This window comes from Zeus faber (assembly GCF_960531495.2).
Source record: "Zeus faber genome assembly, chromosome: 17".
Lineage (NCBI taxonomy): Eukaryota > Metazoa > Chordata > Actinopteri > Zeiformes > Zeidae > Zeus > Zeus faber.
The window spans coordinates 3,686,348-3,830,526 of record NC_137204.1 but is presented as its reverse complement, the minus strand read 5'-3'; the positions used below and the strand labels follow the sequence as shown (position 1 = coordinate 3,830,526).

The 144,179-nt window shown below is 43.7% G+C and overlaps 2 protein-coding genes across 4 annotated transcripts in view; both read left to right on the top strand.

Moving 5' to 3' along the window:
• Positions 1-5,664, top strand: part of macir (macrophage immunometabolism regulator) — a 6,866-nt gene extending 1,202 nt beyond the window's left edge. The window contains exon 2 of the mRNA XM_080017536.1: positions 4,146-5,664. Within this exon, the coding sequence (XP_079873662.1) occupies positions 4,160-4,777 (618 nt within the window). The 5' untranslated portion in view covers positions 4,146-4,159 and the 3' untranslated portion in view covers positions 4,778-5,664. The remainder of the gene's footprint in view (positions 1-4,145) is intronic.
• A 28,706-nt stretch (positions 5,665-34,370) lies between these two features.
• slc38a9 (solute carrier family 38 member 9) lies at positions 34,371-129,493 on the top strand. Of its 3 annotated transcripts, none has more exons than XM_080017324.1 (15): positions 34,371-34,439; positions 72,919-73,055; positions 88,344-88,473; positions 100,405-100,523; positions 100,616-100,679; positions 100,853-100,946; positions 102,381-102,551; positions 102,680-102,739; positions 103,383-103,592; positions 104,005-104,112; positions 114,926-115,032; positions 118,836-118,949; positions 119,633-119,781; positions 127,339-127,428; positions 128,993-129,493. In XM_080017324.1, exons 2-15 carry the CDS (start codon positions 72,958-72,960, stop codon positions 129,156-129,158), a joined length of 1,680 nt encoding a protein of 559 aa, XP_079873450.1. In that variant the 5' UTR covers positions 34,371-34,439; positions 72,919-72,957; the 3' UTR covers positions 129,159-129,493. The 3 variants fall into 3 exon arrangements, with proteins under 3 accessions (XP_079873450.1, XP_079873451.1, XP_079873452.1); XM_080017325.1 differs by having other exon boundaries at positions 34,378-34,439; positions 72,884-73,055; XM_080017326.1 differs by lacking the exon at positions 34,371-34,439 and adding an exon at positions 66,676-66,779.
• The last annotated feature ends 14,686 nt before the right edge of the window (positions 129,494-144,179 follow it).

Genomic DNA, 144,179 nt, shown 5'->3' with positions numbered 1-144,179 from the left:
TTGGGGAAAAATAATATTTTGAGCCATTCAAAAGAATCGGGTTGTTCATGAACGATTCGAATTAACACTTCGGCGGCTGCTTCGGCAGCCATTTCAAACCGGCCATTTCAAAGTGTAAGGATCATGAAAACACCTTCCAGATTAACCTTCTGTCTGGAATTGTGTGTTTTCCTTTCCCCCTAGGTATGCACACATTGTTATTTTTATGATAATATAAAAAAAAAAAAAACAGGAAACCCTTCCGCTGCTGTTGAAATTGCCACGTTTTCCACGTCCTGCTCCTCCGCTCCCCACTGAAAGACAGAAAAACATATAAGAAGACTCTCCCAGCCCGGTCCGACCAATCAGCGCTAAAGAGGCTGATTGGGAAGACCTGGAAAAGCCAGCCCCGTCCTTAACTACGCCCCCCTCATCGGCCACATACCCCCACCGCCCGGAGCGGGAGAGGAAGTCGGCCACCACCATCTGTGACCCCGGCCTATGAATCACCTTGAACTTAAAGGGCTGCAGAGCCAGGTACCAACAGGGGATCCGCACGTTGATATCCTTCATGCGGTGGAGCTACTGCAGTGGGGCATCGTCCGAACAGAGGGTGAAAGGTGCGCCCTAGGAGGTAGTATCGCAGGGCGGCAACTGCCCACTTGATGGCCAGACACTCCTTCTCCACGGTGCTGTACTTTGACTCCCACTCTGAGAGCTTCTGCTGATGTACAGGACCGGTTGGTCAGCACCCCCCACCTGCTGAGACAACACTGCCCCCAGCCCTCCGTCCGACTTGTCAGTCTGCAAGCAGAAAGGGTAGGCGTTAGGCGTACCCAGCACTGGCTTCCCATAGAGAGCTGATTTCGCCTTCTCAAACACCTGCTGGCACACCACCGTCCACAGGACTGGATCTGGCGCACCCTTTTGAGTTAAAGGAGCTCGTCGACCCAGGGCATGGGATACGCATTGAACTTTGACACCGCGTTCACCTTCCGGTAGTCTACCCAGAAGCAGACCGACCCATCTGGCTTACCTACCAGCATGATGGGACAACACCAGTCGCTTGTAGACTCCTCTATCACCCCCATGTCCAGTATGGCCTTCAGTTCTGGCTGCACAACTTTGCGTTTATGTTTGGGCAGGCTATATGGCCGAAAGCGTACTTTCACGCCTGGGGTCTCCACATGGTGGTGCATGAGGAACGTGCAGGGGGCAGGGGGGATAAGACGTCAGAAAACTTGCATTATAACATGGCCACAACCATGCTCTGGCTCGGCGAGATGGTTACTAGAAAGGGCCGGGGTGGAATTGGTTGTTTTTGGCACCTCCGGCCCCAACTCATCCCCCTCGCTCACCGTGGTGGCCAGAAACACGGACGCTCCCTCATCCACTGCTTCAGGAGGTTCAGGTGATAGATCCGAGGTCCATAATGTACAGTATCTTGTTCTTGCTGGTGCGAGGACCCTCCTCCCAGTTTTCTTTAATTAGGTCTAGCATGCCCTGGGGTCTCCTGCTGAAAAGGAGCTCAAAGGGAGAGAATCTCGTGGAGGCCTGGGGAACCTCCCGCACCGCAAACAACAGTGGGCCCTACCACCTGTCCCAATTACGGCTGTCGTCGTGAATGAACTTCTGAATCATGTTTTTCAGTGTTTTATTAAAGCGCTCCACAAGACTGTCGGTCTGGGGATGTTGAACGCTGATCTGAATTGAGCAAACGCCCAATAACTCGTTAAGTTCCCGAAGTGAACGCGACATAAAGGAAGTGCCCTGGTCGGTCAGGATTTCCTTTGGAATCCTAACTTGAGGGGGTTACCTGAAACAGCGCATGCGCCCCACTTTTGGCCGTAATACTGCGCAGAGACACTGCTTCAGGGTACGGGGTTGCATAATGCACTAGGACTAACACGAAATGATACCCACGAGTACTATGGTCTAACGGCCCGATGAGGTCAATACCGAGGCACCAACAATTGGGTTATTTCCTTGTCCCAACTTGAGTGTCACGGCTCACTCGATACAACCTTTCCCTCAGCGGAAAATACAGGTGAGTGAGTGCGGAATCTGGGCGCATCAACATGTTTTCGTTTTTAACTACCCCCTCAAAGGCACCACAAACTGTCTCGTCCTGTGACTGCTCCAGCGGAAAATCATCCATGGAAGAGACCACTGAATAAAGAGTGAAAGAGAGCGACCAAAGAGCGAGGTCAAGCTAATGTGGGTCCTGGGGCCGGGCTCAGGGCTGGTCCTCGGGCTGGCTCCTGGCTGGCAGTGGCGGGCTAGCTACGCATCGCGGTGTGCTCGCGCCCCTCCTTGTCCCAGTTTCGCTCATGTCTCCAGGAGACGCCAATTGTGCTGTGGCGGCACACACGCAATAGCTGACTGGGGATGGTAGCTCAGGCGGTAGAGCTGGTCGTCTAGTAATCTAAAGGTTGCTCGTTCGATCCCAGGCTCCTCCTGCTAGCATGATGTAGTGTCCTTGAGCACTACATGTAGTAATGTAATGTAGCTGACAGTGGAGGAAGTCCCGCTTGTCCTCCAGGTCTGCGAGGTGCTCCCGCAGCCAGCGGATCAGCTCCTGGACGCTGTTCCTCCGGTGCCCTGTCCCTCCAGTATCCTGTCGACTACGCCACTTGTGGGAGTCTCGACCCACATGTACAGGTTAAGGGAGGGAGATGGAGTCATTCGGGCAGTGGAGCGCTGACATGGCCAGGATTTTATTCAGCTTGGTAACAAAGTCTCTCTGCCACAACAGAAAGATAAACTTAGAAATGGTTGAGTTTGTTTTGTGTGGATGTGCTTCGGACTGCAGGTGTTTCCGTGTCCTGGGCCTCCCCTCCCCATTGAAAGACAGAACAACATATAAGGAGACTCTCCCAGCCGGGTCCGACCAATCAGTGCTAAAGAGGCTGATTGGCCAGACCCGGAATAGCTGTGCCGCCACGGCCAAGCCAGCCCCGTCCCCTGCAGATGTGGCTTAACCATGCTCCCCTTGTCTGACATACTCCCGTTGAGTGATTATACTGTATGTATGGTGGACCAAGGGGCGTGGTTAAGCAGCGGCTGCAGATGGCAGCATGGCGTTATTCCCGTGGCCGCCCATCTTATTTACATCTAAAGTGGATGCCACAGTGCAATAGGGCAGAGCGATATTGATGTCATGTCAACTATTGTCGTTTTTATGAAAATTACCTGAGAAGCAATCATTAGTAATGTGGATATTATGACCAAGCTGGTTGAGGTGTTGATGAGAGCAGTGTACAACGTTCCGAAAATTTAATTACTTCACTGTAATGGCGCCTTGAATGAATAGGTTTGCTATTTTTCGACCCAGGCCTTATTACAATTTTCAGTGCAGTCCAATGGGAACATTTTTTAAGGGAACCAAAATGGGGAAACTCACACTTCTTCTTTTGAACAATGTTTTAAAGAACAGTTATTTAGTCAACGCTATTTTTTATCAATTCCCACAGTACATCAGAAGCGTAATATTGGCTACATTAGGTTGCCAGTAGGGCTTCAACTAACCACCACTGCTACTGGTCATTGATTAATTAGTTTATTATGTTGATTCAATGCAATTCAGATAAAAATTCAAACATTTTAAACATTAAATGTGTGTATTTTGTTTTCAGAAATTACTTGGGGCTTGTGGGAACTTGGGGAGTTTTCTGTACTTTGCCTTATTATATTCAACCCACTGTTATCTACCTCATACTATCTTGAGCTTGCTTGCATACCACCAAACTGTATACCAATAGTCGATATAGATTGTATCAATATCGCTCTGTCCTATTGCGCGGTGGCATCCACTTCAGAGCTTAGTAACATTATGCATACAAACTATATATACTTTATCAGAGATACAGTATAATCAGTCAACGACAGAACTAAATCTATTCTACACACACTGTGCTAGGACATTTATGATGCTGAATACCTCCAAAGCCCTCCAAATAGGGGAAGTTCATATATGAATTTATAATATTATAACCAAGTTCTAATCAATATGTATTGATTGGAACAGACTATGAATTTCACAAAATGCTTGTTTTCTGAAATTCAATAATTAACAAAAATCTCATCACAATATCCATTTTGTAAACATATATTGCCCAGCCTTAACACTTTTTAATATATTTGCTCTTTTGTCTTTTTCCACTCAGGCTGTCTCATAAAAATGGAAATGGACATCAGCGGAGTCTCGAGGGCGCCAATCTCCATTTTGCCTGTGGCTGAGATAGACAGGCCTCGCTGCGCCAGCACCCCTTGCTCACCCATCAAAAGTACTGTCGCTGGATACCAGATTCTCCACATGGACTCAAACTATTTAGTGGGCTTCACCACGGGGGAGGAGTTACTCAAAATGGCCCAGCACTGGTCAGACAGTGCCTCCGAAAAGAGCCCCATACTTGAGGCGTCAGCTAACTCTGTCCCGGCTGCTGTTCCCAAACATCTTGACCTAGGGATTTTTCGGGGATCACGTATCTTGAAAGCCAAAAGCCGCTACTACCAACCCTACGAGATCCCTGCTGCTAATGGGCGGAGGCGGCGACGCATGCCCAGCTCTGGCGACACCTTCCTCAGGTCCCTGGCACATGGGGAATCCGGGACAAACCTCCATGGGTCCTTGCCCCTTTGCTTGCTCAAAGGAAAGCGGACCCATTCCAAGTCCCTGGATTACCTCAACTTGGACAAAATGAGTATGAAGGAGTCGGCAGACACCGAAGTGCTGCAGCACCAACTCCAGCATCTAACCCTGCGTGGGGAGCGCTTGTTCACCCGCAACAAAACATGAAAACTTGTCGAGAAATGTAATCTACCCTGTCTGGGATTTGTCGACTAACTCTCACTATGTTTTTCCTATTCGCTAAGATTATAGGCAGTTCTTTAAAGGACACGTTGGCCATTTTTCAACCCAGGCCTTATTAAAATGTTAATTCCCACCCTAAGTATTCATAGCACAATCTGTCGCTTTACTATTGGGAAACTTACTGACTGCTGCTCTACAACTTCTCACTTAAATGCTGTCCAATGTGGCAAACTTTTAAGCCCTAAAAAACCCAGACAATTTAAAAAAAAAAATGGGAAACTCAGAACATAGCCATAGGAGGTATTCAACAAATTTTAGATCATGGGCCGTCAAAATGAGACTTCATCTAGGCCACATTGCTTTTTGCTAAACCGCGATTGGAGGATTATGTGTGCATGACAATTGAGCCCACTTACTGTCATTCAAAACATTTGAATAACACTCAATAAATACACAATAAGCACAATATAATAATGTATATAATATAAATATACACAATATAATGTGAGCGAGTTTGGAGAAGCATCTTTTTGAGTTGTTGCAGACGTCACGACTTTATTTTATTTTTTCAATCCCATCATTTTTTTCTTTGTTTTTTTTTTTACTTTTGGCAAAGTCTTTGGGAGGGAACAGCAAAATCTCCCCTGTCACTGCTTACCAAGTGTAGAATGATGTCGTGCACCTCGTCTTATAATACAAGAAAATTGATTATGTAGTGTGAGCAGCCCAGCGACATTAGGATTTTGAAAGTTGGCATTGGACACTCCTGCTGATTCCCCTGACCAAGACATTTGGCTCAAGATTAGGAGTTGGTCCCAGGTGCCGTGCTGTGGTAGCCCACTGGTCCTAGATATCTAGAATGGGTTAAATGTAGAGGGAAAATTTTCACATGGTGCTCAATAAAGTTCTTGGTCTCAGTTGGAAAAATGGCAAACCTATCCAATAAAAATAAAGTAAGCTTGTTCTTTTCCCAAACTGAAAGTTTGACGTATACAGCGAAACAATCAATCAGATTCTGGTCCATCCAAAAAGGTTTCAGTTACTGAATTTCAGTATCATGATTTTTTTTTGCAAATTGTAATTTAATTCAATTTCTTTCTATTTAAATATCTTACAATACTTGAAGTACTCGATTATTACGGATGATAAGCACAGCAAGTTGTGCTTAGAAAATGTGATATATTGGTTTTATTTTATTCACTATTTCAAACTTTTCAACTCATTTGAAATGTTGCAAAAAAAAAAAATTGCAGATTTTATGAGTTAGTGCTGAGGGAAAATCTGTCAAATTAGCAATAACTAGTTTTACATTACATTTACCATATCACGTTTGTTCAATATATAAGTGTGTATGGATAAAAGAGAAAATACATGCACAAGTTTATCTGAAAACTTAGGTGTGTTACCAATGCCTCAGTTGCACTATTTAGTCGATACTATGTCTAGTACTGGTAATCCTAGCAACTAAAGAAGCCATACCACATATTTTTCAACATTAAGTAGCCTTTAGCTCCTCAATATGTCATATAAATTGAGAAATGGTATTCTTATTCCTTTGTAAAGATTTCCTCCTTGCCATTCTGAAATTGTAGACTTGCATGTTTGCTCTGGACTGTTAAGTCCCTTGACGGGATTTCCCAGGGAAGCTTATTGTCTACCTGTGCCTAAAATGAAATTACTGTCTACACACATATATATATATATATATATATATATATATACACACACACACACACACACACACACACACACACACACACACACACTAAAAAAAAGTTAGGGATATTTGGCTTTCGGGTGAAATTTATGGAAAATGTAAAAAGTTCACGCTACAGTGATATTACATCATGAAAGTAGGGTATTTAAGTAGAAGCATGCAATGGTGATTTCCTCATCTCAAACAATTTATTGAAACAAAAGCCAACAACAGCGATGGGTATACCACAACAAAAAATGTCAATGTCTCAATAACTTGTCATGTGACCTTGAGCATCAATTACAGCTTGACAACGACGTCTCATGCTGTTCACAAGTCGACTTATTGTCTGCTGAGGCATGGCACCCAACTCTTCTTAAAGGGTGGTCCTCAGGTCATTGAGGTTCTGGGGCACAGAGTTACGAGCCTCTACACGGCTACTCAGCTGATCCCATTGATTTTCTATGGGATTCAGGTTTGGAGAAAGTGCAGGCAACTCCGTTTGAGGTACCCCAGTCTCCAGCAGCCGTTCCCTAATGATGCGACCTCGATGAGCTGGAGCATTGTTGTCCATGAAGATGAAATTAGGCCTGTGTTGTTCATGCAGGGGCACAATGACTGGATAAACGATGTTATTCAGGTAGTATGGGCTTGTCATTGTACCATTCACAAAGTGTAGGGCAGTTCTATATTGACTAGACACACCTGCCCACACAAACACCACTACCACCAAAGGCTCGTCTGGTGACAACAGTGGCTGATGCATAGCGCTCTCCTTGACGTCTACAACATCGTTGGCGGCCATCATTTCTGCTCAACGTGAATCGGTGGGTGGTCAGGTACCCTTGCAGGTCGTCTAGCACGCTGATGGAAACGGTTTGGAATGGTCTGGCGTGACACTTGGGTGCCTCTCACCTCCCTTAAATGTGCCTGGAGTTGAGTGGCATTCATCATCCGGTTCCGCAGGGCACTGTTCACAATGAAGCGCTCATCAGTGTGGGATGTGGCCAAAGGACGTCCACTTCTATGTCTTTCTGTGACTCTTCCAGTCTCTCTGTATCTCTGTTGCAACCTGCTGATGACACTCTGTGACACTCTAAGCTCAGTGGCCACTTCCCTCTGAGAACATCCTGTTTGAAGCCTCGCAATGGCGAGGTACTGTTGATCAGTTGTTAGGTGTCGTCTTGGTCTCATGATGTCAAAATGTGAAGAGTACTGTTTAAATACCAATTCTAATTTAACCAGGAAATGTATTGGTCGATTCATGGATCAAACACCTGTTGTGAATTTTGCTGTTCAGCTCCTTGTCAGAGAACAGCAACTTGTGCAAAAAGTACTGAAACAGTGAACAGTTGGACATGTGTATTCAAAAGTTTAGAGAAGGTCCAATTAAGTTCACCTGTAAAGGTTATAGTGCATTTTAGGTTCATCCTGAATTTCACCCGAAAGCCGAATATCCCTAACTTTCTGTGAGTAGTGTATATGTATATATGCATATATATATGTATATGTATATATATGTATATGTGTATATATATGTGTGTGTGTGTGTGTGTGTGTGTGTGTGTATGTTCATATAATAACAGATATATTTGAAAGTGTTATCTATTACGTGGCTTGGATAAATGCTCAACTTTATGAAACATGAATTCACTTATTATCATTATTATTATTATTATTGTTATTATTATTATTATTATATACAGTATATTATCAAATTTAATAAATAATGTATATAATAATATACACCGATCAGCCACAACATTAAAACCACCACTAATAACCACTACAATTGTGTACTTCCCCCTCGTGCCGCCAAAACAGCTCTGACCCGTCAAGGCATGGACTCCACAAGACCTCTGTAGGTGTCCTGTGGTATCTGGCACCAAGACGTTAGCAGCAGATCCTTTAAGTTATATAAGTTGCGAGGTGGGGCCCCATGGATCGGGCTTGTTGTTCCAGCACCTCCCACAGATGCTCAATCGGATCAGACCCTAACCTCGGACATCCACATGAAAACGTGATTCATCAGACCAGGCCGCCTTCTTCCATTGCTCCATGGTCCAGTTCTGATGCTCATGTGCCCATTGTAGGCGATATCGGCGGTGGACAGGGGTCAGCGTGGACACTCTGACCGGTCTTCGGCTACGCAGTCCCATACTCAGCAATCTGCAATGCATTGTGTGACACCTTTCTATCATAGTAGCTACAGTAGCTCTTCTGTGGGATCGGACCAGATGGGCTCGACTTCCCTCCCCATGCACATCAATGATCCCATGGGTGCCCGTGACCTTCACTTCACCTGTCAGTAGTTTTAATGTTGTGGCTGATCGGTGCATATAATAATACCCAAACACCTGTGGTTACCTGAGGTTTTGAGAATTACAATTTTAGTAAATGCACTAGAGTAATGATGTTCACGTATTTTTCTTTTTTGTCATTCCTGCTCAATGGAAGTTTATTATCACTAGAATTCTGAACGATGAATGACCTGCCACAAAGTTTGGTAATTTTTAAGACTGAATGGTTGTTATATCACAATTGTATGATCAAATGGTGGGGAAGATTATCTTTTTATTTGATCCGATCCAGAAAGATATTTTTAGGAATTATTTTCCCCAAAAACTTTTGGTCATCTCCCTCTCCATCCTTCTACACGTAGGTTGTTAATATGCTTTTTTGACATATTTTAAAGATGAACATTTTCCTTGAACTTCATAACTCAATTTCACTGTGTCGCTAATATTAAATCTCTTAGAACTAATTGGTGTGTATAATAAATCCTCCAATATATTATAATGCACTACTCCGTCATAAATTGGCAGTTGTACCAAATATAACAGTTCTTAAGTGGTAAGTAATCGTCCAAAATGGTAGCCATGTGTTCTTTGTTATTACTATTTGTAATAAATAATCTGTAAAATTGACCTTGTTATAATTCTGTTCGAATAAAACTACTTAATTGAATTGAATTAACTTTAACACTTGTCACACCAGAAATCTGCAGCACAGAATTCCTTTGTGCGTCTTTACAATTTTGGTGGTGTCTGTTCAAAAAGCTAGCTCTCCAACCATAAGCTGTAAATTAACATAATTGCACCATCTTCTACTATCTCTTTTGTGTAATTCTACTGTTAGGTTGATGCCGCAAAAGTGCATCAAAGTTCACAAACCACCTTACCATAGGGTCACACCGCTGGTACACATGCAAAAGTTGAGCAGACTTCAACTTTATGCAATGAGCAGCAAAAGGTGACATGCGATATCCAATTGGAGGGAAAATGGATTCTAAACAATTGCGCTGATCCTTGGAAAATGGAGAAGCTCATCATAGCAGTGTGCTCTCCATTTTGTATGAGGTATCCCTGACAATTTACAGAAATGTTAATAAAATATTTTTAAATGATGTGTGGAATAAGATTTCAGAGGCCGTCAGTATTCCTGGCAATGTTCATGTTCATGCAACAAAACAAAAACGGGGTGAAGTGCAAATCAATCATCAATCAAACCACGGGCACAGGTTCCTCACAACAGGCGAGAGTGACCTGGCTTCATTCAGCAAACCCCTCGTTGGTGGTGTGATCCTAGCATCTCCGGCAAATGTAAGTCTGAGTTTAAATTAAAGGAGCAAAAGCTAGAAGAAATAAAACCTAAAACCAAGATTTCAAAATATTTGTGCAACAGGATTAATAACTAAACCTTGATTTAATCAATGTTCGTACAACCAAAACTAAAACTTCAATTTGGAGAGATGATTATGAAGAAAAAATGTATGATCACCATATCATTATATAAATAATTATATTAATCAGTACCATTATTTCCATGGGATGAATGAATTGGCTGGTTCTGTATGTGGATAAAAAAAAAAATAACTTTCATAAAATAGTTAATAACTTTAAAATCGTTTTGGTCGGCCAACAAAAGGTCAGCGATTCGCACCGCCAATAGTTTAACCCAGAAATAGAAGAAGAACAACAACAACAATCTTTAATCGTCACACAGCACACGACACTACAACACATGCATGTACACACACATACATGCACATGCTTTGATGGTGGCCGGTGAAGTGAGGCCTCTGCGTTTAACCCATCCTGGCTTGTCCTTCCTCCGGGGGCACAGCCAGGAGCAGTGGGCAGCATTCGTGGACGGGCCCGGGGACCTGGTGATGAGTGTGTGCATGTTTTTTTTTTGGTGGAGGTCCTTACTGACGTGAGGTGGAGGAAACCACATGTGATAGTTATAAATAGTTGAACCATACGGTATTGTGTTAACATCACGAATGATAGCAGGCTGCACATTTGGAGTGTTGATGATCGTTGTTGTGCGAGGCAATACCCTTGACAGATGGCTGCCACATTTTTTAGATAACTCAAATTCTTACTTGAAAATGTGTGATGTGTTCGAAAAGATTTTATTTAATAGTGTTGGGATCTGGGAAACCGATCCCTCCCAGGTTTGTTGATGTCGAGAGATTCTTCAATCAGATGGAGACGGATGCGATGCAGAATGGATCCTTTATTGGCACAATGACAAAGACCAGGAGACGGCCCCAAAGCAGGAGCGACCAAGCGAGAGAGAGCTCGAGTCTTTAGACACGCTCCTATATATATATCCTCCTAGGCCAGTTGTCATAAAGGTTATTTGGCAAGTCGTCATAAAGGCTTTTTGGATGAGAGATGTCATAAAGAGACTTTTTATATGTTGGGCACCATTTTAAGTAAAATGCCCTTTTATTTCTATTAGCAATTCAACAATCCCCCTTTTGACCTCATTAAATATGAGGTCACTCTAAAACAGTAATTACAACATATAATAACCATGGGGAAAACAAATACAACATCGCAATGACATGTACAACAAACACTACACAATTCATGACAATGCATGGCACCAGGAGTGATTGGTAGGGAAAACCCCTTTTGTCTTAGTGGGAAAACCTACCAACATCCATATTACTGAACGTGAGGATGGCATTCACTCACCACCTGGACCATGTTTAACAACAAAATCTTCAACCAACTACACAGATCTAACTATCTCTTACCTTATACTAAACTTATTATTAAACTTTTGTTATCCTTATACTAAACTTAAGCATTTATATAATGAGCAAACAAAAAGTACCGGGTGATTTCCAGTTCTCGGCCAACAACGGCATTATCTGTACGTGGGGGACCGTGCTGTCCCTCTTTTCCACTGCCGTGATTATCAGGCGCATGCAGAGAGCACGACAGCACGGGATGCAACAACAACCACAAGTGATCAATAGAGCTAAGAAGGTGGCCACGGACATTAAGATGGGCATAAGTATCCTCTTCCACTTCCCAAACAACCGGTCCAACCAGCGGTTAACAGGGTTGTCCACCCCTGAGTGTTCCTTCATAGTATCTGCTAGGGTTCGCAGACCCTCCAACGCCCGGGTCACCGACCAGTCCGGTGCCGTATTGTTGGGGATGAACGTACAACAGACTTCCCCAAACATGTGACATACTCCGCCCTTCTCCGCCAACAACATATCAAGGGCCATACGGTTCTGTAGGGCCATCAGGGAGGTGGCGTCCAACTGGGAGGCCAGTCCGGTCACGGCATCTCGGGTGAGGTTGGCCAGTCTTTGGACATTATAATGGACGTAGTTAATGCGGTCAACATTCTTATTGGAAGTCACGGGGAATAAGGCAGAGTTTATGGGGATATTTTCAAACCCGGTCGCCACCTGATTGGCTAACTTATACTCATCGGGCACTCCCCGGGGGATTCCGATGGCGTCGATGTAGGTGGGGGAACCGCGGGTGAGGTCAAACTGACCCAAATCTCGTTTGCGGCGAACGTGCCCGCGTCCTTGAGTGGTCAAGTCCCCATTTCCTTTAGAGGGCCCTGTGGGCCGTGTCCTTTCCCCTATCAACGTTAGAGGAGCCACAAGTCTAACCATGGCACAGACCCCTATCGCTTTACTAGAGATACGAGTCAACAGCCGTTGACCCCCGCAGTAATAGTAGAGGCCGCCCCGCGCCCAATGGCCGATAGCGCCATTTCCCGCTCGGGTGGTGTTACACCAGTCCTCCGGGATCTGTCCTAGTTGAAACTGGGGTTTGTCGTGGGTCAAATTGAAACAGGTGTAATTACCCGCGCCCTTATGGGGCGTAAATGGTCCCGAAAGTGTTTCGTTGTCCATGGGCGGGAATAGTCTAGCTAAGGTGTTGCACTTTGGTGGAGTCGCCTCGCGGGTCAATCGGAGCATACAACCGTATCCCCAGGCGTCCTGAGGATATAACGGCGCAGGATCCGTGACTAGGTAAGGTCGAGCCGCCGCACACGCTATGCAGCTCCCCAGCCCCTGCTCTCGGGCCGTCTGGGCCATCCAACTCAACCAGAGATTACTCTCTCGGTATCCGGTGGCCATCTGAATCACGTCTAGGGGTTTCAAAGTACCGAGTATCGATTATGGCCACGGCTCGAGCTGGAGCCCGGTCAGGCGGAGGCATGAAATGATCTTTGCTAGCCTCAGGGGTGTTGGGGGTGCGCTGAGGGGGCAAGAAATTGATTTTGATCAGCCCCATGGTATCCTTTCCGGTTAATTATAAATTATAAAATAATAAATTATAAACATCCACACACAAACTCTCAACCACACCATGGACCATAAACCACTCAGAAGGAGAAGTAGCTGGGGTTCCATGCAGTTGGACAGTCTGCTTCTGGGCGGGGAATGGTGACCGTCCCACCTCGCTCCTCTATGACCTAAGGGAGAGGTTTCCAGCACTATCACCCTTGCAGCTAACAGTGAGTGCCTCGATTGGGCGGCTGCCGCCCGTTCCTCTGGGGTCGGGCTGTGTTGTGGTGCTGTGAGGATCTGGTCGTTGGCTGCCCAGGTTGAAGGCTGGGGCACACTGGCTCCAGTGATACCACGTGTCCCCTTTTCCCTCGAACCGGACGGCGCGGGAGGTGCGCTCGGTGACCCGATGTGGTCCCGTCCACCGGGGGTCCGCCCACTTTCGCTTGATGACCCTCAGCAGGTCCCACTCTGCCGTGTGGAGCTCGGAGTCACCTGGGCTTTCCCCTCGTCTCTTCCACCTGTGAGGCAAAACTGGCAACAAGGGCTCGCAGGTCGTTAAAGTATGCTTTTCTTAGCAACATTTCCTGTTCCTCCCCCCACTTTGGCGCTGCGCTGGGCCCAGGGAACTGGCGCCCGGTAAGTAACTCATCCGGCGTGAACCCGGTTCCCCTATTAAGTGAACTCCGTATGGACATAAGCGCGATTGGGAGGGCGTCCACCCAGTTGAGGGAGGTCTGTGCACATATTTTGGCCAATTTTGTTTTTAGTGTCTGATTCATTCTTTCAACTTTGCCCTGCGACTGTGGGTGGTACACCGTCCCGAACACGTGTCTTAGACCTAGTGCCGCCTCCACCCTCTGGAGGTCTTTATTCTTAAAATGGGTCCCGTTGTCACTTCGGACTTTGCGCGGGAACCCGTGCCGGGGGATGTACTGATTTATGAGGAACTTGACCACCGTGGCGCTGTCCTCCCTCTTGGTGGGGCATGCTTCCGGCCAGCCGGTCAGAGCATCCACACACACGAGGAGGTACCGCTGTCCCCTCACCGGGACCATCATGTCGGTGTAGTCAATCACGATTTCTCCCCCTGGGCACTCGGGAAGCGGGAACTTTCCCATTTCCGGCCGGATCCCCGGCCGGGGGTTGTACATGGTGCACACCGGGCAGGACCGCACATACTCCTTGATTATTTCGTCCAAATAGGGGTGCCACCAGTGGCAAAGGTTCCGTTTCACCTGAGCCACTCCCACATGTCCCAACCCGTGGGCTTCTCCCACCACACTATGTTGGAGTCCCGGTGGTAACACTACCCGACCATCCGGGTCGGTAGTCAATCACGACTTCTCCCCCTGGGCACTCGGGAAGCGGGAACTTTCCCATTTCCGGCCGGATCCCCGGCCGGGGGTTGTACATGGTGCACACCGGGCAGGACCGCACATACTCCTTGATTATTTCGTCCAAATAGGGGTGCCACCAGTGGCAAAGGTTCCGTTTCACCTGAGCCACTCCCACATGTCCCAACCCGTGGGCTTCTCCCACCACACTCTGTTGCAGTCCCGGTGGTAACACTACCCGACCATCCGGGCCTCTCCACAATTCTCCCCCACATGTCGCTCCCCTTTGGGTCCACAATGTCCTCTCCTGGTCCGTCGCCCCCTTTTGGGCCTCACTAACCGTGTCTTCGTCTAACTCTTCTCCCATGAGGCCATCCTCACACACCATCTGAAACGCCACGTGGTAGCCGGCTGCAGCCTTTGCCGCGGCGTCTGCCTGCCTGTTCCCTCTCGCTACCTCACTGTTTCCTACCCCATGCCCTCGGCATTTCACCACTGCCACCTTACGCGGGAGGAGGAGCGCCTTTTCTAGGTCCTGCATCTCACGAGCATGTCTGATGGGTTTTCCGCCTGCAGTGCCATGACTTCCGCCCTCTGGGCCGATTTCTGTCTGTACCAGCGCCTCACAATGGTGGGGCTTTCCTCCCTCTACATCCATGTGGTCTGCCATATTGATGCCCTCGTGCGTGAACACTAAGTTTGGTTCGGTCAAAAAACAGCTCAATCGGTGTTGTCTTAGAGGGGTGAGGGTGAATTTTACCGAATTCACGTAGGCCACAACGCTGTGCATGGTTAACACTGTTAGCGGGTGGCCCATGACCAGGTGCGCGGTTTTCTGTAATATCTTCGCAACACCTGCGGCATGTCTTGTGCACGGTGGATGGCGTTCCTCGGTTTTGTCGAGCATGCTGCTGGCGTACATTAGCACTTTCCTCCCTCCCCCTTTTTTCTGAAACAACACCCCGTTAGCGACGCCTGGTGTTTCAGAAACATCGAGGAAAAAAGGCTGAGTGTAATCTGGAACGGACAGGTCGGTTGCGCACGCGAGGGCCTGTTTTAGTGCGATAAACGATTCTTCGGCCTGTTCGGTCCAGACCAACGGAGCCCGCAAATTGCGCATGCCTTGTGCGTTAACGAGCGCACGGAGCGGGCGTGTGCGGCCCGCGTAATCTGGAATATAGGCGCGACTATATCCGGTCAATCCTAAGAAGGATAGAATTTGTTTCACCGTCTGAGGGCGCGCGTGATGTAATATGGAGTCTTGATGACTCGTGGTGAGGCCCGCGCCTGTTTTGGAAACCACGCGGCCCAAGAAGGTGACCGTTTGGCGGACGCCTTGTAGTTTGGTTTTGCTCACTTTGAACCCCGTGTCTGCCAATCGGTGGAGAACCGTCAACGTGGCGGCTAAGCAGGAGTCGGCGTCGGGGGCGGCCAGTAGGAGATCATCAACATACTGGATCAACGTGCAGCCCTCCGGGAGGGGGCACTCGTCCAGTGCCTCGCGCAGGGCCTGATTAAAAAGGCCTGGGGACGCCGCAAACCCCTGTGGCATCCTGGTGTAGCGTAATTGTTCACCTTTGTAGTTGAACGAGAAAAAATCCCGACATCCCTGCGCTAGGGGTAGACAGAAAAACGCATTGGCCAAGTCAATGCAAGTGAAATACTTAGGCGTGGGACTGAGACTATTTAGCGCGGTGTAAGGGTTCGGAACCGGTATGATCGGGGTTTTGAGGATGTTATTGATTGCGCGGAGATCATGTGCCATGCGGTATTTCCCTGTTCCTGCTTTCTCCACCGGGAGAATAGGTGTGTTCCATGGAGAGGTGGAGGGTTCTAACACCCCAGAGGCTTTTAGTCCTTCTATCGTCTCGGCTATCCCTGCTTCAGCCTCCGGTTTCCTGGAGTACAGAGGGAGCCAAATGGGGCCCCCCGGGGTCACCTCAAAGGTCACCGGGGGGCAAGAAGCCAGGCCAACGTCCGTCGGTCCGGCCGACCACAGGTGGGGAGGCAAAGTTTCCAGAGCCTGTGCCAACCTCGGGTGGTCAGTTCTCTCACAGCCGTGGTCACGAGCTACTTCGTCGTGTTCTAGACGGACGGCATCGCGACCTGTGAGTGAGATTCGATATATCTTGGTCGACGGGGAGTAACACACCTGGGGGATCTGTGTCTGAGTCCAATCGGTCAGTGACACAGCGGTCTTCGTCATGGGCCCTAGGTCCTTAGCGTCATGGTTGGAGTGTATTGCTAAGGAGACATGGGGAACCGCGGTGGGAGCCATTTGATACCAGACCGCCTGCTCGGGCGTGAGGTCCACCGCGGTTGCGACACCTAGGGGACCGACGTAAATATTGTGAGTGACAATTTCCCACTCAGTATCCTCAATATCTCTGAACAAATCCGCGTATACTTCGGTTTGGTCTCGATCGTAGAATAATGTGACATGGGGCGGGTCGGGGGGAACGAGGTAGGGTGCCAGCAGAGAAATCCAGGGTTTCCACCGGGCGTACTGGGCGAGGATCCCTTCAGGATGTGGTCTGCCGGGGGTAACAATTAAACCCCAGTAGATATCTGCCATTTGGGGTTCGGGGGAGGCCAATAGCCACTGGCCCCCTGCTGTCAGGGCATGGCCGCAGGCCAGTTCAGTTCCATCAGGGAGAGTCACAATTAGTCCATCTGTAGAGCACAACACGCTGGCCTCCAATCGTATTAGTAGATCACGACCCATGAGGTTCACGGGCACTTGGGGAGACATGACATACGGGTGGAGTAGCCGTTGATTCCCCAGTCTGGTTGATAATGGCTTGGTAACGGGCAGTTGTTGTCCTATCCCAGAGAAACCCACAACGTTCACGGTGTTGCGCGACATATGGTGAGGCGACAGAGGCCGGTTCAGTTGAATGTTGAATGGGTGGCCCCTGTGTCTACCAAGAACGGCAGTGATTCGCCTAACACTTCCATTGGGAGCATGGGGTCTGCCTGGCCCCCTGCTCTTGGCTTTCTCTGTGGGGTGTGTCACTGCTGGTTCTCAGGGTCTTCCCATCCAAAATCCCGGAGCGGGAAGGCTCCTGCCACAGGGCCAAGCGCCCGATGCGGGTTGGGGGCCACTCGACCCCCTCGGTAAGGTCCTCTGGACCCACGCATTCCCCGCGGGTGTTGGGGCTTCTGCCCTTGGTATGGACATTCCCTTGACCAATGGCCTCTTTCTCCACACGCGTAGCATCCGTCTTGCATCGGATGCCCCGAAGGTCCCTCTCTCATACCTCGCTGTCCCCATGGTCGAGCCCCATAGCCCCGCCCCTGGCCCCATCCACGCCTTTGAGGCCCTGGAGGGTAGGGGCCTTGTTCCTCCCATAATGGGATCGGGTGCAAATCAGGAGTGGCTGGACCCGGTGGGCCGGCCTGCGCAGACATTTGTTTGGCGGTCCCCGCCTTCTTTTTATCGGTCGCATCCCGTCGGGCCTTGTCTAGTTCTAATTTTAGTAGTTGCAGCTGCAGGTCCTTAACCGCAGAGGCCTCCTTCTCCTTGGAGTCGAGCGCTCGCTGCATGTGGTGTACAAAATGTCTTTCCCAGGTCGTAGAGGGGCATCCCGGGATGTCGGGATTGGCCATCATGGCGTCCTTTACTGTCCCCTCAGCCCCCTCTAACACCGCCCTCCGATACCATTCGATCGAGTTTCGGTCCTTTTCAGGGTGACTACCGGTCAAACGAGTCCATTCGTCCTTACATGCCGTCAGGTGCTCTCTAGGGGACCGTCCTTCCTTCCAGGGAAACTTAGGGACGGTGGGGGCCACAGTAGGAGGAAACGTATGGCATCATTAGGGCAATCATGTGTAACGGTTCCTGATCGGCCGTATGCGTGGTTTTAGCGTCGCGTTCGATCTCTTGCGCCTCCCCCGGAGTCATACACCGCGCCACCCCACGGTAATCGCCAAGGGCTAGGGTGTGGCCTGCCGTTAGGCCGCTTAATTTTTCCAACCACACCATGCCCCCCCGTGTAGGGGCGGTAATTTGTCCGCTAGGGCCTGGAGGTCACTCAGCCCGTACGGTCGGTACACCGGAGGACCTCCACTTTCCTGCATTAGGGGTAACATTAAGCGGGACTGTGGGCCTTCGGGCCCGTAGGGTAGTCCGGTGCGAGTGTGAGCCGGACTGGTCGTTCCCCCGGCTTGATGTCGGGTACGAGCCGTGAGTCTGGCCTGTCGTCGGTTAATATCAGTATCTTTGGGGCGCGGGGTGGGCATGTGTTTGTGCGACGTCCCAATCTTTTTTTCCAAGTCCGCTATTTCCCTTAACACCTTAGTTTCCTCGTCCTCTGTGTCATCATAGGAACTGCCCTCCTGGGAGGAGCCATTCGTCACTCTCACCACCCCTCTGTGGGTTCCAATCGTCCCTCCCTTTTTTTGCCTTCTCGGTTCCCCGTCGTCAGTGTCCTTTGTGTCGTCATAAATGCCTGTCAAAACTCCTCGAACAGTGACTTGACGGCCTCCTGTTTTAATCCCTCCCATCGGGCGATATTTGCGACACGCCTCCTCGCGGTCCGCAACTTCCCGTTGTTGTTCCCGTGTCTCATTCCTAATTCTGTGCAACGCCGTTTGCTCCCACGTCACAGTGCATGGCAGGGGCCCCTGGGGAAAAACTTCCCTGGGCGGCGCCTCCATTTCAGGGCCCAGCTGGTTTGCTGGCCTTGGCCCGCACGGTGGACGGTCCTCAGCCCTCATCGGTGGAGTCCCTGTCCCACACCCGTCAGACCCCCTTTCAGGACCATTCTCTACCTCTATTTGGAATCTGCCCGAGTCTATTTCCAATATTGGATACATCGCACTGGGCAACGGAGGCGCGGTCGGTGCCGCTTCGGCCTTCCGCTGCAAAGAGGCCTCTTCCTCCATTTTACTCTGTTGTTCTTCAACTGATGAGCTATCCCCTGCCAAAACATGGCCCACGAAAACCACTTGCATCTGTGGCCCTCTTCCTCGTCTCTGACCTTATGCAACTTCTTTCGTGACAACCACAACTTGCCCTTGGCGGCCTCCTCCGCGTCTTCTACCGCTTTCTTATACTCTTTTTCCCTCTTCCACAACACTGGCCCCAACGGCAATTTGTCATCTTGGTTTACTCCCTGTCGCCCCAATGCGAGATTTAACTCGTCTTTCATGTCCTTCCTAGGACCCCATTCCGTCTTTTTGGCACCTTCCAGAGCCGTCAACAACAACTCCACTTGTACACTAATCGGTTTATATCCTGCCGTCGACATATTGTCCAACTTTACCTCTCTGTCCTCACCACAGAAAAACCAGGGGTGCTCTACACACACACACACAGGCCACACAGACACTCGGCCAAAACCAACCTCCCGGTCCACGTCAGAGAAAAAACAGGAATCTCCTTAGCCTACTGGTTCAAATTTTAACAGTATAACGGTATCCGTTGTCCGCCTGTAACAGTATTTGTCCTGCTACAGTATAACGATTTCTGTTGTCCGCCTGTTTTATCGAAACAATTTTAACAGTATAACGGTATCCGTTGTCCGCCTGCCACAGTATAACGGTGTCTTTGTTGTCCGCCTGTAACAGTATAACGATGTCTGTTGTCCGCCTGTTTTATCCAAACAATTTTGACAGTATAACGGTATCTGTTGTCCGCCTGCTACAGTATAATGGTGTCTCTGTTGTCCGCCTGTAACAGTATAACGATGTCTGTTGTCCGCCTGTTTTATCCAAACAATTTTAACAGTATAACGGTATCCGTTGTCCGCCTGCCACAGTATAACGGTGTCTTTGTTGTCCGCCTGTAACAGTATAACGATGTCTGTTGTCCGCCTGTTTTATCCAAACAATTTTGACAGTATAACGGTATCTGTTGTCCGCCTGCTACAGTATAACGGTGTCTCTGTTGTCCGCCTGTAACAGTATAACGATGTCTGTTGTCCGCCTGTTTTATCCAAACAATTTTGACAGTATAACGGTATCTGTTGTCCGCCTGCTACAGTATAACGGTGTCTCTGTTGTCCGCCTGTAACAGTATAACGATGTCTGTTGTCCGCCTGTTCTATTTAAACAATTTTAACAGTATAACGGTATCTGTTGTCCGCCTGCTACAGTATAACGGTATCTAATGTCCGCCTGTAACAGTAAAACGATGTCTGTTGTCCGCCTGTTTTATTACCCGGCCGGGATTTGAGAGACCCCAAATTCTCCGTAACTCAGATCAAAAGGCCAAGTTCAACCACACGTCCGTGCTACGCCCATGCGCACATGCAGACGAGACCCCCCCAATCAAACGCGGACAAAAAGGCCAAGTTCCTTGTTGCCCATATATGTTTTCATAAATGTCCTGAAAAACGGCTCATATACTCATCAATTAAATTTATAAACGTCCTGGGCAAGGCTCATAGATTTTTATCAGTTGACTATGGGGCAATCTGATAAACGTCCTGGGGAAGGCTCATAGATTTATTATCAATCGATTAGGGGGCAAATTTATAAACGTCCTATAAAGGCTCATAGATTCTTATCAAAGTCCGTATACAGGCTCATACATGGATGTATTACCAGAGAGGCACGAGGGAACAGGCCGGCTACCACTTCACCACATATGTACTAACCGCCACAAACTTCAAAATTCTTCCACGTGATCAACAGACCATGTATGGACGCAATGCCCTATTCTGGGACCTAATCGGCAAGTTCTACAGCTTCCTGAGAAAACTGCGGCCGACTACTGGGGGTTCTATCCCAGTCCCACAAATAGTTTTAATACATGTCTGTGTGTTTCACAACCAGCGCACATCACTGCATAAAATCGTACATTGCAAACATTGCATCCACCTCAATCGTTGCTTAGCTTTAATTTCTCTCCCGGACCCCCTTTTACTTCCGACTCAAAATTTGACAAAGTCCAATTTGCACAGGTTCGATGTAACAGGCCAGTGCTTACCTTTTAGATGTGGTCGACCAGAGTCATCCGTAGGCAAACGTCTGGGGCAACTTTCGGTCTGTCAATCTCTAAAATCTCCTCGACATCCCGGACGAGCCCCCAAACTGTTGGGATCTGGGAAACCGATCCCTCCCAGGTTTGTTGATGTCGAGAGATTCTTCAATCAGATGGAGACGGATGCGATGCAGAATGGATCCTTTATTGGCACAATGACAAAGACCAGGAGACGACCCCAAAGCAGGAGCGACCAAGCGAGAGAGAGCCCGAGTCTTTAGACACGCTCCTATATATATATCCTCCTAGGCCAGTTGTCATAAAGGTTATTTTGCAAGTCGTCATAAAGGCTTTTTGGATGAGAGATGTCATAAAGAGACTTTTTATATGTTGGGCACCATTTTAAGTAAAATGCCCTGTTATTTCTATTAGCCGCCATTTTGTGCGCTATACTACATCCAACAATAGATATATCCTCTCGAGAAGTCATTCACATTGTGTAAAAACTTGCTCTCAAACCAACCGTGAATCAACTTTTGGCTTATCTTGAAAGATAAAAAATAAAACTTAAGACATTAAACATTCAACAGTCTTTGATCTTAAACGTATTCGCATTAGTGGTGACCTATAGTACTTCATGTGAATCGGAGAGGAGACCTTGGGCATGATGCTCGGCAGTCCGCACCACCACCACGTCTACGAGCTCACCGGCGGCTGCCAGCTGTAGTCCGCCGCGGCCCCCTTCTCTATAGACAGATTACTGACGGAACGGCTCAAACTTATTATTATTATTATTATTGTAAATATATAATAATGATAACAATAATGCCTTTGTGACACGGGTAAGTCAGCACTGCCAAGAATGCCTTTGTGACACGGGTAAGTCAGCACCCGGTCCTCTAGGTTGGGGGTTGGGCGTCGGGTTAACAACTTCACCCTGTAAAAAAAGCATGTTACGGAAACGACAGGAAGAAGCCATTCTGGTAAGGAGCAAATGGTGGGCCTCGTCGCCCAATGTTCCAGAAGGAACGGGAGGAACTAACTATAGTACTTATCTAATTTTAATAACTCAGTTCTTCAATATAGAAATGGTATTCATGGGGGTTCTTCTGTGGCTGTGGCACTCTGGGCTCTTCCTCATACACCTTTACTAATTGGGACTAATCCTGTGCACTCACACACTCCCCTGATCATCCTCCTGATTATGTATTTCCCTTTTCTTCACCTTTATTGCCATAACTGTCACAGGAAGCATGTGCCAGAATTTCTGTTCCAATTTTTGTCACTTTAATTATGTTTTGTCAGGTACATTATGTTGTTTGTTTCTATTTTTAGTTGTTTTATTGTAGTGATTCCCCCCCTCTTGGAGAAGAATTGTTGTTTATTAATCAGAATTATAGTTGTTTATTGATCAAAACATGATAAGATCATTCTCCAAAGAGGGGGATTGGTAGCAGCCATAAATGTATAACAAAAATGCTGTGCTGTTATCATCCCACAGGTTGTCCAAAGGAGGGATTTGTTGTAAGTTGTTCTTGATGATTAATAAAGATTGGCTTTGCAGGTTGAGAACTGAAGAAGAAGAGGAGAAGAACAATCTTTAATCGTCACACAGCACACCACACTACAACACATGCACGCACACACACACATGCACATGCTTTGGATGGTGGCCGGTGAAATGAGGCCTCTGCGTTTAACCCATCCTGGTGCATGTTTTTTGGGGGGGTCCTTACTGACATTAGGTGGAAGAAACCCCATGTGAGCACGGGGAGAACATGCAAACTCCACACAGAAAGGCTCCTCCTATTTGGGAGATAACCCGCCGGTGCCAACAGCGCCCCAGGCCGGAACCCAGGACCTTCTTGCTGTGAGGCAGCAGTGCAATGCACTGCGTGTTGTATGCCAAGACTGCTGACAGCACAGGTGAAAAAAGTCAAAGATAATGCATATTGCAGAAATTAATAATAATGTTAGAAGTTAATAATAATGTTGGGAGTTATATACAGTATGAAGAAGCTAAATACCTTAGAAAATATAGTAGTGACTTTTAAAAAAGTGATAAAACAATAGCTAGTTTCTGCGTTGAATTTTATAGTAATCTATACAAATCAAATTACAATCTGCTTCTGGTTTTCTAACATCTCTCCATAACATGACTCAGCTTAACAATGCAGATTGTGGGGGTGACCTTTGTGATGCCCCTGTGAAATTATCAGAGTTCACTGAAGCTATAAATGATCAATCGGTATCTTGAATCTGTAATATTCCTGTAAAAAAATGGTGTCGTTAATCTTGGGGTGAAAATACTTGAAGATAATAAATCCCAATGTCCCTTAAATGTTATTCAGACTATTGAGAGAACTCAAAAGCTCAATCTATGGTTACAAGGAGATTTGTCGCTTAATGGCAGAGTTCTGCTCACCAATTGAAAGTATAACTACTATTTAACCTATCCTGCTCAATGTTTATGTTCAGAGTCTTACATTTATTTGAACAGATAGTATAGATACTTTCACATATGCACTGCAACCATGAAATTAACCAGACATTATCTGGTTAATTTGAGGAACTGTTTGTGTGAACGCAAATGTCCGAATCAGTTGAACTGGTTGAACTGGACATTAAACAGACTTTGCCCAGTCAGTACCTTTAAAATACATTTTTTTGGGAAAACAAAGGAATTTTTGAGCCTATGGGAGCCCATTACCCTGTCGCCGGTTCAACGGCTGGCCTTCCTTGGATCACTTTTGGTAAGTACTAACCACTGCATACCAGGAACACCCCACAAGACCTGTCGTTTTGGAGATGCTCTGACCCAGTGGTGTAGCCATCACAATTTGGCCCTTGTCAAAGTTGCGCAGATGCTTAGGCTTTCCTATTTTTCCTGCTTCCAACACACCAACCTAACGAACTGACTGTTCACTTGCTGCCTAATATATCCCATCCTTTGACAGGTGCCATTGGAACGAGATGGGCAATGTTATTCACTTTATCTGTCAGTGGTTTAAATGCTGTGGCTGATCGGTGTATTGTATATGATCTGTGGGATTGAACTTTAGCTAAAGGATTATAAGATACAAACTCTTAACCATACAAAGTGGGACAAAGCGACATGTATTTTCTTGTCACTATTAACCTTTATTATATTTGAAAAAATAAAGTTAAAGTATTACCAAAAGATAATTGGATCGAACAAAGCCATTAAACGTCATAAATATATACACTTCCGAGGACAACAGGCACGCACCAGAGTAAGTTCTACAAAATAAAAATCGCATAAAGTCACTGTAAGAATTAATAAACATTCCAGAGATATCAATGTATTCAATCTTCCTGAATTATAATTACTGGTAACAATAACCACAAGCAATTACATAATACAAGGAACATGTATTTATTGTGTATGTGTTTTGGGTTCCAGATGCCTCAGAGTTTTGTTACAATTACAACAAAAATGTGTAGCCCACTACATACAATTTATTTTATTATATATCTTGTACAAATCACATCTGTTAAACCACTTACCTTAGTTTATTTATTAATAGGTTTATAAAATAAATTATTATTGTGAAGGACGTTTCTGTTGATTTACAAAGTGCCATAAAATAATTCTGTTCGCCAAAATGGATTGATATTCGTAATAAATAATTTATTACCATTTCAGCCATAATCATAAAGCCATACTTCAGAATGATAACCGCCGATAGTTGTGGCGTAGGAAACCCACTCACACCCACAAACACATCATAGAACATAGAACTACACTGTAACTAGGCAGGGACAAATTACCTTCTGCAGTCACAAAACTGGAATTACTATTATTATTGTTATTATTAGGACATGGACCCCTAATAGGTAGTGGTTGCAAACTAACCACTAATAAATGAAGTGGTTGCAAACTGTGTGTGTGTGTGTGTGTGTGTGTGTGTGTGTGTGTGTGTGTGTGTGTGTGTGTGTGTGTGTGTGTGTGTGTGTGTGTGTGTGTGTGTGTGTGTGTGTGTGTGTGTGTGTGTGTGTGCGTGTGTGCGTGTGTGCGTGCGTGTGTGTGTGTGTGTGTGTATGTGTGTGTGTGTGTGTGAAATCCAATTTCATGCAACAGATGTCAAGACAAAACTGTCTTGTGTAGAATGTGGAGTTCTCGTGTATTAAACATACTCATGCTGCAGTTTGATGGCAGGCGCTACAGCAGCAGATGAGTCACACTCCGAATTTACAATGGTGAATATATACTGTATATATATATATATATATATATATACACATTTAGAAAAAAAATCTTCAGCGGAAATATTGAATGGCAGGGTTGCAGAGAATTTGTGGTGAGAGACGCCTGGATGAAGGCACCATCAGAGAGCAAGTGGCGCCTGAACCTAGACATAGTTCCGCAGATCTGACGCCGCTTCGGAGAAGCATGGGTGGAACTATTTGAAACCAGCAAGAATACTCAGTGCCAACTCTGGTTCTCCATTCGCCCCCTGGCCCTGCGAGCTACTCTCCACGTTACCTCCGATCCAGCTCATAGAGTGAGAGTGCTAATAAGAGTGAGAACAAAGAGAGCGTGAAATGATAAAACAGCATCCCATCCTCGGTCAGCCACTGGTGGCCTAGTACCTGAGAGGTCGGGCTACAGCAAAGGGGCTTGTCATCTGCGGTAATTAATACAATACAGAGTGCCAGGGCAGCTCTAACAACACTACGTTGGAAAGTGGATATCGTTTTAATGCTGGTGCGAAGGACAGAATGTCATTCCTACCTCATGCCCTGTGGAATACATACTTTCCTAGCTCCAGTGGTTATTGGACATGGATTTATCCCCTTCCACTGCAGTCTGTCCCACATATGCATCCAAGGCACAAATAGAACATAAGCAGTGGAGATGTTTATCTTGCTTGTTAGCGTGCGGTGGCGGGTAGAGAGAGTCAAGTGTGATGTCCCTTGAATGATTGGATGCATATACCTTGCATTGACTATTTTGGCCTGCCGTGAGGGCTTTGGCGAAATGTGGGCGTTTAGCCATCCCCTCATTAAACGCTTCCTACAGGGAGCAAGATGTATGCACCCCAAAATGGGACCTGGAATTGGTTCTACGCTGTCGCACAGGTGAGCGCTTTGAACCGATTGACTGCTCCTCCTCATCCCTTTTCAACAGTTGTCCGTCAAAACCATGCTTCTGCTTCCACTGACATCTGAAAGCCTGGGGTAGCTAACTGCCCTGTCTATGCACCCCAGCATCCTTCTTGCGAATGTGAATCTGAATAAAGCTACGTTGAACCCAATCCGACTTTTATACCGAAGAACATCAGGAGCTCCAATCATTCAAGGGACATCACACTTGACTCTTTCTACCCGCCACCGCACGCTAACAAGCAAGATAAACATCTCCACTGCTTATGTTCTATTTGCGCCTTGGATGCATATGTGGGACAGACTGCACCAATAAGGAGAAAAATTCAACTGTTTTTCTCCTACAGCAGTGCTATTGGGAAACCTGTCAAAACAGCGGCTTTCTCATTGGTTATGTGACGGCCTCACACAAGCCTACATGGAAATGGGTCAAGTTTTGCACCTGGCATCAGGGTTACTCGACTCGCAGAGTGATGGCATCCACTGCCCTATTTGGAGCTGCGTCAGTGGAGAACATTTGTGTGCCAGCGTCATGGGCTTCACCATGTCAGATTTTATCTACTGGATGTATCTAGAGGATCCCCATCCTCCTCGGTGCTCCGCACAGCGCCCTTGTCTAGTGCCTATATAGACTACATTAAGCGGATAAGTTAGTGTGATCTTTATATCCAATATGCAAATGAGGTTGGATAGTCCCAGCGCATGATTAGCTTTACTACTGGGCCAGATATTTCCCGGACCTTCTCATCCGGATGTACAAAGGAGGACGGACGGTTCCAGCACAGGGGTGAGTCATGATGCTATGTTAAAGTGGAAAGCCGCGTATGAGTATAATTCTGTTCTCACTCCAGGGAGTAGACTCAACTGGCTTCACCTTATGCCAATAAGGACGAAGCTAGAGGGCACAGCCTATATGAAATACAACAATAGTTAGCTTACTCTAACTCAAGTTCTATGATCATGGGCAAAGGTCTTCCTAGGCGCATTGAAGATCCTCGGGGAGCAGAATAGTAGGCCCAGGGCCTTTTATAGGGGCAGGCCACAGTTGACAGACTGGTGGGTACAATCAAATGTTCTGTAAGATGAAGCTAATAAGGGCGACGCTAGAGGGCTTTGCCTATAATCATAAAACCTGAGTAAGAGTAGACTAACCATCTTTTCTGGAAGTGCAAATCCCATTCATATTCTGAATCGAGGTTTTGATTATGAGCCATAATGTCGTAACCAACCAACCACTAATTGGCGATCGGGACATGCAGCACACCACTTATCTTACACACATCTGCCTAAATGTCCAGCTAATAGAAGCGGGCCATTATCCGCTGAAAGAAGAAGAAGAAACAGTCTTTAATCATCACACGACACTCCACAACACATGCTTGCACACACACACACATGCTTGATGGTGGCCGGTGAAATGGCTCCTCTGCTTTTGACCCATCCTGGCTTGTCCTTCCTCTGGGGGCACAGCCAGGAGCAGTGGGCAGCGTACGTGGACGCGCCCGGGGACCAGGTGATAAGTGTCCATCGCTGGTCAGACGATGATGTGTGCATGTTTTTGGTGGAGGTCCTTACTGACGTGAGGTGGAGGAAACCCCATGTGAGCACGGGGAGAACATGCAAACTCCACACAGAAAGGCTCCTGTTTTGGAAGATAACCCACCGGAGCACGGTGCCAACAGCGCCCCAGGCGGGAATTGAACCCAGGACCTTCTTGCTGTGAGGCAGCAGTGCAATGCACTGCGCCACCGTGCCACCGTGCCACTGCAGTGTTTTGTAGTGTCCAAGGGGTTCTGGTGCATTTCCTGATGGCTTTTGGAACCAACAACTGGGTTATTTCCTCTCCTGACTGAGTGTCATGGCTCACTCGATATAACCTGTACCTCATCACAGAGAAATACGGGTAAGAGCGCGGCGTCTGGGCACACAAATTCACCATCGATTGTAACCACCCGCTCAAGGGGTAGGCTCAGGCCAGACGTAGGGTACCATCCTACAACTGCTCTAGTGGAAAATTATCAGTGGAGGAGACCAGTGGGACCAGAGAAGACCCCAGTGGGGACTCCTCCACTCCCGATCCTGAGTAACCACTGATATCCCCTCAGTGTCATCGCGCGCCACGCAACACTCATATTTAGTCCAAGCTAGGCTCACCCCACACCTCCAGGTCCGTGGACGGCCCGAACACGGCCCGAACACCAAATCGATGGGGTAAAGACTTCGTATTCCAACATAAGTGCTGCGGCAGTGCAGAGACTAACATCGGGCCGGGGTTACACCCGGGACCCAGTGTGGATCTACTATTCTGAACGAAAGAAGGGCCTCTCCCCCCGAGCTATCGAGCCAGTGGGTGTGAGAAAAAAAATATATATATATAAATATATACATATACTATAACTATAACATACATTAACTGGGGGTGATAGCTCAGAAGGTAGAGCTAGTAATCTAAAGGTTGCTGGTTCGATCCCAGGCTCCTCCTGCTAGCATGCTGTAGTGTCCTTGAGCAAGACACTTAATCCCTATTTGCTCCTGATGGCTGCGTCCGTCGGTGTTTGAAAAATTGTAAGTCGCTTTGGATAAAAGCGTCTGCTAAATGACAAAATGTAATGTACATATAACTATAAAATTACAGATTGAAATGATCCTCAATAGCAAAACTACATGTGTATATACAGTATACACTACATTGATTTATTTATGTACATTACTATCATTCATATTGCATCCAAACATCCAGTTTGTTTAAACTGGGTGATGCTGTGTGTTTAACTTGCGTAGTAATTCCACGTAACGTTTGGGCCCGTGTGTAGAGAATACATCCAGTTTGCTTAAACTGAGCGACGTTTTGGTGATGAAAAATGTTTAACTCATGCTTCAGAAGGGTAGTCGATAGTCATTTATAGGTGAAAGGCCAGGCATTATTGAAATAGTAAAGAAGCCCAGCATTAAGTGGTGAAAGGCCAGGCATTATTTAAATAGTAAAGAAGCCAAGCATTTAGTGGTGAAAGGCCAGGCGTTATTTAAATAGTACAGAAGCCAAGCATTTAGTGGTGAAAGGCCAGGCATTATTTTTATAGTAAAGAAGCCAAGCATTAAAGGGTGAAAGGCCCGGAATTATTTTTATAATTAAAAACAAGCCAAGCATTTTAGGGGTTAAAGGCCCGGTTCTTAGAGAAACCGAATATTTAAGGGTTAAAGGCCCAATTCACGTGACTTAGCATAAAATAGTATTGCCAGCTGTGTGAGTGAGTGTGCGCAACGGGTACCATGTGTGTGTGTGTGAAAAAAGGTACCGCATGTGTGTGTGAAAGGAGGTACCACGTGTGTGTGTGAAGAGAGGTACCACGTGTGTGTGAAAAGAGGTACCGCATGTGTGTAGAAAGAGAGGTACCATGTGTGTGAAAAGAGGTACCGCATGTGTGTGTGAAAAGAGGTACCGCATGTGTGTAGAAAGAGAGGTACCATGTGTGTGAAAAGAGGTACCGCATGTGTGTGTGAAAAGAGGTACCGCATGTGTGTAGAAAGAGAGGTACCATGTGTGTGAAAAGAGGTACCGCATGTGTGTAGAAAGAGAGGTACCATGTGTGTGTGAAAAGAGGTACCACGTGTGTGTGAAAAGAGGTACCGCATGTGTGTGTGAAAAGAGGTACCGCATGTGTGTAGAAAGAGAGGTACCATGTGTGTGAAAAGAGGTACCGCATGTGTGTGTGAAAAGAGGTACCGCATGTGTGTAGAAAGAGAGGTACCATGTGTGTGTGAAAAGAGGTACCGCATGTGTGTGTGAAAAGAGGTACCGCATGTGTGTAGAAAGAGAGGTACCACGTGTGTGTGAAAGGAGGTACCACGTGTGTGTGTGAAGAGAGGTACCGCATGTGTATAGAAAGAGAGGTACCGTGCGTGTGAAAAAAGGTACCACATGTGTGTGTGAAGAGAGGTACCACGTGTGTGTGAAGAGAGGTACCGCATGTGTGTAGAAAGAGAGGTACCGTGCGTGTGTGTATGTGAGACCGCGGGCGTGTGTGTGTTTGAGAGAGTCTGTGTGTTTGAGAGAGTGTGTAGAGATTTTGTATGTGTATGTGTATGAAAACCTCCTCAAATTGCCCTAGATAAAAGGGGAGCATTATAAAAAATATATATAAAAATAAAATAAATAAAAAATAAAATAAAAAGTTGACCTGTAATAACCTATACGACCACTAGTGGCGTAGCTGCACCAGAAAACGCATTGAGATCCGAACATCTCAGGTTTCCCCCTCCCCCTTCTTCCCATGTCTTTTGTTCTCCGCCCATTCAAAAACATAATGGAAAAGATTGGCTACCACTCTAACTGTTGCTCTAGCCTCCTCAATTATAGTCCACGTGCTGGAGTTATTCACCCCTTGTGTTTTCAATCCATTTGTTCCGATAGAAGAAGTAACTGTTACCCTGGAATTCCAGTGGGGATAACCACAGCATGTAACTGAACTCAGGTAATTTATACAATGGGACAAGTAACAATTCCTGATATCCATTGGTTATGTGGACACATGGCATATACAAGTCTGCCCAGGAACTGGGCTGGCATTTGCACACCAGTTATGTTAGATATGCCAATTTACATGTATAATCTGACCAAGACCCATCGAGATGTGCGTGTAAGATGATCAGGAACATATATGTCCGTGACATCGGTTCCAGTTGAGTATAGGATTGTAGGCGGAGCAGAAATTCTTTTTTACGTCTATATTAGCACCCGTACAGGGATGGTAGCTCAGGCAGTAGAGCTGGTGGTCTAGTGATCTAAAGGTTGCTGGTTTGATCCCAGGCTCCTCCTGCTAGCATGCTGTAGTGTCCTTGAGCAAGACACTTAGCCCCTAATTGTTCCTGATGTCTGTCGTTTATTGAACAATTGTAAGTCGCTTTGGATAAAAGCGTCTGCTAAATGAAATGTAATGTCCGTGACATCGGTTCCAGCTGAGTATAGGATTGCAGGGAGAGCCGAACAATTTTTTACGTCTATATTAGCGCCCGTAGGTATAGCTACAGCTTTTAAGTGGTTAAATATCATACATTATAGGTTGTTACTGTTAATTTATACAACTATCCTAGCAGAAGAAGCTGTTAAACAAGAATTAACTTCCATCTGTTCGATGGTTCTCCAGAATCGCATGGTACTTGACATAATGAGTGCGGCTCAAGGAGGTGTATGCGCTATGATCGGTGAGTCATGCTGTACATACATTCCTGCCAATGATGTAGAATCAGGAAATTATTTGCTCCTACAATGTCAATTCCAATATGAAAGAATACGATCACACTTGGCCTGTTTACCTTCTATAGGGATCAGGGACACTCCTGGGGAACTGCATTGTCATGCAACCCCCATTCTGCCAGGTCAAGTTTGCAAGTACCTGTTATTTACATTCTAGGGGGGGGGGGGCATCCCCACCCCAGTAAGACAGTTGGGGGGGGGCAGACTCGTCGGAGACCTGACCCAAACCATGTGATATCAGATTGATCCGAGCACTGTTTTGTAGCAGCACTGAATCTCTCTCTTTATTCTGCAGAATAAATAACCTTGAATATTCTCAGTTTTGGTTTCTTGTAGCGGGCAGATTAACGTCACCGATCATTGCGGAAGAATTTCTTCCACAGTTTGGCGTTGTCGGCAGGATCTCTGCTTGCTTCTGTTGGAACACTTCATGCCCAGGCTGTGTGAAGACATCCGAGAAGGATTCATCTGGACACGATTAGCAGATCCAGCAGAAACAACACGAAATTCCCAAACAAATTAAGCGAAATCACCGGCTTTTGATGATTTCCAGGAAGGTTTTTCTGAGTATGTCAAAGCACTAACCCAGTATCTCAAGTTTTGTATTCACAGGTCAAGAACACTGCCCCAGACTGCCCCACATCCGTGGTGGTCAGCCCCGGAGACTGGGTCCACATCAAGGTCCACAAACGAAAGTGGCCTGAGCCAAGGTGGACCGGACCTTGGGAGCACCAGGACCCCGGCATCCTCGTCCACGATGACTGCATCTAGTTGACGAGGGTTCAAGAGAAAAAGATCACAACGGCGAAGTCAGCACACCTCTCATGAGGTTAAGAGCTAAAAAGCTGCGAGATCCAGTATCACACCCAGGGAGACACTGCTCCTCAGAAATTACTCTGTGCTAGTTTGCTCTTTTATTGTAAATGGTCCGGGGGATGGGTTAATGCCATCGACACGTTCAATCATACGGATGTTGGCAGGTTTTCCTGCTGAGACAAATGGGGTTGGAGCCATGCACTGTGTACATCATGCTATGCAGAATTGTTTCATTGTATTATACATATTTTGTTGTGGACACCTGACGGTTTCCAAGGAGGGAATTGTGAGAAAAAAAATGTATATAAATATATACATATACTATAACTATAACATACATATAACTATACTACTATAACTATAAAATTACAGATTTAAATGATCCTCAATAGCAAAACTACATGTGTATACTACAGTATATATTACATTGATTTATTTATGTACATTACTATCATTCATATTGTGGGTAATTATGAAATACATTTTCATTGATCAGTCAGAGCCAAAATTAAAACATGTAAAAAGACACCGGGTGTTACTACGCAACCAGTTAGAAACCGGCACTGAAACGGTTAATCTGCCGCACACACAGCGGGGAGTCTGAACCTAGGTACTCGGGGGAGGGGAAATAACAAGGAGGGACCACCCCGCAAAGGGGGGTGTGTCGCTTGTAACAAAGTGACGTGGAAACAACATTTCGGCGGACTCCTGGGTGAAGTGTCTGCTAGATGAGACACGCAGCTTAGGACTCACTACGTCGACGTATTATTTTTTATCTTATCAAACCGTCCAATAAACTCTCCGTAGCTCAAAGTTCCAGTTTCATCGCATCATTCCGGATTTGGAACTTTTGAACACGACATGGGCTGGCCCTTGCAGTGTGCTGAAACAGCTGTCAGACGTGGTGTACAGGGTGCGGCTGGGCAAGCTGAACTGGGTTTTGGCCCTCCACCGTGACCCGCTTCCTCCCTACCGGTCCTTGGCTCCAACCGAGGAGGTATCGGGATCAGAGTACCAGCTCCGAGCAACCACCACTGTTCCCGAGGAGAGTGGCAGCGCCGGTGTTCCCTGACTCTCCGAATCTGTGTGATAACGACGCCCCATTCATCTTGATATAAGGAGTGGAAATGTGGCATTAGGAAATAAAAGTCCCCTTAAATAAATGTGGATTTTTGAAAAAAAATACCCTTTTAAGATAAACATTTATTTAATCATTGAACTATATTTATTAATTCATATATTTCTAATTTCATTTATTTATATATGTATTGCCTCATTTATTTATTCTACAATTTATTTCAAAGGCATATTTATTTATTTATTGATTTATTTAATATTGACTTCAATGTCGTTCCATATAGGGTTAGTCTCGGGTAGGATCGTGACATTGACTCCCTGTAGAAGTAGAAGAATATTTTAATTAACCAGGAGATGGCAGGAATGTATTGCATCCGGAAGTGAACCGCCCTAGAAACACAGCAAGAAGAAGTAAACTACCTTTCAAAAATACATGTGAGTTCTATACGTATTATAATCTTTTTTCCCCCGTTGGGAAATATCACAATGTCACAAGATCTTTGTTTTTAATGAAAGTACACTTAACCAACGCAATACATTACACCAATACACATAAAAGTACAATACCACGTTATCTTTTATAAAGCAAAAATAATGTTGAACCATCTAATTATAAATCGCTCCAATCAGATCATGGCGAATTAAACTCTTTTACATTTATTTTTTATATTATTAGCATTGAATCACGTTGTTGGTAATGTATTTCTGAATAAAGTTCAATACAAAAAACGGAGCGCACCCCTGAGAACAGCGAGAAGTCCGTAAACACTGTGGTCACGTGTTCCAGCCCGGACGAAGCGAAGGCAGCTACGGCGGCAGCAGAAGGAAACAGACAAACGCTAAAGAAGTTGTCTAAGTAAGTGATATTTTATGCATCCATGCTCTGTTGTCGCCTTAATGACATTGCTATTTCTCACATCTCAAAATTTGTGCCGTAGATATCGGTGATTTTGGACCTTTTAAAATGGATTTTGAAGCCTTGTTTACACGTCGTTCCTCTCAAATTTCTGCCTCCTTAGATAATTGGGCTACAGCCCACAATTTCAACCCGAGCTGACCACAGTAGTCTGGGTGCAATATCACCAAGACTCATGGGTGATATTGACTAAATGAGAAATCATGATATAATTGACTGATGCCTCGATAATGCCACGATGGTTTCGGTGATAACAATTGCAATGATAAGATAACACTTTATTGATCGCCAGACGGAAGTTTGGGAATTACGGCAGCGGAAGTTGACGGAACAGTGCATGTCACAAGAAGAAGAAAAAGATAGTTAATTAATAACCACTAATAAATTAAGTGGTTGCAAACTGTGTGTGTGTGTGTGTGTGTGTGTGTGTGTGTGTGTGTGTGTGTGTGTGTGTGTGTATGTATGTATGTATGTATGTGTATATATATATATATATATATATATATATATATATATATATATATATATATATATGCGCGTGTGTTTGTATGTATATGAACAGGAGTTAATGGGGAACAGCTACAGTATGTTAACTTTTTAATGTAGTACAGTACAATATGTTGCTTAAGTCTATAGTGCATAGTAGTAATATTGTATAACGATGGTACTTATTTCAAATGGCGTATAGTATGGTATAATATGCTGATATAATAGAATGTATGTAGTTTTTATAGTATGGTAGAAGAGCAGTATAGTGGTGATAATAAGAATGGCATAATTGTATGAATGATATTTAAAAAAAAAAACAATCATTGGTAATGTTGATATTAGGACCAAGCAGATTGAGACGTTGATTAGAACACCAGTGTACAACGTTGCAAAAATATAATATTGCTTGACTACAGTGCACCCTTTAAGAGCTGTAAAATGGACATTGAACAAAAAAATCCCTGGTCTCATATCATATCAATATTATATTGATACATTGTCCATTCCATAATGAATGCATGAGTTCATAGTTCAATTCAACTGGATTTCCATTAAATGGGGATAGCTCAACCAAAACATGCCATATGACCTAGGATCATCCTTATGTGTATTTTCCTCAATAACAACATCAAAGGTAAAGTGGGATTTATTTAAATAGTATTTCCAAAATCTTTCCAAAATTCCTGAGCTTGGAAAATCTTGAAAATTACCAAAAAGCTTCCAAACCTTTACAACCCTACTTAAAGCCCATCTCTCTATTGGCAATGCCAAGACTATGAAACATAATCTTACGATGACGTCACATTATGCAACATGTATGTCAAATAACTGCAATCCCAAAGTTTAAGATTCCAAATAGCTCTGATTAATTTAGAGTGGATTAAAAAACTCCAAAGGACTCATTTGTGCTCTCATTGTGCTGACATCCAGGTGGATATGGGATAAAACAAGATAACCCTTAATTAATCCCCGGATGGAAATTCAGGCGATACAGTAGCAAAAACCAGAGCAGTCGAGAAAGAGATATAAATTTACATTCGAAAAAATGCATCTATCTATACAAGTTAATATGAAGTAGAACTATGCTAACTAGTGAGCCCAATATGGGCAAGTGGCAGTTGATCTTCAGTAAATACAAGTTTCAGTATTTCATCATGACACAAAAAAAGATATTTGACAAGATGCAGAAATGTTTAACTGCCACATACCCAGTCTCATTTTGCCTTGTTTCAGACCTTTGATTCCACCCACTCCACCGAGTTGACTGATTCTAATTGTCTCAGCATCATGACATGAAATGGCGAACGACTAGCCATTCAGCGGCACGGGTGGGACTAACGGCATTGTTAAGCTGTTGTCAAGCTATGTGCCGCCAAGAACCAAGGAGGAGTAATTACAACAATGGCAACCGACAAGATACAGTGGGGCAAAAAAGTATTTAGTCAGCCACCAATTGTGCAAGTTCTCCCACTTAAAAAGATGAGAGAGGCCTGTTATTTTCATCATAGTTATACCTCAACTATGAGAGACAAAACGAGAAAAAAAAATCCAGAAAATCACATTGTCTGATTTTTTAAGAATTTATTTGCAAATTATGGTGGGAAATAAGTATTTGGTCAATAACAAAAGTTCATCTCAATACTTTGTTATATACCCTTTGTTTGCAATGACAGAGGTCAAACGTTTTCTGTAAGTCTTCACAAGGTTTTCACACACTGTTGCTGGTATTTTGGCCCATTCCTCCACGCAGATCGCCTCTAGAGCAGTGATGTTTTGGGGCTGTCGCTAGGCAACACGGACTTTCAGCTCCCTCCAAAGATTTTCTATGGGGTTGAGATCTGGAGACTGGCTAGGCCACTCCAGGACCTTGAAATTCTTCTTACGAAGCCACTCCTTCGTTGCCCGGGCGGTGTGTTTGGGATCATTGTCATGCTGAAAGACCCAGCCACGTTTCATCTTCGATACCAAGATTCAAGATTCAAGATTCAAGATTCAAGATTCAAGATTCAAGATTCAAGATTTTTATTTGTCACATACATATACATACTTCCATACATATATGCAGTGAAATGTAATGCAACGCACCCGGTGATAGCACACAATAAGTCCTAGGAAAAAGTACAAAAATAAAATAAAATAAAAAGTAGAGAATTCCTTTCTAATAGACCGACTAACTGACTCCTAAAACGTAATACAGTAAGTGGAATACTTATAGAATAAGATAAAAAATATATAGAATAAAATACAATAAAAAATAAATTGAAATAAAATGGAATAGGTTGAAGGAATATGGCTATGTATATACAGATATGTGCATTTAAAGTGGCATGTGAATTAAAGTGGCATGTGAATGTGAATAGTGTGAGGTAGTGTTTGGGATAATACAGCACAGTATACAACAGTACGGCGCAGCAATACGGCATCACGAACAACCCTGAACAGTGATACAGTATGCGGTACAGTATGCTACATACAGTACAGTAGGTAGTGGAGCCTAGTGCATGGCTCAGTTAGGACCCCTGGTGAGATCAGCGTTGACAGTTCTGATGGCTTGAGGGAAGAAACTCCGTCTCAGTCTCTCTGTTCTCGCTGCGTGACTGCGGAGGCGCTTGCCTGACCGCAGCAGCTGAAACAGTCCGTTGTTGGGGTGATGAGGATCCTTCATGATCCTACGGGCTCTGCTACTACACCTCCTGGTGTATAACTCCTGCAAGGGGGGGAGGGTAGTTCCAGTGGTACGTTCAGCTGAACGCACCACCCTCTGCAGGGCCCGCCTGTCCTGGGCAGTACAGTTCCCAAACCAGGCAGTGATGTTGCCTGTCAGGATGCTCTCCACTGCTCCAGAGTAGAAGGACTTGAGGATCCTCACCGAGACCCGGAATTTCCTCAGCTGCCTGAGGTGGTAGAGACGCTGCCTCGCCTTTCTCACCAGAGTGTCTGTGTGAACAGTCCATGTTAAGTCCTCTGTGATGTGGACTCCCAGATATCTGAAGCTGCTCACCCTATCGACAGAAGTCCCATTAATCCACAAGGGCGCGTGCGTCCTCGATTGTGATCCACGCCTAAAGTCCACAATCAGCTCCTTGGTTTTGCTGACGTTCAGGTGGAGGCTGTTGTCCTGGCACCAGAGTGACAGGTCAGCCACCTCCTCGCGGTAGGCCTTCTCATCGCAGTCGGTGATCAGGCCCACGACCACGGTGTCGTCAGCAAACTTGATGATGGTGTTGGAGCTGGACCTGGCCACACAGTCATGTGTGTACAGGGAGTACAGTAGGGGGCTGAGGACGCAGCCCTGGGGGGATCCTGTATTCAGGGTGAGGGAGCTTGACATGTACTTCCCCACCTTGACCACCTGGGGGCGGCCTGTGAGGAAGTCCAGGATCCAGGTGCACAGCGGAGCATTCAATCCTAGCTCCAACAACTTGACAGCCAGTCTGGTGGGAACTATGGTGTTGAAAGCTGAACTATAATCAATGAACAGCATTCTCACATAGGCCCCCTTCTGGCCATCCAGGTGCGTGAGCGTGGTGTGCAGTACCTGGGAGACCGCGTCATCCGTGGATCTGTTCTGCCGGTACGCGAACTGCAACGGGTCCAAGGTGCGGGGGAGGGAGGCGCAGATGTAATCCTTAATCAGCCTCTCGAAACACTTCATGACCACCGAGGTGAGGGCCACCGGACGGTAGTCATTCAGGCAGGTTGGAGAGGCGATCTTCGGGACAGGAACGACGGTGGACCTCTTGAAACAGGATGGGACCACTGATTCAGCCAGAGAGATGTTGAATATTGTGGTGAACACCGGAGCTAGCTGGTTAGCACAGGTCTTCAGTACTCGTCCAGATATGCCATCTGGACCCGCAGCTTTCCTGGTGTTCACCCGCATCAAAGCCCTCCTGACCTCGCGCACGGACACTGAGAGTGCGCGCTCGTCCCCAGCGGTGTAGCTCCAATTAGCCGGCGAGCTAGCGGTGTTGCTGCCAGACTCGAACCGCGCATAAAAGCAGTTCAGTTGGTTGGCCAGGGAGGCGTCCACACTCGTGGCTGGGGAGGAGCTGCTCTTGTAGTTTTTTATTGTTCGCAGCCCCTCCCACAAGCGTCTTGTGTCCCCCCGCTCCATCTGCAGCTCCACGGTGTCTCTGTACGTCCGTTTAGCGTCCCTCACCGCCCTCCGCAGATTGTAAGACGCCGCTTTGTAATTGTCCATGTTACCAGATACAAGTCCGTCATTGTAAGCGGCCGTGCGCGCATTCAGAGCGCAGCGGATGGATTTATCAACCCATGGTTTCTGGTTTGGAAATATCCGAACTTTCACCGTGGGAACGATTTCATCCGCGAGCGTAGCCACGAAACTCACTACAACCTCCGTAAACTCGCTGACGTCACTTGAACTCGCTTGGAACACGTCCCAGTCTACGTCAGTCAGAGTGTCCTGAAGCGCAGCCTCTGATTGGTCCGTCCACCGCTTCACTTCCCTCGTCATCACCAGATCCCGCGCGATCAGAGGCCTGTAAACAGGAAGCAGCGAGATCGCGGCGTGATCTGATTTCCCGAAAGCAGGAAGCGAGACGGGCTTGTATCCGTTCTTGTAACGTGTGTAACAATGGTCCAGAGTTCTGTCTTCCCTGGTGGCACACGTGATGTGTTGGTGGAAATTCGGCAGAACTTTTTTAAGGTTGGCCCTGTTAAAGTCCCCAGTCACCACCACAGCCGCGTCGGGATGTCTGTTCTGAAATCCGCACAACACATCGTACAGAACCGACAGAGCTGCGTCGGTGTCCGCTTGCGGTGGGATATAAACGGCTGTAATGATGACCGTGCTGAATTCCCGGGGGAGATAAAATGGACGGCATAGTATGGTCAGCTGTTCCAGGTTCGGCGAGCAGGAGTGGGAGAGGAATTTGGTGTTGTTGGCGTTACACCAGCGGTTGTTTACCATTAGGCAGACGCCTCCACCTTTGGATTTCCCCGACTCTCCCGTTCTGTCGCCGCGGAACACGGAGAAGGCCTCAGCTGGACGTATGGCTTCATCCGGCACCAGTGGGGTCAGCCATGTTTCCGTCAGGCAGAGGACGCAACAGTTCCTCGTGTCACGCTGGAATTGAATCCTCGCTCGAAGTTCATCCATCTTGTTCTCCAGGGACTGGACGTTAGCAAGAAGGATGCTTGGCAGAGGTGGACGGTAAGGTTGCGTCCTCATTCTGACCCGAATGCCGCCTCGTTTACCTCGGTGCTTCCTCCGTGGGCCGGCTCGTGGAACAGCGACTCCATTTTTGTTGTTGTTGCGAGTGTTCCCGCGTAGGATTTCCGCCGGCCACTCTGCTCCCACGGATAAAAAGTCCCAAAGTTGTTCGTTTAGGGAAATTTTTATATCCATGAGTGCATCGCGGCCGTATGAGTTAATTGTTGATGTTTTTCTGGCGAACATTGTGATTAAAAAAAGGAAAAAAATACTAAACAGTAAGAAAGTAACCGGAGCGCCGGCGCAGGCGACCGCTAGGGGCGGCGCCACTATCGCCAACATACCTTGCTGATGGAAGTAGGTTTTCACTCAAAATCTCACGATACATGGCCCCATTCATTCTTTCCTTTACACGGATCAGTCGTCCTGGTCCCTTTGCAGAAAAACAGCTCCAAAGCATGATGTTTCCACCCCCATGCTTCACAGTAGGTATGGTGTTCTTTGGATGCAACTCAGCTTTCTTTCCCCTCCACACATGAGAAGTTGAGTTTTTACCAAAAAGTTCTATTTCTGGTTTCATCTGACCATATAACATTCTCCCAATCCTCTTCTGGATCATCCAAATGCTCTCTAGCAAACTTCAGACGGGCCTGCACATGTACTGGCTTAAGCAGGGGGATATGTGTGGCACTGCAGGAGTTGAGTCTCTGGCGGCGTAGTGTGTTACTGATGGTAGCCTTTGTTACTTTGGTCCCAGCCCTCTGCAGGTCATTCACTAGGTCCCCCCGTGTGGTTCTGGGATGTTTGCTCACCGTTCCTGTGATTATTTTGACCCCACGGGGTGAGATCTTGCGTGGAGCACCAGATCGAAGGAGATTATCAGTGGTCTTGCATGTCTTCCATTTTCTAATAATTGCTCCCACAGTTGATTTCTTCAAAACAAGCTGCTTACCTATTGCAGATTCAGTCTTCCCAGCCTGGTGCAGGTCTACAATTTTGTTTCTGGTGTCCTTTGACAGCTCTTTGGTCTTGGCCATAGTGGAGTTTGGAGTGTGACTGTTTGAGGTTGTGGACAGGTGTCTTTTATATTGATAACGAGTTCAAACAGGTGCCATTAATACAGGTAACGAGTGGAGGACAGAGGAGCCTCTTAAAGAAAAAGTTACAGGTCTATGAAAGCCAGAAATCTTGCTTGTTTGTAGGTGACCAAATACTTATTTTACCGAGGAATTTACCAATTAATTCATTAAAAATCCTACAATGTGATTTCCTGGATTCTTTCCCCCCATTCTGTCTCTCATAGTCGAAGTGTACCTATGATGAAAATTACAGGCCTCTCTCATCTTTTTAAGTGGGAGAACTTGCACAATTGGTGGCTGACTAAATACTTTTTTGCCCCACTGTAGATGCTGCTATCGAGGCTGTTCTAAATTGATTAAAAGTACAAATTACTTTGAAATCCTAACAGCACAATGCTTTGAAGGCCATGAGTTAGTCAGTATGTTGGCATGTCTACACATCATTGTTGACTTAAAATGACGTTAGATTCAGGAAGATACATTGGCCTCGAGTGATTGGTTCGGGCAAATCGAATTCTCCTCCCCCACTGAAATCGGTTAGAGTGGAGACAATGTCAGACTGAAGATGAGTAACATGTTGAGTGTAACAAGTTGACAATTTTGTCTTATATCTGGCAAAGTCTCATCACTTTTTATTTTATTTGGATGTTTGATAATTGGTATCCATTTTCATTGATTAGACTTTATATTTTACATTTAGACTTAAAAATACCCATCTGTGTATTCAAAGTATCAAATCATTGGGGAAGATAGAATTACAGATTAGAAATCAGATAGCAATGGTAAAATAGCTTAATAATAATAATAATAATAATAATAATAATATAATAATAATTATTATTATTATTATTATTATTATTATTATAATTAAAGCTGCAAGCAGCGATGACTGGGTCCTCGAAGTGCAAGTGTCGGTGGGACCTGAATAATCGGCTAGGAGGAGTTTGTGTAGTACGGAGCATGAAAATGACCAATAAGCAACGAAAAAGTCACTTAAGCGGTGCCTTTTTTCGAAAATGAAATTCAACGCATTGCCACGCCCACACCTTGTGACAAAAAGTAGTAAGTAGTAGTAATCTAAAGGTTGCTGGTTCAATCCCAGGCTCCTTCTGCTAGCATGCTGTAGTGTCCTTGAGCAAGACACTTAACGCCTAATGGCTCCTGATGGCTGCGTCCGTTGGTGTTTGAATAACTGTAAGTCGCTTTGGATAAAAGCGTCTGCTAAATGTAATGTAATGTAATGAAAACAAAATCTTTTAATAACTTTTTATCGTGAAGGTGTCTTGTAGACACTTGCCAAGTTTATCATTACCATGGTGTCACACAAGAAGCATCTCATGATGGTTAAAACCCCAAAAGCTCTCTAAAGACCTTTGAAACCTTATTGTGCAAAACACACTGATGGCAGTAGTTACAGACGTATTTCTAAACTTCTGAATTTTCCAGTGAGCACCATTGGGGCCATTATCTGGAAGTGGAAGGAACATCATTTCACCATCAACTGGCCACGACCAGGTGCCCCTCACAAGATTTCTGACGGAGGAGTCAAAAGAATAATGAGAAGTGTTGTCCAAGAACCAAGGACCACCATGGCCTCTATGCACGCTCACCGCGCAAGACACCATTGCTGAAGAAAAACCATGTTGAGGCTTGTTTAAAGTTTGCTGCCAATTAAATACTAGGATAAAATAGTCTGGTCAGATGAGACCAAAATCGAACTCTTTGGATGTCATAGCACACACCATGTTTGGAGGAGGAATGGCACTGCACATCACCCTAAAAACACCATACCAACAGTGAAGTTTGGAGGTGGAAACATCATGGTGTGGGGCTGTTTTTCAGCATATGGTACTGGCAGACTTCACATAATTGAAGGGGTGACGAATGGAGAAATGTACTGAGACATTCTTGATCAAAATCTGTTGCCATCTACCAGGATGCTGAAGATGAAACAGGGGTGGACATTTCAGCAAGACAATGATCCCAAACACACGGCCAAGGAAACTCTCCATTGGTTTCAGAGAAAGAAAATAAAGCCTCTAGAATGGCCCAGTCAATCACCTGACTTGAATCCAATTGAAAATCTATGGAAAGAACTGAAGATCAGAGTTCATAGAAGAGTCCCCCAGAACCTTCAAGATTTGAAGACAGTTTGTGTGGAAGAATGGGCAAAAATCAGACCTGAGCAATGCATGCGACTAGTTTCTTCATAAAGGAGGCGTCTTGAAGCTGTCTTTACCAACAAAGGCTTTTCTACTAAGTATTAAATACATTTTAGCAAGCGTGTTCAATACCCTTTTCCCTGTTTCATTCCACATTAATACACATAACATAATTTATGGACAAATGTTTTTATTTCTTTGTATGTGTGCATTACTTGGGTTGTTACCGATATCTGGTGAACATTTCATGTTAATAGCTTCATCAGAAATATATTTACAGAGAAAAATGTTGACATGTTCAATATTTCCCCCCGCTGTGTGTGTGTGTGTGTGTGTGTGTGTGTGTGTGTGTGTGTGTGTGTGTGTGTGTGTGTGTGTGTGTGTGTGTGTGTGTGTGTGTGTGTGTGTGTGTGTGTGTGTGTGTGTGTATAACATTTTTAATATACATAGAACAAATTACAATTAGGAAATAAACAAGTCATGAAGTTTATTGTTGTCTAATATGTTTCAATTGACAATTTCTTGTTAATTTAAAAACAAACCACTTTTATTTTCATTAAAAACTTTGAGACAGTTTTATTGTAAACCGTAATTCTACAAACTGGCTAAGCACAAGTGTGTCCCAATTGTTTGTCAAAAACATGACAAACATTTAACATAATTTTATTCAAACCAGGCTTTTTGTGGTTGGTGAATACTTCTGTAATTATGAATCTTATTTGTTAACTATATAACTATATTTGGAATATTAATCCATTGGGCATGCTTTTCACTTGCATTGAAAAACACAAAACGAAAGGGGAAAAAAAATGAAAATGAAAAATCTTGTATATTCTCAAATATAAAAATGATAACTAGACATACACTACTCACAAAAAGTTAGGGATATTTGGCTTTCGGGTGAAATTTATGGAAAATGTAAAAAGTTCACGCTACAGTGATATTATATCATGAAAGTAGGGCATTTAAGTAGAAGCATGCAATGGTGATTTCCTCATCTCAAACAATTTATTGAAACAAAAGCCAACAACAGTGGTGGGTATACCACAACAAAAAATGTCAATGTCTCATAACTTGTCATGTGCCCTTGAGCATCAATTACAGCTTGACAACGATGTCTCATGCTGTTCACAAGTCGACTTATTGTCTGCTGAGGCATGGCACCCCACCCTTCTTGAAGGGCGGCCCTCAGGTCATTGAGCTTCTGGGGTACAGAGTTAGGAGCCTCTACACGGCGACTCGACTGATAGGTTTTCTATGGGATTCAGGTCTGGAGAAAGTGCAGGCCACTCCATTTGAGGTACCCCAGTCTCCAGCAGCCGTTCCCTAATGATGCGACCTCGATGAGCTGGAGCATTGGCGTCCATGAAGATGAAATTAGGCCTGTGTTTTTCATGCAGGGGCACAATGACTGGATTAATGATGTTAGTCAGTTAGTATGGGCTTGTGACTGTACCATTCACAAAGTGTAGGGCAGTTCTGTATTGACTAGACACACCTGCCCACACTGTAACACCACCACCACCAAAGGCTCGTCTGGTGACAACAGTGGCTGATGCATAGCACTCTCCTTGACGTCTCCAACATCGTTGGCGGCCATCAATTCTGCTCAACATGAATCGACTTTCATCAGAGAACAGCACTGAGGCCCACTGGTCCTTCGTCCAGCCTAAATGCTCCCTGGCCCGTGCAAGACGATGATGCCTGTGCCTGGTGGGTAGTCAGGTACCCTTGCAGGTCGTTTAGCACGCAGACCACGCTGATGTAAACGGTTTGGAATGGTCTGACGTGACACTTTGGTGCCTCTCACCTCCCTTAAATGTGCCTGGAGTTGAGTGGCATTCATCATCCGGTTCCGCAGGGCACTGTTCACAATGAAGCGGTCATCAGTGTGGGATGTGGCCAAAGGACGTCCTCTTCTATGCCTTTCTGTGACTCTTCCAGTCTCTCTGTATCTTTCTTGTAACCTGCAGATGACACTCTGACACGCTAAGCTCAGTGGCCACTTCCCTCTGAGAACATCCTGTTTGGAGCCTCGCAATGGTGGGGTACTGTTGATCAGTTGTTCGGTGTCGTCTTGGTCTCATGATGTCAAAATGTGAACAGCATAATGAAGAGGGCTGTTTAAATACCAATTCTAATTGAACCAGGAAATGTATTGGTCGATTCATGGATCAAACACCTGTTGTGAATTTTGCGGTTCAGCTTCTTGTTAGAGAACAGCAAGTTGGGCAAAAAGTACTGAAACATTGAACAGTTGGATATGTGCATTCAAAAGATTAAAGAAGGTCAAATTAAGTTCAACTGTAAAGGTTATAGTGCGTTTTAGGTTCATCCTGAAATTTTACCGGAAAGCCGAATATCCCTAACTTTTTGTGAGTAGTGTATTTTAATGAAAGAAAACACACCAACAGTTGGTGGATTTGTTTGGCAAAAGAAGAAATACTGGAATACAGCAGTTTTGTGAGGGGAAAAAAAAAAATGCAAAAAAGAAACCCTCTTATGTTTGTTGAATCAGACTGCATCCATAAGAAAACAAATGCACCTAAAATGTGCTATGGGAAAAACCTCAAGAATTTTGAAAAATGTAATATTTATGAACATGTGGAACACATGCACTGTATAGTAATTACAACTGTAAAACATCAATATGACTGTACTGGTGGTAACAAAACCAGGCTACAACACCACTCAGTCCTGGAATTTAGAGCTAAGAGACCAAAAGGAGTCTGCAAACAGTAATATGTCCTAAATAAGCCAAGTGCCAAGAGCAATAAGCCCTCTTTACTGGTGTAGCTTAATTTTCAAGCTTTGAGCCTTTCTTGACAGTTCACCTGCATCCACTTCCATGATAATCTTTTGAATTTCCTCTGTGTAGTGAAACTTTGTAGGGTACATTGCAACATTGCATACGTAAGGGCTACATTCTTGAGATCTCGAAGAGCCGCCACACCCTCAAGGTCAGAGGGTTCGCTGCTGGCAGTGTCTTCCACAACATAGATCCCACAGTCGTTCTCGATATGGCACTGAAGATATGGGTCTCAGCCATTTCCTGGTGAAAAGAAAAGATCAAATTTTTTAATGACAGGTTCTATTTTTGTTTTTAAACTCAGACCTCATTAGTGCCATTCGGACATATGGCATCTTTTAAACTATAGTAGACACACCAACCATTCCTTTTGGCCAAGAAATGAAGCACTATGTAGCATCTTGTAACTTGGCTTGTAAACAATTTCTTCTATTCCTTCCTTCCTCCATTGCCTTCAGCAATGATAAATAGTATCATAGATGCAATGCCCCACTGTTTATTTGCACCTATGCTCTATAGCATATGTGTCAAACTCAAGGCCCACGGGCCACAGGTGGCCCGGGTTACAATTATATCCGGCCCGTGAGAACATTTTATATAGAGCTATTAAAAATGCCTGGCGATATGAAGCTCTGATAGCACACAAACTACAGATCCCACAATGCAGCGCTTCAACCGCCTTGCCGAACGCTAGGCTACGTGGGAATATTCCCACGTCAATCAAGTCAAGCTTCTGTTGTTGTATACAATCCTATTGCAAAGTTATTGCGAAGCTAGCCCCTCAGAATGGCGAAGTGAAAAGTTGATAATGAAAACAGAGCCTTTCAAAAGTATATGTTAAAACCATATGTCTTATTTGTGGAGCAAATGTGGCTGTAATTAAGGAATTTAATCTAAGGCGGCACTACGAGACGAAACATCAGGATAAGCTGAAAAACCTGAATGCAGAGCAGAAGATACAGAAAGTGGGAGAGTTAAAGAAGAATTTGACATTTCAGTAGACATTTTTCACCAGAGCAAAATCACAAAGTGAAGCTGCTTTGAAAGCAAGTTTTATTTTGGCAGAGGAGATCAGGCCGGCCATTTACCAAGGGAGGGTTTCTGAAGAGCTGCATGATGAAGGAGTGTGAGTGAGTCAGTTGAGTGAAAGAAGGAAAGACTTTATTGCATACTCTCTTGATTTGGATGAAAGTACTGACATGACGGACACGGCACAGCTAGACATGTTCATCCGTGGAGTGGACTCCAATTTGCGCGTAACAGAGGAAATATTGGACATTAAATCGATGCACAGGACAACGACAGGAAAATATATTTTTGAAAACATATGTCAAAGTGTAACCGACATGCAACTGCCCTGGGACAAACTTATTGAACTTACAACGGATGGAGCACCGGCGATGTGCGGGGGAAAAAAGTGGACTAGTGGGAAGGATGCGAGTAAAGATCCAGGAGGAGACCTGTACTGGTGCGTTAACAGCATATCACTGTATCATACACCAGGAAGTGCTGTGTGGTAAAGTCCTAAAAATGGAGCATGTAATGAGTACTGTAACTCAAACCGCAAACTTTATCCGAGCAAAAGGTTTAAATCACCGACAATTTCAATCTTTTCTGCGGGAAATAAATTCAGAGATTGCCGACATTCCTTATCATACAGAGGTGCGTTGGCTGAGTCGGGAAAAAGTTCTCAATTGAGTTTTTGAGCTCAGCAAGGAAATCTGTCTGTTCATGGTCAGTAAAGGAAAATAATCCACAGTTTTGCGGGGTGAAAAGTGGAAATGTGAGTTGTTGTATCTGGCTGACATTACAGCTCATCTCAATGTCTTAAACCTTCAGCTCCAGGGATGTGACCACATGATGCAGTGAAGGCATTTCAAGTGAAGCTGCTCTTATGGGAGACACAAATGCACTAGTGCAACTTGCCTCACTTTCCCTGTTGCCAAGTAATGTTGAAGCAAGTCGGCGCAACGGTGTTCCCAAATAGGCACTTTGCTGATAAACTGAGTGCACTGCGCACTGAGTTCGCACGGCGCTTTGGTGACTTTGAAGCACAAAAAATAATTTAGAGCTGCTTCGCAACCCATTTGCTGTCGACGTGGAAACCGCACCTGTACAGATTCAGATGGAGCTGATTGAGCTGCAGTATAAGGGGACACTAAAGGCAAAATACGACACCGCATGGCCCGCACAGTTTATTTGCTTCATTCCTGAAGCAATGCCCCAGCTCCGTCTACATGCGGCTTGAACCTTGTGCATGTTTGGTAGCACATATGTGTGAGAAACTGTTCTCAGTGATGAAGAAAAACAAAACAGCACACAGGAGTCCTCTCACTGATGAACACTTGCAGTCCATCCTAAAGTGTGCTTTGAGTTTTGGCCCCCTATGCAATTGAGTTTGACACCCCTGCTCTATAGCTTCCACATTTGTGTTTCATAGACATCATGTAGTTATCATACATGTAGTTATTTGCTGGCAGACAGCTTGCATTGTAAGCTAAGATGTTTGGACATACATCGGCTTTTTGGGAAAAAATACAAAACTAAGTAGCCTCATAACCTTGTTTGAAAATTCAGTGACCATCAGGGTGATGTGATCATCTATTCCTGCATTTTCTTTTAGTTCTAGGCTCAGTGAGTGGAGTAGCAATTCCTCCTACTGGTTCCTGTGTTTATAAGCACATTACTCCATGCCCCACAATCAATATGGGTACCTTTAACATCATCCAGCCACCAGTCACTCGTTAGTCTGGGGTTGGTGGACTACACATATTCTCATTCCACTGGTACTGCTCCTACCCTGTGGAATCACACTTAATTATGGAACAGAAATCAACTTTGAATGCCAGGATTTGTCCTCCATAGGCCTAAATGACGAGAACTGTTTCTTTTGTCGGTTCCACTCTGCCACCTTTGTCATATACTGGTCATACGATAATTGGGGTCCCACTTGGTAAGAATATGTATACTGTGTAGGGTCCAGGACTTCTACTAGGTTAAACAAAAACAAAAAACAAAAAAATTATTATTATTATATATTTTTTTTACATGGTTAATTACAGAATGCTTGTGTCTTTCAGCTGGATCCTCATTTCTGTGAGAGTTCTTGTGGGTGGGGTGGCAGGGGCACAGTGGAAGAGGTGGTGCCAGAGAGCACCAGTTTTACCTTTGACCTTTACTGCATGTGAGGTGGCCAACACTACCTCCCAAGGTCCAGTCCACCTTGGCTCAGGCCACTTTCATTTGAAAGAAAGAAGGAAAGAAAAGAAAGAAGAAACAGTCTTTATTCGTCACGCAACACACCACACTACAACACATGCTTGCACACACACACACACATGCACATGCTTTGATGGTGGCCGGTGAAATGGATCCTCTGCTTTTGACCCAGCAGTGGGCAGCATACGTGGCTGGCCCGGGGACCAGATGATAATTGTCCATCGCTGGTCAGACGATGATGGGTGCATGTTTTTGGTGGGCCTTTTGTGGACCTTGATGTGGACCCAGTCTCCGGGGCTGACCTCCACAGGTGTGGGGCAGTCTGGGGCAGTGTTCTTGACCTGTGAATATAAAACTCGAGATACTGTGGTTAGTGCTTTGACATATTCAGAAAAACCTTCCTGGAAATCATCAAAAGCGGGTGATTTTGCTGGTAGTTTGTGAGGACCTGGCATGGGGCGACCTGTTAATATCTTGTGTGGGCTAAGATGTGTTTGACTATTGGGAGAGGCTCGCATGGACATTAATGCTAGGGGCAGGGCATCTACCCATGTTAGTTTAGTCGTTTTTGTGAGTCGTTTAGTTTGTTGCTGGTAAAATGAGATCCATTGTCCGAGCAGATAACTGTGGGGTAACCCCACCGAGGAATGAGTTCTTTCCTTAAACATTTAATCACTGATTCTGCATCCTCTCTTTTGCAAGGGACTGCCTCTACCCATTTGGTGAATCGATCTACCTTCGAGAGTAGGTATCTGTACCCTTGCACTCTGTTGTCCCTGCCCATGTCTGTATAATCTATGCATATTTCTCTGAAGGGGTAGGGGGGCACTGGGAATGTTCCCAAAGGTCTTTGGTCGACTGTCTTCTTATTTAGCCTGTGACAGACGACGCATTCTGCAATATGGTTGGCCACCATTTCCTCCAGGTAGGGATGCCACCAGTCCTGTTTGGGCCTGTTGGTGGTTCTTTTGGGGCCTTCATGAGTCTGTCCATGTGCGTCCTTGATGAGGTAGACCAGGAGTGCGGCTGGTGCTACTGGGCACCCATCGTGGCTTCTCCATAGGCTGCTGGTGAATGTGGCTCCTTTTTCTGCCACTGCGAGTGTTCGTAGCCTTTCGCTTCTTTCTGCACTTCTTTCAGAGGGTCCTCTGACAAATTGAGGGCGTTGTCTTCAGTTAATACAATCATCATTGCTGCGCTTTCTTTTAGGTACCCTCATGCTTCTTTTGTTGCTGTGTCGGCTGCGTTGTTGTCAGCGAGGACGTCTGAATTTCCTTTGGAGTGTCCTTTGCATTTGATGATCTGCATTTTTTGGGGGAGATGTATAGCTTCCAGGAGGGCGAGTACGAGGTCTTTGTGTTTTACCGGGGCTCCTGCTGACGTTTGGTGTCCTCTTTTCATCCATATGGCTGCATCCACGTGAGCTGCAGCGTGTGCGTACGCTGACTTGGTGAATATGTTTGCATTTTTGTTTTTTGCGATTTTTAATGCTTCCGCCAGGGCGTGGAGTTCTGCTTTTTGTGCTGATGCAGGTTGTTCTATCATCCCACTTCTTAGGGTGACGTGGTGTCCATTAATTTGTTGAACGGCGTATGATGCTCTATTTCCTTCTCCTTTGAAACAACAACCATCTATAAACAGGACAATTTCTGCATCGGGGTCAGGTGTTCCATCCAAGTCTGTGCGGCACTTTGCTTCCAGTTTTATGAGCTGTATGCAGTCATGTGTGCCATCTACATACTGTAGTCCGTCGGCCATGTTGATTCCATCGGCTATGTATGAGACATTGTCTCTTTCCAGGGTGTCATCCAAGCGCATCTCGTGTTTTGGTGTGGTAAAGGTGAAATCTGTTAGATCGAGGTGGGATTTGATTCCATGAGTGGTATGCACGATGGTGGGGTGGTAGAAAGTAATGTGGTCGGTTTTCTGTAGGGCATGTGCGATGGCAGCCATTTGTCGTCTACATCCAGAGAGTCCATGTTCCACTGTGTCGGATTTGGATCGGGCCTTCCGTTACTAATACGGGTGCTTGTATTTCTGGTGGGGGTGGGATGGCTATCTTCTGGTCGTTCAGCACAGGGGGCACTGTTGCTCCAGGTGTTTGCTCGGTCTTAGGGTTGCAGGGAGGGGGCGGGTTCCGGTTTGTTTCTTCATCGGCCAGCAGGGAGGGGTAGAGGGACAGGGTGGTGTGTGGTTGGAGTGGGGTGTGACCTTGGGGGATGGGTTCCGGGAGGGGCAATAACTTGTCTTCTCGTGGGGGGTAGTGTTCCTTCTGGGCTTCTACCATTGCCATGATTGCGGCATTTCTGTTTTTATTGTGACGTTCGAGAATCATTCCCGCTCGAATCCATGCCATTATTATGTGCTGAACCAGCGCCCATTGTGCATGCTGCTTGTTTAACTTGCGCTTTCCAGCCCCCGTTAATCCAGGGTTGTTTTTTGCATCCACTTCCGCTTCAGCCAGCAGTCTTTTTTCTTCCTCTATCACCTTGGTGCGGTTTTCTGCTGTCGGGGTAGTGTGTTTCGGCCACCACCCTGCTTTGATCCATTTTTGTTCATATTTATGAAATTTCCAAGTTTCTCGAGCATGGAACTTTGGCTCTGTTCCGTTCCGTTGTGTGGCACGGTGGCGCAGTGCATTGCACTGCTGCCCACAGCAAGAAGGTCCTGGGTTCGATTCCCGCCTAGGGCGCTGTTGCCACCGTGCTCTGGCGGGTTATCTTCCAAAACAGGAGCCTTTCTTTGTGGAGTTTGCATGTTCTCCCCGTGCTCACATGGGGTTTCCTCCACCTCACGTCAGTAAGGACCCCCACCAAAAAACATGCACCCATCATCGTCTGACCAGCGATGGACACATATCATCTGGTCCCCGGGCGCGTCCACGTATGCTGCCCACTGCTCCTGGCTGTGCCCCCGGAGGAAGGACAAGCCAGGATGGGTCAAAAGCAGAGGAGCCATTTCACCGGCCACCATCAAGCATGTGCATGTGTGTGTGTGTGCAAGCATGTGTTTTGGAGTGTCGTGTGACGATTAAAGACTGTTTCTTCTTCTTCTTCTTCTTCTTGAGCTCAGCTACAGCTTCATTACGAATCTCAATGGTGCCGGATCTGGGGGATGGGGTCTTTTCCATTATGTTTTTGAATGGCAGGAGAACAAAAGACATGGGAAGAAGGGGGAGGGGGAAACCTCAGATGTTCGGATCTCAATGCGTTTTCTGGTGCAGCTACACCACTAGTGGTCGTATAGGTTATTACAGGTCAACTTTTTATTTTTATTTTTTATAATGCTCCCCTTTTATTGAGCAATTTGAGGAGGTTTTCATACACACACACACACACAAAATCTCTATCACACACACGCACAGACTCTCCCAAACGCACACTCTCTCAAATACAAACTCTCTCAAACACACAGACTCTCTCGCACACACACACCCGCGGTCTCTCTCACATACACACATGCGGTACCTCTCTTCAGACACACACGTGGTGCCTCTCTTCACACACACACACGTGGTACCTCTCTTCACACACACGTGGTACCTCGTTGCGCACACTCTCACTCACACAGCCGGCAATACTATTTTACGCTAAGTCACGAGAATTGGGCCTTTAACCCTTTTATATTCGGTTTCTCAAAGAACCGGGCCTTTAACCCCTAAATGCTTGACTTCTTTACGATAAAAATAATGCCTGGCCTTTCACCATTAAATGCTTGGCTTCTTTACTATTTCAATAATGCCTGGCCTTTCACCATCAAATGCTTGGCTTCTTTACTATTTAAAGTAGGCCGGGCCTTTCACCCTTAAATGAAATTACTGACTATAGACTACCCTTCTGAAGTCTGAGTTTAACATTTTTCATCGCCAGACATCACTCAGTTTAGGCACACTGGAGGTCTTTTTCAACAACTGAGCCTAAACGGGATTCGGAATTACTTCGCGAGTGAAACACTGTTCATCACCAAAACGTCGCTCAGTTTAAGCAAACTGGATGTATTCTCTACACACGGGCCCAAACGTTACACAATATTAAACAATTATTATTCATGCATCATTCAACAATACATCCCCAAAACCACAAAGTTGTTCGTCCAGCCTTTAACAGTACAACACTTCCACCTAAAATATTCCTATCTAATCTATGCAGACTTCATGAAATGGCTCTGCTCACCTTTTAGCGGGTACCCATGGAAGTATCGCAGCTGTTCAGGCTTTCGGAACTCCTCTGCAGCCTTGTAATGGGATCACGTTGGGGTCACCAATTTGTCATGTTCAAAATTTCCAAATCCGGAATAATGCAATGAAACTGGAACTTTGAGCTACGGAGAGTTTATTGGACGGTTTGAGAATCTAACAAAAAAATAAAAAACTTTATACATCGACGTAGTGAGTCCCAAGCTGCGTGTCTCATCAAGCAGACATTTCAACCAGGAGTCCGCCGAAATGTTGTTTCCTCGTCACTTTGCTACAAGCGACACACCCCCCTTTGCGGGGCTGTCCCTCCTTTGTTATTTCCCCTCCCCCGAGTATCTAGTTTCAGACTCCCCGCTGTGTGTGCACGCCAGATTAACCGTTTTAGTGCCGGTTTCTAACCGGTTGCGTAGTTACACCCAGTGTCTTTATTCATGTTTTAATTTTAATTTTTAATTTATATTTACATAAATAAATTAATGTAATGTATACTGTAATATACACACACATATTTTTGGCATCGAGGATTAGTTCAATCTGTAATGTTATAGTTATAGTAGTATAGTTATATGTAGTATGTTATAGTTATAGTATATGTTTATATTTATATATATTTTTTCTTACAGCAGACATGTCTTTTAGCTTCTTTCCTTGCTGCCCTGATCTCTTAAACACCTTCAGCAGATTTGTGGAGTGTAGATTTAGCTGTAAGAGAAGCCTTGACTGTAGAGGCATGGTTGTTATCCATTTGAATTCTGCATTTATCTGAAACATCAAACAATTTAACATACACACAAGACATACTACTACATACTACTGCTTAGCTAAATTAGGATGAGGTTGGGAAGAAATACCACCATAGCAAAGAGGTACAACTGAATGTAGCAATTGTAACGTTACTTTTTAAACCTTTGCTGACAGCATGCTGGGAATACAAAACTGAGTATTTGGATGCCATTGCATCTAGGACAGAGTTAAGTCTACAAGTGCAGTTCAACCTCTCAAACTGTAATGCAACTCTTTATTCATTCTTTAATCATCAAGAGCTGCTTGCAACAACTCTGTCCTGTGGACGACCTACCGGGGGACAAGAACAGAGCTTTTTGTTACACAGAACCACCACCAATCCCCCTCTTTGGAGAACAATCTTACCATGTTTTGGCCTATAAACAACTAATCACTACTCTAAGAGGGGGAGAATCGCCACAGGTGAGACAAATAAACATAGAACCAAACAAAATGTACATGGCAAAACAATCATAGAAACGTCAGACAAAACAGTTAATTAAGTCCAAGGAAACTGGAATTCAGAATGTGGTCTCTTTCTGTCATAGTTATGGCAGTAAATGAGGGGGGAAAGGAGAGGGCTCTCACCAGGAGGGTGTTCTGGGGTGTGTTCAAAGCAGGTGTGTGTGTGTGTCTATGAGGTCGGAATTATATTGTAGCACATCCAAGCACCTGAAAAAGCCCTGAAGCCACCCCTGAGTCCCAAGCCGTATAGACACTCCACGACCGCAGGAAAGCACAGAGCACACTGCTCTGCAGCCGCAGAAGACCCCACCAGCCCCCAGAGAAGCCGGGAGCCTGCAGAGCAACACCCACGCATGGCTCAGAGGAGCATAAACCAGTCCCAGAGAGTGCTAGGACAACCTGCACACCTGGGGCGCACATTTATTTATTCTTAAATCATCAAGAACTGCTGCAATAACTCTGTCCTGTGGATGACCTGTAGAATGACAAGAGCACAGTTTTTGCTAATGGATAACCACCACCAACCCCCCTCTTTGGAGAACTATTTATCATGTTTTGGTCTATAAACAACTGATCACTACTTCAAGAGGGGGAGAATCACCACGGGTGAGACAAATAAACATAGAAACAAACAACATTTACACAAAAATATAAACATTGGACGACAACATGTATTGAAAAACAGTTAATTAGGTCCAGGAAAACTGGAACTACAACTGGTCACATGGCCTCTTCCTGTCATAGTTAGGCAGTAAATGAGGGAGGAAAGGAGAGGAATGCAACCAGGAGGGTGCTGGGGTGCATTCCAAGCAGGTGTGTGTGTGTGTGTGTGTGTGTGTGTGTGTGTGTCCACTGTTGAGTGTACATGACTTATCCCCATTGGTACTGGTGTAGAAGGTCGGTATTATGTTGCGGCGCTTTCAAGCAGTGGAAAGGGCCCCGAAGCCCCCCGAACTCCGCAGCCCTGTAGACACCCTACGGCTGCAGGAAAGCCCCGAGTACCCTGCCCTGCGCCAACAGAAGACCCCTGGGCCCCCAGAGGAGCCAGAGGGCCGTGGAGCAACCCCCACGCCCCGCCCCGAGGAGCATTACCCATTCCCAGGGTGCACGAGGAGACCCTGCACCCCAGGGGCACACACATACAACCAATGCCCAGGTGCAGGCACAAGATGCAGCACAGAACCTGGGCCGCAGGCGCAAAAAAGCACATACACACATACAAAACCCATACTCAGCACATACACCACACAATAGTGTGGTGTATGTGCTGAGTATGAGTTTTGGCACTGGGAGAGAGATGCGAATCGCGTCTGGATCGATCCAGGGGCGCAGGAGGCAAGGCCGGGAGCAACCACACGGACCCCCCCCCCTGGACCCAACTGTGCCTCAGCGCGCCCAATTCCTGTACCTGGTGGCAGCCAACCTACAGCGATCAGCCACGGGCACAGAGCAGTCCACCATGCACCTCCACCATGCCGAGCAGCTCCGCGCCCCCATCAGGCCCCTGGTCAGGCCCCTGGTCAGCCCCCAGCTGCCGAGCATGTGAGCAAGGTCTCTTTCCAATTTCATTGTAGGTAAAGAGAAGGTGTCATTTGTTTTTGATAAAAGTTTGTATATTCTGGAAAAGGGATTTTTCAAGTGTCCAATATGAGTGAGATGTTCAATCATTTGAGGTGGTTGTAGGATGTTGTTCGTCAATTTGATTTGAACTTTTAGAGACTGCTGTAATTGAAGGAATTAAAGGAAGCCGTGGCCATCGATATTATACCTTTGGGTTAAGGTTGGGAAGGATATAAGAGAATTATTTTTAAAAATGTGTTCCAGATGAGTAATTTATTTTCCTTCCCAAGGTTATTGGTCTGTTTTTAACCAGAAAATCTGGGTTGTGCCAGATTGGAGTGAATTTGTTTGAAGATAGAGTGTGACCACCGAGTTTGGGGAATTTCCACCAGGCTGACAGAGTTGTTGCGATAATTGGGTTTTTAAAGCAATTATGTTTCCTTATTGATTCAGTAACGAATGGGAGATCAGATAATGATAACTCTTGACATTCAGTTTGTTCAATGTCTTGCCATCCATGGGCCAATTGTGGCTCTGGTTGTAGCCATTTAATTATAAATTGAAGATGGTTTGCTAGATAGTAGTATCTAAAGTTTAGCGCTGCTAGGCCTCAACAATCTTTGTTTTTCGGTAGTGTTGCTAGTTTAATTCTCGGTTTCTTCTTAATTCGTATTTCCAATTAAATTTGCTGACTATTGAGTCTACAGTATAAAACCAATATACTGTCAGTTGCACTGGGGTCATTGAAAATACATTATTTTTGGAAGTATATTCATTTTCACTACTGCTATCCTACCAATTAGTGAGATGGGTAGGTTGTTCCATCGAATGAGGTCTTCTTCAATGGATTTGAGCAATGGAGTGAAGTTAAGGGTAAACAAATCTGACAGATTGGTGGAGATATTAATACAAAGGCATCTAATATTGCCCGTTATGATGGTTAAGGGAAGTTTCTGGGTTGCAGCATTAGTCCCCCCCACTGATTCAAGATTCAAGATTTTTATTTGTCACATACATATACATACTTTCATACATATATGCAATGAAATATAATGCAACGCACCCGGTGATAGCACACAATATGTCCTAGGAAAAAAAAATAAAAATAAAAGTAGAAAATTCCTTTCTAATAGACCGACTAACTGACTCCTAAAACGTAATACAGTAAGTTGAATACTTATAGAATAAGATAAAAATATATAGAATAAAATACAATAAAAATAAATTGAAATAAAATGGAATAGATAGAAGGAATATGCCTATGTATATACAGATATGTGCATTTAAAGTGGCATGTGAATTAAAGTGGCATGTGAATGTGAATAGAGTGAGGTAGTGTTTGGGACAATACAGCACAGTATACAACAGTACGGCGCAGCAATACGGCATCACGAACAACCCTGAACAGTGACACAGTATGCGGTACTGTATGCTACATACAGTACAGTAGGTAGTGGAGCCTAGTGTATGGCTCAGTTAAGACCCCTAGTGAGGTCAGCGTTGACAGTTCTTATGGCTTGCGGGAAAAAACTCTGTCTCAGTCTCTCTGTTCTCGCTGTGTGACTGCGGAGGCGCTTGCCTGACCACAGCAGCTGAAACAGTCCGTTGTTGGGGTGATGAGGATCCTTCATGATCCTGCGGGCTCTGCTACTACACCTCCTGGTGTATAGCTCCTGCAAGGGGGGGAGGGTAGTTCCAGTGGTACGTTCAGCTGAACGCACCACCCTCTGCAGGGCCCGCCTCTCCTGGGCAGTACAGTTCCCAAACCAGGCAGTGATGTTGCCTGTCAGGATGCTCTCCACTGCTCCAGAGTAGAAGGACTTGAGGATCCTCACCGAGACCCGGAATTTCCTCAGCTGCCTGAGGTGGTAGAGACGCTGCCTCGCCTTTCTCACCAGAGTATCTGTGTGAACAGTCCATGTTAAGTCCTCTGTGATGTGGACTCCCAGATATCTGAAGCTGCTCACCCTATCGACAGAAGTCCCATTAATCCACAAGGGCGCGTGCGTCCTCGATTGTGATCCACGCCTAAAGTCCACAATCAGCTCCTTGGTTTTGCTGACGTTCAGGTGGAGGCTGTTGTCCTGGCACAAGAGTGACAGGTCAGCCACCTCCTCGCGGTAGGCCTTCTCATCGCAGTCGGTGATCAGGCCCACGACCATGGTGTCGTCAGCAAACTTGATGATGGTGTTGGAGCTGGACCTGGCCACACAGTCATGTGTGTACAGGGAGTACAGTAGGGGGCTGAGGACGCAGCCCTGGGGGGATCCTGTATTCAGGGTGAGGGAGCTGGACATGTACTTCCCCACCTTGACCACCTGGGGGCGGCCTGTGAGGAAGTCCAGGATCCAGGTGCACAGCGGACCATTCAATCCGAGCTCCATCAGCTTGACACCCAGTCTGGTGGGGACTAGGGTGTTGAAAGCTGAACTATAATCGATGAACAGCATTCTCACATAGGCCCCCCTCTGGCCATCCAGGTGCGTGAGCGTGGTGTGCAGTACCTGGGAGACCGCGTCATCCGTGGATCTGTTTTGCTGGTACGCGAACTGCAACGGGTTCAAGGTGCGGGGAAGGGAGGCGCAGATGTAATCCTTAATCAGCCTCTCGAAACACTTCATGACCACCGAGGTGAGGGTCACCGGACGGTAGTCATTCAGGCAGGTTGGAGAGGCGATCTTCGGGACAGGGAATTTATTGAATAGTCTGAGATAGCTGAGAATTTTGATATAAGTTTGAACACCTCCGGTAGGGATGATATGTATGTATCTTGTACAACAAGATATCGTCTGCATACAAACTGATTGTGAACAGAGTTTCCTGTTTGTTTGCCTACAATATTACTGTTTTGACGAATGGCCGCCGCAAGGAGTTCAATAAAGATAGTAAAGGGTAGAGCGGACATCCTTCGCTTGTGCCGCGTTGTAGAGTGAGATGCTGTGAAGTGTAACCATTGGTGATGACAGAAGCAGATGGAGAGTTGTAGAGGATTCTGATCCATTGAATGAGTGATTCTCCAAAGCCAAATTTGTTGAGGATTGAACAGAGATATGTCCAATTAACTCTGTCAAATGCTTTTTCGGCATCCAAAGAGGCAATAATAGTATTAAAGTTGTTCCTTTGAGATATGCTGATCAGACTCTAAACAACGCATATTGCTGGATGAGTGTCTGCCTTTGACAGAGCCTGTTTGGTCTGGGTGCATTATAAATGGAATTACTTTTTCCAATTCTGTTGGTTAGTGTTTTACTTATAGTCTTAAGGTCGCAATTAATAAGGCTTGTGGGTCTACAACTGGAGGTGAGGGTTGGGTCCTTATTGGGTTTGAGCAAAACCGAAATGAGAACAGTATTCATGTGCGGAGGCATTGTGGCGGTTGACTTGACCTCTGTAACCATTCTGATGAATAATGGGGAGATAAGTGGCCAGAAGTGTTATGTGTTAATAAAATTCCACTGGTTAGAGATCTGATCCAGGTGATTTATTGTTGGGCAGAGAGCTTTCCTGAGTTCTTCTAGAGTAAGTGGTTGATCTAAGGCGGTAGCCTGCACCGTCGAAAGTTTAGGAAGGTCAATATCATTCAGGAAGGAGTGAATGTTTGATATATTAGATTCATTATCCGAGTGATACAGGTTATTATAAGTCTCTAAATATGTTATTGATGTATTACATGTTATTCTACCCTGTGGATCTTTGATGGCTGTAATAAGTGATTTTTCTCTGTCGCGTTTCAATTGATTGGCAAGAAATTGACATGATTTGTCATTGCATTCAAAATAATTTGCTCTTGTTCGTTGGATAAGGAATTGTGTCTTTTGATGGATGATAGTATCAAGTTAAGATGTAATTGGTGGATGAGTGGGCTGGTTGGGAGTGCAACTCCTTTAGTCGCTGTTCGACTTTATTTTGGGAGGGTTCTGATTTGTTTCATTTATCTGGTTGAAACTAATCGGTCTGTGATCGGTAATTACAAAAGGGTGGATTTCAGGTTTAGTGATTTTGGACACTGTGGAGTTACCTGTCAAGAAAAGGTCGATTCTACAGAAACTTTGGTGGGGTGGTGAATAATATGTGTATTCTCTAGAATGTGGGTTATTTGATCGCCAACAATCCCCAAGAGCAAGATCACTCATATATTGTTCTATAGTGTCCGATGAACGCCAGGATTTGGGAATATTTCTAGCTTGAGAACAGTCTAAACCTGGATCCAGTACAGTGTTGAAGTCTCCTCCCAATATGATAATTGATTCAGAGAATTCTAAGAGTTTTGAAAGTATATTGTGAAAGAAATTTGGTCATCCTCATTGGGGCCATAAATATTAGCTACGGTTAATTTGATGTTACCTAAAATCCCATTAATTATTATGTAATGCCCTTCTGGGCCTGATATTGTGGTTTTAGTTTGATATGTTGTACTTTTATTGATCAATATAGAGACACCTCTTTCTTTTTAGTTTTATGATGTGGAAAACATCTGATTAACCCATTTAGCTTGAGTTTGAGGTGCTCAGATGCAGTGAGATGGGTTTCTTGCAGTAGACAGAAGCTGGGGTTCATCTTGGTGAGGTGAGTTAGGATTTTGCTACATTTAGCAGGTGAGCCCAAGCCTCTCACATTCCAACTAATGAACCTAATGGGTGTCATTGAAGTTAGTAAGGCGGTGATGGCACAGTGCATCCAAGGCAAGAGCTATACAACCGTTCCCATGCTTTCCCATAGATAAGTCTGGGATTTCCTCCTTTACATTCCTTTTCACTGTCATAGTATTGCAGGAAGTTTGTAGGGATACATAACTACACAGAGAAGCTTTGCTGCCTTTGCATTCTCAGTGCCCATACATGATGTTTCGACGACTTTCTTCTTGCCCTCATACTCCTTGAGTTTATTATCTAAATATTCAAGCGGCTTCAACATATACTGTTGATGTTTTGTCTTGAGGTGACGCCGCAGTTTACATAGCTTCAGAGCTTTGTTTGATAAAATCTCGGAAGACACCATGGACAGCGGTTTGTCTTCCGTGCCTGTCCAAAAAAATCCCAATGATAAATATTCAGTGCTATACTTTCTCCGAACCTTTCTTTTTTGTTTGACAAGCGAGACTATACCGCCTGTTCAATGTCCTGTTGGGGCTTTACTTGTGGATGATGTACCAATGGCTACTTTCCTTTTCATTGTGCCTGATGCTAGCCAACTATCCATTTTAATTATCAACAAGTTCAAAAATGTACAGGTGCACGTTGGTCGTGGTCCGCTTGGATGTAGTACGGCCACCATAAGTTTTTAGTGATGATGCATTTTTTAAAGTTTTAAAGAAAAAATACCACAAATTATCTTTATTTTTCCATAAAAATACGTTTATGTACATAATAATTTTGTATTTATTTTTTCAATAAAATCTAAGTGTTTTGCCGATGATTTGATGGGCCATTTGCAAAAAACCACATCAGAAAAAAAAAGAAAGGCAAACTCCTCTCCTTGCAATGGGACAGGCATCAATCGCTTATATAAGTAGGTTTTTCTTGCATTCAAAAAAACCTTCTTATGCACTCTAATTTTGATGTAAAAATGGTTGTATTGCACTAGTAATAAGCAATATAACGACGTAATTATCATAATATTATGTTTGTTTGTAACAGAGCTACTAGTGTCTGACAGGCTGTGTGCCACCAACTCGGGAATGGCTGCTGAGTCTATTGCTAGTGGTACACAAGCTAGTGGTAAAATTTGTAAGTCTGATTTGGCTTCATATAAAACCGGTTTGAAAGTTTTTACACCAGCCCAACCCTAATAATAACCACCAATGCACATGAATCCACTAATCAAGTAAAAATTGCTAATGTTTCCGACATGAAAAATATTTTGGCAAATAGTGAGTGAATTTTAAAAATGAGACCCACAAAATATAAGATATTTTCAGATATTCCATGACTTGGTCAACAAATTGCATAAATTCCCTGGCTTTCCCTGTCCGGAATATAAAATAATATATAATAATAACATAGAACCGTAAGAGTGCGCCCTAATTTTCACGTGACCATATGTAACCAACCGTTGTGTTTAACTTGTTACCTTACTTTAAATGCAGATTGATCTTTTCAGGGTGACTGTCTGCGCACACCCAACCAGATAGGCAGCCAAGAGATGTTCATCAACCAAGAGCAAGTTCTTGTTTCGGAGATGGAGTCAGCTCATAGGCTCCATAGTGCTCTCTATACCATCCACACAAACACGTTCACAACAAAAAACAGTCTCTGATGCAAAATGCATATTTGATGGATTTCCCTAAACTCAGACTATCCACCTATAGAACCATAGACAGCTACCATACCCGTCATGTAGTCTGTTCCCTTGCTCCAAACATTTTTTGCAAGATCTATTTCAAATAGATCAGGATATCTTTGTTTGAAAGACTTGAGCTTTGAAGTTCTCCTTCAAAAAACCTAATGGCTCAGTAGATTCATTTGAGACATTGAGCATTGGTTTATCAACACTTGGAGATGACCAGTGGTACCCCATCATAAACTGATGTTTCACAGCCAGAGAGGGGTGTGTTTTAAGAGAAACTGGTGTGTTGTTATAAACTGTGCTTTGCCTCAATCCTGCCCCAAACAACCTTATAAATTTTGTATAATGTTCGAGGTCAGTGGTAGTCAACCTTTCCCAGTTCAGTAGCCATATTAATAAAAAATATTTTTGCAGGAGCCAAAGTACTGAAACCTCCCGTTCGGCCATCAAACCTTTTATTTTTTTACGTGTTTTTTATTTTAAAATGGCGACTAGTAATAGAATGAATGAAACCATGATGTATGCAATAACTGCAATTTTCTATAATTACCATTACCATATTATTATTACTATCATGTTTTTATTACCATTTATTTTTCTATAGGTATTTAATTAATTCCGAGGCTGAAAGTTTCTGATCTCACCTCATTTATTTATTTGTTAATTTATTTAACAGGAAAAGTGCACATTTATAAGCATTGCTGTAAATGCACCATAGTTAGCCAAGAGGTTATTTTTCATCTGTAGTCCCTAGACAGATGTTACAGTCACCATAAAATAATTGAATACCCCCAGAATATATAAACAGAATATTCAACGCACATTCAATACAAGAGGCTGTATTTTAAATAGGGGCCTGTAAAATTCTCAACAAAGCCCGCCATTCCGTGAGCTCCTAAATTGTCTGCAGCAACAGTCTGAACTGCACCTTTCAGTTATCTGCCTATTTGTTGGTGAAGGTCATTGAAGGTCAGTGCTGTCACCGAGTGGACTACGCCCTCTAAAGGGAAACACGCCGTGTGTGTGTGTGTGTGTGTGTGTGTGTGTATACTGTGTGTGTGTGTGTGTGTGTGTATGTGTATGTGTATGTGTATGTATGTATGTATGTATGTATGTATGTATGTATGTATGTATGTATGTATGTATGTATGTATGTATGTATGTATGTATGTATGTATGTATGTATGTGTGTGTGTGTGTGTGTGTGTGTGTGTGTGTGTGTGTGTGTGTAAATAATTTTGCTTATGCTTAAACACCACACGATCCCTCTAAAAAAAATACTTCTCCATGCAACAATCGGGCGGTCTCTGAAGTGCACTGTCTTTGAAGTTTACCATGCTCTTCCGCTAATCTGGGATGGGGTTGGGTAACATAGCAAAACAAGCATTTTTTAAATCTCCTTTTTGCAGTAGACTGTCATAATCATAATAATAATAGCCTTGTAATAATTAAAACAACAACTAGGCTACTACTACTACTACTACTACTACTATTTCTACTACTACTACTACTACTACTAATAATAATAATAATTGTATTACTGTTAATTAGAGGTTTGAATCTTCACTGGCCATTCGATTATGATTCATCTGTCAACGATTGCAGTAATACAGAAAATTGAGGATGCGATACATTGTGATGCATCGTATCCTCAATTTTATGTATTGCTGCATATGGGCAAGTTTTCATCAATAAATACAAGCAGTCAGATAAATCAAAACTCTATTTATTTCAAAACTGCTTTCTGAAATATCAGACTACATCACATAGCAGCTGTGATACTTGTTAATAAAATAAAATAATGTCAAAATGTAAACATAAATGGCATGTTAAATTCAATTGTAAACCAAAATAAATGGTAAAGGCAGAGCCTACACATATTTGTGTGAAAATGTTAAATCCCAGTATCGATGTAAATGAACCTTTTAGACCTTTTCAGTATAAGTTAAATGTGAGTACAAAATTGCTCACTCATCAGCATTTGGGAATTTGTAGGTTCTTGTGTAAGAACACAGGGTGATCCACATGTTCTGGTTTGAGAGTGTAGTTGAGAACTCTCTCTGTAGACACGTTTGTACCTGGGATGCACAAGTATCTCTTGGCCAACCTGGAGAGGAGAGCAAATGTGACCTCATGGACATGCCAGTTCAAAGGATCCTCAGTGAGAGGCAGAAATAGGGCTTAACAGTATCTCACTATTTCCTCCTCAGCCCTGGCCCTGGTGGTCTTCGCTTGTACAGTACATTCAGTGAAAGCATCTCCCAGCAAACTCACAAGCAGCAATGAGGCCTTTCTTTTGGGAGCAGAGGGGCATGAAGGCCTATTGTCCTTCATGGGAAGCATTTTTCTTCTAGAGTTCCTCTTCCCCCCCTTATCTGCTTCTGTCCTCTTATTCAAGATTCAAGATTCAAGACTTTTTATTTGTCACATACATATACATACTTCCATACATATATGCAGTGAAATGTAATGCAACGCACCCGGTGATAGCACACAATAAGTCCTAGGAAAAAGCACAAAAATAAAATAAAAATAAAAAGTAGAAAATTCCTTTCTAATAGACCGACTAACTGACTCCTAAAACGTAATACAGTAAGTGGAATACTTATAGAATAAGATAAAAAATATATAGAATAAAATACAATAAAAAATAAATCGAAATAAAAGGGAATAGGTTGAAGTAATATGCCTATGTATATACAGATATGTGCATTTAAAGTGGCATGTGAATTAAAGTGGCATGTGAATGTGAATAGTGTGAGGTAGTGTTTGGGATAATACAGCACAGTATACAACAGTACGGCGCAGCAATACGGCTTCACGAACAACCCTGAACAGTGATACAGTATGCGGTACAGTATGCTACATACAGTACAGTAGGTAGTGGAGCCTAGTGCATGGCTCAGTTAGGACCCCTGGTGAGGTCAGCGTTGACAGTTCTGATGGCTTGAGGGAAGAAACTCCGTCTCAGTCTCTCTGTTCTCGCTGCGTGACTGCGGAGGCGCTTGCCTGACCGCAGCAGCTGAAACAGTCCGTTGTTGGGGTGATGAGGATCCTTCATGATCCTACGGGCTCTGCTACTACACCTCCTGGTGTATAACTCCTGCAAGGGGGGAGGGTAGTTCCAGTGGTACGTTCAGCTGAACGCACCACCCTCTGCAGGGCCCGCCTGTCCTGGGCAGTACAGTTCCCAAACCAGGCAGTGATGTTGCCTGTCAGGATGCTCTCCACTGCTCCACAGTAGAAGGACTTGAGGATCCTCACCGAGACCCGGAATTTCCCCAGCTGCCTGAGGTGGTAGAGACGCTGCCTCGCCTTTCTCACCAGAGTGTCTGTGTGAACAGTCCATGTTAAGTCCTCTGTGATGTGGACTCCCAGATATCTGAAGCTGCTCACCCTATCGACAGAAGTCCCATTAATCCACAAGGGCGCGTGCGTCCTCGATTGTGATCCACGCCTAAAGTCCACAATCAGCTCCTTGGTTTTGCTGACGTTCAGGTGTAGGCTGTTGTCCTGGCACCAGAGTGACAGGTCAGCCACCTCCTCGCGGTAGGCCTTCTCATCGCAGTCGGTGATCAGGCCCACGACCACGGTGTCGTCAGCAAACTTGATGATGGTGTTGGAGCTGGACCTGGCCACACAGTCATGTGTGTACAGGGAGTACAGTAGGGGGCTGAGGACGCAACCCTGGGGGGATCCTGTATTCAGGGTGAGGGAGCTTGACATGTACTTCCCCACCTTGACCACCTGGGGGCGGCCTGTGAGGAAGTCCAGGATCCAGGTGCACAGCGGAGCATTCAATCCTAGCTCCAACAACTTGACAGCCAGTCTGGTGGGAACTATGGTGTTGAAAGCTGAACTATAATCAATGAACAGCATTCTCACATAGGCCCCCTTCTGGCCATCCAGGTGCGTGAGCGTGGTGTGCAGTACCTGGGAGACCGCGTCATCCGTGGATCTGTTCTGCTGCGAACTGCAACGGGTCCAAGGTGCGGGGGAGGGAGGCGCAGATGTAATCCTTAATCAGCCTCTCGAAACACTTCATGACCACCGAGGTGAGGGCCACCGGACGGTAGTCATTCAGGCAGGTTGGAGAGGCGATCTTCGGGACAGGAACGACGGTGGACCTCTTGAAGCAGGACGGGACCACTGATTCAGCCAGGGAGATGTTGAATATTGTGGTGAACACCGGAGCTAGCTGGTTAGCACAGGTCTTCAGTACTCGTCCAGATATGCCGTCTGGCCCCGCAGCTTTCCTGGTGTTCACCCGCATCAAAGCCCTCCTGACCTCGTGCACGGACACTGAGAGTGCGCGCTCGTCCCCAGCGGTGTAACTCCAATTAGCCGGCGAGCTAGCGGTGCTGCTGCCAGACTCGAATCGCGCATAAAAGGAGTTCAGTTGGTTGGCCAGGGAGGCGTCCGCACTCGTGGCTGGGGAGGAGCTGCTCTTGTAGTTTGTTATTGTTCGCAGCCCCTCCCACAAGCGTCTTGTGTCCCCCGGCTCCATCTGCAGCTCCACGGTGTCTCTGTACGTCCGTTTAGCGTCCCTCACCGCCCTCCGCAGATTGTACGACGCCGCTTTGTAGTTGTCCATGTTACCAGATACAAGTCCGTCGTTGTAAGCAGCCGTGCGCGCATTCAGAGCGCAGCGGATGGATTTATCAACCCATGGTTTCTGGTTTGGAAATATCCGAACTTTCACCGTGGGAACGATTTCATCTGCGAGCGTAGCCACAAAACTCACTACAACCTCCGTAAACTCGCTGACGTCACTTGAACTCGCTCGGAACACGTCCCAGTCTACGTCAGTCAGAGCGTCCTGAAGCGCAGCCTCTGATTGGTCCGTCCACCGCTTCACTTCCCTCGTCATCACCAGATCCCGCGCGATCAGAGGCCTGTAAACAGGAAGCAGCGAGATCGCGGCGTGATCTGATTTCCCGAAAGCAGGAAGCGACACGGGCTTGTATCCGTTCTTGTAAGGAGTGTAACAATGGTCCAGAGTTCTGTCTTCCCTGGTGGCACACGTGATGTGTTGGTGGAAATTCGGCAGAACTTTTTTAAGGTTCGCCCTGTTAAAGTCCCCAGTCACCACCACAGCCCCATCGGGATGTCTGTTCTGAAATCCGCACAACACATCGTACAGAGCTGCGTCTGTGTCTGCTTGCATTGGGATTTAAACGGCTGTAATAATGACCATGCTAAATTCCCGGGGGAGAGAAAATGGACGGCATAGGATGGTCAGCTGTTCCAGGTTCGGCGAGCAGGAGTGGGAGAGGAATTTGGTGTTGTTGGTGTTACACCAGCAGTTGTTTACCATTAGCAGATGCCTCCACCTTTGGATTTCCCCGACTCTCCCGTTCTGTCGCCGCGGAACACGGAGAAGGCCTCGGCTGGACGTATGGCTTCATCCGGCACCAGTGGGGTCAGCCATGTTTCCGTCAGGCAGAGGACGCAACAGTTCCTCGTGTCTCGATGGAATTGAATCCTCGCTCGAAGTTCATCCATCTTGTTCTCCAGGGACTGGACGTTAGCAAGAAGGATGCTTGGCAGAGGTGGACGGTAAGGTTGCGTCCTCATTCTGACCCGAATGCCGCCTCGTTTACCTCGGTGCTTCCTCCGTGGGCCGGCTCGTGGAACAGCGACTCCATTTTTGTTGTAGTTGTTGTCGCGAGTGTTCCCGCGTAGGATTTCCGTCGGCCACTCTGCTTCCACGGTTAAAAAGTCCCAAAGTTGTTTGTTTAGGGAAATTTTTATATCCATGAGTGCCTTGCGGTCGTATGAGGTAACCGTCGATGCTTTTTTGGCGTACATTATGATAAAAAATGGAAAAAAATACTAAAAAGTGCAAGAGTCAACCGGAGCGCCGGCGTAGGCGAACGCTAGGGGCGGCGCCACTATCACCACTGGTGAGGATGGAGCTGCCAGGCAAAGGGAAAAGAGGAAGGCCAAAGAGAAGGTTTATGGATATGGTGAGGGAGGACATGCAGGCGGTTGGTGTAGGGGAGGAAGATGCTCAGAACAGAAGGTATTTGGGGCAGATGATCTGCTGTGGTGACCCCTAACGGGAGCATCCGAAAGAAGAAGTTGTTTCTGTAAAGTGACTTTGTGGAAGATCCCCATAGCTATGAAAGCTGCCACATATTGGGTGATTCTCTTTCCTCTCTCAGAGTTGGACAACAAAGTTCACAGCGCCTCCTCAATTCTTGGTTGATAAGCTTGGCTCTCTGTATTCTTTATGGTTGCAGACATTAGCACAGGGTGCAAAGGGCTGACGTGGTTTCAAAAATTCGTCGTATTACCGAATTATTACCTTTTTGTGAGGCATATTTTACACACCGCGTGTATCGTGTCCAGTTCGTGCTTCCCAGTAAGTTCATAAAATCCGAAATGCGCCCAGATATCTGCTTTCAAAATACTGGGTGCACTTTAATCGCCTGCTGCTGATCCATGCCTCTCTCGGCCATATCTCCCATCTAAAAGTAACGCCCACAATCCCACAATTCAATACAAAAGGGGGGTGTTCCTGCGTGAGTGACGTAACTTTACAACTTTATTGTCCTGCTGAAGTTGGGCTCTAGGCTATTATTTTAATCACAAAAAAATATCGGTTAATTAGAAATTAATGGTAGGGCTGTTTTTCTTTTTTTCCATTTTATGTTTTTATTTCCAAACTCCTGATTATGTTCTGTCACTACATCGATGTAGAATCATCCATGTCCGCATCGCAATGCATCTTAAAATCTAGAAATTTCCACACCACAACTGTTAATAATAGTAATTACGTTAATATAAGCAAATAACATTGCTTAATATAGTCTTCTCAATAAAAATTTCAGGTGGTTTGACTAAACCGAAGTTCCTAACATTTCTGATAGTTGTAGCAACTTACAGCGCCCTGATTGATGGAATGAAATCATCTCATCCAGTGAATGCACATAACCTGGCTGTCACATGCATTCACTGGATGCACTCGTTGCTGACAAGAATACATTTCACTAAAGTGGAGAGGTAAAATCAAGATGGCGTTTGTTTGCAAACCCAACGTTATGTTGCCAATTTGGGCCCATTTTGGATTCAAACAGGATGAAGACAGAGAACCAGATGATTCAAATGAACCAATTTGGCAAATTTGCAATAAAAGAATACCCGTATAACAACCCGTTTTAAAGCTATGACTGGTTAATGACAAGGGTGTGGAAAACCGCGTTGCTGAGATAATCACCTCCAAAGTTTTACCCACACCAGGCTCATTCAGCCAGCTCCCAGAATGCAAATGGGGTTGGCGGACAAACAAAGCCTCATGGCTAATTAACATCCTGCTCAATGGGCCAATCATGAACAGCTCAACAACACACAACTAATTTTGTTTTTAAAAAAGCTTTTATTTAACAGTAAGAATATACAAGTTTTTTAAAAGTGGAATTATTTTGGAGTTTAAAAGTACGGACAACACAACAAAATGTAGAGTCTATCAATATTATGAGTCTCAGAAAATCTGAAATCTGAAAATCTGTCACCAACCCCAACGAACTTCATCACGTCATCAACTTAAACGGACGTATTGTCGGTCTCCTCTGGTGGTTCTTGAAAATATTCTGTTTCATCATCAAATAAATTAAGTGTGAAATCCACTGTTTGAAATGTTCTCCGGGTCCAGAGTTATATCAGATTCAACAACGCTGTCTTTCTCCGCATCGCTGTCGGAGAACTGACTAACATCGCGGAAAATGAAGTCCAGTACGCGCTGCTAACACTGACTTGGATCTATCGCACTGGTCAGATTAAGGTCCGAATTATGATTCAGAGCTTCCGCCACCCACTTCGCATAATCCATAACGATACGGAGAAGCAAGTTTTCACAGACAAGTGCGACCGAAACACCCCGTGCTGCGCTTTAACTGTCTGTTTACAGAAGTGACGTAGGTGCGTGACGCAAAGGGTTTTCTTCCTCGCCATTTCACAACAGTGAGTGTGTGTAAGAGTAGTACGATTTAAAGGTTGAATTCTATCAAAATGGTTTCACATTGTGACTTCACATCACATGGAATATGGATGAATGATCTTCACCTGGACATTCGCTTTAAAGGAAACGATCGATCGGCGTTATTCAGCGCTGGTCCGCGTCTCGGTGAGTGAACTGCGTTTTCCCATGTAATGTAACGGAACCGGTCCACGGTTTAACTTTTTTCTACTATTTATAAAGCAAACTCTGTTTTGAAAAAATACGTTAATAGATCAAAAAAACACAAAGGAATACAAATCTGGAAAAATCCTTCAAGAAAGGTTTTTTCAACTTATTTTGCTCCTGGCGATTTTAGAAATGCGCAAGATGGCATCTTTTGCTGTGGTGTGTGATATGTTTCTCAAAGACAGCGGTACCAGTATCTACATGAAAATGAAAGATGAGATACAGAGGGAGCTCCGTGGTGTTGATTATTTTGTGACCAGAACTGACATGCGGTCAAGTGTAAACATGACTCCTTATATGAGTCTTACTACATAACGAAAAATTGGTCAGTGAAGTCCCGGTGTCTGGAAACAGGAAAAATAGTTGTCCTGTATAACCACCGACATTGGCGTGAACGTTGTCGCTGCAGTAACGCAACTGAAATGACCATGGCTGAATTGCTTTGGCCATAATTTGCAGTTGGCCATAACCAACAGGCTTGCTAGTGAGAGTGCCTGCATGCCGGCCTGTGCAGAAATTTACTTTTCCCTCCCTAGTGTATTTCGAATGTGTGTAAAAAAAAAAAGTGCATTGCACTGCTGCCTCACAGCAAGAAGGTCCTGGGTTTGATTCCCACCTGGGGCGCTGTTGGCACCGTGCTCCGGGCGGGTTATGTCCCGAATAGGAGCCTTTCTGTGTGGAGTTTGCATGTTCTCCCCGTGCTCACATGGGGTTTCCACCACCTCACGTCAGTAAGGACCCCCACCAAAAACATGCACCCATCATCGTCTGACCAGCATGGACATTTATCACCTGGTCCCCGGGCGCGTCCACGTATGCTGCCCACTGCTCCTGGCTGTGCCCCCGGAGGAAGGACAACCCAGGATGGGTCAAAAGCAGAGAATCCATTTCACCGGCCACCATCAAAGCATGTGCATGTGTGTGTGTGTGTGCAAGCATGTGTTATAGTGTGGTGTGTTGCGTGATGAATAAAGACTGTTTCTCTTCTTCTTCTTCTGTGTGGAGTTTGCATGTTCTCCCCGTGTTCACATGGGGTTTCCTCCACCTAATGTCAGTAAGGACCCCCACCAAAAACATGCACACATCATTGTCTGACCAGCGATGGACATTCGTCCCCGGGTGCATCGACGAATGCTTCCCACTGCTCCTGGCTGCCCCCCGGAGGAAGGACAAGCCAGGATGGGTTAAATGCAGAGGCCTCATTTCACCGGCCACCATCCAAAGCGTGTGTGTGTGTGTGTGTGCATGTGTTGTAGTGTGTTGTGTTGAGTGATAATTAAAGATTCTTCTTCTTAACTAGTTTCAAGTGTTCAGGCTATATTCCTAGTATCTGCTGGACCTCCCCTTTGTCTGCTCCTTGCTGGATTTGTTTGCCCAATCTTCTGACTGACTACCTGTGTACCGAACCTGTTGCAAGTAAAGACTTTTTTTTAAAAATCAAGATTCCTGTCTGAGTTGTGCTATTGAGTCCTCTTACCTGTCTTTCCACCAGTCGTTACACGGAGTCCAAGGAGTCCTTGAATTGAAAAAGGTTGAAGACCCCTAGATTGAGGAATACTGAGTTTGCTTAATGCATATTCCAGTATAAAGTAGAAAGTGTATGAAGTTTGTGTTTTTTGACATTATTGGATGGTGATGAAATCGCATCGAAACGAGTGTAACTGAGTCAATAGTTATACAATTATACAGACTTGTTCTTGTTGCAAAAGCTCATTTATCCACCGAAACATGACTGAATACACATGACAATTTCTAAATCAGTCTGAGCAATTAATGGTTGCAGAATATTGCAGAACTCACCCTGAAATAACAAAAGAAAAATTATAGTGGATCTCCAGTGGTCTGTTTGATACCTGGCCAATGTAACTATAGCAACGTAACTGGAAATATATTTTCTTACTTGTTACAAAACTCATCAACAAGTTGTTGTGCTTAAGTATTTTTTTTCTAAATGTCTTATTCTTTTCCCAGACTGATGCTACTCATGTACGTTACCACTCTGTCAGGTTATTAACGCAAGACACTAACCTAAAGCACAAACCATAATGGAGGATGACTGGAAACCACTCCTGTGCCCAGTGCGGATGGATGACAACTCCTGGGACAGAGGTTCCACAGACTCCCTGGACTCAAAGGCTAAAAGGCAGGTTTGCTTTTTCATTCATGCATAGGTTTGGACAGCGGATGGGCACGGGGTTCTGTATATGCTAGACTTGGGTGTTGCGCATTTTCCACACGTGCACGAGAAATAAAAATGGGTAAAAAATACATTTACCGCAGCCTTCCATGTTTTGTCGAACAGTGCCAATAGAATACTTGGATGTGGGGAATAAAAAATAAAAATATTGACCACCAAACAAAGTTGGTTGCTAAGTAACCATGCCGAAGGTTTATGTTCATCGCCATAGATTTAAGTCTCCCTGTTAGAGAAGTGCAGGATTTATTATTTAAGTTTACACAAAAACATCAATTCATTTTACTAAATTAAGTCCTAAACCAAAGGGGAGACATTATGTGTGATGCGGCACAAGATGCACCGGCTTTTTGTTTCGCTTATTTCATCATGCAGTGATCAGGACAGTCGTATTAAAAAAAAAAAAATTCATACTAGTAGGAAACTAAAGGAACTAAATGGATCCAAAATAAAAAACACTCAGTGTATTTAAAATGTTTTGTTTCATACAAGTAGGAAAGAAACTACCATCGACGGATGTGTATACCGCTGTTTAGACAGTGCAGTGGATCGGAGATGGCTCCCTCTCCTCTGTCCTGATCCGTGGAGTGTCCTGATCTGCTCCACTCCAATTCTCGTAGTTATGTTCACATTTTTACATTTCATACAAGTAAGAAAATTGGGAAACTACATAAATCAGTTCAGCTTGAACCCTGCACTGTTTTCTGTATACATGGCACCAAAATTTCAGTCTGTATTGTTTGGATTTTGCCTGCGCGTCAAGGTCTTTGCATTTTGTCTTTGCAAATGGAAATTATGTCTGTATTTATTTGCATATGTTGTATATACGTGCATTTTATAAAAAATGTTAACCTGTGCTGTCAGAATGCTGGGCATACAACAGAGTATTTGTATGCCATTGCATTAAGGACAGAGTTAGTCTGCAAGTGGAGTTCAACTTCCCAACCTGCAATGTCACTTTTTATTTATCACTTCTTTTTATTATTAACTCTTTATTCATTCTTTACTCATCAAGAGCTGCTTGCAACAACTCTGTCCTGTGGATGACTGGTGGCGTGACAAGAGCACAACTTTTTGTTTCACAGAACCGCCACGAATCCCTCTATTTGGGAACAATCTTACCATGTTTTGGTCTTTAAACAAATGATCACTACTCAAAGAGGGGCAGAATCACCAGTGTGAGGCAATTAATCATAGAACCAAACAACATGTGCATGGAAAAACAGAAACATCAGATGCATCATGTATCGACAAAACATGGATCTTTTGTGGGGTGGTGAGTCTTCCTCTCCTTTTGGCTGCTCCCGTAAGGGGTCGCCCCAGCGGATCATCTGCCTCCAATACCTTCTGTTCTGCACATCTTCCTCCCTTACACCACCGCCCGCATGTTGTCCCTCATCACATCCACAAACCTTCTCTTTGGCCTTCCTCTTTTCCTCTTGCCTGGCAACTCCATCCTCAGCATCCTTCTCTCAATGTAACTCTCATCTCTCCTACACACTTGTCCAAACCATCTTTGTCTCGTCTCCCTTACTTTTTCAACAAACTCTCCAACCTGAGCTGTCCCTGTATAGTACTCATTCTTAATCCTGTCCATCCTTTTCACTCCCAATAAAAATCTGCCACCTCCAGTTCAGCCACCTGCCTTTTTGTCAGTGCCACCGCCTCTTAAACCATACAGCATAGCTGGTGTCACTACCGTCCTGTAGACCTTCCCCTTCACTCTTGCTGGAACCCTTCTGTCACAGATCACTCGGGACACTCTTCTCCACCCACTCCACCCTGCCTGTACTCTCTTCTTCACCTCTCTCCCGCACTCTCCGCTGCTTTGGATAGTCTACCCCAAGTACTTGAACTCATCTGCCTTTTCTACCTCCACTCCTTTCATTCTCAGCTTTTTGCCACCCTCCCTCCCGTTCAGGCACATGTATTCTTTCTTACTCGTGCTGACTTTCATTCCTCTTCTCTATAATGCATGCCTCCACTTCTCCAGGCTCTGCTATACCTGCTCCATACTCTCGCTACAGATCATAATGTCATCCGCGTACATCATAGTCCACGGAGACTCCTGCCTGATTTCATCTGTTAACCTCTCCATCACCATTGCAAACAAGAAAGGGCTCAGAGCCGATTCTTGATGCAATCCCACCTCCACTTTGAATGCCTTTGTCACGCCTATTGCAGACCTTAATACTGTCTGACTGCCCTCATACATATCCTGTACCACTCTTACGTACTTCTCTGCCACCCCCGACTTCCTCATGCAATACCACACTTCCTCTCTTGGCACCCTATCATATGCTTTCTCTAATTCCACAAAGACGCAGTGCAACCCCCTCTGGCCCCTGTACTTTTCCATCAACATTCTTAAGGCAAACATTGCATCTGTAATACCCTTTTCTGGCATGAAAACATACTGCCGCTCACTGATCCCCACTTCTCCTCTTAACCTAGCCTCCACTACCCTTTCCCATAGCTTCATGCTGTGACTGATCAACTTTATTGCCCCATAGTTACTACAGCTCTGTACGTCTCCCTTATTCTTGAAGATGGCATTCTCTCCCTTTCCAGGATGGTGTTTAACAATCTCGTTAGGAACGTCACTGCCATCTAACCTAAACATTTCCATGCTTCCCCAGGTATGTCATCTGGGCCAACTGCCTTTCCACTCTTGATCTTCTTGAAGCTGTTCTTCCCTCATCATGGCTAATTTGCTGCACTTCTTGATCCACTATCTCCACATCATCCACCCTTCTCTCCCTTCTCAACACACTCTCCTCATTGGTCAGCACATTCCCATCATTATCCTTTATCACCCTCATCTGCTGTACATCCTTCTCAGCTTGGTCCCTTTGTCTAGCCAATCGGTACAAGTCCTTGTTCTCCTGTGTCCATTTCTTCTTCGCCACCCTCTTCTGCTCTATGCTCTCCTGTACTTCCTCATTCCACCACCAAGAGTACTTGTCTTCCTTCTTCTTCCCGCATGATACACCGAGAACCTTCTCGGCCGTCTCCCTCACCACTTCTGCAGTTGTTTCCCGGTCATCTGGTAACCGTTAATTCCCAATGTGTATTCTCTATTATGTGGATTATTTGATCGCCAACAATGCCCAAAAGCAAGATCACTTATATATTGTTTTATAATATCAGACGGACGCCAGGACATCTAATTACACCCGCCACAACATTAAAACCACATGCCTAGCATTGTGTAGGTCCTGCTCGTGCTGCCAAAACAGTTCCGACCTACCTAACGATGTTTCGTCTTCTGCACTCACCATGTGAAGACGTATGTGGCTACGCAGCGAGCTAAACACTCTACTACAACCTACAACCTTTAGGTAGTTTGCCTTCTTCCCATAGTTGTACCATCTCTTTCCCCAGGTTAATGATGCACACGCACCTGGCTATCCACATGAAAACTAAATGTGATCAGACCTGCCCGCCTTCTTCCATTGCTCCATGGTCCAGTTCTGATGCTCACGTTGCCCACTGTAGGCACTTTCGGCAGTGAACAGTGGTCAGCATGGGCACTCTGACCGCTCTGCAGCTATGCAGCCCCATGTGCAGCAAGCTGCAATGCACTGTGTGTTCTGACACTTTTCTATCATAGCCAGCATTAACTTTCTTAGAAAGTTGTGCTACAGTAGCTCTTCTGGGGAATCAGACCAGATGGGCTAGATACTCCCCCGGGTGTATCAATAAGCCCATGGATGCCCATGACCCTGTTGCCGGTTCACCGGTTGTCCTTCCTTGGACCACTTTTGGGAAGTACTTACCACTGCATACCGGTAACACCGGAACATCGATACGTTTCAGCGGGGAGCTCCACTGGAGTGTTGAGTCGGAGGTCTGGAAGTCACGGACTTGATGGAACACCAGAGTCGGTCTCAAGACTTGTTTGGTGAGAGGAGATGAGGTCCTTAACTTTCCTAACTCGCTTAAAAATTAAACTTGCAAATACCATTGGTGACCTTCCAACACTAAGTACAATGCTATTATTATTATTATATTATTAATATTATTATTATAATTTTTCAGCATTTTCATGCTTTATTGATAATGATAGTGCGGGGAGAAAGGGGACAGAGAGAAGGGATGACACGCAGCAAATGGCCTCGTGCCAGAATCGAACCAGGGCCGCTGCGGTAAGGACTCAGCCTTGAAAATGGTGCGCTCTACCCGGTGAGACACCGGGGCACGCTTACAAAGCTATTAACTTGCAAAATCAGGTTGCGGAGTTACAAAATTTATCAAAAGCTTTGCTGACTATAAAAATAAAACAAATAGGATTGCGAGGCGCATTCATGATCCAGAAATTTTAGAGTAGATAAAAACTGAAATTCTTAAAAGAAAAACGAAGAGTAGACTAAAAAATGTATGTTTAGAAGTTGATACAAAGTGGAAAAAAGCTCTTTCATTCAGAGATGTCGGTGCTTTTTATTCAAGAAGAGACGGGGCATGACGCTCAGCGGCAGCCCCTGTGACATTGCGTCCTCTCAGATCGGGCTTGCAGTGGTTAATTATCAATTATCTTATCAATTATCTTATTTGATAGTTTACGCAGAATACTCACAACTACCATCACCGTCAATTCATGGACTTAAAACAATATATATTAACTTTTAACAGTGTTATAAATAAGAATATAATATCATAATAATACAAACATCCCGGCACGCTTACACACTATAACATATATTTAATATGTACATATATAACATATTTTTAACACATTTATGATAAATCCACACAAACATTGATTATTGACTACATGATATAACAAATTCATACCTGTATTAATAATAACAGAAAGCATATCGACACCCAACACTTAATTTGAGTACAATGAACTTACACGTTATATCAATGGTGGAAGTGGCCTCTTATCCTCGCCACTTGATGGGGGTAAAGGTACACAATAAAAATACATTTAAACTACACTTACATAACAACTCCATCTGATATCGTAGAGCCTTTGGACTTTCATCAGTTTACGCAATATGACATCAATCAATACGCAATTATAACTCATATGGGTACAGTTGTGTTGTAAAACATGCAGTGCACTGTGGAAACATTCTAAAGAAATGTGTACTCCAAGATTTATGAACTTGCTCCGTGAGACTTTAGATAAGAGGAACAGCAAGAAAAAAAGGAGCGAGAGAGAGATAAAGAGATTAACTTTAATTATCGGAGCAGACGGTGCCGTGGGTTTGCTTCGGGCTTATCGATCTACCAAAAATAGTTTAACCAAAGAAATGCAAAATAGCGAGTGCAGAAAATTTCAGATACAGTGGGAAAATGAATATTTCTTCATAGATGTCAAGGGGAAGTGTATCTGTTTGATTTGCAATGAAACTGTTGCAGTGATGAAAGAGTATAATGTAGGACGACACTATGAAACCAAACATCAGACCTACACGTCCTACACTGGTGCCGAGCGAGAACAGAAAGTTATGCAAATGGAAGCTAGCCTGCTAGCTGAACAACAGTATTTTTTTGGCTAAGAAAACACAAGAAAATGCCACACTAGCCAGTTACAAGGTACAGTAGCTCAGCTTATTGCTTGACACAGGAAACCTTTCTCAGATGGTGAAACAATGCCTCACTGAAGGTGCAGGAATAATGTGCCCGGAGAAAATGCAGGAATTCAACAACGTTAGCATGTCCAGAAACACAATTGTGCGGCGAATCGAAAACTTGTCAGCTAACTTGAAACATCAAGTGTCAGATAAAGCTTGTGCTTTTGATTTTTACTTGACTGCAGGTGATAAGAGCACAGATGCCACAGACACCGCACAGCTGTTAATTTTGTTTGTGGGGAGTTGACGATAACTTGCGTAAGAAGAAATAAACATATCCTGATCTTAGGAGTCTAAAGTGCACAACAATGGGTGAGGACATTTTTGAAGCTGTCTCAGATGCAATTGACAAGATGGGACTTACTGTAAATGGGACAAGCTGTGTGTAGTAACAACGGATGGGGCTCCAGCAATGACAGGTGAGCGCAAAGGAATGGCCTCCATGGTGCGCTCCAAAGTGCAAGAGAGTGGAGGTGAAGCTGTTAAAAGTCACTGTATCATCCACCAAGAAGCCCTCTGCTGAGACAGTCCAGCTTGGCGATGTGATGAACACTGTTGTGAAAATGGTCAGCATAATTCCAGCACTAGGACTCTACCACAGAGAATTTCAAGCTTTCCTATCTGATGTCGATACTGAATACAGAGACCTACTCTACCATTCTGATGTGCGTCATACTTAAAAGTGGCAATGACCAGTGACCCTTGCAAATGCAAATATTATAGGCCCATCCGTTTGACCTATTATTTATTATTATTTTTTTTTTAACCTTTATTTAGACAAGTAATCTCATTTCAACATGGAGTCTCATTCTCAAGAGAGAGACCTCGTCAAGACAACAGCAGCAATTCAACACAAAGTTACAGACAGGACATTCAATACAGACAAAATAGAACACAAATCATATTGCAAAAGTGGTAATCCGACTTAAATACTATGTATAAGAGCAAACCCCCACAGGTGCTGTCTCCATATTTCTTAAAAGTAGTTTAAAATCCCCTAGAAGAATCAGGCTGGACAGCTTCAGTGTAGGGGAAAGCCTTTTTTTTTCCAAAATCTGTACTGAGGGATGGAGAGAGTGATGAAGCGTAGGCTATAGCAGCACTGTGTTTGACATGTACGTGGATAAATAGATGGGCAGCAGTCCAAGGATGGATTTATAAATGAAGTTATACCAGTGCAAAGTTCTGTGCATGGATAGTGATGACCAGTTCACTTAACAATACAGAGTACAATGGTATGTGAGGGGTTTACAATGGGTTATGAATCTCAGAGCTCCGTGATAGACAGCGTCCAACAGATGAAGACAGTGAGCTGAGGCGTTCATGTACAAAACATTGAAGCATCCAAGCCACCCCAGTGCTGTCTCTCCTCCTTCTCCCCTGTAGACGTGCTGCAAATTACTATGCTGGTCACCAAGGCCAAGGCCTCCACCTGCTCTCGACCCCATGCCCACAGCTCTGGTCAAGGCATGCCTACCCACCCTCTCCCCTGTCATGGTGGCCATCAGTGACGCCTCCCTGAAATCCGGCACGGTTCCCACCAGCTTCAAAATGGCCTCAGTCACACCGATCCTAAAGAAGCCTAGTCTCAACCCTGACAACCCCAACCACTACCGCCCGATCTCCAACCTTCCGTTCCTAAGCAAAATTCTGGAACGAGCATTTGCCGCCCAACTCCAACAGCACATGTCCAACCATGAGCTTCACGAACCCCTTCAATCTGGATTCAGAACTCACCACAGCACGGAGACCGCCCTCATTAAAATCACTAACGACCTCCTCATTGCTGCTGACGCAGGCTACATCAAAATCATTATCCTCCTTGACCTCTAAGCTGCCTTTGACACAGTCTCCCACACTATCCTCCTCAACTGTCTATCCGTCTACCTTGGCAACTCCGGTACAGCACTCTCTTGGTTCGAATCCTCTCACCAACAGGAAGCAGTTTATCACTATTGGGGACTCCTGCTCCTCCCCTGGCCCAGTTGACCAAGGCCTGCCTCAGGGCTCCGTGCTTGGGCCCCTCCTCTTCACCATCTACATGCTTGGTCAGATCATACGCCACCACGGTCCATGCTTCCACACCTACACCGATGACACCCAGTTATACCTCAGCACAAAGCCATCCACCTGGCTCCCCCCTCAATCTCTTCTCAACTGCCTCCATGACATCAAAGTCTGGATGTCATCAAACTTGCTCAAACTCAACAATAACAAATCCGAACTCATGGTTGTGGCTCCCAAGACACTGCTCAGGAAGGTTGGAGATCTGCTCCTGGTTGTTGATGGCTACTCTATCTTCCCATCCCCCGAAGTATGCAACCTAGGTGTCATCTTCGATTCAACCCCTTCATTTCACTCACACATCAAATCCATGACCAAATCTGCCTTCTTCCACCTCAAGAACATCTCTAGACTCTGCCCATCACTGTCTGAGTCTGTGGCAAAAACACAAATCCACACTTTCATCACCTCCTGTCTGGACTACTGCAGTAGTGTCCTGTCCGGGGTTCCAAGCAAAGTCCTGGACAGGCTCCAGTATGTTCAAAACTCTGCTGCTAAAGTTCTCACCTGCACCAAGCCCTGGCAGCACATCACCCCCACCCTCATCCATCTCCACTGGCTCCCTGTCAAAACCCATATTTCCTACAAAACCCTACTAATAACTTACAAATCCCTCCATGCCCTTGCCCCGCGGTACCTAACAGACCTCCTCCACCCCTTTTCGTCCCGGAAACTGTGGTCCTCGGACATGGGTCTGCGCCCCATTATTATTATTATAACTATGTTGTGAACTATTGGAGATAACGCAAGTTTAGTTCTAAAGCACCCCAATCCTCCATGTAATGTGGGAAGTAATGATGACAATCTAAGTAAAAGTTTTTTTGATTCGTATAATTTCATTGTGTTCAGTAAAGTGACTCAACATCAACTTGGTGAGAGGGACCCTCTCCGTTGACACGGACCCTCAGGGTGAATTAGGCACATAGAATTTTGCGTACGCCGCCATGGAGGTCAGGACCGGCTCTTTTAGCAACTGACCGCTACGTCCACTGCACACTTAATTCACGGCACGCAACTCAACGACATGCACTGAGTTGGCAGTGATCTAGTCAACCCTAAAGTAATCCTAAAAGTAAAAGTAGTTTTTCTACCACAATCTTTTAAAATCATATTTAGGGTCCTCGTCCTACAGAATGTGTGATGAGGAAGCTATTGTTATTGCTCTGTTTATTAAGGTCCTCATCTACAGAATGTAGGACGAGGATCCTATTGTTATTGCTCTTTTTATTAGGGTCCTAGTCTACAGAATGTAGGATGAGGAACCTATTGTTATTGCTCTGTTTAGTCTTGTTCTTCTTGTTAGGGTCCTCGTCTACAGAATGTAGCACGAGGAACCTATTGTCATTGCTCTGTTTATTAGGGTCCTCGTCTACAGAATGTAGGACAAGGAACCTATTGTTATTGCTCTGTTTATTAAGGTCCTCATCTACAGAATGTAGGACGAGGATCCTATTGTTATTGCTCTTTTTATTAGGGTCCTCGTCTTCAGAATGTAGGAGGAGGACCCTATTGTTATTTCTCTGTTTATTAGGGTCCTGCTCCTACAGAATGTGGGACGAGGAACCTATTCTTATTGCTCTGTTTATTAGTGTCCTCGTCTCCAGAATGTAGAACGAGTAACCTGTTGTAATTGCTCTGTTTATTCTTTTTGTTTTTGTTAGTGTCCTCGTCTACAGAATGTAGCACGAGGAACCTATTGTCATTGCTCTGTTTATTATGGTCCTCGTCTACAGAATGTAGGACGAGTGCCCTATTGTTGTTGTTCTGTTTATTAGAGTCCTCGTCTTCAGAATGTAGGATGAGGACGCTATTGGTATTGCTCTGTTTATTAGGGTCCTCGTCTACAGAATGTAGGATGAGGAACCTATTGTTATTACTCTGTTTATTCTTCTTCTTCTTGTTAGGGTCCTCGTCTACAGAATGTAGAACGAGGAACCTATTGTTATTGCTCTGTTTATTAGGGTCCTCATCTACAGAATGTAGGGCGAGGGGCCTATTGTCATTGTTCAGTTTATTAGGGTACTTGTCTACACAATTTAGGACAAGGAACGTATTGTTATTGCTTTGTTTATTAGGGTCCTTGTCTCCAGAATATAGGACGAGGAACCTATTGTTATTGCTCTGTTTATTCTTCTTTTTCTTGTTAGGGTCCTCGTCTACAGAATGTAGCACGAGGACCTATTGTCATTGCCCTGTTTATAAGGGTCCTCGTCTACAGAATGTAGAACAAGGAACCTGTCGTTATTGCTCTGTTTATTAGGGTCCTCGTCTTCAGATTTTAGGAAGAGGAACCTGTCGTTATTGCCCTGTTTATTAGGGTCCTCGTCTTCAGAATGTAGGATGAGGACCCTATTGGTATTGCTCTGTTAATTAGGGTCCTCGTCTACAGAATGTAGGATGAGGAACCTATTGTTACTGCTCTGTTTGTTGTTCTTCTTCTTCTTGTTAGGGTCCTCATCTACAGAATGTAGAACGAAGAACCTATTGTTATTGCTCTGTTTATTAGGGCCCTCATCTACAGAATGTAGGGCGAGGGACCTATTGTCATTGTTCAGTTTATGAGGGTACTTGTCTACACAATTTAGGACAAGGAACCTATTGTTATTGTTTGTTTATTAGGGTCCTTGTCTCCAGAATATAGGACGAGGAACCTATTGTTATTGCTCTGTTTATTAAGGTCCTTGTCTACTAAATGTAAGACGAGGAACCTATTCTTATTGCTCTGTTTATTCTTCTTCTTCTTGTTAGGGTCCTCGTCTACAGAATGTAGGACGAGGAAGCTATTGTTAATTGCTCTGTTTATTAGGGTGCTCGTCTACAGAATGTAGGACGAGTGACCTATTGTTATTGTTCTGTTTATTAGAGTCCTCGTCTTCAGAATGTAGGATGAGGACCCTATTGGTATTGCTCTGTTTATTAGGGTCCTCGTCTACAGAATGTAGGATGAGGAACCTATTGTTATTGCTCTGTTTATTGTTATTCTTCTTCTTGTTAGGATCCTCGTCTACAGAATGTAGAACGAGGAACCTATTGTTATTGCTCTGTTTATTAGGGCCTCATCTACAGAATGTAGGGCGAGGGACCTATTGTCATTGTTCAGTTTATGAGGGTACTTGTCTACACAATTTAGGACAAGGAACCTATTGTTGTTGCTTTGTTTATTAGGGTCCTTGTCTCCAGAATATAGGACGAGGAACCTATTGTTAATTGCTCTGTTTATTAGGGTCCTCGTCTTCAGAATGTAGGATGAGGGACCTATTGTCATTGTTCAGTTTATGAGGGTACTTGTCTACACAATTTAGGACAAGGAACCTATTGTTATTGTTTGTTTATTAGGGTCCTTGTCTCCAGAATATAGGACGAGGAACCTATTGGTATTGCTCTGTTAATTAGGGTCCTCGTCTACAGAATGTAGGATGAGGAACCTATTGTTACTGCTCTGTTTGTTCTTCTTCTTCTTCTTGTTAGGGTCCTCATCTACAGAATGTAGAACGAGGAACCTATTGTTATTGCTCTGTTTATTAGGGTCCTCATCTACAGAATGTAGGGCGAGGGACCTATTGTCATTGTTCAGTTTATGAGGGAACTTGTCTACTCAATTTAGGACAAGGAACCTATTGTTATTGTTTGTTTATTAGGGTCCTTGTCTCCAGAATATAGGACGAGGAACCTATTGTTATTGCTCTGTTTATTAAGGTCCTTGTCTACAGAATGTAAGACGAGGAACCTATTCTTATTGCTCTGTTTATTCTTCTTCTTCTTGTTAGGGTCCTCGTCTACAGAATGTAGGACGAGGAAGCTATTGTTAATTGCTCTGTTTATTAGGGTGCTCGTCTACAGAATGTAGGACGAGTGACCTATTGTTATTGTTCTGTTTATTAGAGTCCTCGTCTTCAGAATGTAGGATGAGGACCCTATTGGTATTGCTCTGTTTATTAGGGTCCTCGTCTACAGAATGTAGGATGAGGAACCTATTGTTATTGCTCTGTTTATTGTTATTCTTCTTCTAGTTAGGATCCTCGTCTACAGAATGTAGAACGAGGAACCTATTGTTATTGCTCTGTTTATTAGGGCCTCATCTACAGAATGTAGGGCGAGGGACCTATTGTCATTGTTCAGTTTATGAGGGTACTTGTCTACACAATTTAGGACAAGGAACCTATTGTTGTTGCTTTGTTTATTAGGGTCCTTGTCTCCAGAATATAGGACGAGGAACCTATTGTTATTGCTCTGTTTATTAAGGACCTTGTCCACAAAATGTAAGACAAGGAACCTATTCTTATTGCTCTGTTAATTCTTCTTCTTCTTGTTAGGGTCCTCGTCTACAGAATGTAGGACGAGGAAGCTATTGTTAATTGCTCTGTTTATTAGGGTCCTCGTCTACAGAACGTAGGACGAGGGACCTATTGTTATTGTTCTGTTTATTAGAGTCCTCGTCTTCAGAATGTAGGAGGAGGAAGGTATTGTTATTGCTCTGTTTATTCTTCTTCTTCTTGTTAGGGTCCTCGCCTGCAGAATGTAGGACAAGGAACCCATTGTTATTGCTCTGTTTATTAGGGTCCTTGTCCTGCAGAATGTGTGGGCCCAAAAGCCCTGGGAGAAGGACGCTCCACTTGGCGCCACGACCAGGTGCTGAAGGCGACAGCAGAAGCCATCTTCACCAGCATCACCCAGGACAAGCCTCTCCGACCAGCAAGCCAGGCGATTGCGTTTGTCCGAGCAGGGGAGAAGCCTAAGCCCCAGCAAAGGGGAGCAGTGGGACTCCTTAGTACGGCGCCGGACTGGCAGATGAAGGCCGATCTGGGGAAGCAGCTCAGATTCCCAGAGCACACCAAGGAAACCACCCTGAGACCAGACATAGTTCTGTTCTCAGATTCAACAAAGCAGGTTGTTCTTCTGGAGCTGACAGTCCCCTGGGAGGAGTGTATGGAAGAGGCCCATGAGAGGAAGCGTGCCAAGTACACCGACTTAGTGGAGGAGTGCCGCAGACGGGGGTGGCGTGACCAGTGTGTGCCAATCTAGGTAGGCTGTAGAGGCCTCGCAGCACAATCTCTCTGCAAAGCATACAGCCTGCTTGGCATCACAGGGGCACGGCAGAGAAAGGCCATCAAAACTACAACAGAGGCAGCTGAGAAGGCCTCTAGATGGCTGTGGATCAAGAGGGGTGATCCGTGGGCACATGCTACATAGACACAAGTCGGCACTTGATCAATCCCGGCTGGGTCGCCTGGGTAAGGGTGTATGATGTTGAACGACCCGAAACACCCAATGACCCCAGGTTCCATCACTGATGACGTGTCTAGGTGCATCAATAGATGTATATTTTACTAGGGTCCTCATCGACAGAATGTAGGACGAGGAACCAATTGTTATTGCTCTGTTAATTTTTCTTCTTCTTGTTAGGGTCCTCATCTACAGAATGTAGGATGAGGATGCTGTTGTGATTGCTCTGTTTATTAGGGTCCTCATCTACAGAATTTAGGATGAGGATCCTATTGTTATTGCTCTGTTTATTCTTCTTGTTCTTGTTCTTCAGCCTTTTTGTGTCTTAAGAAATGTTGCAAAATGGCCGACCATGCCCTTTAAAAAATAAAATAAAAATCAAACCTATTCATTTTTTACCACCATCACTGGACTTAAAAAAACATTATATTGCTGCCTATTACCGAAACCCAACAGGAAGTCGGCCATATTGGATTTAATGTGTATTTTTAGTCACTTTTAGGTCATTTGCATACATTACGCTTTCGCAATTTCCTCCTAGGCGATTTATCAGAACAACTTCAAAGTTGGAGAGTGTCTATAAGAGACCTGGTAATTTTCATGCTCAGCACTTTCGCGTTCTCCTCCTAGCCGATATTTCGTGTCCCACCAACACTTGCACTTCAAGGACCCAGTCATCGCTGATTGGAGCTTTAATTTTATATATATTCCTCATTTGTTAAGCATTTTTAAAATTAAATCTTAAACATTGTTGTCTGAAAATTAAAATAAAATATAAATCACAAAAACAAAATTATTATTATAATATTAGAGGCAATATTAAATGAATCAATGCCTATTATAAACTTGTATAATTCGTTTGGTTTTTGTCTTTGAAGCCACAATGTATTTGTTCATAAAAACATAGTCATGACCATTTACAATTTACACTTTACAAGTTGCACCAGGAATAGAGCATCAAAGGCTTTCTTGCTCCACTTCCAACCTTACACTCACCCCTCTCCCAGTATCTGACCACCATTTGTCTCCTTCTCACTTCCCATCTCATCCTCCCATGAAGGCTTCTTACGATTCTCTCTTACGCTCTACACTCTCTCTGTCCACTCCCCAATGGACTGCCTCAAACGTCTCCACCTGTACCCTGGCTGTCCGATTCACTGTGAGACCATAAAACGAAGCTCTGGGGAGCTGAGAGTAGCTGCCTACCATCTCCTCCTCACTTCACCTCAGCGATTTCCACAGCGAAGACCACCTTCTACATCTTGGAAATCTACTCATCTGCCTTCAATCCCAGTAAAATCTTTTCCACCTTGACCCCCCTCCTCAAGATTCAAGATTCAAAATGTTTATTTGTCACATACGTAACATACAAGCATACATACAGTATATGTAGTGAAATGACATTGCAACACACCCAGAGATTGTGTACAATAAGCAACTAACTGGTCAATACTAACTGGCACAATAACTTACCAATTAACAAACTAACTAAACTAAACTCCTTAAATGCAATTTAATTAGTAAATAGAATATATTAAGAGTAAACCCTCCCTCTACTTCCCCACACTCTTCCCTTTCAACTTATGACTTTGCCACCTACTTTGTCCAGAAGGTGGAGGATTTCAGTTGCTCCTTCGTGCACCATGCCTCTAACAACACCACTGCTCATCTCAAACCCAACTCGTCATCTCCTCCCTCGGGCTTGCGTCCTTCAATCCTCTCTCAGAAGCTGTCTTGAAGCTCGTCCGATCCAACTGACCCACCACCTGCCTCCTGGATCCAATCCCCTCACCTCTTCTCCAAACCATCTAACCGCTGATCTTGCCCTTCCTCACTATAGTCATCAACTCCTCCCTCTTCTCAGGCTCTGTTTCTACTGCCCTGAAGTCTGCCAGAGTCAAGCCTCAAGAAACCAGCTTCGCTGCTACGTGGTCTCAAGGGTCGTTCATCTCAGGCGCAACTCTTTTCATCCCTGGCAACCCAATTGGTGGAAGTAGCTCCCCCTGTGTGTCTGGCTGAATCGCTGTCCATTTACCATCATAGACTAAAGACCCATCTCTTGAGACTACACTCAGACCCTACTTGGAATGACCTGTCTACCCCATGAGCATCTTTTTTCTGTTTACTGTCTAATACTTTAATACTTTCATTACAAAATAAATGCTGAGGATGTTAAGCTGACTGTGACTCTGACATACATTTGGTTTTATAGTGTGACAAATGTACTTATTGTAAGTCTCTTTGGACAAAAGTGTCTGCTAAGTGACATAATGTAATTCTTTGTAACTCTACCCATTTTTTTGCATTTGTACACAATTACAGCTCATGCAAAAACAATTCCATGATGATTCCCTTATGTTCTTAGGCCTTTCCACGTGGAGCCAAAGAACATAGTTGAAGATGATCCTCAGGGGAGGGTTTCTGCTGAGGCTGCCATCCTTAACAGCAGAGTCCACTACTACAGCAGGCTCACGGCATCCGCTGACAGACTACTGGTAGGAAAACCTCACAAAACTACAATAAGAAGTCATCTGGAAATTTCCACATCTAAATTTCAGGCTTCAGGTTTTAAAGTATGTTAACTCACTCTAATCAACATGCTCCTTGCTGAGTCACGCTGACTAGCCAACTTGTGCACGGTTACAGTTTGTGTTTCCATTAGCGGTGGAGCTGGAATCGGCACCAGGAAGTTCTTGAGAAATTACAGTGACGACAACATATGACGCGATGCAACGGTGTTTGTCTATGCCAGCTCTTCCCAAACTGTCATACGCGAACCCCCAGGGGTAGGCCTAACCCTAGGTATAGTAACATTGGGGGTAGGCAAAAAAAAAGTGAATTTCTACAATCCAGGACTTTAGACTAACTCGTGATTTTTGTAAGAAATTTAATTTAAAACAACTTCAATAAAACAATTTTCCCATCAACTGGCAAATGACAAATTGAGCGGAGTGCACATCTTTCACTGTGACTGCTCACGCTGGCTGTTTGTAGAGAGAGTGCACAAGTTCCCCTGGTGATGAAAAGTAGTAGTATAATTATAATTGCAAGCATGAATGAATTTAAATGTCAGTGATTTTTATAACAACTTGATCAACTTGAGGAACATAAATCTGCTAAAATCTAATTTTGGACCAAGAATGGAGTTTACAATGTTTTTCCACATACAACCAACAGTACAGCGCTCCGAAAATGCTTTGCTTTGGGATGTGGCGGGTCACAAAAATTTATATATTTTTTGTGTGATGAAGTAAAAATTGCTGTGGGTGAGGTATTTTGACATTTATTCTAAGCTGTGCCAAAAATAGAAAACGATCTACTGTGGAGTCAGTCTAATTTGTACAAATTTTGAAGTTAGCCGCCAATATCAACACAATATCGATGGCAATTTTTTTTCCTTAACCGATTCTCTAGCACATTTCACGACTCTGGCACATTCAACAATTTACAGTGGACTCTGCTATTGTCTAATGGGGCCAACATTAGCATAACAATCGTCCCTCCCTCTCCCTCGAGCCTGCAACACAAAGCTGAAGTGATGAGTGAACCAAGTCAAAAGTTTTGTTTCTCTTGAACCCCGTGAATATAGGAAGGAAGATAGTCAATGATGATAACCAAACAATGATTGCGTCACGGCGGTTTCATGTGGTGTCGCAAGGGTAGGGTTGCCGTGGTTACCGGTGTTACAAGGTGTTTGGGCGTTCACCGATAACATTACTTGGCAATCTATCGTTTTGCCTTTTCTTTTTTAATATAAATAAAAACCCATTTAGTTAATTTTCATCTATCAGCGCTCACGTTCATCAAATAAAAAACGACTAATAATAATAATTTGCTAATAGTTGCTATGGTGATGTACAAAGAATAAAATAAATTCAACTAAATTATCTTATAAGATAAATTATCTTATCTTATTAACATTGTTATTATATATAATAATATCTACAAGTACTAGCAGCAGCAACTGGGGTGCAATCACGGGACCAACCGTGCCATGCACGAGCAGCACATCCAAATCCTCCATCTGTTTCTGGCTAGACCCTAAATAGAAAAAACAACTTTTATATCAATCCATGTTTTTTTATTTAAGCCATTATATGCGGTATTAATTTCTCCTCATGTTGTCAGCCGGAAAGCACACGTTTATGGCAGAAGAACACACACACAACCATTTACCCACTTTTGTGCCAAAATGTTACCCCTTGCCACATTCACACCAATTTAAGTGTGTAGACCCCTGTTTTAAATGCCGGCTCGCATGTGGCCTCACAGTACCACAAAGCACAGTTTGAGTCCAATCATATATTCGACAATAAAACATGTGAAACTCATAAACCCCGGTATCTCTATAAAATGTCAAAATTAGTCCTGGACAATCAGACAGAGGTTCTCACAAGAGAGATAAACTCCCTGCTAAAAAGAAAAGCAGCAGTGCGAAGAATCCGGAGAGAGAGAGAGGCACTTGGACACTACAGCAGATACTTGAACATGGTGCTGAAAATAAACGGAAAAGGAAATTGTGAAATGAGAAATTTCACAATTTGGAGTTTAAAGTCTTGAGAATGCTGATTACGCCAACATGTTGTAGACCGAGTGAAGACGGATCTGGAACAAATTGGAGAATTGTTAAATGACGCAAAAATTTTGTGTTGCTGACGTGTCGCTTCTAGTGTGGTCCAGGGGTCAGAAGAAACAGCAAGCAGAAGTTGACAGAACAGTGTAACTCCAAAATCAAATGTATATACACTATTCACAAAAAGTTAGGGATATTTGGCTTTCGGGTGAAATTTATGGAAAATGTAAAAAGTTCACGCTACAGTGATATTATATCATGAAAGTAGGGCATTTAAGTAGAAGCATGCAATGGTAATTTCCTCATCTCAAACAATTTATTGAAACAAAAGCCAACAAAAGTGGTGGGTATACCACAACAAAAAATGTCAATGTCTCAATAACTTGTCATGTGCCCTTGAGCATTAAGGTTCTGGGGTACAGAGTTACGAGCCTCTACACGGCGACTCAGCTGATCCCATAGGTTTTCTATGGGATTCAGGTCTGGAGAAAGTGCAGGCCCCTCCATTTGAGGTACCCCAGTCTCCAGCAGCCGTTCCCTAAGGATGCGACCTCGATGAGCTGGAGCATTGTCATCCATGAGGATGAAATTAGGCCTGTGTTGTTCATGCAGGGGCACAATGACTGGATTAATGATGTTATTCAGGTAGTATGGGCTTGTCACTGTACCATTCACAAAGTGTTGGGCTGTTCTCTATTGACTAGACACACCTGCCCACACTGTAACACCACCACCAAGGGCTCGTCTGGTGACAACAGTGGCTGATACATAGCGCTCTCCTTGACGTTTCCAACATATTTGGCGGCCATCATTTCTGCTCAACGTGAATCGACTTTCATCAGAGAACAACTTTCATATGGTCCCTCTTCCAGCGTAAATGCTCCCTGGCCCATGCAAGACAATGATGCCTATGCCTGGTGGTGTGGTCAGGTACCCTTGCAGGTCGTCTAGAACGCAGACCAGGCTGATGTAAACGGTTTGGAAAGATCTGACGTGACACTTGGGTGCCTCTCACCTCCCTTAAATGTGCCTGGAGTTGAGTGGCATTCATCATGCAGTTCCGCAGGGCACTGTTCACAATGAAGCGCTCATCAGTGTGGGATGTGGCCAAAGGACGTCCACTTCTATGCCTTTCTGTGACTCTTCCAGTCTCTCTGTATCTCTGTTGCAACCTGCTGATGACACTCTGTGACACTCTAAGCTCAGTGGCCACTTCCCTCTGAGAACATCCTGTTTGAAGCCTCGCAATGGCGAGGTACTGTTGATCAATTGTTAGGTGTCGTCTAGGTCTCATGATGTCAAAATGTGAACAGCATGATGAAGAGGACTGTTTAAATACCAATTCTAATTGAACCAGGAAATGTATTGGTCGATTCATGGATCACACACCTGTTGTGAATTTTGCCATTCAGCTCCTTGTTAGAGAACAGCAAGTTGTGCAAAAAGTACTGAAACTTTGAACAGTTGGATGTGCATTCAAAAGTTTAGAGAAGGTCAAATTAAGTTCACCTGTAAAGGTTATAGTGCATTTTAGGTTCATCCTGAAATTTCATCCGAAAGCCGAATATCCCTCACTTTTTGTGAGTAGTGTATATGTGTCTTTCAGCTGTGTTTCAGGACGAGTTACGTGTTGTGTTTACTCTATCACTGGTTTCACCTTCTTACCAATCCACTAAAATTGGTTTCTGAACAAATTTGAGGAGAGAAATAATCAATCCAGCTGCTGAATCTTCACTCATATTAGATCTACAAGATATCATTTGAAACTTTGTTCCCACTTCCATAAAGCACGGGCTCGCTCGCTCAGCAGTTTTCTGTTTCATTCAAATAACTTTGTAAAATAAAATAAATACATCGACAATAAAAATGATATTTTTATTTAATTATTTGTCCCATCACCAGCACTTCCATCACTGAATGGGGATGGTAGCTCAGGAGGTAGAGCTGGTGGTCTAGTGATCTAAAGGTTGCTGGTTCGATCCCAGGCTCCTCCTGCTAGCATGCTGTAGTGTCCTTGAGCAAGACACTTAACCCCTAATTGCTCCTGATGGCTGCGTCCGTCGGTGTTTGAACAATTGTAAGTCGCTTTGGATAAAAGCGTCTGATAAATGACAAAATGTAAATGTAAATGTGAATGTTCGGTCTCTGTCCTGGAGCAGGAGCTAAATAAGTTTCTCAAAATGGACGGTTCCTCCAAAAAGTCTTTAGAACGATGAAAAAGCAGTACGAAAACGTACGATATGGCAAGTTTTGCAATCCATTAAGTGTTGTGATTATATTTGTTGCGATATTTAACATGTATTTTATGTCAATTAAAACACCTGTTACACACTGTTACGCAGTGTTTTCATTCGTTTTATTCAATTAAATACATCTACAGAAAAAAACACTGATCCATTCATTCTTTCAAATCATTCGTTCTTTAAAATCAGAGATGTATACAGTGGGGCAAAAAAGTATTTATTCAGCCACCAATTGTGCAAGTTCTCCCACTTAAAAAGATGAGAGAGGCCTGTTATTTTCATCATAGGTATACCTCAACTATGAGAGACAATGAGAAAAAAAAAATCCAGAAAATCACAGTCTGATTTTTAAAGAATTTATTTGCAAATTATGGTGGAAAATAAGTATTTTGTCAATAACAAAAGTTCATCTCAATACTTTGTTATATACCCTTTGTTTGCAATGACAGAGGTCAAACGTTTCCTGTAAGTCTCCACAAGGTTTTCACACACTGGTGCTGGTATTTTGGCCCATTCCTCCATGCAGATCTCCTCTAGAGCAGTGATTTTTTGGGGCTGTCGCTGGGCAACACGGCTTTCAACTCCCTCCAAAGATTTTCTCTGGGGTTGAGATCTGGAGACTGGCTAGGCCACTCCAGGATCTTGAAATGCTTTTTACGAAGCCACTCCTTCGTTGCCCGGGCGGTGTGTTTGGGATCATTGTCATGCTGAAAGACCCAGCCACGTTTCATCTTCAATGCCCTTGCTGATGGAAGGAGGTTTTCACTCAAAATCTCACGATACATGGCCTCATTCATTCTTTCCTTTACACGGATCAGTCGTCCTGGTCCCTTTGCAGAAAACAGTCCCAAAGCATGATGTTTCCACCCCCATGCTTCACAGTAGGTATGGTGTTCTTTGGATGTAACTCAGCTTTCTTTCTCCTCCAAACACGACAAGTTGAGTTTTTACCAAAAAGTTCTATTTTGGTTTCATCTGACCATATGACATTCTCCCAATCCTCTTCTGGATCATCCAAATGCTCTCTAGCAAACTTCAGACGGGCCTGGACATGTACTGGCTTAAGCAGGGGGACACGTCTGGCACTGCAGGATTTGAGTCCCTGGCGGCGTAGTGTGTTACTGATGGTAGCCTTTGTTACTTTGGTCCCAGCTCTCTGCAGGTCATTCACTAGGTCCCCCTGTGTGGTTCTGGGATGTTTGCTCACCGTTCTTGTGATCATTTTGACCCCACGGGGTGAGATCTTGCGTGGAGCCCCAGATCGAGGGAGATTATCAGTGGTCTTGTATGTCTTCCATTTTCTAATAATTGCTCCCACAGTTGATTTATTCACAACAAGCTGCTTACTTATTGCAGATACAGTCTTCCCAGCCTGGTGCAGGTCTACAATTTTGTTTCTGGTGTCCTTTGACAGCTCTTTGGTCTTGGCCATAGTGGAGTTTGGAGTGTGACTGTTTGAGGTTGTGGACAGGTGTCTTTTATACTGATAACGAGTTCAAACAGGTGCCATTAATACAGGTAACGAGTGGAGGACAACGGAGCCTCTTAAAGAAAAAGTTACAGGTCTGTGAAAGCCAGAAATCTTGCTTGTTTGTAGGTGACCAAATACTTATTTTACAGAGGAATTTACCAATTAATTAATTAAAAATCCTACAATATGATTTGTTGGATTCTTTCCCCCCATTCTATCTCTCATAGTCGAAGTGTACCTATGATGAAAATGACAGGCCTCTCTCATCTTTTTAAGTGGGAGAACTTGCACAATTGGTGGCTGACTAAATACTTTTTTGCCCCACTGTATATTGATTGTATTAGATGTATAGAATGTATGTTCCATTTTAAAAAATGTGCATTTTTCATTAAATAAACGCAAGATTATCCCGTACACGCGAGTTGCTTTACGTTTCGAACCACTGCTCCCCCTGATGGACCGATAAAGCATTGCAACTGCTTTTCCACAAATGCAGCCTGGGGGCGTTCCCAGGTGCCGACACAGAATTATGTCATCGAGGGGGATATCATCACAGCCAGTGTCTGAGCACGAGCCCGTCACGGTCCTTGCATGGGTCAGCCATGCCCCAATCATGGATCTGCCTGGGCTTTGTCATGTTCCAGCTACCCTCTCCAAGTTTCTCCTACTGTACACTGAAGGCCCACCAATCCCCCTCTTTGGAGAATGATCACACCATGTTTTGGTCTATAAACCACCAATCATCATTACTACTCCAAGAGAGGGGAATCACCACAGGTGAGACAAATAAACCTAAAACATGTCCAAAACATGTACATGTAAAAACGTCAAACATATAAAAACAGAAATGTATCAGACGACACTTGTATCGACAAAACAGAGTTAATTAAGTCAAGAAATATTGGAACAGAAATTCGGTATGTGGCCTCTTCCTTTGATAGCTATGAGGGAGAAAAGTAAATGAGGGAGAAAAGGAGAGAGCAATAGAGGGTGCTGGTGGTGTGTGTGTGCCTGTGATGAGTCTGTGTGTGTGTGTGTGTGTGTGTGTGTGTGTGTGTGTGTGTGTGTGTGTGTGTGTGTGTGTGTGTGTGTGTGTGTGTGTGTGTGTGTGTGTGTGTGTGTCCACCGGTCAGTGCTCGAGACTGTTTAATTCTGGTCCCAATATGTTCTGGTGTGAGGTCGGAATTATATCGTAGCGCCTCCAAGCTGCGGAAAAGGCCCCACAGCCACCCCTAAGTCCCGCAGCTGACACTCCACAACCACAGGAAAGCACCATGCCCTATAGCCGCAGAAGACCTCCCAGCTCTCAGAGAAGCTGTGAGTCCGTGGAGCAACACCCACGGCCTAAGAAGCAGAAACCAGTCCCAGTGAGCTTGAGGAGACCCTGCACCCCGAAGCGCACGCAAGTGGACGCCAGGGGCCTGACCGTCCACATGTTGACCACAGAGCAGGTTACAGCCCCCCTTGCACAGCTGGCCCCCCAGCGACAAGTGCCCCGCCCACCAAGAGTGCCAGAGAACAGATACCCGGACAGCTAGGAACAACAATGGGATTCCGCACCGAGCACACCCGGCCAGGCACAGGTCCCCCCCCAGGTCCCGGGACCAGACGGAACATCCAACCAGCCCTGGAACTACGGGCCACCCCGCTACACAGGGAAAACGACCCATCCCGCAATCTGCACCCCCAAGCCCCAAACCCGCAACTGTGAGCCAACACATGGACACCAGCTGCAGGCACCCCCTAAGGGCACAGACCCACTTCCTCAACCCAGAGACAAGAGCAGACGTGACCCCTAAACCCAGAGGGGCCCGGACCCCCGCATGGCCACACCACTAAGTGCGACCCTGGTGAGACCCGAAGGACCTCCACATGCCCCAGAACACCACAACATCGCCAAGACATTTGAAGACTCAGGTGTTGATGGATGTCAATGTTATGTCATTGATAAAAGTAGCCCATATTTCATTAAATTAATCAACCTCGTTTTTGGATATTGCCAAAAGTCTTTCCGTTGAGATGTATCCTATTTATAAGTGTAACCATTGGTATGTGGTGAGATTGTCTCTGTTTTTCTTGGCGATTTTTAAGGCGATCAAAATGGGTTGGAGGTGTTTGGGTGTTGGGTCAACTGAGGAGAGGTCACTGAGGAGACATATAGATGGGGAAACTGTGACACAAAAGGGTAATTAGCTTCTTGGTGGTCCAGGATTTTTGTATAGGTGGGCAGAGCCAGATGGCATGAAAGTAGTCATCTCTCGTATTGAGGGAACAATGAGAACAAACGTCTTTATCCAGGAATCCCATTTTGAACATTTTGTGTTGGGTGATATGTGCTCTGTGCAAAATCTTATACCGGATGAGTTTCATTTTAGAATTGCGGGCTATAGAAGAGGTGTTATTGCAAATAAGCTTACAGAAATTGATATCAGTGGAAAACAGCAAGGTCTCTCTCCCATTCCCGTGTTGGTGAAGACAAAGTGTCATCTTTTTTTAATAAAAGTTTGTATATTATAAGGTTTTTTTTAATTATCTATATGAATAAAATGTTCAATCCTCAGAGGTGGTTGTAGGATGTGAGGATTTGATTTTTACTTTTAGAGAGTGCTGCAGTTGAAGGAATCACAGAAAACTGTGACCATCAATATTATACCTTTGGATTAGGGTTGAGAAAGATATAAGTGAGCTTTCTACGAAAATGGGTTCCAGATGAGTAATTCCTTGTTGTTTCCATTAACTGAACATTATTGTTTTGTTTTTGACCAGAAAATCCAGGTTGGGCCAAATTGGAGTGAATTTGTTTGGAGATGTAACCACTAAGTTTGTTGAATTTCCACCAGACTGTTGCGATAAATGGGTTTGTAAAGCAATTATGTTACTTTATAGATTAAGTAAGGAATGGGAGATCAGATATTGATAAATCCTGACATTCTGTTTGTTCAATTTCTTGCGATCCATGGCCCAATTGTAGCTCTAGTTGTAACCATTTAATTATAAATTGAAGATGGTTTGCAAAATGGGGGCAGTGGTGGAGGTAGTGCAGGTCATCTAGTAATCAGAAGAATATTGGTTCAATCCCTGAGCACGAGCTCGTCACGTACCTTGCATGGGTCAGCAGAGTAAAAATGGTAAATCCTCGCCGATTCAATCCATTGCTATGTGTTCGATCGGGGACGTTCCTCCTGGTAGTGTGCTGATTTGTCCTTGAGCATTATACATGGAACTCTTTTTTCAATTCTGTTGTTGAGTGTTTTACTCATGATCTTTAAATCACAATTATTTAGGCTTATGGGTCTATAATACACTCTGGTGAGAAAGGCGAGGCAGCGTCTTTACCACCTCAGGCAGCTGAGAAAATTCCGGGGATCCTCAAGTCTTTCTACTGTGGAGCGGTGGAGAGCATCCTGACAGGCAACATCACTGCCTGGTTTGGGAACTGTACTGCTCAGGACAGGCGGGCCCTGCAGAGGGTGGTGCGTTCAGCTGAACATACCACTGGAACTACCCTCCCCTCCCTGCAGGACTTATACACCAGGAGGTCTAGTAGCAGAGCTCGCAGGATCATGAAGGATCCTCAACACCCCAATAACGGACTGTTCCAGCTGCTATCGTCAGGCAAGCGCCTCCACAGTCACACAGCGAGAACAGAGTGACTGAAACAGAGTTTTTTCCCACAAGCCATAAGAACTGTCAATGCTGACCTCACCAGGGGTCCTCACTGAGCCACACACATAGGCTCCACTACCTTCTGTACTGTATGTAGCATACTGTACCGCATACTGTGTCACTGTTCTGGGTTGTTCGGTGTTACCGTATTGCTGCGCCGTACTGGTGTATACTGTGCTGTATTATCCCACAAACACTACCTCACTTTATTCACATGCCACTTTAATGCACATATCTGTATTAACATAAGTGCCTCTCCCATATACATAAGTCTATCCTATATACGTAAGCCTATTCCCTTTATCTATTCCATTTTATTTAATTTTATTTTATTCTATATATTTTTATTTTATTCTATAAGTATTCGACTTACTGTATTAAGTTTTAGGAATCAGTTAGTTGGTCTAGTAGAAAGAAATTTTACAAGGACATATTATGTGTAATCACCGGGTGCGTTGCATTACATTTCACTGCATATATGTATGAAAGTATGTATGTGTATGTGACAAATAAACCTCTTGAATCTTGAATCTTGAATCGATAATTTGAGGTTAGGGTTGAGTGCCTTAGCAAAACCGAAAGGAGAGCAGTATTCATGTGTGGAGGCATGGTGGAGGCTGACTTAATCTCCTTAACCATTCTGATGAATAGTGGGGATATGAGTGGCCAGACGTTTTTATAGAATTCCACTGGGTAGCCATCTGATCAGGGCCTGATTTATTGTTAGGCATAGAAAACAGAGCTTTCCTGAGTTATCCTACAGTTATGGGTTGATCTAATGTGGTATCCTGCTCTGTGGATAGTTTAGGGAGGTCAATATCTGGAGGGATGAGTTAACGCTTGAATCTTTATCTGAATGATGTAGCTTATTATTGAATATTTAATTGATGTCTTGTGGGGTGTGTTATCCTGCCCTATAGATCTTTGATGGCTGTGATAAGTGTTTCTCCTCTATCGTGTTTCGATTGATTAGCAACAAATTTACCTGATTTGTCATTGAATTCAAAATAATTCACTGTTGTCCGTTGCATGAGGAATTGTCTTTTTATAGGTGATATTACCATGTTCAGATTTAATTGTCTGGATCTCATTTCAGATTTGCTCAAATCTTTATTTGAGAGTTCCCAATGGCAAAAATGACAAGAACGGCAAACAAGTCAGTCACACAATGGTGTTCTGCATTGGTCGCCATATTCCACAGTGCTGTGGCTACTGTGGTGCAAAGTGTTCATATATTAAATACACATGCCTATCAGAACTGCTTGTTGTTTTGAATTTACTTGTCGCTTCGGTTTTACATCACTGGCTTGAACCCCCAAACATGTGATCACCAAGCCCACGCAATCTGAACCATGCTCGCCATCAGTGCTCTAAACACAGGCAGGCACAGATCACACAACCAGAGAGGGGCATTGTGAGCCAGCGGGGAACCCAAGCCCCACCACCTGAAATTAAATAATTCCTTCAGTCAAGGCATGAAGAGTGCGAGGAGCTGTCTGATTATACGTGGCTTTTGGGATTTTTAACAGATCTGACAAAAATATCCTCTCCTTTTATCTTCTGCTCAGAAGATCAAAGCCTATTTTGGATCCATATATTTCTGACATGGCATTCTCACAGGTGAAAACAATTAAATCAAAGTATTGCACACGTCTAACTGATAGACATATAGCAGACTGGCTGTGTCCAACTATGTTCCAGGCTGCAAAGCACTTGTGCATAAGATTCAATCACAAGGGTCACATTAATAGCACCATGTGACCTTTTCTGTTGTAAACAACTACCATAATCTGTTAATTGACATGCTCCATTATTTGAAATAACTATATGTAAGACGTGTACGTAAGCTTGTGAAAAAATGCAGTAAAGAGAGGGTTGACAGCTATACCATAAACGGCTTCTCCCCAAATTCAAAGATGTCTATCAACCAGATGACAATTTCACTTTGCAGTGAATGCATGTTCTGTAGCGTTGAGTATTGCAAAGGCCAAGAAGCCTGCAACAGAAGGAGAATTCCCAAAAATACATTTATGGATTTGTTGATTATGATTTTTTTCTAGGAATAATAAGTTTATTTATCCCAGCTTTTTCTTTCCTGAAATTGAGAATATTTTTAGATATTCAATGATCCCTTGCAATTGATTAAAAACAATATAGAGATACAATCTTTATTTGCCCTCTGTTTCTTCACAACTATTGTGAGTTTTTTCATTTTCTTATTTTGATTTGGATGCATTATTAATGGACGCATTACAAAGGACTAGCAAGACTGTACAACATACTAAACAGAAGTAGTAAATACACTAAATAAAACTGCACCAATATTTTAATAATTAGTTGTGACCTTTGCATGTGCCCTCTTGGCACATGCAAAGGCAGCTCTGCTGCAGCTTCGCACTAAGCGTGAATGCAGTAGGCAGACATATAAGCCTTTAAAAAAAGGTATTAAATAACCCTTTTGGAAAACTTTCAGAGTCCCCCTGACCATGTTATCCCACGACCAGAGGAGATCTACATCTACAGTCCGTTGGGGACAGCATTCAAGGTGACAGGGGGAGACGGTTCCCCTAAAAACCCAAGTATTGTCACAATGTAAGAACTGTGAGGGTTGACAGTGTGTAAATGTAAACCTCAATGACCATCATTCAATCTACTATACCTTACATTTTATATTGTTTTTTCAGATTTGCCATATGGAATACCATGATGGGTACATCCATACTAAGTATACCTTGGGGTATAAAACAGGTAATTATTTCTTTAATTGCCCATTCACAGACTTCACATCTATTTGATTGAATGTAAGTTATCCATAAGAAGGTGCGAGCGGTACGTGTAATATTTTGCGAGATGTTCGAAAATCTATAGACTTTTTTTTTTTTTTTTTTTTACTCACTATGTGTTTTCGTTTTCTCATTCAGGCTGGCTTCACTCTTGGGATTGTCATTCTGAGCGCCATGGGCCTCCTAATGCTGTACTGCTGTTATAGAGTCCTCAAATCTCCCAAGTCAATTCGTAAGTCTATTGCACTGATTATTTTCAATGGGAGTTCCTCTGACAAATACTGTATGAAAATAAATAGAAATAAATTGATAATTCAGTAATCATCACCTCAAGTCCATTTTTAATTCCTACTGTCCTCCGCTACTGTTAATTGTGAGGAATGTTGCATATTCTGTTTGAAGAACAGTAGCGGATACTGTTCTTCAAACAGAATATGCAACATACCTCACAATTAAATGGGCCACTTAGTTGTTTTTAACTATTATATAATTTTGTGTTTTTTTTCTGTGCTTATCTTATCAAAAAATGTATAACCGTAACGTGTCTGGACAATTACTGTAAAGATGCCTGTTACGGTAATGAATGCACTTTAGGTTATCTTAGTGTAAAATGACGGAACACACACAAAACACACATGTATACTCCCATAACTAAATTCCCTCACTACTCTTTCTATTGTCATGTTTAAAATGAATATTTCTTTCAAAAATTTGAAATACTACATTGTTGCGGTAATGTACCCCGACATTACTGTAACAGTGTAGTACTGTGACAGTAGCATAGAGGACATTGCTGCGCCTCAAAGAGTGAGCCCTTATTAATAGAATTACCCTCAATGCTCACAGCTGCGCATGAAAACTCTGACATGGTGTCCAATGATCGATCTAGTCTTGAATAAGGGTGACCACATTTTCAAAACCCCAAACTGGGACCCTTAACTGTACCGCACGTTCGGCACTCTGTTTGTGGGGGGGGGGCTGATGAACACCCTTCCTCCCGTTTATCTTTTTTTTTGATTCGTTCAAAAAATATCGTAACGGAGAGGCAGGGGGCTGCGCAGCGGAGTCTCCTATAAGAAACATGCCATCCCTATATACACACACACGCACGCCCCTGAAAGCACACAATTCATAGCAAGTGGCCGTGTCTCCCATGGGATCTTCGTGCACATTCTTATCTCCTCTATTACATATACAGTATAATATATGTGAACGCTGAAAACAAGTTTATTATTATTATTTTTTTTTTAATTGTGCTGAAAACCAGGACAATTTGGTCATGAATCTTGGAAACCGGGACATTTTAGTGTTTTAAAGATATCTGTCTGGACATGGGACACATACTTTACCCACATACATTAATTGTGCATGACTGGGATGTTGCTTCTGTTCAGTTTGTAGTGCCATTGTCAGTCACGTGTTAAAAGGGTATACACTGTTCCCTAGCAGTTCTCCTGCCTCACATAATCTTGCTAAACCACTTTCACTTCAGTTGGAGGGGGCTGGTTATAATGGCTCAACGGAAGTGCAATTGGCTGGCAGTGATGATGATTTGCATACGATCTTTGCTTTGTATAACAAAGTGTGATTTTTGTGCTCAAGTTTCTCAAATGAGCTCTGGGGACTGACGGCCTCATGGCTCTTGCTACTCTGTGTTTTTATCCAGCGTACATGGACACATCTGATTGGGAATTCCCTGATGTGTGCAAGTATTACTTCGGCAAGTTTGGCCAGTTATCCAGCTTGGTGTTCTCCATGGTGTCACTGATGGGAGCCATGGTTGTCTACTGGGTCCTCATGTCCAACTTCCTCTACAACACCGGCAAATTCATCTACAGTCAGTCATTATCATTGCAGACTCTATCGGCCAAAATATAGATTTGCATTACAATTTCAAAAGGGAATTTATCGTTTATTGCGATCTTGTAGATCAGTCTTTTATTATTTGTAATCTTATTTCCACAGATTATGCTCACAATATCAACGTATCCACTCCATTGTTTGAAACAAATGGCACAGAAATAGGTAGGAAATCCATCCAGTCTTGTATATATCTGAAATAAAACTGTTCATATTGCTTCAAAACTAAGATTTAAAGCGACATTTAGTAGAACATTTAACTGTACTGAATCTACTTTAAACTAACTGACCCTGAATATAAGTCAGTGTAATGCCACTTACTGTGGGCTTTTCAGTGTAGGCTTTCCCTTAAACAAAGAAAGCCAACTACGAGAAAAAGAGTCACTTTATAGATAATTGATCGCCTACATAGTCATCTTTTGATACATTTGTGTGGGATGTTTGGATCTCCCTCATGTTTTAGTCTGTGTTTATTCAGCAGTCAAAATTTTTGTGGATTTTTGCGAAAAAATAAGAACATTGATCTCCACAAATTTATCACAAAAGATGTTAGTTTAAGAGAATGTCATCAGCATATGGACTTGCATACAAACTTCAAAACGTCATTGCTTTAAGAGATCTGATAACTGGGCTGTGAGGGAGAGAAACCATTATTGCTTGGTTCAATTATTATTTTTGAGATGATGAGCTGTGATATTTTTGCTATATTTCCCATGTGACAGGGTGAAAAATCTTTTGGGATGAATACATTTCCAGGTTTAATGCTGCAGTAACATACTTGGTTTTGTTTCACTCTGTTCACCACCAGTGATTTGCCCATACCTGCCAACTCAACCTGGAAACAACTGCAGCAGCAACTTTCTATATTTGGATACCAGTTCCAAGAACAACTCGGAGGTGACCCTCTTTGACCATTGGTGGAGCAAGACCAATACAATTCCCTTTTACCTCATCATCCTGCTGCTGCCGCTGCTCAACTTTCGGTCAGCCTCCTTTTTTGCCAGGTTCACATTCTTGGGTAAGATATTGGATGAGGGGGGAAAAGAGTTTTGTTCAATGTTCACAAAAATATGATTTATAAGTCTATTTGTTATTGTGGGACTTAGGATTAATGTTGATTCCCATAATTTGTAATTGCTTCTTCATAGTACAACCTTGCCGAAACTCTTAACTATTGACAAAATTACTTCTCTGATGCAGCTTCTCACTGTGTGTGAATGCAGTCCAACAAGGCAAATGTTTAAGTCTCATGAACATGTTAAATCTCCTTTTTGATAATGTGTATTATGCATTTGCCCTATTGGACTTTAATAATATAGCGTTTTCAAACTTAAATGCATCCTATATAACAAAATATTGACCTGTACTGGACATAAAGATTATGCAATTATGTAATTTAACTGTATTTCATCCTCACCCTATTATTTTAGGTACTCTATCAGTTATCTACCTGGTGATTCTGGTCACACTTAAGGCTGTTCGGCTGGGCTTCCACATGGAGTTCCACTGGTTTGACTTGACACAGTTCTACGTCCCAGGTACCCTGTCCAATGTCGATGTTGTCTGCGTCAGTCTTTGTCAAACTATGGTATGCGTACTGTAGTGGTAAGGTCACTCTAGTGGTATGTGGGAGGTATCAAGTTTTATGTGCAAAAACCTCAAAATCTTAAAAATATTATTACCTTTTGAATTAATATCATTTGGTTTATATACAAAAATCTATTTAACATGAATAGTTAGGAGTTTTAGAAGTATATGCCTGTTTTATACTGTCAGAGAATTCTTACTGCGTGGTCAGTGGGGTAAACCTGTTTCGCGATCAGGGCCAAAACTGACAGTATTAAAGATATTTATTCTGCAGAATAAAGCAAAGATAGATGCACTTTAAAACAGTGATGCTGTCCATTCTGCCCTTGCTTCTGCCGAAAACGCTTTATACTGTGCGGGGTTGTGTGCTGTTGTTTTGATGTCATTCACAAGACTATGCCCCCCAATCACATATCACCTGGTATTTCCCTCATACAGTGATTTAACAATCAAACTCCGGTCAAAGTTACAATTTTATTGTGCTGTAAACAAACCACAATACTCTGTCAAGCCCCCTTCGGGTTATCCTTAGATCCGTGATCTGGTCTTTACAGTACAGGCATTATGGCATTATAGCATTATCTTAAAGTGTCTCTTCAATTTGAGCGCTGAGTGAGTCCTTAAAAACCCAAGACAATGTGTTTTAAAACTACGTAAGGTACAAAAAAGGCTATATGTGAAGCTCCACAGCAAACCTGCAATGTCGCGCATTTCTTAAATCACCAGGAGAAGCCAAATAAGTTGAAAAAAAGAAAATTTGTTTTTTCCAGATTCGTGTTCCTTTGTGTTTTTTTTTTTTTAATCTTTCAACGTATTTTCAAAACCGAGTTTGATTTTTAAATTGTAGAAAAATGTTAAACCGTGGAGTTAAATATTCCCGTTAGATTACATGGGGAAACTCAGTTCACTTACCTAGACACTAAATAGCGCTGAACAACGCCGATCGAACGTTTCCTTTATAGCGGCCGTCCAGGTGAAGATCATTCCTCCATATTCCATGTGATGTAAGTCACAATGTGAAACCGTTTTGATTGAGTTCAACCTTTACATCGCACTACTTTTACACACACACAGAGACATCATCGTGGAGGGGGCATATCTCAACGTATACCACCGAAGAAGTCATGCTGACGTCACTTCTGTTATCAGGAGGAGGTTCCTTCGGTTTCACTTGTCTGTGAAAACTTTCATCTCCGTGTTTTTATGGATTACTAGAAGCGGGTGGCGGAAGCTCTAAATCATATCGCGGACCTTAACCTGACAGTGCGATAGATCCAAGTCAGTGTTAACAGCGCGTACTGGACTTCATTTTCCGCGATGATAGTCAGTTCTCCGACAGTGGTGCTGAATCTGATACCGGCGTCATCCCGGACTTGGAGAACATTTCAAACGGTGCATTTCAACCTGTGGCGATGAAACGGAATATTTTCAAGAACAGCCGGAGGAGACCGACCATAGGCCGTTGTTACAACAGAAGAACTGATGATGAAGTCCGTGGAGATTGGTGATGCAGATTATGAACAAGTAGCAATGGACAAGATTCTCAAGTTTACCTGCAAATGCAGTCAGGGGCGAAAAGAAAATGAAAAGAGGCTCCAAACAGGCTCTCAGAGTGTAGCTGGGGTAGGGTTGGGGTTAGCCCACATAACGCCAACAACTTTGAAGATATTTGACATACGCACATTTATATATTTAATGACAAACTGAGGCTGATATACAGAGACTCATATTATTGATAGACTCTACATTTTGTTGTGTTGTCTGCACTTTAAACTCCTAAATAATTCAATTTTTATAAAACATGTATATACTTACTGTTAAATAAAAGCCTTTTTATAAACAAAATATATTGTGTGTCAATGACGCTGTTCAAAACACAAGAACAATGCAGAGATTGCCCCATTCAGCAGGGTGTCAAGTAGCCATGTGACAAGTAGATAGGCTGTATTGGTTCTTCCAACCATTTGCATTCTGGGAGCTGGCTGAATAAAGCCAAGTATGAGGGAAAACTTTGAAGGTGATGATCTCAGAATCACAATTTGCCACACCCTTGTCATTAACAAGTAAAAGCTTTGAAAAATATTTGCTTGATTTGCACAAGTGACACCTTGTTTTGAAGCTCTGATTCTTCACTTTCAAATGATGCGAAAAAACCCCCACCAAATGTACCTAAATTCCGTGGTGGGTCACATATGTCTTATAAGACACATGAAACAAAGTATTAATCCTCTGCATTTTCTCACACTCTCTCCTGTTGTTGTGAATGGAACAATACCTCGAGGAAAATGCAATTATCCTAAGATTTTCATATAATTGAGAAATACAATTCAATAATTCCTGCAGAGATGTCTTGAGAATTGTATCTCGTTGAAATCAACTGGGAAACACACATCTAATAAAAAAACAAATAACCATAACCAAAAATAAAAAAAATTAAAAAAACAACCTAGACAGAAGTCGCAGGACATCACCACCTCAAATTGGCCAAAACTCTCTTCCCACATTTAACTAGAGAAGAGTAAAAGATGAATAAGGGTTTATCTACACTGTACTATGGCAGCACACTATGGAGTTGCAGTGAGGGGAAAATCCTGTGTCAAGCCATTCTACAATTCTAACTAGAAAACAAAATAAAAAATCATGAATCAGATTATGGAATAAATGTACATGGAGAGATTCTACAAATGCACAATGCTCTGTAGATTAAGCAGTGGTTATCACATAATGACAACAACAAAAATCCATTGTGTAATCATAATGACTAACAATCAATAATCATAATTAGACAAACATCACATCTCAACGTCTGAACATAATCATCATAAGGTGGCTTCCAATAATTTAGTGGTATTAAGACAAACTGTCATTCCATCATATTCGTAATCATCTTGCGAAGACGCTCACACACATGATAGACACATGCTAGACAGCAGCATAGCATAAAACACATTACCACTCCAGATATCAATATTTTTATGAGTGTAGAAATCCATGGTCCCAGTACATCTCTTAGCCAAGCAAATGGGTCCCATGTGTCAGCTTGGTCTTTCATAAATTGCCTGATTCTATATCATATCTAACATAATTGGTGTGCAATTGCCAGCCCAGTTCTTGGGCAGACTTGCGTACGCCATGTGTCCACATAGCCAATAGATGTCTGGAATTGTTTCTTGTCCCATTATATAGATGATCTGAGTTTAGTTACATGCAGTCGTTAATCCTACTGGAACTCCAGGGTAACTTTTACATACATTCGCACAGTTCAATTGTCCTCCAGAAGGATTATCGTGAAATACTATTCACTGTTTACCGCTTTGCTTCATTTCAACAGAATGTATCTTATCTTATCAATAGGTTTATATATTTGTTGGAAAGGTTGGAAAACTTGTAGCCCATGCCAAGCATCTTGATTCTTCCCATGACACTGATATAGGTGAGAGAAGGAATGGTGCTTGTACTGAGTGAGGCATTTTAGAACATACATAACGTGAATGCACCCTACTCTTCTTTAACTGAATCATCTAAAAACCTCCACCACATGTTTTGTTGGAATTAATGTCCAGTGGAGTCAACATTTAACCGTGGACCACCTTAGTGATAGAACATTCATATATCACTTGGGCTCTTCTTCTGGATCTGGTGAGAGTCGAGAGTTAAGTCTCACTATGGAACTATGTTCCATTGTTGGGTGATCAGCACTACGGTGGCAATGGTGATGAGGAAGATTATCACACAGATGTTACCAATCTTTTCCTGTTGATGAGGTATCATCCTTTTCAAGTTTTCAGGTAAAGGTCGGCACTTAACTCCGTTGGGATTGTGATCTCAGTTCACGTCCGATGATTCTCCCTCATTGTAATTTTTTCGTTGCATTCTTGCACTGAAATACGTGTACCCACGTTGGTTGTTCTGCCATCTTAACTGCTGCTCTGGTGGTGAGGATGATCTGGAATGGTCCCAGGAATCTGGCAGAGTTCCAGCTTTTCTTCCGGAAGTTGTCACCACCCAGTCACCTCATCGGAGATTGTGTAGTCGTCCTTCAAGTGGGATGGGTAGGGTTGCTTTTACCTGGGCACACAGACTTAAACACATAGGTGAGAGACACACATTATGACAGCATTGTTTGGTCTAGGTCCACGATTGTAAAAGTGGGGTACATGGAATAATTCTGTAATTCCCAAACAGTTGTGTTGAATAGCAGACTACAGTGTCAGTAAATGCATGCACCCTAGTGTAACAACATATTAATATTATCACAATGTCTAATATGTAGGGGATAATGTTCATAGAATATTGATTACAAAATGACCAAGAGTGTGTAAGTCATGCAGGGTTTTCAAATTTTGCTAGAATGCATTTCTAGAATGTTGCCTGAACATAATCACATCTACACAATACATTAATTATGTTAAAAATAAGTAATTAATAAAATCTAAAAGTAATAAATACTAACTGAACACTGGTTAATGTGAGGTAATTCATGTGTGGCTTTTGTCTAAAGAAAACAGACCTAATCACATTGGTCTCCTGGTCAGTACTTCATGCAGAGACAGTCCGTTCACACCATGTGATCGTCCTTGCATTCCCATCATTACTCATGGCAGGCACTCAATCGCGCTTACCTTCACTGGGATTCCATAAAGAAAACATTAATTAAACGTTAATTATTACATAACAATATTTTTACCATGACAAGGTGTCAGCTTGAATAGTCCATCATGAGGTGTTTGAAAGGAGTACTTGGAATAGAATGCAAAAACTGGCATTAGAAACGCCTCTTCCTGCATTGTTTTGGGCAAAAATCATAATGTTTACTTAATTCTTTAACTATCCCTCCTTTTTGACAAATGGTACTTACCATGTGTCAAACAAGAAAAGCAATGAAATGACTAGTGGGGGATCATAAAGTATCAAATGGCGTTGCCACTACAAACTTTGGCCTACCACAACAATATTTCAGTGTGGGATGCCTGTGTGGAAAGGCAACGTTTGTGAGGAATTCTGTGTCCTAATCTGTGCAAGAGCTTAACCGTTATTAGACGGTTAAGTTAAGTTATTAGTTATAAGAGCAATATCAGGTACGGCAGCTTTGTTGGCTGCATTGGCGCTAACATTTCCTACAGAGATGGGTTCAAGTACATTAATGTAAGCAACATAAATAGAAACATCAGGATGGCAGGGTTATGACATCAAAACATTAAATTAATGTTCTGTATATCTGATTAATTAGCTACACTGCACCGTGTCACATTGGCCAGTACATATTAATGCAATCAAAATAAAAAAAAGACAGTTTACAACAGATAGAAACACAAACCCAACCAGTTGTACAAAATAGACTGCACTGTTTGAAACAAAGACTGATGACAGACAGACAGACAAAACAAAAGCCCCCCTAATAGTTGTACTCGAGTTTAAATCATTGTAGTTTAACTTTTCAAGAGCTTCAGTAGCAAGATCTGGCCACAACAGCTATTGCTGCCAAGTAGTCATGTGAATCTCCATCGCGGAGGGAAGAAGAGTTTTTGGAGGAGGAGGGGTGCACCACCTCAAAGAGACATGAGCGAAGTGAATGTTGCACATGTTGATGATGGAGAGCTGTTGCTGGAGAGAAACTAGCCGATTTGCTCTGTAGCAAGATAAAGGCTACAGCATGTGATCAACCTACAACCTAAGTTTATTTTTAGTAAAGGCAACTCCTCCTCCCTCAGGTTTCCTATTGCACTCTTCTTTGTTATTGATGATCGTCAGTCTCCCATGTAATCACATGTCATAATGCAACATATTGTGCTGATGAAAACAAACACACTTGAAAATATTGGGATTTCGCAGAAGGCTCACATCTGAGATGTGAGCCATGGGGCTCCAAGATTAGCTATATTATATATTTCAAACTGTGTTGAATGCAGTCCAATGGGGCAAATGTTTGAGCCTTAACACAGGGCCGGCTCTTCCTATAGGCAAGATGGGCGGCCGCCTAGGGCACCACCCCAAGGGGCTGTGCGGAGAGGGAGTGATCTGGATGCAATTTGCACACCTGTCTCCCTCTCCAACGGTAATAATAATAATAACTTAAATTTGTATACCGTCTTTCAAAGAACCCAAGGTCGCTTTACAGGAGAGGGGCAAGGGGGAGACCGATTAAAGGAGAGAGGAACAAAAACAAATCAAAGGAATATCTAAACTAACTAACTAATAGGGAAAGGCCATGGTGAAAAGGTGGGTCTTAAGGGTTGTTTTCAAAGGGTCCAGGGTTGGGGCATTACGGATTATGGGAGGGAGAGAGTTCCAGAGGGTGGGTGCTGCCACGGTGAAAGTTCTGTCCTTGAAAGTTCGTAATCTGGTATGGGGGATGGACAGCTGACCCATGTTTGAGGACCACAAGTTCCAGGATGGAGTGTGCTGGTAGAGGAGGCCGGACAGGTATTGGGGGGCGAGTGCGTGAAGGGATTTGTTTGTAAGGAGGAGGAGTTTGTAGGAGATGCGGAACTTGACCGGGTGCCAGTGGAGGTGGATGAGGGTGGGGGTGATGTGCTGCCAGGCCTTGGTGTGGGTGAGAACCCTGGCAGCTGAGTTTTGCACATACTGGAGCCTGTCCAGGGCTTTGTTGGAAACCCTGGACAGGACTACGTTACAGTAGTCCAACCGGGAGGTGATGAAAGCGTGGATGAGGATTTTAGCCACGAAATCTGAGAGTGAGGGACGTAGACGGGAGATATTTTTGAGGTGATAGAAGGCAGACTTGGTGATGGATCTGATGTGTGACTGAAAGGAGAGAGTAGAGGCCAGGACAACACCCAGGTTGCAGACCTCGGGAGATGTTTTGATGGAACAGCCATCGGCGAGGAGGAGGAGATCTCCAACCTTCCGGAGCAGCGGCTTTGGGGCCACAACCATGAGCTCTGACGTTTTGCTGTTGAGTTGGAGTAGGTTTGTTGTCATCCAGGTTTTTATGGCATGAAGGCAGTTGACTAGAGACTGTGGGGGGAGCAAAGTGGATGGTGAGGTGCTGAGATAAAGCTGTGTATCATCAGCGTAGCAGTGGAAGTCGAGACCATGGTGATGAATGATCTGGCCGAGGGGGAGCAGGTAGATGGTGAAGTGTTGAGCACAGAGCCTTGAGGGACGCCATGGATGACTGGGGCATGTGGGGAGGAGGAGCTGTTGATTTTGACAAACTGAGTTCTGTTTGATAGATATGATTGAAACCAAGATTCAATATTCAAGAGGTTTATTCGTCACATACATATACATACTTTCATACATATATGCAGTGAAATGTAATGCAACGCACCCAGTGATTACACACAATATGTCCTAGACAGAGCACAGTAGCTACCTAAGAAAATGTCTTTCTACTAGACCAACTAACTGATTCCTAAAACGTAATACAGTCAGTCGAATACTTATATAATAAAATAAAAATATATAGAATAAAATAAAATTAAATAAAATGGAATAGATAAAGGGAATAGGCTTACGTATATGGGATAGACTTATGTATATGGGAAAGGCAATTATGTTAATACAGATATGTGCATTAGAGTGGCATGTGAATAAAGTGGGGTAGTGTTTGTGGGATAATACAGCACAGTCTACAACAGTACGGCGCAGCAATACGGTAACACCGAACAACCCAGAACAGTGACACAGTATGCGGTACAGTATGCTACATACAGTACAGAAGGTAGTGGAGCCTATGTGTGTGGCTCAGTGAGAACCCCTGGTGAGGCCAGCATTGACAGTTCTTATGGCTTGCGGGAAAAAACTCTTTCAGTCTCTCTGTTCTCGCTGTGTGACTGCGGAGGCGCTTGCCTGACGGCAGAAGCTGGAACAGTCCGTTATTGGGGTGTTGAGGATCCTTCATGATCCTGCGGGCTCTGCTACTACACCTCCTGGTGTATAACTCCTGCAGGGAGGGGAGGGTAGTTCCAGTGGTACATTTAGCTGAACGCACCACCCTCTGCAGGGCCCGCCTGTTCTGAGCAGTACAGTTCTCAAACCAGGCAGTGATGTTGCCTGTCAGGATGCTCTCCACCGCTCCACAGTAGAAGGACTTGAGGATCCTCACTGAGACCCGGAATTTTCTCAGCTGACTGAGGTGGTAAAGACGCTGCCTCGCCTTTCTCACCAGAGTGTCTGTTTGTAAAGTCCATGTTAAATCCTCTGTGATGTGGACTCCTAGGTACTTGAAGCTACTCACCCTGTCAACAGAAGTCCCATTAATCACCAAGGGCGTGTGCGTCCTCGATTGTAATCCTCGCCTGAAGTCCACAATCAGCTCCTTAGTTTTGCTGACATTCAGGTGTAGGCTGTTTTCCTGGAGCCAGAGTGACAGGTCAGCCACCTCCTCGCGGTAGGCCTTCTCATCGCAGTCGGTGATCAGGCACATGACAACGGTGTCGTCAGCAAACTTGATGATGGTGTTGGAGCTGGACCTGGCCACACAGTCGTGTGTACAGGGAGTACAGTAGGGGGCTGAGGACACAGCCCTAAGGGGATCCTGTATTCAGGGTGAGGGTGCCCACCCTAACTACCTGGGGCCGGGCTGTGAGGAAGTCCAGGATCCAGGCACACAGCGGAGTATTCAGTCCAAGCCCCTTCAGCTTGACAGCCAGTCTGGTGGGGACTATGGTGTTGAACGCTGAACTGTAATCCATGAACAGCATTCTCACATAGGCCCCCTTCCAGCCATCCAGGTGCGTGAGCGTGGTGTGCAGTACCTGGGAGACCACGTCATCCGTGGATCTGTTCTGCCGGTACGCGAACTGCAGCAGGTCCAAGGTGCGGGGGAGGGAGGCGCGGATATAATCCTTAATCAGCCTCTCGAAACACTTCATGACCACCGAGGTGAGGGCCACCGGACGGTAGTCATTCAGGCAGGTTGGAGAGGCGATCTTCGGGACAGGAATGACGGTGGAACTCTTAAAGCAGGACGGGACCACTGATTCAGCCAGGGAGATGTTGAATATTGTAGTGAACACCAGAGCTAGCTGGTTAGCACAGGTCTTCAGTACTCGCCCAGATATGCCATCTGGGCCCTCAGCTTTCCTGGTGTTCACCCGCATCAGAGCCTTCCTGACGTCATGCTCTGACACTGAGAGTGCGTGCTAATCCCTAGCGGTGTAACTCCAATTAGCCGGCGAGCTAGCGGTGCTGTTGCCACACTCAAACCGCACATAAAAGGAGTTCAGTTCGTTGGCTAGGGAGGCGTCCACACTCGTGGCTGGGGAGAAGCTGCTCTTGTAGTTTGTTATCGTCCACAGCCCCTCCCACAAGCGTCTTGTGTCCCCCTGCTCCATCTGAGAGAGCTGTACCAGTGATGCCAAGGAGGTCTGATAGGTGTTTGAGGAGGATTGTGTGGGAAACGGTGTCAAAAGCAGTGGAAAGGTCCACGAGTATGAGGATACTGATGTTATCGGAGTCTGCAGCGAGGAGGAGGTCATTGGTGATTAGAGGTCACCTTGATTAGGGTGGTCTCTTTGCTGTGGTGTGCTCTGTAGGCTGACTGCAGGGGTTCGTAGAGCTCATGGTTGGACAAATGTTGATGGAGCTGGGCGGTCACTGCTCTTTCCAGGACCTTACTGAGGAATGGAAGGTTGGAGATCGTCCAGTAGTTGTAAAGATAGTCAGGGTCCAGACCAGACAACTTCAGGATGGGAGTGATGGAGGCGATTTTGAGACTGGGGGGAACTGTACCAGATGCTAGGGAGAAGTTGATTATTTCTGTGATGGAGGGGTAGAGGGTAGGAAGGCAGGCTTTCACCAACGCCGTTGGCATAGGGTCCAGGGAGCAGGTGGAGGCTTTGACTTTGGTCACCAACCTCGAGACTAGTGAAATATCCACTAGGGAGAAGGAAGAGAGAGAGCATTGGGGGCGGAGGGGGGCAGCTGAGGGCACACTACCCAGTGTCAAGGACACGTTTGGAGGAGAGGGGGCCAGAACCAGGAGTTGTTGGTGAATGGTGTCCACTTTAGCCTGGAAAAAGTCAAGGAACTTGGTGCAGAGGTCAGGGGCATCGGCAGTGTGGGAGGCAGCAAGGGGGCAGAGCAGACGGTTTATGGTGGTGAATAGTGTTCTGGGGTGGTTTTGCTGAGAGCCTATAAGGGTCGAGTAGTTATTGATCTTGGTCCTGGAGAGTTACTCCTTGTAGGACAGAACATGGTCTTCAAAGGCCAGACAGTGGACGGTGAGGCCAGTTTGCTTGTAGAACCGCTCCAACTGGCGACTGGTGGCCTTCATGATGCGGAGGTCGGTGGTGAACTAGGGGGCGGGGCGGGTATAGCATACAGTCCCGGATTTTAAGTGGGGCCAGAGAGTCCAGGCTACTGGATAGAGCAGTGTTATAGTGGGGGACGAGGCCGTCTGGCAAGGTGTCAGCGGGAGCCAGGGCCATGAGGGTCGCAAGCAGGTCAGATAGAGCTGGTGCACCCACTGACCTAATATTCCTGAAGTTGATGGAACCGACAATGCATGGGGCAGTGATGGTGTGCTCATGATTGGTGCGCCAATGGTGTGTTTTTATTTGAGATGTAGGTTATTTTATTTTATCTGTCAGCGTTGACAGTTTGCATGAAGTGGCAAAATAGTTAGAGCCAACCCTGCCTCAACAATAAAAATTGAACAGTTAAAATGATGGAATTTACACATAATCAGGCCAGGGTTGAAAATGGCGAAACTATCCATCAAATCTGTTGGATTTTAGATCTGTAGGATCTTATCTCCTACTAACATGCGATTCTTCCGATGTTTGTATTTTGAAGAATTCAGGTCACTCTTCCCTCAGCTGACAGGAGTTCTTACTCTGGCCTTTTTTATCCACAACTGCATCATCACCCTCATGAAGAACAACAAGCATCAGGAGAACAATGTGAGTATGTGCATTGAGTCAGTGTTACTGTACCAAAGTTTATCTTACAGTTGTTGTCTGAGCGAGTTTCTTCATTGCCATCCAGAGATTTTTTTTTCCAAATGCTGCTATAACCATCTACTGAAATGTTTTGAAAGTAGAGTAAATACAAACAATATGAGGTAGTCACCTGGAATGTTTTTCCAACAGTCTTGAAGGAGTGCGCACATATGTTGAGCACTCGTTGGCAGCTTTTCCTTTTCTCCGCGGACGAACAAATCTCAGACCGCCTCAACTGGGATTAGGTCGGGTGATTTTGGAGGCCAAGGTCATCTGATGCAGCACTCCATCACTCTCTTTCTTGGTCAAATATCCCTTACACAGACTGGAGGTGTGTTTTGGGTCATTGTCCTGTCCAAAAAACAAATGATGGTAGCACTAGCGCAAACCAGACAGGATCGTGTATCGCTGCAGCATGCTGTGGTAGCCATTCCAGTTAAGTGTGCCTTGCATTCTAGGTAAATTGCCGTCAGTGTCACCAGCAAAGCACACCCACTACCATCACACCTCCTCCACCATGCTTCACGGTGGGAACCACACATGCAGAGAACATCCGTTCACCTCTGTGACTCACAAAGACACATTTCCAGCAGTCTAATGTCCATTGCTCATGTTCCTTTGTCCTCGCAAATATCTTGTTCTTATTGGTCTCCTTCAGCAGTGGTTTCTTTTCAGCAATTCAACCATGAAGGCCTGATCCACGCAGTCTACTGTGAACAGTTGATGTTGAGTTGTGTCTATCACTTGAACTCTGTGAAGCATTTATCTGGGCTGTAATCGAAGGTGCACTTAATTGGCGATTTCTGAGGCTCGTAACTCTTAATAACCTTATCTTCTGCAGCAGAGATAACTTTGGGTCTTCCTTTCCTATGGCCGGTCCTCATGAGAGCCAGTTTCATGATAGCGCTTGATGGTTTTTGCGACTGCACTTGAAGAAACTTCTATAGTTCTTGAAATTTTACGGATTGACTGACCGTCATGTATTATAGTAATGATGGACTGTCGTTTCTATTTGTCTTAGTTAAGCTGTTCTTTCCATAGTATGGACTACTAAAGTACAGACAAGATAATGGTCTTTTACCAAATAGGGTTATTTACTGTATCCTTCTCAATGCTCAAACACATTGAGAATGAAATAATTTTCACAAATTAACTTTCACAAGATACACCTGTTAATTTAAAAGCATTCCAGGCGAGTACCTCATGAAGCCTGTTGAGAGAATACTAAGCGTATACAAAGCTGTCAACAAGGCAAAGGGTTCTTCTTTGAAGAATGTAAAATATATTTTGATTTGTTTAACACTTTTTTGATGTCTTCACTATTATTCTACAAGAATCCAGGATAGAATGTAAAATGTAGAAATAGTAAAAGTAAATAAATAACCCTTGAATGAGTAGGTGTGTACCAACTTTTGACTGTTACTGTATATACACAAACACAGGTCCACCTGTAAACTAGGGCTGAACGATTTTTGAAAATAATCAAATTTTAAAGACCAATATTGTGATTAAGTACAGGTACTCCTCACTAAACAACCTACCTGTTTAATGACCGTTCGGACTCACAAGCAGCTCAGTCTGTATTGTGTTCTGCGTACAATACCGCGGTGTATGCGCGGCGTGGTGGCATCTCAGTGTTAAGCATCTCATCACTGTTCTCAGTCTCAGTCTTGTTCCCACAGTCTGTCAGTATTCACTACACTAGCGTTAGCAATCACCACGCCCCCTTACCGTGAAATAACTCGGGTCCTCGCTTATCGACCAATTCGCTTAGCAACCTGGTCCTGAGAACAGAACTCGGTCGGTAAGTGAGGAGAACCTGTATACATTTTTTTCTTTTATTTGATTTATGATATTTTTGTAATGACAACAGTAAGTATAATTATTCAGTAAGTTCCTTATCTTCTATATTATTCACTAAACAAAAGCAAAAAATCATTCTATAGCAACAGTACTCAACCTTTCCCAGCTCAGGAGCCACATTTACAAAAATATTTTCGCAAGAGCCAAATTTCTGAAATGTCCCTTTACGCAGTCAAACCATTATGCATTTTAAAATAAGGCTACTAGTAATATCTTATTAAAGGAATAAAAAGCATGATGTATCTAATAATTGCAATTTATTATTATTACCATTACCATATTGTTATTACTATCTTTTTTTTATTACCATTGCAACCACAAATGTATTAAGTGGTGCGGTTGGGAGTTGCAGCTCCAGGTTATTACTTATGTACGGTAATGATATAATTAAAAATGAAAGAGCTGTATGTGGTTTGCGAGCCACGGGTTGAGTATCACTGCTTTCGATTGTGTTACATTTACAAAAAAATATATATATTTTTTATTGCAGCCTTTGCCATTTGAAAATAGCGTTCTATTACTCTTGCGATGTCGGATTTTATTTAATTATTCATTCAGCCCTACTCTAGGCCTGCTCAGAAATGCAAATATTTAATTAGCAATCAGTGCATAAAAGTATACAGACATGGTGAGGTTGACCAAACCAGAACAATCAACATGGGGAAGAAATGTAATCTGATTTTGACTGTGAAATCGGAATAATAATATGCAAATTGAACCAAATTAAATCCACAATATATGCATTTGCTTTCATTCTCCTTCAGTCTGCAATATTTCCACATATTTTAAACTAAATATTTGAATAAGTTGGACCAATTTAAGTGGTAGTAGTACGAATAAAACTACAACAAAAATTGTTATTTGCAATTTTTGGCACACGTTTTCCACAAAATAATGCAAAACCTCTGTAAATTCAATAATTTCAGCATCGGGATCAGAAAGGTATAGTTACATACTCACCAGAGTAAACTTCAAACTTTTTTCGAGGACAATTTGTACATACGCCTTTAAACAATCATGATGTAAACCAGAAGTTTAATACTAAATGTGTGTGTTAGAAAAGTACTTTAAAATTAATTTAATGTCAGAAATATTTTTTTTATTTTTAATAACAGCAGTTGTTTTTCAAAATCTAAAAATGTCTAGTCAGTGAAGGTAAATGTATAGAATCAGAGAATCAGAGTTTATTCCGCCGGGAGCATTTACATGTACAAATAATTTGTAATAGTGAGGATTGGTGCGTTTTTACAGGGGATTTGCATTTAAAAGCAAGTCTAAATCTGTAAAAAAAGTAATAATAATAAAAACTAGAGTAAAAAGTAAAATTAAAACAATTAAAATAATATAGCGACTGTCAATAACCTGTCTTTGCCACTAGTCATGTTAACTCGGATCCTTCACTATTTGCATTATTTCAGACACATGTACACACCGTAATCACAATATTACTATAACCCGACTATTGAGATTAATCGGAGCATCTCGACTATTAAATTGAGGGGGATGTCGGTGAGCTCCACTGCCACAGTGTTTTGGCCCTGACCTAGACCACAACCTCTTGCCAGAGATCCCCTCTTTCCCTGGCAGTGGCATCAGCTAACCAGACAGCGATGGAGGAGGAGAGGATGGACTAAGTGATGGTGTAAAAGTGCCCCATTGCCTGCGGCAGGTTGAACTCCACTGGAAGTACTTCCTCTGCTGGGTGTTTTCAGCATATTCCAATGAGCTGGATACTAGATTATGATTTGAGCACTTTCCTAGAACACTGTTGTTTGTTGAAAAAAAATTGTTGGCTTGAAAGTTTTCATAGAAAGCATACAGGACTCATTTTCTCTCTGTAATTAAGATGTAATGGGTTTTTTTCAAGTGCAGTACAAATGCATATTTTGTTTGACTTGCAGGTTCGGGATCTATCTGTGGCCTATCTTCTGGTCGGGCTGACCTACTTGTATGTCGGAGCGTTAATCTTTGCATCATTTCCTGCACCCCCTCTGTTTAAAGACTGCATTGAACCGGTAAGACTTTCTCCTGTTTGATGTCCTGCAACAGATGATGACTGTCAAATATCGAGCTTCTGAAAATAAATGGTTTCAATTTGATAATAAATAATTGGAGCTTATTATTTACAAAGTTCTTGTGATGTACAGGGGCAAATCTAAATATGATAAGACAAGATAAAACTATTAATCCCTGTGGAGAAATTCACGTCACAGCCACAAAAAACAATGTGAGTCAGGAAAGGGATAAGTAAGGAGATGGAGATGCAAAAAGTTTATGTAAGATAAAACTGACATGCAGACATCTATCCACAGAGTTTACATGGAGTACAACTATGCTTATTAATAGTAGTCTGCCAATAATGAGTAGTAGTGTAGCAATAATGAGAAATGGCATCAAAATATTTGGGACTGAAGCCTGGGAAGCCCAGGCCCTGGGAGGCCTCAATAAACCTGGGCTTCCCAGGCTTGAGTCCCAAATATTTTTTTATCCAGCCCCAAACTCTGATGTTGTTGCTGCTGTGCGCTCGCTGTAGGTAGGAACTCGCCCCGGTGTGAATGTGCACACCGGCAGCAGAGCTACAGTAAGTTGAATCTTATCATTAAAGGTTCACCTTACATGCTTGGACAGCTGTGCACTTCTGAGTTTCCTTACTAAACATTTTTCTATATATATATATTTTTTTCTGTCTCTGCTACAGAACTTCTTAGACAACTTCCCAAGTGGTGACATCTTGGTGTTTGTTGCTCGGATGTGCCTGCTATTTCAGATGACCTCTGTTTATCCTTTGCTTGGATATCTGGTACGGGTCCAGATAATGGGCCATTTCTTTGGCAGCCACTACCCCAGGTAACCTTCTTATTGTTTCCAGAGGCCCTTTACTTAAAGGACTGTAATGGTTTCACATTGATATTTGGCCCGTTTACTAGTCAGCACACACATTTGGCATTGCCGCAGACCATTTTCCTGATGATTTTTATATTGTCTCTATTTTCAGGTTTTGGAAAATGTATGTATTTATTTATTAATTTACTTTTTACCTGTGCTGTCAGCATGCTTGGCATACAACACTGAGCATTTGTATGCCATTGCATCTAGGACAGAGTTAGTTTGCAAGTGGAGTTCAACTTTTCAACCTGCAATGCAACTCTTTATTAATTCTTTAATTCTTTAACCGTTGCAATAACTCCTGTCCTGTGGATGACCTGTGGAATGACAAGAACACAGCTTTTTGTTACACAGAACCGCCACCAATCCACCTCTTTGGAGAACTATTTTACCATGTTTGGGTCTATAAACAACTAATCACTACTTCAAGGAGGAGGACTACTTTAAGGAATCACCACGGGTGAGACAAATAAATATAGAACCAAACAACAGCATGCACATGGAAAAAACATAAACATAGAAACAAACAGCAACATGGACACAAAAAAACATAAACACCATACGACAACATGCATCAAAGTCCAGGAAACTGGAATAGCAATTGTTCAAGTCTTGCTAGCATCAAATGTCTTGCTAGCCTCAAGCACGCTACCAGGAGGAGCCGGGGATCGAACGAGCAGGGCACCCGAATGTCAGTCATCCGGGTGCCCTGCCGTCATGGTCCAGAATGTTTGGATAGGTGGGCAGAGCCAGATGGCATGAAATTAGTCATCTCTGGTATTAAGGGAACAGTGAGAACAAATGTCTTCATCCACAAAACCTATTTTGAACATTGTGTGTTCGGTGATATGAGCTCTGTGCAGAATCTTATATTGGATGAGTTGCATTTTGGAATTGCAGGGCATAGAAAAAGTGTTGTTGGAAATACGCTCCAAAAGGTTGATATCGTCCGTTAGATCGGCGCAAAGGTGCACTCCCGCCGTGACGTGTCTGGCGGCTTGTGTAGCATGCTCATCTCGCCTGGTCCGCACCATGTCCCGCAAGCACACTGTCTCTCACTGCGGGGACAACAAACTCTTTATAATTTCCTGGTTTAGGGTCGGATGAATCAGCAGAGTCCCTCCGTTGATTCACCCCATCTGCAGCAGCTGAGCAGCCCCGGGATGGGAGTGTGCACCCCCTGTCTGCAGCGGCGGCTTGACCACTTCCCCTTGGCCTCCTTTTTTTTTTTTTTTGTTTTTGTTTTTTAACCTGTGCTGTCAGTATGCTGGGCATACAACACAGAGTATTTGTATATTTGGATTTATACCCAGTCCCAGGGAGCATGAGGAGACCCCGCACCCCAGGCACAATACGCAGCCGCAGGCACAGAACCCGGGCCGCGGGCGCAAGGCACAGACCGCAGGCCCAGATCCCGGCCCCATGGCGACAGACCGACATATACCTAACCAGCCCCGGCAAAACGGGCCATCCCCCCCATGGAATGCAGAAGGACACACAAGCCCAGCCAGCCCACCCCTGAGGCGGGCGACCCCAGCGGCGCACCAACCCGCTGGCCACGGGGCCGAGACCTGAACCAGCGGTCCACACCCCCCACCCCCAACCCGAGCCCCAGAACCCACAACCACGCCACGAACAAACACACGGATGCCAGCTGCAGGTACTGGAGACAGGCCAGCTCAACCCAGGTAAAGGAGCGGACGCCCCCACCCAGACCCCCCAACTGCCCCGTGGGGCCCCGGGATCTCCCACGAATACAGGCCTACACACCACGCATGTCCCCAGAGCCGCCCGGGCAACCACCCAACCGCAGAGCCCCCGCAGACCAGGAGGAGCCTCACATGCCCCAAAGCACCACGACATTGAACCGACACCACGACATTGCACAAAGACTAGTATTAAATTATGGAGTTATGTCAGTGATAAATGTAGCACATATTTCAAGATATGAATCAACATTGTTTTTGGATATTGCCAATAGTTTTTTCATTGAGATGTAATCTATTAATAACTGCAACCATTGGGATGTGGTGAGATTATCTCTTTTTCCAACTGAGTAATATTGTTTTCTTGGAAATTGTTAAGGCGAGCAAAATAGATTGGTGGTTTTTCAGTGGTGGGCCGACTGAGGAGAGGTCACCGAGAAGACATATAGATGGGGAGACTGGAATGCTGCGACCCAGAAGGGTTGATAGCTTCTTGGTGATGTTGGTCCAGAATGCTAGGATAGGTGGGCAGAGCCAGAAGGCATGAAAGTAGTCATCTCTGGTATCAAGGGAACAGTGAGAGCAAATGTCTTCATCCACAAAACCCATTTTGAACATTTTGTGTTCCGTGATATGGGCTCTGTGCAAGATCCTATATTGGATGAGTTGCATTTTGGAGTTGCGGGTCATAGAAAAGGTGTTGTTGCAAATAAGCTTCCACAGGTTGATATCGGTGGGAACAGCAAGGTCTCTTTCCCATTCCATTGTAGGTAAAGATAAGGTGTCATCTGTTTTTAATAAAAGTTTATATATTATGGAAAAGGGATTTTTCAAGTGACCAATATGAGTGAGATGTTCAATCATTTGATGTTGTTTGTCAATTTTATTTTAACTTTTAGAGACGGCTGTAATTGAAGGAATTAAAGGAAGCCGTGGCCACTGATATACTTTTGGGTTAAGGTTGGGAAGGATATAAGCAAATTATTTTCAAAAATGTTTTCCAGATGAGTAATTCCTTGTCTTTTCCAAAACCTAAAGATTATTGGTCTGGTTCATTTTTAACCAGAAAATCTGGGTTGTGCCAGATTGGCATGAATTTATTTGGAGATAGAGTGTGACCACTGAGTTTGAGGAATTTCCACCATGCTGACAGTGTTGTTGCGATAAATGGGTTTTCAAAGCAATTATGTTTCCTTATTGATTCAGTAAGGAATGGGAGATCAGATAATGATAACTCCTGGCATTCGGTTTGTTCAATGTCTCACCATCCATGGGCCAATTGTTGCTCTGGTTGTAACCATTTAATTAGAAATTGAACATGGTTTGCTAGATAGTAGTATTGGAAGTTTGGGGATGCTATGCCTCCACAGTATTTGTTTTTCTGTAGTGTTGCTTGTAGCGCGGTTTCTTGCATTTCCAATGAAATGTATTGACTATTGAGTCTAGAGTATTAAATCATGAATGAAAATACATAGTTTATTTTTGGAAGTATATTCATTTTCAAACTGCGCCTATCCTACCAATTAGTGAGATGGGTAGGTTGTTCCATCGAATTAGATATTCTTCAAGTTAACGGTAAACAACAAGTTTACTGTTAATGAAGTTAACGGTAAACAAATCTGACAGATTGGTGGAGATATCAATACCAAGTTATCTAATATTGCCCGTTGTGATGGTTAAGGGAAGTTTCTGGGTTGCAGCATTGCAGTCCCCCCCACTGAGTGGTAAGACTGTGGTTTTAGTCCAATTTATTGAGTAGTCTGAGATAGCTGAGAATTTATATATAAGATTGAACCCCTCCGGTAGGGATGATATTAGGTTCGATATGTACAACAAGATATCGTCTCCATACAAACTGATTTTGTGAACAGAGTTTCCTGTTTGTATGCTTACGATATTGATGTTTTGACTGATGGCCGCCGCGAGGGGTTCAATAAAGATGGCGAATAGTAAAGGGAAGATCAGACATCCTTGACTTGTCCCGCGTTGTAGAGTGAAACGCTGTGAAGTGTAACCATTGGTGATGACAGAAGCAGATGGAGAGTTGTAGAGGATTCTGATCCATTGAATGAGTGATTCTCCAAAGCCAAATTTGTTGAGGATTAAAAAGAGATATGTCCAATTAACTCTGTCAAATGCTTTTTCGGCATCCAAAGAGGCAATAATAGTATTAAAGTTGTTCCTTTGAGATATGCTGATCAGACTGAATAAACTACGCATATTGCTGGATGAGTGTCTGCCTTTGACAGAGCCTGTTTAGTCTGGGTGAATAATAAATGGAATTACTTTTTCAATTCTGTTGGTTAGAGTTTTACTTATAATCTTAAGGTCGCAATTAATTTACATTTACAGTTAGTCATTTAGCAGACGCTTTTGTCCAAAGCGACTTACAAGGGAGAATAACATTCAAGCTAAATTGCAACAGAGACATTAGTGTAACAATAAATGCTTCTATGTAGTGCTAAGTAATTGTAAGTTAGTTAGGTTTATGGGTTAATAAGTTAATAAGGCTTATGGGTCTATAACTGGAGGTGAGGGTTGGGTCCTTATTGGGTTTGAGCAAAACCGAAATGAGAGCAGTAGGGTGGGTAGCAATCCGATCCAGGTAATTTATTGCTGGGCATAGAGAATAGAGCTTTCCTGAGTTCTTCCAGAGTAAGTGGTTGATGTAAGATGGTAGCCTGCTCTGTCAAAGGTTTAGGAAGGTCAGTTTCATTAAGGAATGAGTGAATGTTTGATATATTAGATTCATTATCCGATTGATAAGTCTCTAAATATGTTATTGATGTCTTACAGGAAGTATGTTATCCTACCCTGTGGATCTGTGATGGCTGTAATAAGTGATTTTTCTCTATTGCGTTTCAATTGATTGGCAAGAAATTTACCTGATTTCTTCATTGAATTCAAAATAATTTGCTCTCATTCGTTGCATAAGGAATTGTGTCTTTTGATGGATGATAGTATCAAGTTGAGATCTAATTGCCCGGATCTCATTCCGGTTTTGCTCAGTGGATGAGTGGGCTTGTTGGGAGTGCAACTCCTTTAGTCGCTGTTTGAGTTTATTGTGGCATTCCTGTCCTTTCTTTTTCTTTTGAGTGGAGAATGAAATAACACTACCTCTTAGAACTGCCTTAGCTGTTTCCCAAAGTAAGGATGTTGATATTTCTGGGGAGTCATTCAGTTAAATGAAGGAAGTCCATTCTCTGGAAAATAAATGGTTAAATTCTTTATCTGTCAAAAATGAGGTGTTAAACCGCCACCTGCCAGGAGGGTTCCGGCTTGTTTCATTTATCAGGTTGAAACTAATCGCCCCGTGATCGGTAATTACTATAGGGTGGATTTCTGGATTAGTGATTTTGGACAGTGTGGAGTTACTTGTCAAGAAAAGGTCGATTCTAGAGAAACTTTGTGGGGTGGTGAATAATGTGTATGCTCTAGAATGTGGGTTATTTGATCGCCAACAATCCCCAAGAGCAAGATCACTCATATATTGTTTTCTGGTGTCCGACGAACACCAGGATTTGGAAATATTTCTGGCTTGAGAACGGTCTAAACTTGGATCCAGTACTGTGTTGAAGTCTCCTCCCAATATGATAATTGATTCAGAGAATTCTAAGAATTTTGAAAATATATTGTGAAAGAAATTCGAGTCATCCTCATTGGGGCCATAAATATCAGCTATGGTTAATTTGATGTTACCTAAAAACCCATGAATCATTATGTAACGCCCTTCTGGGTCTGATATTGTGGTTTTATTTTGGTATGGGATACTTTTATTGATCAATATAGAGACACCTCTTTTTTTGAGTTGTATGATGCGGAAAACATCTGATGAACCTGTTTAGCTTTGAGTTTGAGGTGCTCAGATGCAGTGAGGTGGGTTTCTTGCAGTAGACAGAAGCTGAGGTTCATCCTGGTGAGGTGAGTTAGGATTTCTGTTAAGCAGGTGAACCCAAGCCTCTCACATTCCAACTAAAAAACTTAATGGGTGTCATTGAAGTAAGTGAGGGGGTGACGGCACAGTGCATCCAAGCCAATAGCTATACTACCGTTCCCATGCTTTCCCATGGATAGCTTTACATTCCTTTTCACTGTCATAGTATCGCAGGGAGTTTGTAGGGATACATAACTACACAAACAAATGACAAGTAGACAAAGACAAACATAGAACATTTCCGGATTAGACATACATAAAGTGAGAGACATAATAGAGTGAGAGTGATAGGAGAAGTGAGGAGAGAAGGATTAGGGAGGTGAGAAGATAAGAGAAGTAGGGAGGGGGAATTAGGAGGGTGAGATGAGAGTGAGCGATATTTTAAATCCTGACATAGATAACATGCCTATTCCTACATCTTGCAGTTTATAATAACTAGAATTACAACAATACATACATAATCATCAAAATAACCTGGGTGTGGTGGAGGAGTCTCAGTATAACAGACCGTCTATATATAGTTTATCAACAACCATCGATATGCGTTTACCCTTCTGCCGGTTCTCCTTCAGGACAGGATACAGCAGCTTCCGTCGGTTGTTGATCTCCCAGGGGAATTGATCGTTCATACCCAGCGTGGTTCCTTTCAGCTCCTGTCCTTTGCTTTTAACCAGCTCCTTGTGCTTGAAGTGTTTAAACTTAGCAATGATGGAGCGGGGACGGTTCCCCACGCGGTGTCCTAGTCGATGAATTCAGTGAAAGGTGATCTGCTTCACAGTGTCCGTCGGGAGTTTCAGGGCGGTGCGGAGAAAGTCTTTCACCATAATTTCTTGGGAGTCGGTGTTGTTCTCTGTGATCCCAGAAAAGATGAGAGTGTCCCGCATAATTCTGGATTGAATATCCAGGATATTCTCTTTCATTATTTTATTTTATTTTTTTATAACTTCCATCTCGGCTGTGAGACGCTTCGCGGAGGTTTTTAGATTCGGGTTGTCTTTTTGCATCTCGCCGACCATGCGGTGCAGGAAATCGAAGGCTGGCTTTGATCTCAGTAATGTCTCGGAGAAGTGGACCAAACATGTCCAACTTTTTGTTAATCTCATCCAAGACACTCACCTCTACAGCACCCTGTATGAGATCGTCTGTGTCCGTTGCTGAGTCGGTCTTCTTCCTTTTCGCTGGAATGCCACAGTCTCTTTCCAATTCGATGGTAGGTATAGATAAAGTGTAATTGTTTTTTAATAAAAGTTTGTATATTCAAGAAAAGGGATTTTAAGATGTTCACTCTTCGGAGGTGGTTCTAGGCTGTTGTTTGTCAATTTGATTTTAACTTTTAAAGACTACTGTCATGTAAGGAATTGCAAGGAAAATCTGGCTACCGATATTACACCTTTAAAAATTTAAACAATATAGTGAGAAACCTCTCTTAAAATATCCCGTCCCTGCTGACAATTACAGTCACATAGTTTAATTTATCCTTTTTTAGTATTTGTAACAATGGTTCTTCCGCCTTTCAAACGAATAAACAAATACAAAATACAGCAAAGTTACATTCTGGACAAAAACAGAAAATAGAGACGATGTTAAAAATCTAAAAATGTGATCAACAGGAAAATGGTCAGGGATGGTGTAAAATGTGTGTGCTGACTAGTAAATGGGCTAAAACTACTATACAACTATTTATAGTTTATAATCAGTTGAAATTCACAGCATATTCATTCAAGCTCTTATCAATGTGTTAAAATGTAAGTCAAATCACTATTGAATGAAAATACTTTAAGACTGTTTCCTTGTGAGTACACTTTTATGTATAAGGTTAGAATTTATCATTTCAATAATTGTCATAACTAAATAATTACTAACTAATCCTTTCTCCAGTTTCTTTCATGTCCTGACACTGAATATCTTCATTGTTGGAGCTGGTGTTCTCATGGCCAAGTTCTATCCCAATATTGGATCCATCATACGGTAAGTTAATTATCTCATTCAATACCCTAAATCCGTCAACCACCAAAATGTGTATTTTTTGTCTCGGCTTAATGAAATAAAATTACATTGCAATTAATTGCAATAAAATTCCAGTTATGCTTCCATCTTGGCTTGGTCATCCTGGTACTTTTCACCTACTACAAACCCCAATTCCAATGAAGTTGGGACGTTGTGTAAAATGTAAATAAAAACAGAATACAATGATTTACAAATGCTTTTCAACCTATATTCAATTAAATACACTACAAAGACAAGATATTTAATGTTCAAACTGATAAACTTTATTGTTTTTTTTGCAAATATTCACTCATTTTGAATTTGATGCCTGCAACACGTTCCCAAAAAGCTGGGACAGGTGCATGTTTACCACTGTGTTACATCACCTTTCCTTTTAACAACACTCAATAAGCGTTTAGGGACTGAGGACACTAATTGTTGAAGCTTTGTAGGTGGAATTCTTTCCCATTCTTGCTTGATGTACAACTTCAGTTGCTCAACAGTCCGTGGTCTCCGTTGTCGTATTTCACGCTTCATAATGCGCCACACATTTTCAATGGGAGACAAGTCTGGACTGCAGGCAGGCCAGTCTAGTACCCACGCTCTTTTACTACGAAGCCACGCTGTTGTAACACATGCAGAATGTGGCTTGGCATTGTCTTGCTGAAATAAGCAGGGACGTCCCTGAAAAAGACGTTGCTTGGATGGCAGCATATGTTGCTCCAAAACCTGTATGTACCTTTCCAACCAACCTGTATGTACAGTTATCAGCACAAAGCCTTTCAGCTTTGCGCTGATAACAATCTGTATGGTCCTTTTCCTCTTTGGCCCGGAGGACACGACGTCCATGATTTCCAAAAACAATTTAAAATGTGGACTCGTCAGACCACAGCACACTTTTCCACTTTGCGTCAGTCCATCTCAGATGAGCTCAGGCCAACAGAAGCCAGCGGCATTTCTGGGTTTTGTTGATGTATGGCTTTGGCTTTGCATGGTAGAGTTTTAATTTGCACTTGTAGATGTAGCGATGAACTGTGTTAACTGACAATGGTTTTCAGAAGTGTTCCTGAGCCCACGTGGTAATATCCATTCGTGGATGCTCCTTTTATACCCAATCATGACACTCACCTGTTTCCAATTAACCTGTTCACCTGTAGAATGCTCCAAACAGGCGTTTTTTGAGCATTCCTCAACTTTCCCAGTCTTTTGTTGCCCCTCGCCCAGCTTTTTTGGAACGTGTTGCAGGCATCAAATTCAAAATGAGTGAATATTTGTAAAAACAATGACGTTTATCAGTTTGAACATTAAATATCTTGTCTTTGTAGTGTATTAAATATAATATAGGTTGAAAAGCATTTGCAAATCATTCTGTTTTTATTTAAGTTTTACACAATGTCCCAACTTCATTGGAATTGGGGTTTGTATTTGATATAGACCATGGTTTTGTACACATTATCTAATTTAGCGTACTAAATAGTAATAATAGCTAGTTCACCATTTCAGACACAGTAATCGTCTTGAACTGTCCCACCTTTTCCTTCTCCAGATACTCCGGCGCGACCTGTGGCTTGGCTTTAGTCTTCGTATTCCCTGCTTTAGTACACATGATCTCTCTTAAGAGGCGTGGGGAGCTTTGCTGGCCCTCAACCATCTTCCACAGCCTCCTGATCCTTTTTGGCATCGCTAACCTGCTTGGGCAGTTCTTAATGTAGAGCCCAGAGACTTTGCTTTCATTTTCAAGTATGTCATGCAACTTTATAGCCAAAGATCTTGAGAAAGATTAGGGATTTGAGATAAAAAATTTGTATGATTGTGGCTTTTTTTCGTCTAAAACTCACGTTGGATATTTCATGCTAAAGAGGCATGGAAATTGTATTGTCTGTAAGAGATGACACAATGTATAACTACATGAAATCAGTCGGTTTTACCATTTTATAATCTTAACAATGTTTTAGCTTTGAGAACATTATCAGTAAAATATTATATTTAAAATCTGTTAATTTACTGATGGGTAGGTTATAATAAACTGCGACTTTGTTTTTCAACATTTATGTCCGCTCTACGACGGTCACTTTCTTTTCTGGACCTTCTTCTGATTTATTGGTTTGTTTTTTCCTTTTCTCTTTAGGTGGTGGGGGTATTTTTTCATCCGAGGGTGCTGTTCTGTTTTGTGGATGGTAATCCATATCAACAGTTTACTGTCCAGAACTAGCGTTCTGGTTTATCATATCATATATTCACTGCGACGGCGTTTCACTTCTCGCATGTGCTTCAAGAATCTTGAGTAAGTTGATTGATGAGCACAACTAGGCTACAGTGGAAAGTATACTAAGATGTTAATTCCTCTCACGGTAGGAACCCTCGTCACAGTTGACACAGATTTGTTGACAGCAATTTAGTAGAATAGTTGGAGGGGGAATGTGGGGAAAACGGGAATCCATAGGGAAGTATTATTTGCTAATTATTACAATATTTTGCAAGAAACAGGGTAAAGATTAGGTTTATATAGGATACTAAGTTTTTAAGGTTTTTTTTTATTAAATTACTTTGTTGCAGTTGATAATCAACTGTTTAAGAAACATCTAAACCTTAGTGCAACACATTTTAGTGTTACTGCTTTTCTGCTATTTCTTTGACAAAATAAGCCTCTTGAAGAGGTTATTCTAAATATTCTTAAAACTGCTTGCCATGATTTTGATTAAAACTAGAATGAAAATACAAACCCCAATTCCAATGAAGTTGGGACGTTATGTAAAATGTAAATAAAAACAGAATACAATGATTTACAAATCCTTTTCAATATATTATATTATATTCAATTAATTACACTACAAAGACAAGATATTTAATGTTCAAACCGATAAACTTTCTTTTATTTTTATTTTTTCATTCATTTTGAATTTGATGCCTGCAACACGTTCCAAAAAAGCTGGGACAGGGGCATGTTTATCACTGTGTTACATCACCTTTCCTTTTAACAACACTCAATAAGCATTTGGAAACTGAGGACACTAATTGTTGAAGCTTTGTAGGTGGAATTCTTTCCCATTCTTGCTTGATGTACGACTTCAGTTGCTCAACAGTCCGTGGTCTCCATTTCCGTATTTTGCACTTTATAATGCCCCACACATTTTCAATGGGAGAGAGGTCTGGACTGCAGGCTGGCCAGTCTAGTACCCATACTATTTTACTACGAAGCCAGGCTGTTGTAACACATGCAGAATGTGGCTTGGCATTGTCTTGCTGAAATAAGCAGGGACGTCCCTGAAAAAGACGTTGCTTGGATGGCAGCATATGTTGCTCCAAAGCCTGTATGTACTTTTCAGTGTTAATGGTGCCTTCACAGATGTGCAAGTTACCCTGCCATGGGCACTAACACACCCCCATACCATCACAGATGCTGGCTTTTGAACTTTGCGCTGATAACAATCTGTATGGTCCCTTTCCTCTTTGGCCCGGAGGACACGACGTCCATGATTTCCAAAAATAATTTGAAATGTGGACTCATCAGACCACAGTGATAACTGACAATGGTTTTGCGAAGTGTTCCCTAGCCCACGTGGTAATATCCTTTACAGAATGATGTCGGTTTTTAATGCATTGCCACCTGAGGGATCGAAGGTCACGGGCATTCAATGTTGGTTTTTGGCCTTGCCGCTTACGTGCAGATTTCTAGAGATTCTCTGAATCTTTTGATGATATTATGCATTTTAGATGATGAAATCCCTAAATTCCTTGCAATTGTATGTTGAAAAACGTTGTTCCTAAACTGTTGGACTATTTGATCACACAGTTGTTCACAAAGTGGTGAACCTCGCCCCATCCTTGCTTGTGAATGACTGAGCCTTTCGGGGAAGCCCCTTTTATACCCAATCATGACACTCACCTGTTTCCCATTAACCTGTTCACCTGTGGAATGTTCCAAATAGGTGTTTTTTGAGAATTCCTCAACTTTCCCAGTCTTTTGTTGCCCCTGTCCCAGCATTTTTTGGAACGTGTTGCAGGCATCAAATTCAAAATGAGTGAATATTTACAAAAAAACAATAAAGTTTAACAGTTTGAATATTAAATATCTTGTCTTTGTAGTCTATTCAATTAAATATATGTTGAAAATGATTTGCAAATCATTGTGCTCTGTTTTAATTTGTGTTTTACACAACGTTCCAACTTGGAAATGGGGTTTGTATATCATCCTACCATTTTACTGAGTACTGATCCAATCAAAGATTTATTATAATCTATCAGGCTATAATTTATCAGCGTGTGTTGAGCTACCAAGGGTTTTCAATATTAACCAAACATGATTACATATGAATGAAAAACGGTAGTCAATTTATTTTTATTAAACTATTTAACGAAATATCAAATTGTAAACTCCTAGATAAAAGTAGATTCTAATGTCTGTACCTTTCAGAATCAAAGTTTAAATAAGATACTAATCATTTAGGATTGTTTAACAAGACAGGACAAACTTTAGACATTTGCAATTTTGATTTGCTTTTCCTATTTTGGATTAATATACTGTATCTACAGTGTTGAAATGAAATGCTTATCTGCTGAAAAAACTATGGATTTAGACGTCTTGTACAATAACACTCGGGATACCAGTACCTTGACTTTGAAACCAGTTCCTATAACATACTTTTTTCGAATAAATAAGAACATTTCCTGCCTGACTTTTAAAACATCCCTTTTCACAAAGAGGGAATTGCAGGCACTTTTATTCCTACTGTATAAAAGTGTTTTTTTGTTTGTTTGTTTGTTTGTTTGTTTGTTTGTTTGTTTGTTTTGCTCATTGATGCTGTAGAGAACATCAATGAACAGTTATACATTTTTAGTATTGACCTGTTTTGATACTCAATAGTATTGATCCCTTTTGGTTGACACCATGAAAGTATCGACAACCATTACCCAGTCCTATACTTTGATTACAATACAGTGGATTGTCTTGTGTCCCAGTCGCAACAAAAAGCGCCTGTGCTCCTGTCTTGCCTTTGTGAAGTCGGCTGTACCAGTCCTAAAGGTGTATACCAATGATAAACAGTAAAACAAAATTAAACATAGACTGTATGATTACACCATTGTGGGGAAATAGGGAGCCTCATGACTCACTGTAAACTAAAACCTGTTTATTTGGTGAAACAATTAACTAACAAATCTGTTTGCAGACTTCACCCGCAGAGGTCAATGTTCACTACTGAAAACAAATGTACCATCCTAAATTGCATTGAATGTACCTGAATTTGGTGCAAGATGTTGCTGTCACAATTGTTGGTAAACTAACACCATTAAGATGTAAAAGGGACCAGTTAAAATTTGTCTTGTGAAAAATGTTGTAAATACTACTTTTTTGTAGCTGCTAATCCAGTTACACAAGACATACAGTACCAGTCAAACGTTTGACACTCCTACTCATAGGAGAATACATTGTATAATAATAGTGGCCACATCAAAACTATGAAATAACACATATGGAATTATGTGTAATACAACTGATTGGCTAAAACAGATTAAGAAGGAAAGAAATACCACAAATGAACTTTTAACAAGGCACAGATCTTTATTGAAAACCATTCCAGGTGACTACCTCATGAAGCTGGTTGAGAGAATGCTAAAATTGGGCAAAGCTGTCATCAAGGTACAGGGTGGCTACTTTGAAGAATCCAAAATATATTTAGTTTTTAATATTTGATTTAGATTTTTGTTACAAATAATAAAGGAAAACCCTTGAATGAGTAGGTTACATTTTTCAAGGGAGAGGATTGATAACGTAAAGTTAGATGAAGGTGTGAAAAATACACAAATAAAAATGTATGTTCTGCAACAAGAGTCAATGCTCGCTCTAAATTTTAACAATAATCATTAAAGTCCGTGTTTTTTTCTTTCACTCGAATTGCTTAAATTGTGAATTTGTCAATCCATGATTAATCATATGTGGAAAAGACAATGGATTTTGTTATGTTTTTCCTTGAAAATAACAGTTGCTCAGTTACCTCGACAATCATATTTGGGCTACTATCAACCATCTTTTGCGGTCTGGTTGCTCCATTGTCGACCTGTTTTGATGTGTAAATTAAATAATAGCGCTATACCTTGTGCATTTATTTACTAATTTACAAGTGACATTGTTTGTGTGTGGGTTTAAAGATTCTCACAATAACCTGTCAACAGCATAGAATAACATCCAAGAGTTGGATAGTCGTATTAGTCCAAGCAGTACGGTGGGGGAAAAAAGTCCCAAAAAAAGGTGTTTTCACACAGCAGGAACTTTTTCATAGTTTTAAGAACTTTTGGAGGAACTGTTCCTTTTCTTTGTGTCCGCACTTTAGAAACTAGGAACGATTGTTGTTCTTGAGGTCCTTTTTAAGCTCCTACTCCAGGGCAGAGAATAACCAGAATGAGCAGTAAGTGCACTGTGATTGGTCCAGACGTAAATCCACGGTCCCTTGCTGGTCCCTCGGACTGAGGATAGCCCACTCGGTTGTGTCACAGTAATAAAGCGGTAATAAAGAAAAAATATCCAATGACAATAATATTTTTTATTGTCAATGTATTTATTTCATATTCAGACATTGAACAGAAAATCCCCATATGGTGTTCAGATACGTGCCCGTGCCTTATGAACGTCAGTCTTGTAGATCTTATGAGTTAAATATTCAACAACTGGATTGCTTATTTCTAGCCTCAAATTTGTTCGGAAACAGATTTGGTGGACTGATAATGTGAAATCAGTGCAAGTTACGGAGTAAATACAACACGGAAGTCAAGCTGAAACCCCAATGGCAGACATCACTTTGGCGGCACTTCAGAGTTCCAGTGCAGTGCGAAATCAACCAGAAAAAAATCCCTTGAAGGTATCTAGTTCTTGGGGAACTCCCCAGTTCCTAGTTCCTCTGAGTGAGTCCCCAGAACTGTTCGGTGCAAAAACGGCTATTTACTTTAAGTGGTTATAGCCAATTTATTTATTTCCAAGAAATGTTATGTCTGGTCTAAAAACACAAATGGGCACATGGCACAAAAGTCCTCATCTTTTTGTAAAGCAAGCAGCTCATTAATAAAAAATCTACCAAAATTATGAACGTTATGACTTAAAATATTTTAATTTTTTTTTATTATGCATTTTAATTGTTTTCAATGATGGAGATGATGGAGAGAATATAACATTTTGTCATTTAATATTTATGACCATTGCTGATCCATCCACTTATGCAAAACCAACAAGCAAATATTACATTACAAAATCCTATTAAAAACCATTAAAATATAACTGGCATAAATTATTTTCAGTCATATAATTGACGTGCAGTGGTCCTTAGACTCTGCTGGAAATCATTCAAGTCAGTGGAGGAGCACTGTGATAGAAGGTCAACCTAATGCCACCTTGTAACCATAGCATTAATTGAAAACATAGTCAAACTATAATGTCCCATCAGAATTGCTTTTTTTTTTCCAAATAGGAAGTGTTTGTTTGCATGTGTTCATACGCACAGTACATATTCTCACTGTATACCAATGCCTGCACCGCCAGACACCAATCTGTCAAGCTCCTAAAGTTTGCAGATGATCAACAGAGGGAACTTGAGAACTCTGTGTTCCCTTGCTATCTATGAATCATATTTGTGCCAAAATAATCAAACAGAACTATTAAAATATTTAAAAAACTGAGAATTTATAGAGAAAAGAACTCACTGAAGCGAAAAAAAATGAATCTCCAAAAGTTAAACTTATAACTTGCAAACAAATAACTTGTGTTAATCATGTAAACTTGGTCCTTTTGTTTACAGTTCTATCTCTTCTTTCTTACCGATCATACTTTTGCCCTCACTGTCGACTTTGCGGTTACGCTGCCAGCGATAGCGGCTCCGTCCCCTTGCGGTAGCCTGCGCCGGCGCTCCAGTCGTGTAGGTCAGGAACGCTTTGAGGCGGGTGAACACCAGGAAAGCTGTGGGCCCAGACGGCATATCTGGGCGAGTACTGAAGACCTGCGCTAACCAGCTAGCTCTGGTGTTCACTACAATATTCAACATCTCCCTGGCTGAATGAGTGGTCCCGTCCTGCTTGAAGAGGTCCACCATCGTTCCTCTCCCGAAGATTGCCTCTCCTGCCTGCCTGAATGACTAGCGTCCGGTGGCCCTCACCTCGGTGGTCATGAAGTGTTTCGAAAGGCTGATTAAGGATTATATCTGCGCCTCCCTCCCCCGCACCTTGGACCCGTTGCAGTTTGCGCACCGGCAGAACAGATCCACGGATGACGCGGTTTCCCAGGTACTGCACACCACGCTCACGCACCTGGATGGCCGGAAGGGGGCCTATGTGGAAATGCTGTTCATCGATTAAAGTTCAGCGTTCAACACCACAGTCCCCACCAGACTGGCTGTCAAGCTGAAGGAGCTTGGACTGAATACCCCGCTGTGTGCCTGGATCCTGGACTTCCTCACAGCCCGGCCCCAGGTGGTTAGGGTGGGGAAGCACATGTCCAGCTCCCTCACCCTGAATACAGGATCCCCCCAGGGCTGCGTGCTCTGCCCCCTACTGTATTCCCTGAACACACATGACTGTGTGGCCAGGTCCAGCTCCAACACCATCATCAAGTTTGCTGCCGACATCATTGTCGTGGGCCGGATCACCGACTGCGACGAGAAGGCCTACCGCGAGCAGGTGGCTGAGTGACTGTACAAAAAGACACTCTGGTGAGAAAGGCGAGACAGCGTCTTTACCACCTCAGGCAGCTGAGGAAATTCCGGGTCTCGGTGAGGATCCTCAAGTCCTTTTACTCTGGAGCGGTGGAGAGCATCCTGACAGGCAACATCACTGCCTGGTTTAGGAACTACACTGCCCAGGACAGGCGGGCCCTGCAGAGGTGGTGCGTTTAGCTGAACGTACCACCGGAACTACACGGGCTCTGCTACTACAGGAGGTGTAGTAGCAGAGCCCGCAGGATCATGAAGGATCCTCATCACCCCAACGGACTGTTCCAGCTGCTGCGATCAGGCAAGCGCCTCCGCAGTCACACAGCGAGAACAGAGAGACTGAGACGGAGTTTTTCCCGCAAGCCATAAGAACTGTCAATGCTGACCTCACCAGGGGTCCTCACTGAGCCACACACATAGACTCCGCTACCTTACTGTACTGTATGTAGCATACTATACCGCATACTGTGTCATTGTTCAGGGTTGTTCGTGATGCCGTATTGCTGCGCCGTACTGTTGTATACTGTGCTGTATTATCCCACTAACACTACTTCACTTTATTCACATGCCACTTTAATGCACATATCTGTATATACTGTACATAATTGCCTATTCCATATACATAAGCATATTCCCTTTATTTATTTTATTTTATTTTATTTTATTCTATATATTTTTATTTTATTCTATAAGTATTATTCAACTTGCTGTATTACGTTTTAGGAATCAGTTAGTTGGTCTATTAGAAAGGAATTTTTCCCGAGGACATATTGTGTGTTATCACCGGGTGCGTTGCATTACATTTCACTGCATATATGTATGAAAGTATGTATATGTATGTGACGAATAAACCTTTTGAATCTTGAATCTTGAATCAGCTCTCTCGTTTGCGCTGCCTGAATTTTTGTTTTAAATTCTGACACACATCTCTCGTGTGGGTGGGTTTTTTCAGGGATTTGTCCCCATTGGCTAATGAGTTTTTGAGCGACAGCGGATTTACTTTAATTTACTAGTTTCCTACCACATTAATAAGTGAAAATAAAAGTGTAAGTTTTTCTCATATATGTTGTCTGTGCTGTACTAGACTGTGGTGTGGTTAAAGCTTCTTAGAGCAATCAATGAGCAACAGGTAAAACCCCCATCCCCACACACACACACACCTCGCCTCTGTCATGACTTTGCAACATCTCTGCCTGTCTGTGTCTGAGGGCCCTGAAAACGCCACTCACGTTTTGTGTTAAGATGGAAGTCAAGCTAAGCTTTGAGTTAGCTTTTACCTAATTAATGTGTGCTAACTTGCTATCGATAATGATTGCTAGCTAAGTAGCCTGAGTTGCAAACATTTTCATTTTACAGTGGTACCTCGACTTACGACTGTAATTCGTTCTATAAGAACGGTCGTATGTTAAAACATTCGTATGTCGAAGCAATTTTTCCCATATAAATTATAAAATCATAAAGGGTGAAAATAAACAAAATACACAGCACAAACAGTAAATATGAAAAAAATATCGATTAGCCACGAACTATGTGCACACACGATGTAGGTCGCCCGCTGACTGACTGCTGACTGGCCGCCGACGCGTCAACTGCAAATTTCCACGGTCGGATCTTGGAGCAGTCGGTCGCAAGTGATACAAATTTTCGTGACTATTCCTACTCGTATTTTGGATTAGTCCTAAGTAGATGCAGTCGTAAGTCGAGGTACCACTGTACAAGTCTTATTTGACATGCAAATGCTGAGCATGGCTTTATCTTGTCTGTTTCTAAGACAAAGGAGCTCATAGTGGATCTGAGGAGGGCAAAAACACCCGTGACCCCTGTTTCCATCCAGGGGGTCCCTGTGGACACTGTGGAGGAGTACAAGTACCTGGGGTGTACTTCAATAACAAGTTGGACTGGACCAGAAACACTGAGGCAGTCTACAAAAAGGGCCAAAGCCGACTCTATTTCCTACGGAGGCTGAGGTCCTTTAACATCTGCCGGACGATGCTGAGGATGTTCTATGAGTCTGTTGTGGCCAGTACGATCTTCTTCGCTGTCACATGCTGGGGCAGTGGGCTGAGGGTCGCAGACAACAACAGACTAAACAAACTAATGGGGAGGGCCGGTGATGTCGTAGGAGAGGAGCTGGACACCCTGACGGCAGAGAGGAGGATGCTGTCCAGGCTTCAGTCCATCTTGGACAATGTCTTACACCCTCTCTACGACACACTGGCCCAGCAGAGGAGCACCCTCAGCAGAAGACTCCTCTTACCCAGATCCACCACAGAGCGCCACAGGAAATCATTCCTGCCAGAGGGCATCAATCTCTTCAACGCCTCCCTCAGAGAGTCAGACTCTCTGTAACCTGACCTCAAAACACAGACTTCCACTTCTGCACCTTCTTCTTTTTGTACGTTTTAACTGAACATTTTACACTTTACCATGTGTATATAGATATGTTTATATATATATTTATATATAAATATGTTTATATATATATTTATATATAAATATGTTTCTTAATAATTATTATATGTTGTAAATATGTTTTATGTAAATATGTTGTATGTAGATTTGGAGCTGTAACAAAAGTAATTTCCCCCTGGGATTATTAAAGTATTTCTGATTCTGATTTTGATATTGCCACTTGCTACACATACTGGTATTTAGTATCATTTTTATTTTCTTCCAATTCAATTCCATTCTAAAAGAAAATGTTAAATTAATTGTTAATATTATTATTATTATTTTTTTTTTAACAGAAATCCAAATACATTCAGCATTATATTTTTAATTACGTAGGCCGTTGGTTCATGGCTTGTTTGGATCAAAGTATAATCTGTGATAGAATTTGCATTTTAGGATTATGTAATGAAATGTGTTCAGCTGTATAGACATAAGGGTAATGAGGTGTCTTGGAATATGTGGCGTCCCAAGACAGTACCCATTGTATAAGATAATTAGAAGAAGAAGAAACAGTCTTTATTTGTCACGCAACACACCACACTACAACACATGCTTGCACACACACATGCTTTGATGGTGGCTGGTGAAATGGATCCTCTGCATTTGACCCATCCTGGCTTGTCCTTCCTCTGGGGGCACAGCCAGGATCAGTGGGCAGCATACATGGACGCGCCCGGGGACCAGGTGATAAGTGTCCATCGCTGGTCAGACGATGATGGGTGCATGTTTTTGGTGGGGGTCCTTACTGACGTGAGGTGGAGGAAACCCTATGTGAGCACGGGGAGAACATGCAAACTCCATACAGAAAGGCTCCTATTTGGGAGATAACCCGCCATGCAAGATTAATGAAGACAGGGCCCGTATCTCCGTAAACAGTAAGACATCTGTACATTAAATGCTGCGTGAAAGTTGGCCGAATGAAAATATAATAGTCAAATCTAGGTAGGAAAAACAAAGAGGAATTAACCCTGGCCAGGGGAATTGACTCAAAATAAAATTATATTCAAGATTCAAGATTCAAGATTTTTTATTTGTCACATACATATACATACTTTCATACATATATGCAGTGAAATGTAATGCAACACACCCGGTGATAGCACACAATATGTCCTAGGAAAAAAAGAAATAAAAGTAAAAAATTCCTTTCTAGTTGACCGACTAACTGACTCCTAAAACGTAATACAGTAAGTTGAATACTTATAGAATAAGATAAAAATGTATAGAATAAAATACAATAAAAATAAAATGAAATAAAGTGGAATAGATAGAGGGAATATGCCCATGTATATACAGATATGTGCAATTAAAGTGGCATGTGAATGTGAATAGAGTGAGGTAGTGTTTGGGATAATACAGCACAGTATACAACATTACGGCGCAGCAATACGGCATCACAAACAACCCTGAACAGTGACACAGTATGCGGTACAGTATGCTACATACAGTACAGTAGGTAGTGGAGCCTAGTGTATGGCTCGGTTAGGACCCCTGGTGAGGTCAGCATTGACAGTTCTAATGGCTTGCGGGAAAAAACTCTGTCTCAGTCTCTCTGTTCTCTCTGTGTGACTGCGGAGGCGCTTGCCTGACTGCAGCAGCTGAAACAGTCCGTTGTTGGGGTGATGAGGATCCTTCATGATCCTGCGGGCTCTGCTACTACACCTCCTGGTGTATAGCTCCTGCAAGGGGGGGAGGGTAGTTTCAGTGGTACGTTCAGCTGAACGCACCACTGAAAAGGGCCCGCCTCTCCTGGGCAGTACAGTTCCCAAACCAGGCAGTGACTGGTTTCTACTCCAGAGTAGAAGGACTTGAGGATCCTCACCGAGACCCGAAATTTCCTCAGCTGCCTGAGGTGGTAGAGACGCTGCCTCGCCTTTCTCACCAGAGTGTCTGTGTGTACAGTCCATGTTAAGTCCTCTGTGATGTGGACTCCCAGATATCTGAAGCTGCTCACACTATCGACAGAAGTCCCATTAATCCACAAGGGCGCGTGCGTCCTCGATTGTGATCCATAACCGGAGCGCCGGCGCAGGCGACCGCTAGGGGCGGCCCCACTATCGCCAATTACAATATGAATGAAGATGAAAAAGATGAAAGTAAAGTGAAAAAGAGATAAATGTTAAAAGCCTAAAGTAAGATGAAAAAGATGAAAAGTTAAAAAGAGATAAAAGTTGAAAGCCTAAAGTAAGATGAAAAAGATGAAAAGTGAAGCAAAAGGAGATACAAGTTAAAGGCTTAAAAGATGAAAAATAAAGTTTGAGAAAAAATGGGGAAAAGCAGGGCTGAACCAGCCTAAGGGGATGAGTGTATATTAAACATGCATGCTGAAAGAATCTGATTAAAATGATAATTTGTGAAAAGTGTGGCCAAAGTGAAAATTTAAACGTCTGGCTGAAGTGAAAATCTTGATGAAATTAGAACAGTGTACATGAGTCGATGTTAAAGTATAAAGTTAAGCGCTGTTGAAGTTTTTGGAGAATCAGATGTGTTGCGGGACAGACATGTGTTTTTCCTTTTGGGGTGTGAGTGTGCCTGTGTGTGTGTGTGTGTGTGTGTGTGTGTGTGTGTGTGTGTGAGTGTGGCGGCTAAAGATGTGTGAAGAGATTTGTGTATTGTTTGTGTATATGTATAAATGATATATAGAATACATGGGTTATTAAATAGGTATACATATGTGGTGAGCAGTTGAATAATACATAAACGAAACATTTCTTGCCCCTTTACTGATAAATATTTGGAGCCTGTTTACAGACTTTGTAAAGCTGATAAAGATTAGGAGCCTTTCTTTAAGGACATTTGACAAAAGTATATGAGCCTTTTTCTTTCAAGGACGTTTTATACATTTGATAAAGGATATGAACCTTCACAGGACTTTATATATTTGATAACAAAATGAGCCTTCTTGAGAGAAGGATTAGAATCACCAGAAACGGTCTGCCTACAAATGCATGTACACATTCAGAAAAGAAAAGAAAATCTTCTGCTCTGAATTATGAGTAGGATTTGTGGATTGTTTGGTTGGTGTGTGAGTTTTCTCTTTGTGCTTGGAGTGTGTGTGACAGTGCTTGCTGTGAGTCCTGTTGGTTAAAGGAACAGATAGTCTTGGTAAAATATAAGGAAAAGCTGGGTTTTTGATGCAAGAGAAGAGGTTTTGTGTTTCGGTTGCTGAGTGAAAGGAACCAGCTTTGATTTATGGCTCTGTGCGTAACTGCATTAGGCTGGGCTGTTCAGATGGGGAGCTAAAACAGGATGTCCGTTCGCATATGACCAGTTCAAACTGGAAGGTGTGACTAAATTTAAGAGGTGGAGCAAGGGGTGGTGCTTCATACAGAGTGGAACTTAGTCGACTCCCCCTGACAAGAGGGGCGGAGAAGAAGTATGATAGAAGAAAATAAATAAATAAATGAATATAAAATAAGATAAATAAAAATGAAATAAAATTAAAGAGGAATATGATTACAAATAATTATTTAGAGGTGATATTAGATTGACTTATTGTCACGACCAGAACTGGGAGACACCCAAACGCACGACACAGGGAGACGGAAGGCAGGCAAAGGATGTTTATTAGCCGGGGCGGTGGAGCTGGCCGGGGGGACCCGGTCGGGTAGGGATGGAGCAGGGCAGGGCAGGGCAGGGATGATGATGACCAGGAGATGGGGTCCAGGATCCGGGTGGAGAGACGGGGAACCAGGCTGGATGGAGATGGACGGGCAGCCTTGGTCGACGAGCGGAGACAGGCAGGTAAACCGGGCTGGCTGGATTTGGAGAGACAGACTGGGTCGACGAGAGGAGACAAGCAGGTAAGGGGAAAACGAGACAACAAGACAAACTATGAACTAGGAATATGCACTAGGAACTTGGAAGGGAGCCAATAGCGCTTCAACTCGGGAAGGCTAGTTGACGGTCTGGCAAGGAATGACTAGGAAGCTGGGACTAAATACTGTGCAGGTAATTGATCCCAGGTGTGTGCAATCGGGCTTGAGTAGGGAGCTGCAGATGGGTCAAGGGCGGCCTCTAGTGGCGCTGGGAGGCCGTGGCCTAACAGTGCCCCCCCTCTACGGACGCCCCTTTGCGGACACCTGGAGCTGGAAGGGCGAGTTCGATTGAAATCCCGGATGAGGGAGGCATCCAGGTTCTGTCTCCGGGGGACCCAGGAGCGTTCCTCCGGACCGTAACCCTCCCAGTCCACGAGGTACTGGAAGCCCCTCCCCCGGCGCCGCAAATCCAGCAGGCGCCCCACTGTGTAGGCCAGGTGGCCGTCGATGGTGCAGGGGGGTGGTGGGGCCTCGGCGGGGAGGGAGAGAGGGCTGGAAACCACCGGCTTAAGCAGGGATACATGAATGGTAGGGTGGACACGGAGGAAGGGAGGGAGACGGAGGCGTACGGCACGGGTGTTGATGATTGCCTCAATGGGAAAGGGGCTAACATACCGGGGAGCGAGTTTTCGGGAGTCCACCTTGAGGGGCAAGTCCTTTGTGGAGAGCCCTACCATCTGTCCGGGGACGTATGTGGGTGCGGACGCAGGGTGCCGGTTCGCCTGCCGGTTCGCCTGCCGCTGGGACCTGGCAGAGGCCCGGAGTAGGGCAGAGCGGGCCCTCCTCCACGTCCTCCGACAGCATCCAATGTGGGCCTGGACGGAGGGTACGGCGATCTCAGCCTCCTGGGCGGGGAACAGCGGGGGTTGGTAGCCCAGAGAGCATTGGAAGGGCCGGAGGAGGCGTTCACCAGGGTGTTGTGGGTGTACTCGGCCCATGGCAGCTGGTCGCTCCAGGAGGTGGGGCTGGTGGTTGTCAGGCAGCGGAGCATGGCCTCCACCTCCTGGTTCGCCCGCTCCGTCTGGCCGTTGGTCTGGGGGTGTAAACCGGAGGAGAGACTGACCTGTGCCCCCAGGGCCGAGCAGAAGGCGCGCCAGACCTGGGAGGTGAACTGGGGTCCTCTGTCCGACACCACGTCTGCCGGGATGCCATGGCGGCGGAACAACTCGGCCACCAGCAGGTCTGCGGTCTCCCTCGCCAATGGTAGTTTGGGCAGGGCGAGGAAGTGGGCCGCCTTAGAAAAGCGGTCCACCACCGTGGGGATGGTAGTGTTGCCCCGGGATGGTGGAAGACCGGTGACAAAGTCCAGGGCGATGTGGGACCAGTCGGGATGGGTAAGGGGCAGAGGAGGCCGGAGCGGGGTCGGGTGGAGGTCTTGGACCGGGCGCAGGTGGGACAGGCCGAGACGAAGGACCGGGTATCAGGGAGCAGGGTCGGCCACCAGAAGTGCTGGCGGACGACGGCCAGGGTGGCGGATGGCGGTCTCCACTCGTTAGTCCAGGTCCGTGGGTTCGTCCCGCCGTGCCAACTTGTCCCGCAACTCGTCGTTCAGGGCACGCTGAAACACGTCCTGCAGGGCTCCGTCATTCCAGCCGCTTTCTGCGGCTAGAGTCCGGAACTTGACGACGAGGGAGGCGACGCTACGGGAACCCTGGCGGAGGGAGAGGAGTCTTCTGGCGGCCTCCTTGCCGCAAACTGGGTGGTCGAAGACTCTCCTCATTTCGCGGGTGAACAAATCGTAGGAAAGACTCACAGGGCCCCCCTGACTCCAAAC

Coding starts and splice junctions, on each gene's coding strand:
- slc38a9 (XM_080017324.1), top strand. CDS start 72,958: ATGGAGGATGACTGGAAACCACTCCTGTGCCCAGTGCGGATGGATGAC. Junction 73,056..88,343: donor CTGGACTCAAAGGCTAAAAG/GCAGGTTTGCTT, acceptor TTATGTTCTTAG/GCCTTTCCACGTGGAGCCAA. Junction 103,593..104,004: donor TGCCAGGTTCACATTCTTGG/GTAAGATATTGG, acceptor CTATTATTTTAG/GTACTCTATCAGTTATCTAC.